General features: G+C 50.5%; 8 protein-coding genes and 1 long non-coding RNA gene across 23 annotated transcripts; 4 read left to right on the top strand and 5 right to left on the bottom strand.

The window, feature by feature from the left end:
• Positions 1-954: 954 nt before the first annotated feature.
• On the bottom strand, positions 955-4,034 carry NTF4 (neurotrophin 4). Its single transcript, XM_019978494.2, has 3 exons — positions 3,691-4,034; positions 2,502-2,625; positions 955-1,900 (listed from the first exon to the last, which is right to left on the bottom strand). The coding sequence occupies exon 3, from the start codon at positions 1,886-1,888 to the stop codon at positions 1,256-1,258; it is 633 nt and encodes a 210-aa protein (XP_019834053.1). The 5' UTR covers positions 1,889-1,900; positions 2,502-2,625; positions 3,691-4,034; the 3' UTR covers positions 955-1,255.
• A 1,807-nt stretch (positions 4,035-5,841) lies between these two features.
• Positions 5,842-10,458, bottom strand: KCNA7 (potassium voltage-gated channel subfamily A member 7). The gene is made up of 2 exons (XM_070771439.1): positions 9,842-10,458; positions 5,842-8,589 (listed from the first exon to the last, which is right to left on the bottom strand). The coding sequence occupies exons 1-2, from the start codon at positions 10,394-10,396 to the stop codon at positions 7,774-7,776; spliced, it is 1,371 nt and encodes a 456-aa protein (XP_070627540.1). The 5' UTR covers positions 10,397-10,458; the 3' UTR covers positions 5,842-7,773.
• A 17,068-nt stretch (positions 10,459-27,526) lies between these two features.
• Positions 27,527-42,018, top strand: SNRNP70 (small nuclear ribonucleoprotein U1 subunit 70). 2 transcript variants are annotated; one of them, XM_070771448.1, is made up of 10 exons: positions 27,527-27,746; positions 28,516-28,672; positions 30,187-30,249; positions 30,368-30,422; positions 34,281-34,345; positions 34,465-34,527; positions 35,176-35,257; positions 38,422-38,523; positions 41,039-41,126; positions 41,233-42,018. In XM_070771448.1, exons 2-10 carry the CDS (start codon positions 28,526-28,528, stop codon positions 41,858-41,860), a joined length of 1,293 nt encoding a protein of 430 aa, XP_070627549.1. In that variant the 5' UTR covers positions 27,527-27,746; positions 28,516-28,525; the 3' UTR covers positions 41,861-42,018. The 2 variants fall into 2 exon arrangements, with proteins under 2 accessions (XP_070627549.1, XP_070627548.1); XM_070771447.1 differs by having other exon boundaries at positions 27,528-27,746; positions 41,206-42,018.
• On the bottom strand, positions 39,844-49,975 carry LOC109571979 (uncharacterized). 2 transcript variants are annotated; one of them, XR_011561643.1, is made up of 3 exons: positions 49,520-49,975; positions 47,394-47,507; positions 39,844-40,381 (listed from the first exon to the last, which is right to left on the bottom strand). It is a non-coding gene; the product is annotated as an uncharacterized lncRNA (long non-coding RNA). The 2 variants fall into 2 exon arrangements; XR_002182714.2 differs by having other exon boundaries at positions 49,853-49,964.
• Positions 49,960-53,643, top strand: LIN7B (lin-7 homolog B, crumbs cell polarity complex component). 4 transcript variants are annotated; one of them, XM_019978497.2, is made up of 6 exons: positions 49,960-50,070; positions 50,495-50,613; positions 50,901-50,972; positions 51,709-51,918; positions 53,032-53,195; positions 53,540-53,643. In XM_019978497.2, the coding sequence occupies exons 1-6, from the start codon at positions 50,034-50,036 to the stop codon at positions 53,559-53,561; spliced, it is 624 nt and encodes a 207-aa protein (XP_019834056.1). In that variant the 5' UTR covers positions 49,960-50,033; the 3' UTR covers positions 53,562-53,643. The 4 variants fall into 4 exon arrangements, 2 of the variants coding, with proteins under 2 accessions (XP_019834056.1, XP_019834057.1); XR_002182711.2 differs by having other exon boundaries at positions 49,984-50,070; positions 53,032-53,265; XR_002182712.2 differs by having other exon boundaries at positions 49,984-50,070; positions 53,032-53,261.
• Positions 53,638-59,609, bottom strand: C18H19orf73 (chromosome 18 C19orf73 homolog). The gene is given in 5 exon segments (XM_070770229.1): positions 53,638-53,915; positions 53,947-54,089; positions 54,091-54,151; positions 58,411-58,649; positions 59,502-59,609. Coding segments are annotated over 5 exon segments (735 nt in total). The 3' UTR covers positions 53,638-53,731.
• On the top strand, positions 54,689-76,454 carry PPFIA3 (PTPRF interacting protein alpha 3). 6 transcript variants are annotated; one of them, XM_070771441.1, is made up of 30 exons: positions 54,689-54,884; positions 59,593-59,847; positions 60,104-60,205; positions 60,581-60,745; positions 61,103-61,177; positions 61,641-61,715; positions 62,027-62,248; positions 63,258-63,404; positions 63,492-63,626; positions 64,170-64,253; positions 64,378-64,509; positions 64,944-65,006; positions 65,141-65,220; positions 65,499-65,643; positions 66,188-66,381; positions 67,520-67,742; positions 68,808-68,971; positions 69,090-69,217; positions 69,892-69,985; positions 70,336-70,417; positions 71,121-71,321; positions 71,981-72,043; positions 72,211-72,237; positions 73,312-73,487; positions 73,901-73,998; positions 74,198-74,373; positions 74,461-74,529; positions 74,762-74,933; positions 75,521-75,592; positions 75,664-76,454. In XM_070771441.1, the coding sequence occupies exons 2-29, from the start codon at positions 59,608-59,610 to the stop codon at positions 75,577-75,579; spliced, it is 3,591 nt and encodes a 1,196-aa protein (XP_070627542.1). In that variant the 5' UTR covers positions 54,689-54,884; positions 59,593-59,607; the 3' UTR covers positions 75,580-75,592; positions 75,664-76,454. The 6 variants fall into 6 exon arrangements, with proteins under 6 accessions (XP_070627542.1, XP_070627543.1, XP_070627541.1 ...); XM_070771442.1 differs by having other exon boundaries at positions 75,725-76,454; XM_070771440.1 differs by having other exon boundaries at positions 75,521-76,454.
• Positions 76,455-76,554: 100 nt separating this feature from the next.
• HRC (histidine rich calcium binding protein) lies at positions 76,555-81,166 on the bottom strand. The gene is made up of 6 exons (XM_019978486.2): positions 78,469-81,166; positions 78,323-78,393; positions 77,713-77,781; positions 77,384-77,438; positions 76,876-76,912; positions 76,555-76,693 (listed from the first exon to the last, which is right to left on the bottom strand). Exons 1-6 carry the CDS (start codon positions 80,966-80,968, stop codon positions 76,657-76,659), a joined length of 2,769 nt encoding a protein of 922 aa, XP_019834045.2. The 5' UTR covers positions 80,969-81,166; the 3' UTR covers positions 76,555-76,656.
• Positions 81,167-83,981: 2,815 nt separating this feature from the next.
• Positions 83,982-126,974, top strand: TRPM4 (transient receptor potential cation channel subfamily M member 4). 5 transcript variants are annotated; one of them, XM_019978483.2, is made up of 25 exons: positions 83,982-84,136; positions 84,450-84,517; positions 89,615-89,789; positions 90,054-90,234; positions 90,408-90,571; positions 90,733-90,916; positions 97,057-97,118; positions 97,253-97,444; positions 97,780-97,879; positions 100,729-100,841; positions 101,129-101,461; positions 101,642-101,773; positions 106,991-107,120; positions 107,275-107,420; positions 108,961-109,073; positions 109,428-109,505; positions 113,695-114,126; positions 122,009-122,141; positions 122,322-122,496; positions 122,719-122,896; positions 125,287-125,480; positions 125,763-125,895; positions 126,106-126,178; positions 126,271-126,376; positions 126,618-126,974. In XM_019978483.2, the coding sequence occupies exons 1-25, from the start codon at positions 84,113-84,115 to the stop codon at positions 126,620-126,622; spliced, it is 3,624 nt and encodes a 1,207-aa protein (XP_019834042.2). In that variant the 5' UTR covers positions 83,982-84,112; the 3' UTR covers positions 126,623-126,974. The 5 variants fall into 5 exon arrangements, with proteins under 5 accessions (XP_019834042.2, XP_019834043.2, XP_070627552.1 ...); XM_019978484.2 differs by having other exon boundaries at positions 97,256-97,444; XM_070771450.1 differs by lacking the exons at positions 83,982-84,136; positions 84,450-84,517; positions 90,054-90,234 and adding an exon at positions 86,022-89,364.
• Positions 126,975-138,138: the final 11,164 nt, after the last annotated feature.

Raw genomic sequence — 138,138 nt, forward strand, 5'->3', positions numbered from 1 at the left:
AATGAGAAAAATACATACAAGAGTGAGTGAGAGACAGCGAGTGAGAAGCAGGGACAGAAAGAGAGCTAGTGACCCAGAGATTATGGGACAAGAATTTAGACAGCAACAGCAAAGGAGGTGGCAGAAGAGAGCAGGAACCACAAACCTAGAACACAAGATTGTAGAAACAAAGGCAAAAATGTGTGTGTGCATGTGTGCGAGTGTGCACATATGTGTGCCTACAGAGTGGTAACATATGAATGGGTGTTCTGAGGGTGTGGGGTCTACCTCTGAGTTCTCTTGTCAGTTCCTCACTTTAAAACCCTTTTGATCAAAGCCTCTGCCTTCTCAGTCCCCATTCTCTTTCCACCAACCCATTCTTCAGACAGGGAAAACTGAGGCTGCCTTCTGCAGCTGCCCCAGGATTCCACAGACCCCCCTCATTCAGGCCTCTGGGGCCACTTATCCTATTGGATTATCCTGGCTCATTCTAGACTGATCAGTGTCCAACTCTCCCTTGATCTCAGCCGGGGGCAGGCCAATTGGTTAAAACCTCATGTCCTACTCAAGCTGGACAATGATAATGTCTATTTCTTTCTGAGTATATTGCAAAGCCTGGGACAGGGAAGGGGATGGAAACCTGACTCCAACTCCCCACCAAGGCCAAAATCTTAACCATCTTGACCTCTGGTCATTCAACCTTGCTTGTACTCCTGTCGTAGGTAGCTCACTACCTCAAAACAGAGCATTCTAAGCATTTGCCCCATCTGACCAAATAAGGTTTCTTATTTGAACCCCAGCTCCCAACTACTTGCCTATGTGTTCCAGTTTTTATAATCCCCCCCACAGTTTTATAATCCCCCCCAAGTATCCCCTCCTTGTCACTCTCTTCAGGATCAGCAAGGTGATGTCCTTTGAGATCACATGGTCAGCAGCTTAGAAGCTGGGGAACTCCAATGGTCAAATCCACCAGAGTTGATCTGACAAGTTGTATTAGAGTTCATAAACAGTAGGCACTCAGAAAATATTGGCTATCATCATCATCATCATTTTTACCCTCAAGTTCATCCAGGAGAACTCCTATTCATCCTTCAAAACCCCATTTGGTTTCATCATCTGTCTTTCCCAGAATGAGCTCTCAAAACCAGAGCACTGTGATTTTGTGCGACCATTTGACAAGATCCCAGACTGAGGCCTAGAGCAGCCAGGCTACTCTTGAGGTCTTTCAGCATCCAGTTCCTTCTTCCTCTACCTGCTCAGTTCCTGGGCCTGGGTCTCAGGCCCGGCCAGTCCGGCTGAGGAGCGTGCAGACACAGGCAGTGTCAATTCGAATCCATCGCCAGCCCACACGGCCCTGGGCATCGGTGGTCAATGCCCGCACGTAGGACTGCTTGGCCTTACACTCAGACACCCAGTGCCTCCGGTCCACACCCCGGCAGCCTCCTCCACCCCCACCAGGGCCACCTTCCCCAGCACTGGCAGCCTTGCAGCGGGTTTCAAAGAAGTACTGGCGCAGGGGACTGCCACCAGCTGCAGGCACCTCGCCCAGCACCTCCACCTCACGCCCACGCAGGTCCACAGCAGTCCGGCGGTCTGTCACCCAGCCACTGACTGCGTCACACACGGCCAGCTCTCCACGGCGACTGGCTGGTGCTGTCTCGCTCACCCCTCGCCGACTGCGGTTAGCTGGGCTGCCGACTGGCTCCCCAAAGGCCCCAGACTCCAGCAGAAAGAGCAGAGGGGGCCCCGTGGGGGTACCCCTGGACAGGGCCACCCGGGGGGACAAGAGGTCCCACTCAGGGGCTGGAAATGGGGGCAGGGGTGAGGGTGGGGGGTGGGGCTCCATCGGGACACTGGGGAGGAGGAAAAGCAGGAGGATGGGGAGGGAGCCTGAGGGGTGCGGGAGCATCTCGCTGAGCACCTGAGGATAGACAGAGGGAAGCTGGAATTAGGAGGATGATAACTTCGTGGGGGGACACATGGCTACTCCAGGGGCATCTGCATGATAGAACCACAGGTTCTAGAAGCTTGGAGGACCCCTATATTTTAGGACTTTGATAATGCCCAGCCTCTAGATTAATCATACTTATTCTACTATTAGTATTAATAATAGCCAATAAAGGGGGAAATACAAGCTCAGAGAGGCTAGTAACTTGAACCAGGTCACACAGCCAGCAAATGCCAGAGGTGGGACTCAAAACATGTCCCAGCAACTCCACTCTGCCATTTTGCCTCTACAACCCCAAGGAACCCTAAGTCCTGCAGCCTGGATGAGGTTTGAAGCTCCAAAATTTCTGAGAATGGTCATGCCCTGTAGTTCCAGAGAGACCCAAGTTCAGCTTAAAACTGCCTGTAAGAAGGTAAGACACTTCCTCCCAGGTGAGGCTTCGGTTTCCCTATCCATGAAATTGGCCAGGGCTGGGAGATGCTGGTGGGGGCATAGATGCTGCAGTTTCTCTAGAACATTCTGGAAGCCCGTGGGTTCTGGGAAAGGACTGAGAAGCAGTGGGTGGTTACTGGACCTGTCAGCACCTCCTCCACCTCCGAGCTCCGGGGCTGGGGGCCCCCAGGCTCCGGGGGGCCCCTGCTGGGGACACAGGTGACCCCCTCCTTCCTGACATCTCAGGAGAGGGAGGGGGCAACCACCTAGGGGAAAAGGGAACAGGCAGGTTAGAGAGGCAGGTGGGGGAGGGGGCCTGAACCCCAGAACACTCCGCTTCTCAGTGTTCCTCTGAAAGTGTAGGGGACCAAGAGTCAAGGCTGCAGCCCCTCCCAGAAGCCCCTGCTCTGCCCAGGTGATGGCTCCTGGATGGAAAGCAGATGGGGGGAGGAGAGGAGAGGGAAGGGGAGAGGCTGAGGACGAAGGAGGCTGGAAAAGATTACATCCGCCTCGGCCCATTCATCTCACAGACGGGGCGGGGGCGGGGCTGGCCTGGACACCCGGGTCCCCGAGGGCCCACACTTAAGAAGCCCTGGGTCCCCCATGGCTGCTTCCTGGAATGTTCTCCGCTCACAGGACAGGCCAGGGCCCGTCCAAGACTTCTACTGCACATACCTGGAGTGGCTGCCTGCCCTGGCTGGGAGATGGGGAAATGAGAAGGGGAAAATGTGAAGAGGGGTACATGCTGACCCAACCAGAGCCGGGAGCGTGGGTTCCCAGCTGCTTCCTCCCTCAGACCGGGAGTCCTGGTTCCCAGGTGCCTTCTCCGTCAGACCTGGAGTCGTGGGTGCCGGCGGCCCACCTCCCCCACCCCATCCTTTGCAGAAGTCCAGGCTCTTGCCCGCTCCTCGCTCAGACCCCAAAGCCCCGCTCCCCAGCTCTCTCCTCCTTCAGGAACCCAGGTCGCCAGCTCCCGCCCTCAGATGCAGAAGTCAGGCCCCCCAAACCCCTCCTCCCTCGGACCCAGAAGTCCGGACCCCCAGTGCCGTCCTCCTTCAGACCCGAGAGTTCTGGGGTCCAAGCCCATCCTTCCCAGGCACTCAGAAGCGCGGACTCCCCGGCCCCTCCTCTCCCGGGAAGTTTAAGCCTGGGGGTCGGGACTCCTGAGACCGCTCTGGGGGTCGCGGACTGTCCGTCTCAGACGCTTCCCTCCTGCCTCAGTTTCCTCCGCCAAGCCCCGCCCCTGCCGGCCCCGCCCCCGTCCCTCCCTACCCGGGGGCCGGACGACCCGGACGCCGGAATCCCGGGGGAGGAGGCGTGGAGGCGCTTACCTGGGGCGCCCTCCTCGGCTCCCCCGGCCGTCTCCGGCGCGGCGGCGGCTCCTCCTCCTGCTCGCTGGCTGTAGGGACGCCTGCTCGCCCGCCGGCTCCTCGCTGCACACGCTCCGGAGGGCCCGGGTCGGGGGCGGGGGCGGGGCGGCGCCCGACGGCGGAGGAGGGGCCGGGGGATCCCGCCTTCCACACGCGTGCCGAGACCTCGGAAGCCCGGCCTGGCTCGCTCAGCCCTCAGCCCGCCTCAGTCCCAGGAGGCCAGGCGCCAGCCTCCACCTCCCTCCCTTCAAACTCGGGAGTCCGGGTCCGCAGCCCCCTCCTCCCCGCGGACACGGGAGTCCAGACCCCCAGCCCCTCCTCCCGCAGACGCCGGGAGTCTGGGCCCCCAGCTTCCTTCTCCTTAGGACGCCCCCCCCCCAACCCCGCCCAGCCCTTCTTCCTCAGCTCCAGCCCCCTCCTCCCGCAGACCCAGAAGTCCAGACCCCCAAGTCCCCTCCTCCCTCAAACCCAAGAGTCCAGACCCCAAGCCCCCTCCTCCTTCAGACCCAGGAGTCCAGACCCCAAACTCCCTCCTCCGCAGACCCAGGAGTCTGGGCCTGAGATTCCTTTGCGTTCTCTTGCCAGTTTAGTGTCAATCCCCGGGCAGATTCCCACCCTCTGCTCTCATCTCCATTGCTCCCAGGAGCTCCAGGCCAGACATTAACCAGCTGGGTTCGGGGAGTGATAAGGCCCCGAGGCCCGGGGAGACGGTAGATGCGGGGGTCTCTCCCACATAAGTCCTCTCTGCTGGAATTTCCTGGGTGGGGACTGGGGAGAGGGTCTTGTCCTGAGTTTCAGATAAGAGAAATTCAAGGTATTCTAGGGCTTGGAGACAGACAAAGATATGGTTTGGGAACAGAATGACCTGCCTGGAGAAAGAAAGTGAATAGTGACAGATGAAGGGAGATGGGGAGAAGAAAAGGGGACAGACTCCTAGAAAAAGAGGGAGACACACTCAGAGAGAGAGAAGGCACAGACCGAGAGAGGGGACAGACACACTGAGAAAGGGGAGAGAAGCACAGAGAAAGAGAGACCTTAAGACAGATGGAGACTCAGACAGGAGCTGAGAGTCCCTGGGACAGACTTAACTGCTTCACCCCTCCCCTGGAGCTATTTTCAGAAGGAAAACTGACACCCGCCTTGGTGGGGGGGGGGCAGGGGTCATCCCATACCCCTCCCTCAGCCTAAATATAGCATGGCAAGGTGGCAGGAAGGGTGTCCCCGGATTAGGGTGTTCCCCTCACTGCTCCCCATCCCAGGCCAAGGCGACGTAGAAGGTGGCTGCGGTTGTTTATTGGGATGGGGGAGGGGCCCTGTCCACGGGAGTGTCCTTTGGAGTCACTTCCCAGACCTGTCCAGGTTTCCCCCATCCCTAAGTACCCTACCTGCCCCATCCCCTACCAGAAGATGTCTATGGAACTTCCATTCTCCGATGGGGTAGTAGGGGTGAGTTTGCAGATGGGAAAGTTTCCGTCTCTTCCTCTCTCCGGGTCTCTATCTCCCTCTGTCTGGGTCCCTGTCCCCTCTGTGTCCCCTGTCCGTCCCCTCTGCACCTCTGCCCCCTTCTCTGGATCTTTGCCCCCCTTCCTGTGTCTCTTACCCACTCCCAGGCCGCTGCCCTCTTCTCTCCTCCTCTCCCTTCTCCCCTTGGGTGTCTCTGTCCGCTGTTCACATGTCTTGTCCTCTTTGGGTCCCTGTGCTGGGGGCTCCGTGCCTGCCTCCCAGACTCTGCCTTATGTCTGTCACTGCGATGGGAAGAGGGGGGTCTGTCTCCATTTCTGTCTTCAAACGTGCCTTTCCCTCGCTTTCGGAAAGAAGTGTTAAATTATTTAAAGGTTACATTATTTTCGACCTTTATCAAAAGCTTCCCACAATCTGTACCTTCTATCTCTCTGTGTAAAAAGGTGGTTGGATTAAATCAGGGGTTTCCAAACTGAATTTGTTAGCTGCAGACCAAGTTACTAAGAGAAATTCCATAAAGGGTAGGTTCCCCTCAGACCAGTTCAAACACTCTGATTTGTCACACTGGTGCTAAGTAAGATTTCATTTGAACAAAAAAGAAAGGGGTGGTGGTGGGGGGGGTGGTCTTTAGCTAAAAATAACAACAACAAGTCTCTGTAAACCACTGGATGGATTTTAATAAATTAATACAAGTACTTTGAATTAATACAAGTACCTGGCACATAGGAAGCCCTATATGTGTTAGTGATTTCACTGTCCTCCTCCTCCTCCAAATGCCCTTTTAGTACGAAAGATCTCTGACCTTGGGTAACCCCCTCCCCTCTGAGCCTCAGTTTCCTCATTTGTGAGAAATGAAGCTGTTAAGTTCTGGTGCTGATCAGCAGGCTGATGGGGACACATGGGGTCAGGCAGCCGGCCACAAGTCCTGCCTCCCCCCCCCCCCAACTGGAACATTCCACACGACCTTGGGAAGCCACTCCCATGCTTTGAGATGCTGGTTTCTCCCTAGGGAAATAAAGCGGGCCCTGCAGTTTGTCTGATACACTTCTTGAACCTCGGGAGGGGTGGCGTACCCACTCGTGGATCTTTGTGTGATTCCATGGGTGCATCTCTCTTGGGTTCAGGGGCACTGACTTTTTCTGCCTTTTTCCTTTTTGGTTCACTTTCTCTGGGGTGCTCTGGTCTCTTTTCCAATTCTAGGTTTCTGTCCCTCTCATTCTGGGTGCCTGATACCCACCCCTTCTGGGCCTCTGTCTTCCCCTCTCAGGATCTTTTTTCCCTCTTTGGATTTCCCTTTCTGTCTTAGGTCTCTATACCTCCCCAGCTCTCTTTGCCCCTCCTCTGGGTTTCTATCCCCCAATCAGGTCTGAACAGAGTACAGTTTCTACCCCTTTTCTCTTCCCTTGTGGCTCTGATCTCCGTGCCTGGAAGCAAAACTCTAGGGGAAGACAGAGAAGGGGTTGGTTTGAATGGTAAAACAAGGCAGGTATGTGGTAAACGGAAGGGATATCTACATCTTGCTAGTTCACCCAGAAGCCCTCCGCATGACCAACTGAATCTACAGATACAGAAACCAGCCCTGGCCCCCCTTATAGTGATGACACTGAGCAAACCAGTTCAGTTGGTCTCCTCGAGTCCACACACTACATTTGCTCCTTGACACGTGATTACTTCCTAGTGCTATTATCCCTAGGTCCACTAAACGCAAGCAAACCAACATGGCCCTATAGACCTCATACATACACTGCAACTCAACCCAACATTCCTACAGGACTCAGCGAACACACCTTGATGTAACTCAACTCAGTTTTACGACACAAGTGAACCAGCCCTATGAGACTCACATGATTACACAACTCATTACGATCCAACTTAATGTTGCCCCAGAAAACTTCTAGCCACATAACGCTATGCAATTCAACATGACAGAACCCTGAAACACTCCTACGAATTTACATTCCAACCCAACTTGATCTCACATGACCTAGAAAGCTCACATTCTATCACTTGACTCTTCGTATTTCTACATGGCTCACAAGTTCACAGAACCTAAAATAACATGGCCCTAGAAGAATCACAAAGCCACTCAGTTTCCAATGTCTCAACTCAACTCCACAACATCATGCATGAACACACAATCAGTCCCAACAATGCCATGGGTGACCACCTTACTTGATCCAACATGGCCCCAGGGGACTCATAAAACCACAGAACCCTGCACAATGCTGTTGGACAAGACTCCCAACCCAACAAGGAACCAAGAAACTCACAAAACTATGTGACCAAACCTATCTCAACACTACCCCAAAAGGCTCCACAAGCATTGCACAACCCAGTGCAATACAAACCAATGGAGCCTCCATCTCAACTCAGTATAACCCATTGCCATTCACTGTCATCTCAGGAGGTACCCACAGGAGCTACCAATCCACACCTCAAGACCCAATAAGACTTAGTGTTCCCCAGTTCATTACCACATAACTTAGTTCATCCTAGAAACAACACCCTCCCCCCAACTTTCCCCTCCTCCCTTCCCGCCCTCCCTCCAAGGAAATGTGAGGTCCTGCAGACCTCAACTGTCCCTCACACTTCGGTGACCATGTGTTTCCCAGGGGGGGCCCAGAGTGGAGGCGGCAGCTCAGACACCTCTGGATCCACCAACCCCCCATTGACCTTGCCCTCCAGGGGGCCACAGGGCTGCGTGTCCACATGGCTGTACATCCCAGCCTCTTCGTCATCTGTCTCCCGGTGGTAAAAGTAGCTGAAGTTGGAGACAATGACTGGCACAGGTAGGGAAATGGTCAGCACACCGGCGATGGCACACAGAGAGCCCACTATCTTGCCACCCACAGTGACGGGTGCCATGTCTCCATAGCCAACTGTGGTCATAGTGACCACCGCCCACCAGAAGGATTCAGGGATGCTGGTGAAATGGGAGTCTGCCCGATCCACCTCGGCAAAGTAGACTGCGCTGGAGAAGAGGACCACACCAAGGAAGAGGAAGAAGATGAGGAGGCCTAGCTCGCGCATGGATGCCCTTAAGGTCTGGCCCAAGATCTGCAGGCCCTTTGAGTGCCTGGAGAGCTTGAAGATGCGGAAGACGCGTACCAGTCGGATGACTCGCAGGATGGCCAGTGACATGGCTGGCTGGCCCACTCCCCGCTGCCGAGCCAGCTCTGTACCCAATGCCACAAAGTAGGGCAGGATGGCCACGAAATCGATGAGGTTCATCACATTCTTGAAGAAGGCTGTTTTGCTTGGGCAGGCCGCCAGACGCACCAGCAGCTCGAAGGAGAACCAACAGATGCACAGAGTCTCCACCACAAAGAACGGGTCATCGAAGGGCAAGCGAGGCAGGGGTCCAGGCACTGGACTGGAGCCGTTCAGCCGAGCCGGGAACTGCAGGGAGGAAGGGATTCAGGAAGGACCATGCCAGGGCTGGGACACACTGGAACGGCCATATTTGCGGGTTAAATATTCAACTACTTCTTTACAAATTGGCCAATAGCCTCTGTCTCCAGAACCCCGCTGACCCAGTTGGCAGACCCTTCCTACCAGGACAGGACCTCAGGGATCATCCCTGTAAGGCTGACTTTAGGATCCCTGATCCTTCACTGGCAGGGTCTCCTGAAACGATGCTAGAGTGGAGATCAACCTCATCCCTTCCGAAATCCCGCTCCCAGCGTTGAACTTCCAGACGGGGAGGGTCCCAGTCCTTGCTTCACTCCCTTATGCCCCGGCCTCCCCAAACCCAGCCTAGACCGTGATGGTTGAAGACCTTATCTTTAATGCCAAAACCCGGGCTCCTCCTCTCACTAACCTCAGTTCAACTTTCTTTACGATGGAGGCCTCTTATCCCAGCCCTCAGGCCCCCCACCCCTCTATCTCCATCTCCCTAGGTGGCTTTCTTCAGATCCCAGCCCTCAGTGCCTCCAGTCCATCCTTCCCATTGGTTACTGCCAGCTGCACAGACGGCCGATTTTTCAGTTTCTCCTTACCCCTCAGTTTTGATTTCTTTTTTTTTTTTCAGTTTTGATTTCTTAATACACCTTTCCTCCTGCCCTCCACAGGCCGGGTTTCTCACCTACCTCAACGCTCGCCTTCTGATAAGCAGGTCCTCCTATTCAGATCCTCAGGTCCCGCCCCATTAAGCTATATACATTTCCCTTCCCCAGCCCAGCTTTTAATGGTAGAATCCCCTAGTCGGGCGCTGTCCCTGGGTTGCTGCCCCTCTCACAGCTTCTCAGGTGGTGCTAGAGGTAAAGAACCTGCCTCCCAGTGCAGGAGACTTCAGAGATACAGGGTCGATCCAAGGGTGGGGAAGATCCTCTGGAGAAGGAAATGGCAACCCACTCCGGTATTCTTGCCTGGGAAATCCCACGGACAGAGAAGTCTGGCTGGCTACAGTCCTTAGGGTGGCAAAGAGTCGGACACGACTGAAGCAACTTAGCACGCACAGCCCCTCGCCCGGCATTCTGATTCGTTTGGTTTTCCAACCCCAATACCCCGCCCACACGGCCAGGCCCCACCTTCCTGATAAGCCCCGCCTCCCAGTGCCCCTTACCCCACCTTATGATTGGCCAGGACCCCGTGGACGCGACCCACCTCCTCCTAAACCCCGCCCCACCACGCTCAGGCCCCGCCCCCTTACCGGGCCAGCGGCGGCCACTGCGGCAAGCCCCGGGTTGTCGCGGTCGTCGCGAAAGTCGGGCAGCGTCTCGAGGCAGAAGACGACGATGGAGACGAGGATGACAAGCACCGAGACGACGGCGAGCACGCGCGCCGCCTGCGAGCTCTCGGGGAACTCGAAGAGCAGCCAGAGTTGGCGCGCGAAGGCGTGGCGGGGCAGGGGGCGCTCGGTCGGCAAGGGGCAGCCCTCATCCTCGCGCAGGCGCGCTAGTGCCGCGCCGCCCAGCCCGTAGAAGGCCACCTCCTCCAGGAAGACGTCGAGCGGCACGTGCGCCGGCCGCCGCAGCCTCCCACCAGACTGGTAGTAGTAGAGGACCGCGTCGAAGCTGGGCCGATGCCGATCGAAGAAGTACTCGCGGCGCGCGCCGTCGTAGAAGCGGCTGCGGCGCACCGGGTCCCCGAGCAGCGTGTCCGGGAAGCGGCCCAGCGTGCGGGCCCGGGTCTCGAACCGCAGCCCGGCCACGTTGAGCACCACCCGCTCGCAGCAGCCGCAGGGCGGCGGGCACCCGGGCTCCATGGCGCGCGCAGCCCCGGCGACCCGCGGACGGACGTGTGGCCCCGACGCCCGACCCGGCCCGGCCCGGCCCCGCCTCGGCCGCCGCCGCCGCCGCCCCAGCCTGGTGTCCGGTGTCCACGCGTAAAAATAGCCCGGCCGCGCGGCCAGCGAGCGGGGGAGGGGGCGCCGTGACCCCGGCGGGGCAGAGGGCGGCCGCGCGCCCTCTGCCGGGGCGCCCGCCCTTCCGCCTGGCCGCCGCCGCCCTGGGGTTTCTCCGGGTTCATTCCGCCTTCGGGGCCCCTTTCTCTCTGTCTCCCCATTTCCTGAGACCTCTGTTCTGCGGCCCTCCGGGTTTCCGTGTGTGTGTGTCTCATCTATTTTTTAAAATGAGCATCTGAGCCCCTCTGTTGGAGTCACAAATTTCCATCTCTCTCATTCTTTTGAATGTCTCTGCTTCTGGCTATGTCTTCGCTTTGGGCCTGTCTGATTTCAGGGATGTATCTCTGAGTATGTCTCTGGGTCATTTTTCTCTGGGTTTTTGCCGTTCTAAAGTCACCTGTGTCTGGGGATTCCTGGCAGTCTCTGTGTCTTGGTCTCTGAATCTCCGTCTTCAGTTTGATTCTGAAAAGAGATATCACTGTCTCTATTTCTTGTTTCTCTTGGTGTCTGTCTTTCATCTCTGCCTACGTCTCTCTGCTTCTTGTCTCTCCGGCTCTCTTATCTCTTAGCTCGCTGTATCTCTGTCCCTGGGATTCTCTGGGGCTCCCTTTCAGCTAGCTTTCTTTCCCTGTCTCTCTGGATTACTGCAAGTCTCTGTCTCAGGGCCTCTGGACCACTGAGCCTCTCCGGAGTCATACTTCTGAATCTCTCTCCGACCATCACTCTAGGTTGGCTCGGCCACTGTCCTGGTGGTTGCCCCATCCTGGGGACGCTCCAGCAGCTGCTTATGAGCGTGAGCCCCCCACACCGGATCCCCTCGCTCTCCTCTCCTACCCCCACCCCAGGGTCTCCACCTGGCTTCTCTGCCAGACTTTCTGAGCCCCAGCAAGGCCTGAACTGGGGCCCTGAATTGTGCAAAAGAAGGCTGGGCCTGCCAGGAACAGGTGGGGGGTGGGCTGGGGAGATGCCGCAGGGTCACTCGAAGGGACCAAAGGACAGACCGACGATGGCCTTCCAGCCACCGGTGTCCAATGACACCGGGTAAAAATAGCCCCATCGGTTGAGCTTGGAGGGAGGCAGTGGGGATTGGACATCCAGACTCCTGGGAATGAGTTCCCGGACGCCCTCTGCTGGGGGAGAGGAGAGAGCCACTAAAGGTTTTAGCTCCCTAGGAATTTTGGCCCTCTTCCTGTCTACAGTTCAGTTGAGTCGCTCAGTCGTGTCTGACTCTTTGCGACCCCATGAACCGCAGCACGCCAGGCGTCCCTGTCCATTACCAACTCCCGGAGTCCACCCAAACCCATGTCCACTGAGTTGGTGATGCCATCCAACCATCTTATCCTCTGCCGTCCCCTTCTCCTCCCGCCCTCAATCTTTCCCATCATCAGGGTCTTTTCCTGTCTACAGTTTCTGCGATATTTTGTCACCATCCATCTGGATTTGTGTCCCTCTCTGTGTGTCTATGTCCCTTTCTTTCATGGTCTTGGACACTTCCCGTGACTGAATCTCTCTCCCTGCCGCCCCCTCCCATCTCTCTGGCCTTTTCCCTTCTCTCTGGTCTTTTCTCTCTCTCTCTTTTTCTTCTCTTTCTCAGAACTCACAGAAGCCTCTCTTTGTGGGTTTCTGAACATTTGGTATGAACAGATCCTTCCTCCTTCCTATAGCCGTATCTCTTACACCCTCCCACTACTGAGCCTGGAGGTGGGCTCACTCTTTTACCTCCAGAAAATTCTCCCTTCTTTCACTTCCAGAAAATTCTCCCTTCCTCAGCTCCTCTGACACTCAAGCTATCCATGGACACCTTTCCCCAGCCTTCCGTAAAAACTCATCCTTCCCCTTTCTGGCCACTCCCATTCTTTCAGGGAAGAGTTTCATTCCTGGCTCCATATTCATTACTCTAAAACTACTGCCATAGGGAATTCCCTGATGGTCCAGTGGTTAGGACCCGGCACTTTCACTGCCGGGTCCTAACAGTGACCCAGTCCTTCCAGTCCCTGGAAGAGGACCTGATATCTCACAAACTGCATGGCAGCCAAAAAAAAAAAAAGGAAAGCTACAATTATCCTTGGAAGAGATGCTATGTGATTTTAGAGGTTAGGTCATAAAAGGCAACCTTCCACCCCACTCTTTTCCTTGGGAAACTTGTGCAGGCCAGATGACAAGGCCAATGTGGAAGGGACCCTAGGCTACTAAGCTTGCAGCTAATCAGCAGCATCAGCCTGCAGCCACGTGAGTAAGCCATCTTAGAAACGCATCCTCCTGCCCCACTAGGCTACCCACTGTAGCCCAGATAAGTCTTCTCCCTGTACCGCACCCCCCACCCTGTCCAGCTTGTAGCCTTGTGAGCAAAATGAATGGTCTTTGTTTTCAGTCACACAGTCTTTGAGTGGTTTGTTACACATACCACAATAATAGATGATCCACGTGTGGTATCTTGGTACTCTGAGCCTATCGTTTCCATCCAATCTACCCCAGCCTCCTCCCTTCCTGCCTGCCTCCCCCCTCCTTCCTTCCATTTTTAAAGTCTTATCAAGCTACAGTTCACTCATTTCAATTTACACAGAGGACTTCCCTAGTGTCCAGTGGCTAAGACTCTGTACTTACCACTCCCACACACAAAAAAGACTCTGCATTCCCAATGCAGGGGGCCTGGGTTCAATCCCTGGTCCAGGAACTAGATCCCTCATGCTGTAATGAAGACTGATGATCCTGAGTCCTGCAACAAAGACCTTGAGCAGCCTAAATAAATATTAAAAAATAAAAGGGGCTTCTCTGATGGCTCAGATGCTAAAGAATCTGCCTGCAATGCAGGAGACCCGGGTTCCATCTATGGGTTGGGAAGATCTCCTGGAGAAGGGAATGGCAATCCACTCCAGTATTCTTGCCTGGAAAATCCCACAGACAGAGGAGTCTGGCAAGCTACAGTCCATAGGGTCACAAAGAGTCGGACACGACTGAGCGACTAACACACTTTGAAAAAATAAATAAAGTATACAACCCAATGGCTCCTCCTATATTCATGAGTTTTGCATCCATCACCACAGTCGAATTTAGACCATTTTTGTTATCCCCCCCAGAGAAACTCTACACCCCTATCTGTCACCCCTTAATTGAACCACCCACAATTTGGAGGTAATTTGCTATAGCAGTAACAGGAAACTAAAGAGACGGTCTCTCCTCTTCCTTGGTATCATTTTTGTTCCTGTGTTACAATAAGACCTTTTTTAAAAATTTATTTTAATTTTGAAATATTTTCAGACTTACAAAAGAGAGGCAAAGATAGCACAGAGAATTCATGATAGCCTTCACCCAGGTTCTCCTAATGTTAGCGTCTTACATTGCCATGGTTCCTTTGTTGAAGAAACTGACAATGGTACAATACTGTTGACTAAATGATGTGCAAATTGCCTCCATTTTTCTGATTAATGTCCTTTCTTCCTCCTAAGATCCAATCCAGAATACCATGTTGCACTGAGCTTTCGTGTCCTCTTCAGTTCAGTTCAGTTGCTCAGTCGTGTCCGACTCTTTGCTACCCCATGAATCGCAGCACGCCAGTCCTCCCTGTCCATCACCATCTCCCGGAGTTCACTCAGACTCACGTCCATCAAGTCGGTGATGCCATCCAGCCGTCTCATCCTCTGTCGTCCCCTTCTCCTCCTGCCCCCAATCCCTCCCAGCATCAGAGTCTTTTCCAATGAGTCAACTCTTCGCATCAGGTGGCCAAAGTATTGGAGTTTCAGCTTTAGCATCATTAATTCCAAAGAACACCCAAGACCAATCTCCTTTAGAATGGACTAGTTGGATCTCCTTGCAGCCCAAGGGACTCTCAAGAGTCTTCTCTAACACCACAGTTAAAAGCATCAATTCTTTGGCACTCAGCTTTCTTCACAGTCCAACTCTCACGTCCATACGTGACCACTGGAAAAACCATAGCCTTGACTAGACGGACCTTTGTTGACAAAGTAATGTCTCTGCTTTTTAATATGCTATCTAGGTTGGTCATAACTTTTCTTCCAAGGAGTAAGCGTCTTTTAATTTCATGGCTGCAATTACCATCTGCAGTGATTTTGGAGACCCCAAAAATAAAGTCTGACACTGTTTCCACTGTTTCCCCATCTATTTCCCATGAAGTGATGGGACAAGATGCCAAGATCTTAGTTTTCTGAATGTTGAGCGGTAAGCCAACTTTTTCACTCTCCTCTTTCACTTTCATCAAGAGGCTCTTTAGTTCCTCTTTACTTTCTGCCATAAGGGTGGTGTCATCTGCATATCTGAAAGAGGAGAGTGAACAAGTTGGCTTAAAGCTCAACATTGAGAAAACTAAGATCATGACATCTTGTCCCATCACTTCATGGGAAATAGATGGGGAAACCCGCATATAGGTTTCTCAAGACCACCAGATCAGGTGCTCTGGTATTCCCATCTCTTTCAGAATTTTCCACAGTTTATCATGATGTCCTCTTAGCCTCCTGCAATTCTGCAATTTTTTTTTTTTTTTTACTTTTTCCTTGTCTTTAATCACCTCAACACTTTTGAAGAATACTGTCCCTATTGAAGGTCAGTGGACTATTCCTCAGTTTGCCCAATAGAGTTTTGCCAAGAGAATGCACTGGTCATAACAAACACCCTCTTCCAACAACAAAAGAGAACACTCTACACATGGACATCATCAAACGGTCAACACCGAAACCAGACTGATTATATTCTTTGCAGCCAAAGATGGAGAAGCTCTATACAGTCAGCAAAAATAAGACCGGGATCTGACTGTGGCTCAGATCATTAACTCCTTATTGCCAAATTCAGACTTAAATTGAAGAAAGTAGGGAAAACCATGAGACCATTCAGGTATGACCTAAATAAAATCCCTAATGATTATACAGTGGAAGTGAGAAATAGATTTAAAGGAGTAGATCTGATAGACAGAGTGCCTGATAAACTATGGACAGAGGTTTGTGACGTTGTACAGGAGACAGGGAGCAAGATCATCCCCAAGAAAAACAAATGCAAAAAGGAAAATGGCTGTCTGGAGAGGCCTTACAAATAGCTGTAAAAAGAAGAGAAGCCAAAAGCAAAGGAGAAAAGAAAAGATATACCCATTTGAATGCAGAATTCCAAAGAATAGCAAGGAGAGATAAGAAAGCCTTCCTTAGCGATCAGTGCAAAGAAATAGAGGAAAACAATAGAGTGCGAAACACTAGAGATCCCTTCAAGAAAATTAGAGATACCAAGGGAACATTTCATGCAAAGATGGGCACAAGAAAGGACAGAAATTGTATGGACCCAACAGAAGCAGAAGAGATTAAGAAGAGGTGGCAAGAATACACAGAACTGTACAAAAATGATCTTCATGACCCAGATAATCACAATAGTGTGATCACTCACCTAGAGCCAGACATTCTGGAATGTGAAGTCAAGTAGGCCTTAGGAAGCATCACTGTGAATAAAGCTAGTGGAGGTGATGGAATTCCAGTTGAGCTATTTCAAATCCTAAAAGATGATACTGTGAAAGTGTTGCACTCAATATGCTAGCAAACTTGGAAAACTCAGCAGTGGCCACAGGACTGGAAAAGGTCAATTTTCATTCCAATCCCTAAGAAAGGCAATGCCAAAGAATGCTCAAACTACTGCACAATTGCATTCATCTCACGCTAGCAAAGTAATGCTCAAAATTCTCCAAGTCAGGCTTCAACAATATGTGAACTTCCAGATGTTCAAGCTGGATTTAGAAAAGGCAGAGAAACCAGAGATCAAATTGCCAACATCAGCAGGATCATCAAAAATGCAAGAGAGTTCTAGAAAAACATCTATTTCTGCTTTATTGACTATGCCAAAGCCTTTGACTGTGTGGATCACAATAAACTGTGGAAAATTCTGAAAGGGATGGGAATACCAGACCATCTGACCTGCCTCTTGAGAAACCTGTATGTAGGTCAGGAAGCAACAGTTAGAACTGGACATGGAACAACAGATTGGTTCCAAATAGGAAAAAGAGTATGTCAAGGCTGTATATTGTCACCCTGCTTGTTTAACTTATATGCAGAGTACATCATGAGAAATGCTGGGCTGGATGAAGCACAAGCTGGAATCAAGATTGCCGGGAGAAATATCAATAACCTCAGATATGCAGATGACACCACCCTTATGGCAGAAAGTGAAGAGGAACTAAAGAGCCTCTTGATGAAAGTGAAAGAGGAGAGTGAAAAATTTGGCTTACCTCTCAACATTCAGAAAACTAAGATCATGGCATCTTGTCCCATCACTTCATGGGAAATAGATGGGGAAACAGTGGAAACAGTGTCAGACTTTATTTTTGGGGTCTCCAAAATCTCTGCAGATGGTGACTGCAGCCATGAAATAAAAAGATGCTTGCTTCTTGGAAGAAAAGTTATGACCAACCAAGACAGCATATTAAAAAGCAGAGACATTACTTTGTCAACAAAGGTCCGTCTAGTCAAGGCTATGGTTTTTCCAGTAGTCATGTATGGATGTGAGAGTTGGACTATAAAGAAAGCTGAGTGCCAAGGAATTGATGCTTTTGAACTGTGGTGTTGGAGAAGACTCTTGAGAGTCCCTTGGACTGCAAGGAGATCCAACCAGTCCATCCTAAAGGAGATCAGTCCTGGGTGTTCATTGGAAGGACTGATGTTGAAGCTGAAACTCCAATACTTTGGCCACCTGATGCGAAGAGCTGACTCATTTGAAAAGACCCTGATTCTGGGAAAGATTGAAGGCAGGAGGAGAAGGGGACGACAGAGGATGACATGGTTGGACGGCATCACCGACTCAATGGACATGAGTTTGAGTAAGTTCCGGGAGATGGTGAAGAACAGGGAGGCTTGGTGTCCTGCAGTCCATGGGGTTGCAAAGAGTTGGACACGACTGAGCAACTGAACTGAACTGAACTGAATAGACAGTTTTTCTGTGGGAGGAGGGAGAATGCTACACATAGGTGAGGTTCCCTTTTCATCACATCACATTGGGGGTACTATATTGCTATATCTTATCATCAGTGGCATTAATTTTGATCATTTGGTTAGGTGAGCATCTGCTGAGTTTTTCAATTGTTGTTGTTCAGTCGCTCAGCCATGTCTGACTCTGTGGCCCCATGGACTGCAGTGCACCAGGCTTCCCTGTTCTTCACCATCTCCCGGAGTTTGCTCAAAGTCATGTCCATTGAGTCGGTGATGCCATCCAACCATGTCATCCTCTGTCGTCCCCTTCTCCTCCTGCCTTCAGTCTTTCCCAGCATCAGGGTCTTTTCCAGTGAGTCAGTTCTTTGCACCAGGTGGTCAAAGTATTGGAGCTTCAGCTTCAGCATCAGTCCTTCCAATGAATATTCAGGGTTGATTTCCTTTAGGATTAACTGGTTTGATCGTCTTGCAATCCAAGGAACTCTCAAGAGTCTTCTCCAGCACCACAGTTTGAAAGCATTAATTCTTTGGTACTCAGCCTTCTTTATGTTCCAACTCTCATATCCACATATGACTACTGGAAAAATCATAACTTTGACTATATGGACTTTTGTTGGCAAAATGATGTCTCTGCTTTTTAATATGCTGTCTAGGTTGGTCATAGCTTTTCTTCCAAGGAGCAAGCATCCTTTAATTTCATGGCTGCAGTCACCATCCACAGTGATTTTGGAGCCCAAGAAAATAAGGTCTGTCGCTGGTTCCATCGTTTCCCCATCTATTTGCTGTGAAGTGATGGGACCGGATGCCATGATCTTCATTTTCAATGATAAAGTTATTATTTTTCCATTTGTAAATAATGAATTAACTTGGGACAACCAGTTTTTTTGGGGGGTTTCTGGTCAAGTTTATTGAGGTTTAATTCACATACAATAAACTTTATCCTTTACAGTATACACTTCTATGAATTTTGAAAAATGAATAGTCATGTAACTGCCACTACAGTAAAAATTTAGGACCGTTCCCTCCCCACCCACAAAGTTCCCTTCTTCCCTTTGTAGTCAGCTGCCTCCCACACTTCCAGCTCTTGGAAACTATTGCTCTGTTTTCTCTCCCTCTTTTCTAGTAGTTTTGCATTTTTCAGAATTTCAAATAAGGCCGACCCTTGAGTAACTCCAGGTTGGAAAGGAGTGCTGATGGTCTACCCAGTTGAAAATCTGAGTACTGTGTTTTCTCCATGTTCATGTTTCCACTTTCAGGAATTCAAACAGCCAAATGGTTTAGTACTGCAGTATTGAGTGCTGAAACACATTCACTAAGTAGATACATTGTTTCATCTATACTTGTTCAAGAGTGGAGTATAAATAAAATCATACACTGTGTAGCCTTTTCAATGTGGTTTCTTACACTTAGCATAGTGCATGGAAGATTCATTCCTGCTATGCACATCAGTAGCTCTTTCCTTTTATTTTTTATTGAAGTATAGTTGACTTTCCTTCTTCTTCCTCTTTTTTTTTGAATAAAGGTTCAAGATTCAGATCACCTTCTCTTTTTAAAAATTAATTAATTCATTTATTTTTGGCTGTACTGGGTCTTCGTCGCTGTGAGGGCTTTCTCTAGTTGTGGCGAGCGGGGGTTACTCTTCATTGCAACGGGCAGGTGTCTCATTTCAGTGGCTTCTCTTGTTGCGGAGCACAGGCTCTAGGGCGTGAGGGCTTCAGTAGTTGCAGCTCATGGGCTCGTAGTAGGGCTCCTGGACTAAAGCACAGGCTCAGTAGCTGTGGTATATGGGTTTCATTGGTCTGCGGCATGTGGGATCTTCCTGGAGCAGGGAGAATCCGTGTCTCCTGCATTGGCAGGTGGATTCTTTATCACTGAGCCACCAGGGAAGCCCCATCCTCCTCCTTTTTTAAATTGAATTAAAGATTCTTTAAATTCTACAGAGCTTTACAATTTTCAAAAGTTTCACACACATGATTTCATCTAGTTCCATAATTACTCTTTTCCCCCCTACCCCATCATGCCCCTGCCCTATTCCCTCTCCCTACTGGTAGTCATTTGTTCTCTATTTCTCTGAGTCTGCTTCTTTTGTGTTATATTCACTAGTTTGTTGTAGTTTTTAGATTTCACATATAAGTGATATCATACACTATTTGTCTTTCTCTGGCTTGTTTCACTTAGCATAATGCCTTCCAAATCCATCCAGGTTGCAGCAAATGGCAACATTTCATTCTTTATTGTGGTTGAGCAGTATTCCATTGTATACTATATCTTCTTTATCTATTCATCTGTTGATTGACACTTAGATTGCTTCCATATCTTGACACTGGCTCCTTCTCCTCCCCCCCCCCCCAGCCTCCTTTGGCCCTCCCACGCTGCATGAGAGCATCTTATTTCCCTGAATAGGGATAGAACCCATGCCCCTTGCAGTCTTAACCATTGTAGGGAAGTCCCAGACCCTGCCTCTTTCTTGAAGCACTTTCCTTCTTGGCTTCCTGGACTCTGGACTCTCCTGGCTTTTCTCCTACATTTGTGATCCCTCCTACTCAGTCTCCTTTGATGAATCTTCTTGCTTTATCTCAATTCTGATGGAGGGCCTTGAGACTCAGTGCTTAGACATGTTCCCCTCTCCATCTTCTCTAGTAGCAGAGTTCATTCAGTCACATGGCTTCAAGTACCACCTCAACTCCAATGACTCCCAAATCTAGGTTTCCAGCCCCGAACTCTTCTGCAATTGCCATATCTTCCAACTTGCAATTCCACAGCTCCGTCTGAGTGTCAAACAGACATCTTTGACATGTCCAAACCCAGAACTCCTCCTCGATAATCCCACTCTTCCCCACGTCTTCCCTCTCTAAATGAATGGCACCATCAGTCACCCAGTCGCTTAGCCTACAAACCTAGGAGTGAGGATTATTGTTAATGGAAAATTAGCTTTATTTAAAGTTTTTCCTTAGGGATTTCCCTAGCAGTCCAGTGATCGAAACTTTACCTTCCAAAGCAGGGGGTGTGGGTTCATTCCCTGGTCAGGGAGAGAGGACCCCACATGCCAAGTGGTCAAAAATCCAAAACATAAAAAAAGCGGAAACAGTGTTGTAACAAATTCAATAAAGACTTTAAAAATGGCCCACATCAAACACAAATCTTTTAAAAAGTTTTTATTTAGGCTTGTTATTTTGAAATCATTTCAGACTTACAGAAAATTTGCAAAAGGCATTAATAGCACAGATTTCCCATATATCCTTCACCCAGCTTTCACCATCAACTTCTTACATAACCACAGTACAATTATTTGCCAGGAAATTAACAATGGTATATTACCATTGACAAATAATGCTATAGACCTCATTTGAGTCTCAGCAATTTTCCAGTGACGTTCTTCCTCCAGTTTAGAATCTAATCCAGGATCCCACATTATACTGAGTTGTCTCCTTAATTTCCTCTGGGAATTATTTCTAATAATTCCACTCTTATAGCAACTAAATAAATGAGGTCACCTTCACAATAGATCCTAAATCTTACCACTTCTTTTCACTCCACTGCTATAGTAACTGGGCAGGACCTTATGAGGTCTTCCCAGGACAAACCTCCACCCCGCCCTTGTCTTCTGCCTGCATTTTGTAAAAAAAACCTTTAGCCAAAGAATAAATTTCATCAGAAAAAAATGAAAAAGTGCAGAAGCAAAGAAGAGCAGTCAAACAAATAATAGTTTAATCATTAAACAAAGTCAACGACCTTTAGTTCTTCTTCAAGGGCTATAGATAATATTTTGAGCCATCTCCTTTGAGATGTTTTGCAGATACCAAAACCTCCACCAGGTGGAAGAAGTTAACTGCATGATAACCAGACTGTGGCCATGACATAAGCTGCTTCGCCTTGCACAGTTCCCGAACTGCCCTCAAAGAAATGGGAACAAACTACCTCTGGAACTGAAGATCCAGTTCAGTTCAGTTGCTCAGTCATGTCTGACTCTTTGTGACCCCGTGGACTGCAGCACACCAGGCCTCCCTGTCCATCATCATCTCCCGGAATTTGCTCAAACTCATGTCCATTCAGTCAGTTATGTCATCCAACCATCTGGTCCTCTGTTGTCCCCTTCTCCTCCTGCCTTCAATCTGTCCCAGTATCAGGGTCTTTCCCAGTGAGTCAGTTCTTTGCATCAGGTGGCCAAGTATTGGAGCTTCAGCTTCAACATCAGTCCTTCCAATGAATATTCAGGACTAATTTCCTTTAGGACTGACTGGTTTGATCTCCTTGCAGTCCAAGAGACTCTCAAGGGTCTTCTCCAATGCTGCAGTTCAAAAGCATCAATTCTTCAACACTCAGCTTTCTTTATGGTTCAACTGAAGATTAACTGTACTTAAAACAATCAAGATGATGTTGGTCAGACAACTGCATGACAAATTTCAAGATGATTGTCGGAGATGGCTGTACTGTTCTGCATGTAGCTCCCTCCTTCTGCCTATACATCCCTGAAACACTCTTGTTTCAGTTCTTGTGGGGGCACTTCTGGTTCAAGATGGTGGAGTAGAAGGATGTGCACTCATCTCCTCCTGGGAGAACACCAAAATTACAAATAGCTGTTGAATAACCATTGACAGGAGGACTCTGGAACCCACCAACAAAGATACCCTTCCAAAGACAAAGAAGAAGCCACAAGATGGTAGGAGGGGCATAATCACAATAAAATCAAATCCCATACCTGCCGGGTGGGTGACCCACAAACTGGAGAACAATAATACAAAAGACGCTCTCCCACTGTTGTGAAGGTTCTGAACCCTATGTCAGGCTCCCCAGCCTGGAGATCTTACAAAGGGACTAGGAATCCCCAGGGAATCTAGCCCTAAAGGCAAGCAGAATTCGATTACAGGACTTCCACAGGTCTGGGGGAAACAGAGTGTTCAGTCTTGGAAAGAAAGAAAGTGTTAGTTTCTCAGTTGTGTCCGACTCTTTGGGACCCCGTGAACTGTAGCCCACCAGGCTCCTCCATCCATGGGATTTTCCAGGCAAGAATACTGGAGTGGGTTGCCATTTCCTTCTCCAGGGGATCTTCCCAACCCAGGGATTGGACCCAGGTCTCCTGCATTGCAGGCAGACTCTTTACTGTCTGAGCCACCAGGGAAGCCCTTGGAGGGCACAAACAAAATCTTGTGTGCACCGACGTACAGAAGAAAGGCGCAATGACCCCACAGGTGACCGAACCAAAACTACCCTCTAGTGTTGGAGGGCCTCCTGTGGATGTGTGGGCTGGCAGGGGTTCACCACAGGGATGGAGGCACTCAAAGCATCAGATTAGGAAGGTTCCCCTTGACCTTAACCCTTTTGGAGTTCACCATTATCCCTACCATAAAGCCCATAGACCCCAGGGCTGGGTCACCTCAGGCCAAGCAACTACGAGGAAGGGAATACAACCTCACACATCAGCAGATAATTGGATTAAAGCTTTACTGAGCAAGGCCCTGCCCACCAGAACAAGATCCAGTTTTTTCCATCACCAATCCCTCCCATGAGGAAGCTTACACAAGCCTCTTAGCTTCATCCATCAGAGGGCAGACAGAAGAAGCACAGTCCCAAGCAGCTAAAACAAAAACCATATTACAGAAAGTGAATCATGATGAAAAAGCAGAAAGTTATGTTCCAGATGAAAGTGAAGATCTCTCAGTCGTGTCCAACTCTTTGCAACCCTATGGACTACATAGTTCATGGAATTCTCCAGGCCAGAATACTAGAGTGGGTAGCCTTTCCCTTCTCCAGAGGATCTTCCCAACCCAGGGATCAAACCCAGGTCTCCTGAATTTCAGGCAGATTCTTTACCAGCTGAGCCACCAGGGAAGCCCAAGAATACTGGAGTGATTAGCCTATCTCTTCCCCAGTGGATCTTCCCAACCCAGGAATCAAACCTGGGTCTCCTGCATTGCAGGTGTATTCTTTACCAACTGAGCTATCAGGGAAATCCAAATGAAGGGACAAGATAAAACCCCAGAAAAACAACTAAATGAAGTGGAGATAGGCAAGCTTCCAGAAAGAGAATTCAGAATAATGATGGTGAAGATGATCCAGGATCTCAGAAAAACAATGGAGAAGATGCAAGAAATGTTTACCAAAGACCTACAAGAACTAAAGAACAAACAAACAGAGATGAATGATACACTAGAAGGAATAAATAGCAGAATAACTAGGCAGAAGATCAGATAAATGACATGGAGAACAGAATGGTGGAAATCACTGCCACACAACAGAATACAGAAAAAAGAATGAAAAGAAATGAAGACCCCTAAGAGACCTCTTGGACAACGTTAAATGAGTGAACATTTGCATTATAGGGGTCCCAGAAGGAGGAGAGAGAGAGAAAGGACCTGAGAAAATACTTGAAGAAATAATAACTTAAAACTTCCCTAACATGGGAAAGGAAATAGTCAATCAAGTCCAGGAAGCACAGAGAGTCTCAAGCAGGAAAAACCCAAGGAGGAACACACCAAGACACATAGTAATCAAACTGACAAAAATTAAATACAAAGATAAAATATTAACAGCAACAAGGGGAAAAAATGACAAATAACATATAAGGGAACTCCCATCAGGCTATCAGCTGATTTCTCAACAGAAACTCTACAGGCCAGAAGGAAATGGCACGATATATTTAAAGTGATGAACAGGAAGAACCTACAACCAAGAAAACTCTACCCAGCAAGACTCTCATTCAGATTTGATGGAGAAATCAAAGATTTACAGATAAGAAAAAGTTAAGAGAATTCAGCACCACCAAACCAGCTTTACAACAAATGCCAAAGGAACTTCTCTAGGCAGGAAACATAAGACAAGGAAAAACCTACAGAAAATAAACCCGAAACAATTAAGAAAGTGGTAATGGGTCATACATAATTACCTTAACTGTAAATAGGATTAAATGCACCAACCAAAAGACATAGACTGGCTGGGGGGATGAGAACATGTGCATGTATGCACTTCCACTTACCACATCACTCTGCTTGACCCCTAAGTGGTATGTAATTATTTTATATTGTTAAGTTACTCGTGTTCCCATTGTGGCTTGCAATTGTAATTATCTTTTATTCTTTTGTCTGGCTACTGATTGTGAAAACTGATAAACATCTTTCACTACTATAAATAAATAATAAGCAACCAGGGTTTCCCTGGTGGCTTAGATGGTAAAGAATCTACCTGCCAATGCAGGAGATGTGGGTTAGATCCTTGGGTCAGGCAAATCCCCTGGAGAAGGGAATGGCAACCCACTTCAGTATTCTTGCCTGGAGAATCCTAGACAGAGGAGCCTGGTGGATTACAGTTCATGAGGTCGCAAAGAGTTGGACATGACTGAGTGACTAACACTTACTTAAGCAACCAAATTAGAGAGAGAGAGGGAGGAAAAAAAAAAGTCCTTGTGGAACTTCCCTGGTGGCCCAGTGGTTAAGACTCCACTCTCCCACTGTAGGGGGCACAAGTTCCATTCCTGGTTGGGGAACCAAGATTCCTCCATGTGGCATGGCACAGTCAAAATAAATAAATAAATACAAGTTCTTGTGCTCTGATTGGTAGGGGGGAGTTGGTTCTTTGGTACACGAGTCCACCTTCTCCCCAGGTGCCTGGCCTCCTGAATAAAGCAAATGTTCCTTTCCTACTAACACGCATCTCTGGAGTAGTGACTTCTCAGCAGTGAGTAGCTGAACCTGAGTTCAATAACACTACCTTCTTAGTCCAAGCCATCATCTCTTCCCTGGAAACTGCAGCCTCTTTCCTGCATTTTCTTCTGTCTATTGCCATTGATGTGATCTTTTAATAATGCAAATTATGCTTTGTCCATCTTCTGATCTAAGCCCTTTAGTAACTTCTTATTTATTTTCAAATAAAATCTGCCCTCTCCCCCATGTGATACTTTATTCAGGCAAAGATCAGCAATGGCTGCTACAACCAGGGGGTGAGAGATGAGATGGTTGGGGAACTGTGGCAAAGTCTCACTGCTCAGATTACCAAAGAGAAAATGTACTTCTAGACTGAGATCTGTCAGTTAGCTCCTTGATAAGGTGGCCAAATTCAGCATCATAATAGTGGGACTATCTCCAGATGTGATGCAGTCAAAGTCTTCAGTATCACCAGGGAAAAGATCTTACCAAAAATGCTCAACATCAGTTTATTCGAACTTCAGACTCAATTTCCATTTTACAGGCAAACAGGGTTAGTGGAAGACACTGCAAACACCATGAGGAAATAATCAGAAATCCAGAATGTGGGACTTTCTACTGGAAACTGGTCTGAACTTAGGGGAAAAACCAACAACATAATTTGGGAAAAAGTGCCTGTGTCTGTATTCTATATTAAGAGAGAAAAAAGAAAAAAAAAGGATAAAGAGACAGGACAACCAAATGCAATGCGTGAGACTTGATTGACTTCTGGTTGAGATTAAAACAAAATACTTGTGGGTCTATTGGGAAAGTCTGATTTCTGAATAAATCTGAAATAGAGACTGGATAAACTTTCTCAGAGGTGAAAATAGTTTTGTGGGACTGGATAAACTTTCTCAGAGGTGAAAGTAGTTTTGTGGTTTGTAGAAGAATGCTCTTAATCTTAGGAGATGCATGCTGAAACATTCAGAGGTGCAGTGCCTTAGAAATATACTTTTCAATGATACAGGGAAAAAATTATTAAAGCACGTTTAGCTTTATTTTAATTAATTTTTTTTTATTTCGAAACAAATTTAGAATTTTGGGAAGGCTCCAAAAAAATAGTTCAGGGGGTTCTCATATACATACGTACTTACGTCATACGTACATACGTCAAAGTACTTAAAACATAATAGTCATTTAAATTTGTAATAATTCCTGCAATTATTATTAAATAGGCAATTGAATCAATTATTATTAAATAGGCAATTGAATCTATCCAAAAAACTTAAAAAATACTTAACTTTTTACAGGTCTGCTGCTGCTGCTGCTAAGTCGCTTCAGTCGTGTCCGACTCTGTGCGACCCCATAGATGGCAGCCCACCAGGCTCCGCCGTCCCTGGGATTCTCCAGGCAAGAACACTGGAGTGGGTTGCCATTTCCTTCTCCAATGCATGAAAGTGAAAAGTGAAAGTGAAGTCGCTCAGTCGTGTCCGACTCCTAGCGACCCCATGGACTGCAGCCCACCAGGCCCCTCCATCCAGGTCTACATCCAGGGATTTTCCAGGTCTACAGAACCCTAAATCAGTTTTCTACTCTCTCCACCAACAACCTGGGACTCCCGCCATCCTTCCTAATTCAGGGCCTTTGCACTTGCTGTTAACCCCGCCCCGATCTCCCTTTCCTTGGGCCTCTGTTTAAATGTCATCTTCAGAAGAGTCTTCCATTATCATCCTTTTCAATTTTTTTTTTTTTTTTTTCTTTTTGGCTGCAACACACAGCATGTGGGATCTTAGTTCCCTGACCAGGGATTGAACCTGCGCCCCCTGCAGTGGAAATGCGAACTTTACCACTACACCACCAACGAAGCCCCGTCGTCCTTTCTAAAATAGCTCCTCTTTCACATCTGAACACCTTATTCTGCCCTTTTTTTATTGTGACGGCCACTATCAGAAGATAATTTTTTAATGCCTTTATTGCCTCCCTCCGCACGATGCAAGCTCAAAAAAGGGAGACTGTGCTTTAGTCACATGCTACATCCTCAGAATCCAAACAGTGTCGAGTATATGGTGCGCTGGATGGAGAAGTTATTGATTTAATAGCTTAGGTAAACACATCCTCCACGTAGGGACTCTTTGCTAGGCGGCGGAAGGGTATAATACTGGTAACTGATCATACACGCATGCGCCCAAGATCCGGGAAGTGTGTTAGGGTAAGGGGTGGAGCATCCAGAAGAGTCTCGCGGACAGAAGCGGTTGGAGTCCAGAGCGCGAGGTGGAAGGGGACGGCTTGGGGCTCACGCGCGTGCGCACTGTGACTTCCAGCCTGCCGCGGCAAAGGCGTCTAAGACGCCGGAAGGCGGGGGTAGTGGCTTCGCGCGTGCGCAGTGCCTGCGGCGGCCCCAGGGTCCCTGTGAGTGAGTTGTGATTGACTGGCGTAGCGCGTGCGCCTTGCGAACGGCGGAGGGATTTGAGGCTGTTCCCACCCCTTGGCCCTGTCGCGAGCCGAGGCCGCGCGGGCTCGTGAGCTGCGGCCTGGTGCGCGCGCTAGGCGGGCGACAGAGACTGAGGGACGCGGACGCCGCCGGAGTCGGAGCGAGAGCCGGAGTATCCGCTGCTGAGGGGCCGCCGGAGCCGCCGCGAGCCTCCGGACCGTCGCTAGGCCGAGGAGGGCGCCGCGCGGCGGGTGAGTGTGACTGAGTGGCCTTACCGGGTGCGGGGCCGCTACCCACAAGCCCCTGCGGTGAGCCCCGGTCCTTTCCCCGCGGCCGGCCCCGGTCCTTTCCCCGCGGCCGGGTCCTTTTCCCGCGCCACCGTCACAGCACTTTTTTGCATCCCTTATCCAGAGTTGTCTGGTCACTTAAGCTCTCTTTCCATAGCCCCTCTCCCCCTCAGCATTTACCCACAGGCCCTTGCGGTATGTTGCTTTTTTCTTGTCGCCTCCGCGGACCCTTACCCATAATTCATTTCGCCTGTGGGGTCCAGATCTATTACCCACAACCCCCTGGCTTGAGAGGCTTGCTACTTTTGACCCCCTTCCTTAATCCAAGACTTCCTGCGACCCTCGCCCCGTAACCTGTTATCCACGGTATGGGACCACCAGCCGCCACTGCCCTGGACTCCCTTTCTCAGGATCCTTGATGTCCCCACAACCGCTCACGGACCCTCAGCCCCGCGGTTCCTTGCCCAGGACTCAGACTTCACTACTCAGAAACCCTTTTTTAGTCTTTGTTTCCCTTACCGGTTTGGCCCGTCTTCACACAGCTCTCCCACCAAAACCCTCTTTCATTCAGATTTATTCCTTTTCCTTGTGACTTAGGAGCGCGCTGTACAGAACCTGTTTTGGTACTGAGATTTTTGCCTCTATTTCCTTCTTTTCCTGGGAGTCAAGGGGTTATAGGGGCTTCCCAGCCTATCTCCCCCAGCCCACCCTAATATAAGGCTTCTGCTCTCAGACTTGGCAAGATGACCCAGTTCCTGCCGCCCAACCTTCTGGCCCTCTTTGCTCCCCGTGACCCCATCCCATACCTCCCACCCTTGGAGAAACTGCCACATGAAAAACACCACAATCAACCTTACTGTGGCATCGCGCCCTACATCCGAGAGTTTGAGGTGAGTTCAGTGAGCAGACTTGGACCTGGGTTGGGTTCTGGGGGGTTGCGGGGCTGGATTGGAGAGTCCAGTGTCTGGCCAGTTTTCTAGGCTGGGTGATTATTATTTCTTTAGTTAGCTGCCCCCCGTTTTAGTCACGGCATGGGAACTGTTAGCTGTGGCATGTGGAATCTAGTTCCCTGACCAGAGATGGAAATGGAACCCAGGGCCCCTGCACTGGGAGCGAGGAGTCTTAGCCCCTGGACCACCAGGAAAGTCTCAGTTTTCTTGTCTTGATTGGGGTTCATTATGTATCCCTTGTTGAGTTTTTGTGACAGTTCAGTAGTTTGTGACAGTGACTACCAGTTGAGGATTCAGACTGTCCAGTTAAGTAGTCCTTGGCACATTTATCAGCTGTGTAACCTTGGACAAGTGGCAGATCCTCTTAGTCCTGTGGTCGCTTCATCTATAGCAAGGGAGTGTTTATATCTTCTTTGTTATAATTGACAGAATTAATTGGAAATTTTGTTACGGGGCTTGGCACCAAGTAGTCAGTGAAGGTCAATAATTCTTATTTTATTTACCACTTTTGTCGTTAAAGGGTTAACACCAGGTGATGTGCTGTTAAGATGGTGGTCTTGAGAATTTCAGCTTTGTACCCTCAGGACAAACATAAATAAATGACTTAGGCTCATGGACCTCAGTTTTTTCATTTGTGAAATTGGGATAACAGTCCACGTCTTAAGGTGATCAAAGAACACCTGAGTATGTTGGCACACAGCCAGAAGACTAACCCTCTAGCATGAATGGGAAAGGGGAGGAGGAGGAAGTTGCAGACCAGAAGTTAATAGTGAGATGACAGAAGATTGGTTCTTTAGTGAGACTTGCCACCCTCAGTGAACCGGTACTTGGAAAATGTTATTAGCCAGTTAAACTAATTTAATAACTGTAGGTGTGTGGCAGGCGAGGGTCATGTGCCAGTTATTTGATGGGAGCTTGCTGAGGCCTTTAAGAACTGCCCTGGCCCTCAGAGGGTGTCCAGTTGCTTATCCCTACGCTCTGCTTTGCTTCAGGCCTGGTTCCGATTCCTGTCTGTAATAGAGGATGAGTATTGTGATGTTCACAGTGTGATATGATAGAGGACTGCAGATCGATGCTCTTGATAAATGCGAGAGGATTGTTTTCTCTCTTCTAGTATTTTTAGAGAATACAGAGTTAAAGAAAATCACACGTCTAAGTTAAATAAACATAAAACTACTCTGTTAGATTGCTGTAGACGTTTCTGCGTATTTTGTCTCAGTTTCTCTACTTCTCTTGTCACAGACCAGTAACTGTTCACAGATTGCATTCGTCAACGGACCATGCTTTGATCTGCACTGTTCCCCTGCCTCCACTGGCCTGGGAACTGTCCATGTTTGTGTGGGCATGTGTGTAAACGTGCAGGAGAGTGTGGCCAAGATGTTTGTTATTTCTTGATTGGCTCTTCCTGGCTGTCTTCCCCTTCCTCCCACCGCTGTCACTCTTCTTATTCCCAGGACCCTCGAGATGCCCCTCCTCCAACTCGAGCAGAAACCCGGGAGGAACGCATGGAGAGGAAGGTATGTAACGTTTGCCTTCTGCCTCACGTCTTTTTTTTTTTTTGCATCTTACTTTAGGATGTTCCCTGATATCAGGGCCCTTCTATCTGTATTCAGTTGTCTACCTTTCTCCTGACAGAGACGGGAAAAGATTGAGCGGCGACAGCAGGAAGTCGAGACAGAGCTAAAAATGTGTAAGTCTCTCCTCTTTTCATCTCTTGTTCAAGCATGCTTGTGTTTCTCTTCCCCAGGTTCACCCCAGGACTCTTATTTCGGAATGTGGGCTGTTGTCAGTTCACTTTATTAGCCCCCACTATTTGCCAAGGCCTATATTTGGTTTAGGCTTTTAAACAGGAGAGCATGGAATAAGGGCAGACAGAAAGGGAGCCTGATACTCTGGGCTGCCTCCTGCAGGGGTCTGCCCTTGGACAGGCGGCCACTGCCCAGCTGGGTCTCCCAGGCCGAGGCAGTGAGGTCCGGACTCATGAGGCAGTTGTGGTTCCACCTCAGCTCCCTGGTCCTTGGGCTGGGAGTGCTTCATCCCTTCCCGGTACAGGAGGAGTCTGAGTTTAGGGGAGGGACATTGTAGTCATTAACCAGACTTCACAAAAGAGTCCCATATCAACCTCAGGGGGCCTTTTCTTATTAGAGCAAGGACTGTATAGTCAAAAGATGGGTTTTCCTCCCATGCTCGTGAGGCTCCGGTGAATCACGTCACTCTGAATCACATTCCCTGGAGGAGTCCATTGCTCATGGAGCTCATCAGACAGACACCTGACAACCGAATACCGGGGTATCTCACCTCAGCGCTCTGAACTCTGGCTTTCACTGCGTTCCTGTCTTCTTGGATGCCTCAGAGGCATCTTACACTGTGTCTGGACCACAATCAGGATTTCCTCTCCTCACCAGCCTGGTCTTCTTTCGATGTTTCCTTTACTGGAAATTGGTCATCCAGCTTTTGCAAGTCATGGCCAATTGTTTCTACTCAGTTTGCTTTTAACACCTTTTCTTGCTGTGTCCTTCGATTGTCACCAAGACCTACCCATGCTACTCTCGGAATGTCACAGATCTGAGCATCCTCTCTGTCTCCACCACCACCGAAGGCCCCTCTAGCCTGGACACGCAGTCTAATGAATTTACTTACGTCTCTGTCCCCCGCAAGTCCTGTGGGGCTTTTTGAGACACAACTCTTGATTATACCTTTCTCTGCTAACGGCTTTTTTTTTCCTCTTTGGGCTGTACCATGTTGCCCTCAGAATCTTTGCTCCCCAAACAGGGATTGAATTTGGGCCCTCTGCAGTGAAAGTGCAGAGTCCTAACCACTGGGTTGCCAGGGAATTCCTATATAGCTTCCTTTGGCTTTCAACTTAAAGACCAAAGTCCCTTCCCTGACCGCTGAGGGTGCATTCTGCCCATGCTCCCTCCCCTCTTGCTCCAGCCTGCACTGGCGTCTTCTCTTGCCTCTTCTTTCCCAGATGGTCTCCTGTTGCTGGGGCTCTGCCCAGGCTGTTCCACCAGTCTCGCATGGTACCTTGGTGTGTATACAACTGCCCTTTATGTCTCTGGCAGCATCACTCCTCAGGGAAGCCTTTCATGGCTTCCTTGCTCGGGTGGAGTCCCCTTGCACACCAAAAGCCCTGAGTCCTGCTGCAGCTTGGTCATTTCAGTCTGCGGGAGGAATTCACTGACGAACATCTGTGTTACATTGGTTCACAGTGCAGGAAGCAGGGTTCTGGTGGAATTTGCTCACCATTGTGGCCCCAGCTCCTGTAGGACCTGGCACACAGAGCTGTTGACAGCAGTTGACTTGGGGGGCTTCTCAGCTCTGTTGCTGGGGCATAGGCCTTGGAGTCTGACCCACGTGAGTTTAAAAAAAAGGAAAAGAAAATAATCCTGGCATGTTAAACGGTACTGAGGATGCAGTTAGTTGAATTTAGGATATGGGAGACTGTATATGACAAACTTGTGATCCAGTTTCCATAAATAAACATGAAAGCTGGGGAAGCAGGTGGGAAGGGAGTGGACCAAAGGGGTTAAAGAGTCAAAGGGCACCTCAGCCAGATGGTCATTGTGGAGCTTGTTCGGGTCCTGGTTTAAACGAGCCACCTGCAGAAAGCTTGTTTTGAAACAGTTGAGGACATTTGAACACTGCGTTTTGTTGAAGATAAAGAACTAATGTTAACTTTTTAAGGTTTAATACTGGTAATGTGGTTACTGTTTCTTAAAGTCTTTATTAGGTGTTACAGTGGTATTATATATCTGGAGTTTGCCTTAATATACTGCTTGGGATAGAGATGTAACCAGTGTTGCCATGTGGTAACCATTGAGGTTGGTTCGGAGGGGTTCATTATACTGTTCTTTCTTTGCTTAAGTGTTGAACTTCCCCATGATAGAAAAGGAAACAAAAAGGATGGCTCAAGTACAGCAGGCTTTCTCTGCCCTAGGAGCCTCCGTCCCCCAGTGCAGAAACGGGCTGTGCCTTGCCACCATTAACAGCTACTGTTCAAGGGCACCTTGCTTGTGTTTCGTGTTTTTTATTTACAGCTTTCAAGTGCAGTAGGGTTTGTTACTCCAGTTTTTAAGACAAAATGAAGGTCTGTGGAGTCTGGGTCCGCTTAGCAAGAGTCAGAGTTCTAAGATACTTCCTCGTTTTTCAACCCCACAGTCTAGTCCTTTGAGCCCCTGCTCTGGGCTGCTACATAGATAACCTCTTTGCCCAAGGATTCCCTGAGGGCAGAGCTGCCAGCAGGGTGGAGTGGCGCGAGGGTGTGTGCGTGCTGCCAGTGAACTGCTGATGAACCTCAGCTTATTGCCACCGTCTTAGCTGAAATTCGTGGGCACTGCGCTAGCTTTTACCTTGGGTCACGCTCCTGGGCCTCTTGGTTAAGCAAAAACCATAGCGTCTCTTGTGCCAGGGTGGTTTCCCTCTGTCTGCTGGGCACCTTTGGCTGCTCATGCAGAAGCTCTGCTCTCTGCTGTTTGGGCTCCATCCGCTCCTGCAGGCAGTCATTGGGTCCCCCATAATGCCACTGCAGTACCACCTACCCCTAGTGGTGCTGAAGTTTGTCTCCTGTTAAATACACCTTCATGTCAAATGGTATTTCAGTGAGGCCTTTCCTGACCTTCCCAGTAAAATAATGCTTCCCATCTCTCTGTTGTTACTAGATAGAACTGGATGATTGTTGGTCTTAGGTTGTTTACCGGCAGCCTCCCTGCAGTAATAGATGAGCTTCAGGAAGGCAGGGGTCTTTTTTTCCTTTTTTCACTGTTGTTACCCCAGCACCTACGGGAGTTTCAGGCACATAGTGCTTAACAGATATCTTTTGGGTGAATAGATGCAGATTGAGACACATGGGCACAGACAGTTACAACCCAGAGGGACGGGCTTCGGGTGAGGAAGTGAGGGGCAGGCACAGGGGTGAACGTAACTGTCCGAATCACCTGTGGAATTAGTTCTGTAAGAGTCTGGCTCTGTCTGCGGAGCTGGTTGGTCCTCAGTGGTCTGGCAGTAGTAAGGCTGGGAGTTCACGCCATCCGCCCCTTCTGGCCTCAGGGCCAGCTGTGGGTTCCTCCCTGAGGCCACAGGGCACGGGGAAGAAATCAGGGGTTGCCATCTAAGGGTTGCTTGATCTCAGGTTTTCCTACGGGCTGCAGTTGCAGGCCTTGCCGATGGGTGGCACTGTGGCACTGCAGGTGGCAGAGGAAGCAGTGCCTGGCAGGATCAGGCTGCTTCTCCAGAGATGCCCTTGGGGCTTAGCTACTCCCACCTGGGAGGGACTTGGGCCTCAGGATATGTAGGCCTGAAAAAGGGGGGCAGTAGGCTGGCCGCCATCGTGTCAGCTTGAAGTCAGTCTCATGCCTTCCTTTAATCAGCCTAAATCAGCCACTCAGATGAGGTCTGCTGTGCTTCAGGGCAGTTGGGGCTCAGAGAGGGGCCTACCCGTGGTGGCCAGGTGACCGGAAGTTCTGGGCCTGTGTCCGTCACTCTCTTTCTTGCTCTGTGATACTGTTGACAACATCTACTCACAGAATTTTTTTTTTATCCTGCACAGGGGACCCTCACAATGATCCCAATGCTCAGGGTGATGCCTTCAAGACTCTCTTTGTGGCTAGAGTGGTGAGTCCCCAGCTCCCAACCCCTGGAGCCCTAGGCTACGGAGAGCGTGGATGTGGACAGTAGACTTGGTCCATGGGGTGTTTGAGGGCTTCTCTCACTTCATTTCTGTCTCCTTGTAGAACTATGACACGACAGAGTCCAAGCTCCGGAGAGAGTTTGAGGTGTATGGACCCATCAAAAGGGTGAGTAGACCAGAGCAGGGGTGCTTGAGTTGAAGGTGTGCGGAGGGAGGGAGGAGGCGCTGCACCACTTCGGGCTTCAGACTCCCCGGCCTGGGTTTCTGTCCTGCCTGCACATCCATGCCGGAGTCTCGGGGTAGCAGAAGGAAAACAAAGAGGTCACGATTACTAGCTGCTGATTTAGAGCACAAGTCAACCAACTGCAGACTTAGTGTCTGTGAGTGAAGTTTTGTTGGTGTCCAGCCAGGCCCACTTGATTGTCTGCAGCTGCTGTTGCTGCGAGGCAGTCCGGCAGGTGTGACACAGACTGTGTGACCCTGCAAGCTGGAAATATCTGCTCTCTGGTCCTTTGTAGAAAATGTATGTTGACTCTTGTTCTAGAGCACGGCTTCATGTATAACGGACATTTTTTTCATTTGATTTAGAAGTTATTCAGGTGCTCTGGGCTCTAGCAAGGGCTTGAGGTCATTGTGCACATCAGTTGCTAAGCCCAAGGCCATTAGAGTATCAGTCACTCTGGGTCCTTGAAGGGGCCGGGGGAGGGTCAGAAGTATCTGTTGCTGGCATCATCCAGCCCAGAGCTGTGTGATTGATAGGGTGAGTTGTCCCCTTGTCAGAACTGACCTCTGCCTCCTGCCACCCACCCTCCAGATACACATGGTCTACAGTAAGCGGTCGGGAAAGCCCCGGGGTTATGCCTTCATCGAGTACGAACACGAGCGGGACATGCACTGTGAGTACCTCCCACCTGCACCCTGCCCTCTGGCCCTCTCTCTTCTCTGCTGCCCCAGCCCCTTCCCGTCGTCTGTCCCCCACCCCCTCCCCGCCAGACCTGACATTAGCGATGTCTCTTCTCCTCCTCCCTCTGTTTCTGATATATCTTTTTTTTTGTTTTTTATATACATGTTTTTTAAAAAACAAAAACCAAAATCCCCCACAACGTGTGTGTGTGTGTGTGTGTGAACCTGGGGAGGTAAGTGTCACACGTTGAACCTCAGGGGCAAGGAGGGAACTGGTGGGGGCTAGGGCGAGTTGGAGGTGGGGGGAGGGGTCGGATTTTCGGGGAGCCTCTCCCCATTTCCCCCAGCAGATTTGGGGGTGGCCAGGTTGCAGTGAGGACTGGCCTTTGAACCTGCCCTCTCCTCCCCCCAGCTGAGCTGGGGCTGGGCCACCCGACCCTCCACCTCCCCACCCCTGGCCCCCCACCCTGTTCCTCAGCGGGCAGTGGGCTGGTCTGCGTGTTCAGCGCCTGCCCCCACATCTCCAAAGCCCCCGTTGAGGCCGCGGCGGCGTCCACATGGGCAGGGCTGGGTGGGCGGGGGTGGGCAGGGCTGCGGCGTGTCCAGGGGCCGCCGTATTAATTGACTGTTCTTATTGTCACTGCAGCCACCACGCAGCTGGCTTGCAGCTGATGCTTACGCTCCCCTTACAACACCTCAGTGTATGGTTGGTATAAGGGTTTGTATCATGGGTAAGATCACTCAGCACCGCACACCAGCCCAGCTTAGCCAGGCAGCTCAGGAGCAGCGAGGCCTCCCTCCTCCCGCCCCCAGCCGCCCCTCCGCCTCCCCGCACCCAGAGCCCTTTCCTTGTTTGGGTGCCCTCTGTCCCTTCTGGCCCCATCCAGGTGCTCTCCGACAATCTTGCTGATCCCAGGAGGGGAAAGATGCTCCCCGATGGGAAAGGCAGCCGGCCTCTCCAGTTGGGCTCGGTTTAACCCCAAGCATACCTGGCTTCCCGACGGCCGTGGCACGGCGGCGGGAACACAGTGGGGCCAGGGCTCCTGGTGGAACCCTTCAGCCCTCCTTCCTCTCCCGGCCCCTGCCCCTTCTGCGGGCCATCACTGTGGTAGCCCTGGAGAGTCTTTTTGGTTGCTAGACTCGGGTGCTCTGCCCACGTCCTGTCTGCCGTGTCACAGTGGAGCCTCCCGAGAGGCTGTGGAGCCCAGCTGCTCTCCAGAGTGCATGGACTTGGGGATTGCTGTGGGAGGGGTCGAGCGACAGGCTGTGAACAGCTGAAGGTGCTGGAGCTTTTACTGAAAACCCTTCCACTGGCTGGAGACCTAAGAGAGGGAGAGAGAGCGAAGCCTAGAGATACACACGTCACATTTTTCTCTGCTGTTCTTCCCGGGTTGGGCCTCTTCTGGGGTTTGGGACATAACCAGAGCAGGGGTCCTTTGCTTGACTGTGTCCCCAGTCCTGAAATCCCTCCCCCGCTACCCTCCTCTGGGTTCAGGGGCCCAGCGGCCCCTTCCCTTTGGATCATGGGCAGTACTCCCATCTCCTGGACCCCCGAAGTTGTCCCCTTGTGTGCCAGCCTTTGGGCTGAAGCAGGTGGTGGGAGGGAGTGAGAAGTTCAAGGTGGAAAAGTCATTCCATGTGCTGAGAGGGGGTGGGGCCTGTGCCTAGCTGAGCGTGGATTTTATGGGGAAAAGCTGAAGGTGAACAGGTTTGCTAAGGCCTCCCTAGCCGCCTTTTAGAATTCAAACAAGATAGTCTTTTCAAGTTCCCAAGCTCTATGTTAACCCTGTCTCCCCGTCTTCCAAGGCCTCCATGAGGTTTCTTTGGGGTCCACCACTTCTCTGCCTGCCTCCAGGCGGTGCAGGAGATGTGGTTCCTCTCCCCTCCAGGGGCTCCCTAGAACCCCCTGGCTCCCTTCCCCGTAGCTTTAGCTGACCCCATGGTGGTGGGTGTGGGGTCTGTGCGCGTGCTCAGGTAAGCTTGGGGGCTCCAGGTAAGCGGTCCCGTGTCCCCCCCCGGGAAGCCCGCCTCCTCGCCAGGCCCCCAGGAGTTGCCGAGCCCCCCCCATCCCGCTCGGTTTGGACACCCGCAAGGCCGGCATCGGTAAATGGCACCTTTTTCTCTTCCTCTGGTTGTTATTTGGGGGGGGAGCGGGCTGGGGCGGGGCCGGGTGTTGTGGCTGGTTGAGGATGACCCCCTCAGCCAGGGCTGGGGGTTGGGAAACAGGGACATTTTTGGCCTCCCGAGAGCCCCACATGAGACAGCCCCAGGCTCGAGCCTGTCCTTGGCTGTGTCCTGCCCACCCGCGGGACGCGCCCCTCCCCGCATCTCCCCCTCTACTCCGCACCCTTCCTGAGGCTCAGGTCGGGCTCGGCCTCTCCCGGCGCGTGTTGCACTGGGGTGTGGAGGGAGAGCTGGGCTGGGGGCTGGGTGGGTACAGTCTCGGCAGGTAAGGCAGGGATTTTCAGTAGCACCGCACGACTCCCATGCCTCCCTCCACTTCCCTGTGCCCCACCTGCTGTAGGGGGCCCCCATAACCCACCCTCTACTCCCTGCCATCTAAAGATTTCTCCTGCCCCCTTCTGGTTCATTTTCTGTTCTGATGTCTGTTCCCCCATGCTCACCCTCCCCCAACAAAAACCACAGTAAAAGGAAACCGGTGTGAACTGGGGTGCGGAGTGGCCGGCCGGGCCTCTGCTCCCAGCATGACGTTTTAGGGTGCATGCCTGGGGTTGTGGAGGAACCCTCCCCCACCGCAGAGTCCAGCCTTAAGTTAACCTCCAGTTTCTTTGCAGCGACTTTGGCCGCCTTGGTGGGAGGGGGCTGCTCTGTCGAAGGGGAGTAGGCCTGGCCTGGGAGCCCAGGGCAGTGGTTAGGGTTAGCATAGTGGTTGGGAGTGGGCCAGCCCCCCACCCACGAGTGTTTGGGGGTGATGAGGAAGCAGGTGGTGAGATGGAGCAGGCCCCTCCCGGGTTGGGAGAGGGTTGTCTGGCTGTCAGTTGCCTGGCTGGCTGGTGGGCCTGTGTGTGTGCGTGCGTGTGCGCCGAAGTGTGCTGACGGGGACATGGCGGGTGGGGATGCCACAGAGCGGGGCCGTCGCCTGACTAGAGGACCCTCTGGGGACTCCTCCCCCTCCCCTTCCCCGCATCTGTTGCAGCCGCTTACAAGCATGCAGACGGCAAGAAGATTGACGGCAGGAGAGTGCTTGTGGACGTGGAGAGGGGCCGCACCGTGAAGGGCTGGAGGCCCCGGCGGCTAGGTGAGCGTGCCCTGCTCCAGCTGGGCTCAGGGTCCTGCTGGCTCCCTCTCCCTTCTCTTCCCGCCTCTGCTGCTTTCTGTCTTCTCTTCTCCATGCTCATATTCCTTCTCCTCCTCTCCAGCTCAGCCCCTCGGTCTCCAGCATTCTCTTGGTCTGTTTTTGTTTTTTATTCTGGGTTACCAGTTAGGAGCGAGAGTACTGACCTGGAGAAGCCAGTCTGGGATCAAATTCTGACTTGTGCACTACCTGGCAGGTGGCTTTCTCCCCTTTTCTGTCTCATTTTCCTCATCCTAGAAAGTGGAAATAATTGAAGAGCTCACTGAGTTCAGCGTCTCAGATACACAGCCTGGCAAGTGGTGTACAGTGGGGCTTGAAAAGTCATTCTGTCATCCACTTAGACTTTGCTCCTGCTCATCCGGCCTGTTCGTTCATTGATTACTGAGTAAACGCTGGTTTGATCACCAGCTGCATGGTAGGCTTCTAGTCAAGGATGAGACATACATGGTTGGCCGCTGCCCTCAAAGCTTCCTACCTTCAGTCCCTCGCACTGTCGTCTCTTATTGTCAGTTACCGTCTCAGTCAAGGTCAGGTTAATAGCAAGTACCAGAAAACAGTATACAGGGGTCTTTTGGTGTAGAGTCCCAGTGTCTTGGCCTTGTTGGTGTAGAAACCCCAGTGGTTTGGAGCCCAGAGACGGGATGTCTGTGGACCTTGAGGCCCTGGTGGCTGAGCCTGCAGCATCCAGAGCGGCCTCAGGCAGCTCTGCGCCTTCTGCCTTGTGTGCTTGCTGTCTGTGCGAGCTGGTCCCTCTGGCTCTCCCCACTGAGCCAGTGTGGCCTTTCACAACGCAGTCTTGCATGAGTCTGCGCTTGTGGGTGGGTGGATCTAAGTGGCTCAGCATTGGGCCTGGACCTGGGGCTGAGGTCGTGCCATCCAGACTTGGCTATTGAGGACCAACTCCAATGAGGGGGAGTGACCCAATTGTCAGAGAAAATAGTCTTCCCTAGGCAGACACCCTAGGTGGGTCCAGTACCCTCTGATCTTATTTCTGCCCCCAGCCCACTGTTCTCATGCTTGACTTGCCTTTACTGAGTATATCACACACGTATTTGCTGAGTCAACTCAATACATAGGTTCTCATCTTCCTCTCTGGTTTCTTTGAGTTGGAGTGAGTCCTTCAGAGTCTCCTGTTGGCCATTGTAGAATGCTGGAATCTCAGAATCTTCTAGTTTGATTGGCATTCCGACTTCCTGATGGTAATAGCCAGTGCATTTTGACCCAGCATACATGCAAAAAAAATACATTTAACGCAAACAAGAGTTTGATGCAACAGTAATTTATTTTTTCTACAGTATATACTAGTATTTTATATTCTGTTTCTTTATCTTTTAAAGAAACGTGTTGGTTGCATCCTGTCAGAGTTAGTGATGTGACTCCACTGCTGGGTTGTGACCTGAACATTGGAGGCACTGGTCTGTTTCTCCGCATACCTGCTGGGTGGCTTGTCCCCTGTTCGGATGTTTCATGTCCATGTCCAAGCTGCCTCTTTTCCCTTTTCACCCTCATTGCTGAAAGCTATTCCTTAGATGAAATAGCTTCACGAAGCTCCCTTCCAGGCAGTGGGGGCAGAAGGGTGAGTGAGAGGGCAGCTTCTGGAGTCAGCAGGGAGTCACGTCTCCGCTCTGCCCTTTCTTGCCGAGTCGCCCTGGGCAGGTGGCTTTTCAGCCTGCGTTTGTTTCCCACGTGAAGGAGGAGGTTAGCTGCTGCTGCTTCCGGTTGTCCTCATCTCCATTTGCTGCTCGTCCAGCTTTATATCCTGGCTGCCGGTCCCACGTCCTGATCGAAGGCTCAGTACAGGCTGGAGGGAGAGGCAGCTGTTAATCAGCTCTCTCTTGTACGTGCTCATACACACACATTCACACACAAAATTGGAAACTCCACCTGAGACACACGTGAAATCGGAAACTCCACTGAAGTTCTGAGGAGAGTGTGTGGTCTGTGAGTGGAGAAGGGCCTCAGCCGGTAGGTCAGGGCAGGCTGAGTGAGGAAGTGAGGTGTGGGTTAAGGTGCGGAGGGTAAGTGGGAGTTTAGAAAGGAAGATGAGACTCCAGGGGAACGTGTGAATGATCCCCAAAACTGGGCAGGAAGGACATGGAGACCATGAAGAGGTTGGAAAATGCCTGGAACCTTTAGAGCCAGGGGCCCTTGCCCTCAAAGACAGGGAGGAGGCCGGCCTCTGACCTTGGCTGGGGCAGTTGGGAGCCACTGTGGGCTTTGAGGGCGGGTCATGGCTTCAGTTAGATCAGGGCCCGGGATGACCGGGGGAGAGGGTCTGTCAGGGGCTGGGGCCTCCCCGGCGGGGGAAGTGAGCTCGGAGCCCGATGAAGGCGCGTCCAGCTGGCGCTGTGCCCTTCTGATCTCCGCACTGCCCGCCGTCGGGAGCGCCAGGGCCTCAGAGACACCGAGGCTCGGGGTCCCCGCCCGCCCTGACCGGCCTGTGTCTGCCCGTCCTCAGGAGGCGGCCTGGGCGGCACCCGGAGAGGCGGGGCGGACGTCAACATCCGGCACTCGGGCCGGGACGACACCTCCCGCTACGATGAGAGGTGAGGCCGGGCCCGGTGTCCTGGGAGCGGGGCGGTGAGTGGGGGAGCCCTGCCGCAAACCTCTGCCCACCTCATCCAGGCCCGGCCCCTCCCCGCTGCCCCACAGGGACCGGGACCGGGACCGCGAGCGGGAGCGCCGGGAGCGAAGCCGCGAGCGAGACAAAGAGCGGGAACGACGACGCTCCCGCTCTCGGGACCGGCGGCGGCGGTCGCGGAGTCGCGACAAGGAGGAGCGGCGGCGCTCCAGGGAGCGGAGCAAGGACAAGGACCGGGACCGCAAGCGGCGCAGCAGCCGGAGCCGGGAGCGGGCGCGGCGGGAGCGCGAGCGCAAGGAGGAGCTGCGCGGCGGCGGAGGCGGCGGCGGCGACATGGCCGAGCCCTCCGAGGCCGGCGACGCGCCCCCGGATGACGGGCCCCCCGGGGAGCTGGGTCCCGACGGCCCGGACGGCCCAGAGGAGAAGGGCCGGGATCGTGACCGGGACCGACGTCGAAGCCACCGCAGCGAGCGGGAGCGGCGCCGGGACCGAGATCGCGACCGGGACCGGGAGCACAAGCGGGGGGAGCGGGGCGGCGATCGGGGCAGGGATGAGGCCCGAGGTGGGGGTGGCGGTGGCCAGGACAACGGGCTCGAGGGTCTGGGCAACGACGGCCGAGACATGTACATGGAGTCCGAGGGAGGCGACGGGTATCTCGCTCCGGAGAACGGGTATCTGATGGAGGCTGCGCCGGAGTGAAGAGGCCGCTCACCGGCTGCTTGGACGTGTTCCTACTCTCCCTGCTGTCATCCTCTCCCCCACCTTCCTGGTCACCACCTAAATCTGCCAGCCAAGGGTAGGAGTCTCCTTATTTGTTTTGGTCTCTTGGATTTAAAAATAAAATTTCTTGTTGATAATGGGTGCTTGGTTTCTTCACTGCTCTTACTGTCTTCCCCAGGAGGTTGTCACCTTCTGACTTTAGATGGCCCCACTCTGGTTGGTGTTCCAGGACTGGAACTGTATGAACTAAGGCTGGGGCTAGTCCTGGGACACGCGAGCTGTTTAAAATAGGGTAAGGAAGCCCTCCTTAAGGGTCCTTGATGCCTTTGTATCTTCCTTCCTTGCTTTTTTTCAGCGCTCCCACACATTTCTTGTGGAGCTGTTCATACCCCTAGCTGGGTGCGGGGATGGGGCTCTGGGCCATGTTTTCACAAAGGAAGCATGAGAGCAAGATAAAAAGGTAAAGAGAAAAGACAGGCTTGTCTATAAGTGGTATTGGGACAACTGGCCGGCAGCTACATGTAAAAGAAAAAACATCCTCAATGCCATATACAAAAATAAGATGGATTGGGGCTTCCCTGGTAGTCCAGTGGTTAAGAATCTGCCTGCCAATGCAGGGGACATGGGTTTGATCCCTGGTTTGGGGATATCCCACATGCCAAGGAGCTGCTCAGCCCAGGTGCCACAGTGAGAAAGCACTGCGATGAGAAGGCTGCACAGTGCAGCCCCGCTTGCCACAACTAAAGAAAGCCCACATGCAGCAGGAGAGACCCAGTGCAGTGAAAATACAGTTTTTTAAAAAATGGACTGCTGACTTAAGTGTAAGACCAGGTATTAAAAATAAAACTAGAGGACAACATAGAACACACTCGGACATAAATCACAGCAATACTTTTTTGGAACCGACTCCTAGAGTAATGGAAATAGAAGCAAAAATAAATGGGACCTAGTTAAAAGCATTTGAACAGCAAAGGAATCAATAAAATGAAAAGACAACCTACAGAATGAGAAAATATTTTCAAATACAAACAACTCATATTGCTCAATATATAAAATACAAACAACCCAGCCAAAAATGGGCAGAAGATCTAAACAGGCGTTTCTCCAAAGATGACGTACAGACGGCCAACAGGCATGTGAAAAGATGTTCAGTATTGTTAATTATTAGGGAAATGCAAATTAAAACCACACGATCACCTCACAGCAGACAGAATGGCCGTCACCCAAAGTCTACAAATAAGTGCTGGAGAGGGTGTGGATAAAGGGAACCCTCCCACACCACTGGTAGGAATGTAAATTGGTATAACCACTATGGAGAACAGTGTGGCAGTTCCTTTAAAAATACTTTTAAAAATAACTCACCATCCCACTCCTGGGCATATATGTCCAGAAAAAATTACCTGAAAAGACATGCATCCCAATGTACGTAGGACTATTTACAATAGCAAGGGGAGTTCCCTGGCAGTCCAGTGGTTAGGACGCCATACTTTCACTGCAGGAGGCACAGGTTCAAAGAGACCTGCATGCCACGTGACTGAAGTGAAAGTTGTGTCCACTCTTTGTGACCCCATGATCGATACAGTCCATGGAACTTTCCTGGCCAGAATATTAGAGTGGGTTGCCATTCTCTTCTCCAGGGGATCTTCCCAATCCAAGGATCAAACTGGGGTCTCCTGCATTGCAGGTGGATTCTTTACCAGCTGAGCTACCAGGGAATCCCGAATGCCACATGGAGTGGCCAAAAAACAAAAAAGATAGGATAATAGCCAAGCCATGGGAGCGACCTAGATGTCCATCGACAGAGGAATGGATAAGGAAGATGTGGACTATATATGCCATAGAATATTACTCAACCATAAAAATAATGAAATGCCATTTGTAGCAACATGGATGACCTAGAGATTATCATACTAAGTGAAGTCAAAAGGAGAAAGACAAACATGATACTGTTTATATGTGAAATCTTAAAAAAAATGATACAAATGATGCATGCTGTGTGCATGCTAAATTGCTTCAGGTAACTGAAGTCGCTAAAGTAACTCTGTGACCCCATGGACTGGAGCCCACCAGGCTCCTCTGTCCATAGGGATTCTCTGGGCAAGAATACTGGAGTGCCTTGCCATGCCCTCCTCCAGGGCATCTTCTCAACTCAGGAATCGAACCTGTGTCTCTTATGCCTCCTGGATTGGCAGGCATGCTCTTTACCACTAGCGCCACCTGGGAAGCCCTGATACAAATGAACTTGTTTACAAAACGGAAACAGACTCACAGACACAGAAAACAAATTTATGGTTACCCAAAGGGAAAGGGAGGAGAGGGATAAATTAGGAGTTGGGGATTAATAGATCAATAGATACACACAACTATATATAAAACAACAAGGACCTACTATATAACACAGGGAACTATACTCAGTAGATCTTGTAATAATCTATAATGGAAAAGAATCTGAAAAAGAATACATGTATAACTGAATCACTGCTGTACATCTGAAACATTGTAGATCTGTACTTCAATTAAAAAAAACTTAAAAAAAAATTTTAAAGATGTAAAAAGATTGGGTAGAGGGACTTCCCTGGTGGTCCTGCAGCTGACTCTCAGCTCCCAATGCACGGGGCCTGGATTTGATGGATCCCTGTTCAGGGAACTAGATCCCACATACAGCAACTAAGACTTTGCATGCCGCAAGGAAGATGGAAGATCCTGTGTGTTACAACTAAGACCCAGCATAGCATAAATAAATAAAAAAAATAAAAATCAGGTAGAGTGGAGGGTCCTCACAGGGCCAGGACAGAAAATGGCCTCCAGTTCATGATGGCAGGTTCACCTTCTGCGTTTTTACTTCCTAATGATAGCAGAGGAGTAACAAAGCAAGGTTTCGTCAGCGGTCGAGATGTCAGCACATTTCTGGATTAAAGATGAAATAGGACAGTGGCGAGAACATGTCAGTCTGGTGGCCACTTGAGAAGGGAGCCATCCACAGACCTTGGCAGAGAACTTACAGAGGCTCAGGACTGCAACTTCAGGTATAAGAAGGCCGCTGCTGCCGCTGCTAAGTCTAGTCAGTCGTGTCCAACTCTGTGCGACCTCATAGACGGCAGCCCACCAGGCTCCCCCGTCCCTGGGATAGGAGACTTGAACAGGATTTGTACGCAGAACAATTGCACTCCGTTTCCACAATCAGAATGCCTAGGAGCTGGGCATTTGCAAATACAAGTTTCTCAGCCTGAAGGCAGAGTTGGCCTGATAATTAGAGGCAAACTGTCAGCGAAATCCAACTGCACACCCCAGTGTTGTTTTTTTTTTAACTGCCTCAGTTTTTACAAGCATATAACCAAAGATCCCAGACATTTGGAAAAAATCTGCCAAAAGAGACCACAAGATAAATAGAGAAACTGGTCCTGGAGAAAACAGTTTAGGGAATAATCGAAAAAAAAAAAAAAACAACTTAATTCTTCTAATTACTGTATTTTCATAGATACTCCAGATGTTGAAACCATACTTCTGGAGCTGGCTATGAAAAACAGCCCATTTTGGACTTTGCTGGCATAGTGTGAGTGCTACGTCACTTCAGTCACATCTTTGTGACTCTGTGGACCATAGCCCGCCAAGAGACCAGGTACATAAAGACTAGACAAGGGCTTCCCTGGTGGCTCAGCGGTAAAGAATCTGCCTGCCAATGCAGCAGACACAGATTTGATCCCTGGTCCAGGAAGATCCCATGTAGCTTGGAGCAACTAAATCCATGCACCACAAGTACTGAGCAGCCCGGGAACTGCAGCTACTGCGCTCCCTGACGTGTGCTCCGCAACAAGAGGAGCCACTGCAACGAGAAGTCCGCTTGCCGCAACTGGAGAAGGCCCGCACACAGCGACAAAGACCCAGCACAGCCATAAATAAATAGATAAAAGACTGGACAAAACATATAAAAGGAACTTGTGAAAGGCTTTGGGTAGCAAGCAATTGTAGGCCAGTTGAGGGGGTCTGATACCAGGAGGGGAAAGCACACAGAGGTGAGCTTCACATTCACTCCCGGTGGCTCAGATAGTGAAGAACCCGCCTGCAGTGCGGGAGACCTGGGTTCAGTCCCTGGGTTGGGAAGATCCCCTGGAGGAGGGCATGGCAACACACTCCAGTATTCTTACCTGGAGAATCCCATGGACAGAGGAGCCTGGTGGGCTACAGTCTATGGGGTCACAAAGAGTCGGACAAGGCTGAGCGACTAACATGTTCTTTCACTTTTCCCTTGAGGATATTTGCCAATTATTGTGGCAGGACAGACTCAAAAAAGTGGTGGAAAAGACTCAGAAAGTGGCAATCCTCGACTGGGCTGAGCTGACAGAGTTTGGACCAGACAGTGGGACTTGCGGGAGAAACTCCCAGATGGGGCACTGAGTCCCAGAATGGACATGTAGTCTTCCCCGCAGGCATCTGCCAACTCCTAAGCAGCTCACTGTCCTTTCAAAACCCCCAGGGGGGCTCATCAGAAAGCACTAAAGGAGGCTAAGTTGCTGAGCAGCCATGTAACCCCGGGGGAGACAGGTTGGGGTTCCAGGCCTGCAGTGGAGAAATGGCTGTGCTTGAGGCTCCCAGAGTAACACAGTATTGGAGTCAGCTCACATGTGAAATAGACCAGGCCTAAGAAAAACCTAAAACCAGACCTCTCCCCTGCCAGAAGAAAACTTAACTTTCTTTGGAGGAAGGGAGAGCCTACGTGGTCTTTAGTACGATGTGTGTGTGTCTTAGTCGCTCAGTCATGTCCAACTCTTTGCGACCTCCTCAACTGTAAGTCACCAGGCTTCTCTGTCCATGGGATTCTCCAGGCAAGAATACTGGAGTGGGTCGCTATTCCCATCTCCAGGCAATCTCCCAACCCAGGGATCGAACCAGGGTTTCCTGACTCCAGGCAGATTCTTTACCATCTGAGTAACCAGAGGCTAACCCTTAGTGCCAAAACTTAGCATCTATTCAAGGAGAAAAAGACAATAAGAACACGTTGGAATTATCAGAGGCTGAAATAATTATGTTCCCAAAATAAAGAAAAAAGAAGAATTTGACGAGATCTTTAAAACTGTAAAGTTTTAACAGGAATCTTAATAAAAAGTCTATTGGAAATTTCAGAACTGAAAACCATCTGCAATTAATTAGTAGACACATTTGGTAGTTGATTGACTTCCCTGGTGCCTCAGACGGTTAAGCGTCTGTCTACAATGTGGGAGACCTGGGTTCTATCCCTGGGTTGGGAAGTTCCCTGGAGAAGGAAATGGCAATCCACTCCAGTACTATTGCCTGGAAAATCCCATGGACAGAGGAGCCTGGTAGGCTACAGTCTATGGGGTCGCAAAGAGTCGGACACGACCGAGCGATCTTCACCATTGGTAGTTGATTAGATACTAGACGTGCAAGAGGAAAAAAGCATTAGAGGAACTTTCTTGAAGGACAAATCTTGCAATCTTTGTTTCCCCCCAACAATCTTTTTAGGAAGTTATTAATAACGGGGTATATACTTTACCGAAATGAGGGATTTAAAAAGAGATGATCCAGTTCAGCAGAGCAGTGGAGGGATATCCCAGGATGGCAGTTTCTTGGTCCAGATTGGAGTCAGAGGATTAAAGTTTACAAGAAGCTTCAGGATAAAAAGAGTCAATAAAGTATGTGTTGTGATGCAGAGTTTGAAAGAAATTAAGAATGCGATGAAAGAAACAAAATAGATAGACATTACAGGGGGGAAAAAATGGAAGCTGTTCAAGAAAGGAAATGTAATCACAGGACAATACTTGAGCTCATACAGCAAACAGTAAGTATCGAATACTTAGACATAATGTGAGCCTTTTATTGACTGACCTAAAAACTGGTACCATAAAACTACCATGGGAAGAGAGGGGAAAGGTTGTAAGAGCAGAAAATCAATATGTAATATATTGCTAACACCTAAAATTGAAAAATTGAGAAATGATATGTTACTTAGCTACAGAAGCAACGAGCGGGTGAAACAGCCACACCTTACTGCCTCTTGCAGTGAGGAGAATCGGGACGGGGACAGAGGCTGGTGCTTTCCGTTTTGTGTGTGCGTGTGGGTTGTTTTGTTTTTATTTTTTAATTTTCTTGGCCTCCACACACGGCACGTGGGATCTTCGTTCCCTGACCAAGGATCAAACCCACACCCCTTGCTTTAGAAGTGCAGAGTCTTAACCACTGGACCACCAGGAAAGCCCCATGGGGCTGGTGCTTTTCAATATTCATCCTTCTAGGTCATGTACTGCTATATTTAAAATGGATAACCAACAAGGACCTACCTACTGTACAGCACATGGAACTTGGCTCAAAGTCATGCGCCAGCTTGGATGGGGGTGGTTTGGGGGAGAATGGATACATGTGTGTGTATGCCTGAGTCCCTTTGCTGTTCACCTGAAGCAACCACGACATTATTAATCAGCTATACCCCGATACAAAATAAAACGTTTGGGAAAAGATTAAAATGGACAAAAATATTTATCCTCCTGTATTATTTCATTTTGTTTTAAAGTCCATAACTATGTTCTGTTCTTTGTTGTTGTTAAAATGAAAAGAGAAAAATACTATGACGGCAAGAGGGTAAACAAACCTGCTCCAGTCCTCTCACTTTGCAAAAACCCCTTTCTGGATTCCATCCCACTAATGGTGAGGTTAACTGAGGATGCACTTTCTGCATTCGATGATGGTTGAACTACAGCCAGGCTTCTCCAGCCTCGTCTGCATCTACATGTCTCTGACTCTCTAGAGCATCTGACACCACTGCTCACTTCCTTTTACAAAAACACTCTCTTCTTGTGGTTCTCCCAGTTGAGTTTTCCTCCTACCTTTCTGGCCATTCTTTGTCTTCTTCCTGACTTTTATACAATAGGAGTTTTGAGGACTCAGTCCTCAATCCTCTTCATTCTATATTCTCTTCTCTCTAGCATACTTGTCCACTCTTCTGGTGTTATTTACCACCTTGGCCTAAATTCTCAGAACTGCTTGCAGGCTTGGTTTACTGCACCAGCTCCTCACAGTCAAAATATCCACTGTCCCATCACCAGCATAGACCATCTTAGCAAAAGGCCCCACACGCACCTTAATATCCCCTTCTCCTCCGCCTCTCAGGCCTCATATACAATTAAGACACATCCAAACATCTCCAAATCTGTCCACATACCCTCCACGCCTCTGCTCATCACAGGATTACAGGGATGACCTCCTGATCTGTCCCCCTGATCCCAGTTTTGCTCCCATCCAATCCAGTCTCCACACAGTGTCCACGGTGATCTTAACATACACATGTGACCATGGCATTTTACTCTTAGGAGTTACCATGAAGTCCAAAATCCTCAGCATGAATAAGCCAACACACAAGGCAGTGCATCAGTTATATCCTGTCAATCTTTCCGCCTTCCTCATAAACCACTCCAGTCCTTACTCTGCTATCCTGCCATGGGGGCTCTTTCTGCCTGGAAAGTGACCCATGCTGCCTCTCTTGAAGATCTTACCTCCAAGGACTTCCCACCAGTGTCCCTCCTACATCGTCACCTCCCTACTCTCATATCTGTCTACCCGCCTCCAGCACCACCCGCGTCATAGAATAAGCTCTAGGAGGGCAGTGGGCTTAGTTGCCCTGCTCACCATTGTATCCATGATCTTGGGCCCAATGTGTGACATAGTTCAGTTCAGTCGCTCAGTCGTGTTCGACTATTTGAGACCCCATGGACCGCAGCACGCCAGGCCTCCCTGTCCATCACCAACTCCCGGAGTTTACTCAAACTCATGTCCATTGAGTCGGTGATGCCATTCAACAATCTCATTCTCTCGTCCCGTCTCCTCCTGCCTTCAATCTTTCCACAATGAATGTAGAAAAAACGGATAGAAAGGAGACAGACAGGTGAGGCGGGCAGGACAGACAGATGAGATGGAAGGTGGTGCAGACAGACAGAAGCTGCAATAGGAGGGGTCACTAACCCAACAGCCGTGTGGGGTCTGAGGGAAGGGGAGCGAGACAGGACCCGAGGCGGGTGGGCAGGCGCGCGCGCGCCGGGCCCCGCTTCCGCAGGGAGCGCTCGTCGCCGGGGCGTGGCCTCGCGAAGCCCCGCCCTCCTCGCCGGCGACCGGCAGGCGGGTGCCTCGCAGCGGCGGCGCGGACATGGCTGCGCTGGTGGAGCCGCTGGGGCTGGAGCGGGGTAAGTGCGCCCCGCGGCCCTGCCCACCCGGCCCCGGGTCTGCATCCCGGTATCCCGCCCCTCCCCCGGCAAGACCCCGGCGGGTGGGCGGGCCCGGCGGGAGTGGGCGGGGCGGGGCGCCGAGAGTCGGGCCGTCGGAGAGTGTGGGAGGGTCCGTGGGCGAGCGGGCCGGGGAGAGGGCGCCCGCTGCACGCACACCTCTGCGCGGGTGTCTATGGGGATCCCGGGCACGCAGGGCGCCCAGCTGGCCGCAGTCTCTCCTCTGCCACCTGCGGCGACTCTGCGGGCGTCCGGCCGGGACGCGGCTGTTCTTCCCCGGGTTTGCGTTCGTCCTGACTTGGTCTCTGGCCGCAATCTCTCCGTGTTCTCTGCGTCTTCGCGTCTCTGACTGTGTGTGTCTGTGCGCCCCGCCCCCGCCCCGCAGAAGTGTCCCGGGCGGTGGAGCTCCTCGAGCGGCTCCAGCGCAGCGGGGAGCTGCCTCCGCAGAAGCTGCAGGCCCTCCAGCGAGTCCTGCAGAGCCGCTTCTGCTCTGCCATCCGAGAGGTGAGAGCACCGCGGCGCCGGGGTACGGGGCGGGCGGCCGTGGTCCTCCTCCTGGTCTCCCCGAGCCGAGGGACTACGCCTCCCAGCAGCGACCGGGGCGGCGCTCCTGGGGGTTGCGGGGGTGGTGCCCGCGCTTCAGCTCAGGGGTTCTTCGGGAGTTGTAGTTTCCGTGGCCTCGGGGTTGCGGGGGCGGGGCGGACCCTTGTGTGGGAGGGTCTGCGGGCCTGGACGCCTGTGCTGAGGAGCTGGGCTGGCGGCTCCCTGAGGCAGGGCTGCGTCCTCACCAGGTGTATGAGCAGCTCTACGACACGCTGGACATCACCGGCAGTGCTGAGATCCGGGCCCACGCCACGGCCAAGGTAGGCTCCCCCCACCCCACGGCTCATGGTATCCACTGAATCTCATGGTCCAGCTCAGCGTCTTCCAAAGCCAGTCATTCCTGTTTCCTCCTTCATGATGTTTGCCATATCTATCACCTTTACTAGTATTTATAATGTATTTTGAATAGTCTCACATTTGTAGCTTCAATGTCATATAAAAGTATCTTTGAAAGTGAAAAGAGAAAGTTTTAGTCACTGAGTCGTGTTCGACTCTTTGTGATCCAATGGACTATAGCCCACTGGGCTCCTCTGTCCATGGAATTCTCCTGTCAATTAGCAGGTACAGTTAGAAACTAGTATGAAATGCCTGACCAGAAGATAACTTTAAACCTTTACATGATGAAAACAATGAAGTTGGGTTAAACACTGAAATCTTACTTAGCCACGGTTAGATGCTGTTTGCTTGCTCGAGGCTTGAGACTCTCTGTCCAGGCCTTTTTTTCTCTCTGTAAAAAGGTGAGATTGGCAAAAAAAGTGAGATTCAAGACACACACACACCAAATGGAGACTTTCTCTTTGAAAGTGAAGTGTCCAAAGTGACTAAATCTGACGTCCTGTCACCAGAGTGATCTTGTGTTGACTTGTGTGGCCGGTGCCCCATTCTTGAGGAAAGCTCCCTGGCCAAATCCCTTTCCTGGGCAGGGGCCTAGCCTCTACCTGAATGCGTATGCCCATTGTGGGGGGTCCTCACCTCCCAAGGCTTTCTCTTTCCCAGGCCACGGTGGCCGCCTTCACAGCCAGTGAGGGCCATGCACATCCCAGGGTAGTGGAACTGCCCAAGACGGATGAGGGCCTGGGCTTCAACATCATGGGGGGCAAGGAGCAGAATTCGCCTATCTACATCTCCCGTGTCATCCCTGGGGGTGTGGCTGACCGCCACGGAGGCCTGAAGCGTGGGGACCAGCTGCTGTCAGTGAATGGTGTGGTGAGTTGGGGGCTGAGGCAGGGCTGGGGGCCATAGTCTGCCCAAGGTAGCAGAGTCCCTGTTTTTCATATTCACTCAACACACTGAACACTGCCTCTGTGTCTCACCCTGTTCTGGGCTTTGCTGTAGACCCTGAGAGTAACTAGGGGTTTTCCCAGGTGGCTCAGTGGTAAAGAATCCGCCTGCCAATGCAGGAGCCCCAGGTTTGATCCTTGGGTCAGGAAGATCCCCTGGAGAAGGAAATGGAAACGCACTCCAGTGATCTTGCCTGAAGAATCCCATGGATAGAGGAGCCTGGCGGGCTACAGTCCATAGGGTTGCAAAGAGTTGGACACGACTGAAGCAACTTAGCATGCACACATAGTGAGAGTAACTGGCCTCTGCTGCTACTTCCAAGGACACCCTCTCTGGTGAGGGAGATAGACCCTGGCTGAAATAATCCTAAACCAGGGAGAGAATGAGAAAGCACAGAGCACTGTGAGAGCCCAGATGTGGCACCAGACCAGTGTAGATGAGGGAAGTTTTTGGAGATTAAGAACATTTGAGTTTGTTGTTGTTGTTTTTTTGGCTGCTCTAGGTCTTGGTTGCAGCATGTGGGATCTAGTTCTCTGACCAGGGAGTGAACCTGGGCTCCCTCCATTGGGAGCACAGAGTCTTAGCCACTGGACCACCAGGGAAGTCCCCTTGAATTGGGTTTTGAAGGATGAGTAGGAGTTGGTGAAGAGTGTTAGGTTGAAGGTACTGTAGGCAGGGACTGTGACTCTGCACTCCTATGAGCTGAAGAGAAAAGGCTTGGTTCTGATGGACTAGGGCATGCAGATAATTAAAACCACTGTGGTTAGAGTAGAAGGAGGCAGAGCTTGGGGCCAGCTTGGGAGGACTGTGAGCAGTGGAAGGCTGCTCAGCCTGGAAGTATAGAAAGACCCCCTTGGGACTCTGGGAAATAAGAGACTGGGGGGAATAAGACAGTGGAGGCCAGAACACCGAGGATGAGGTCTGAGCTGGGGCCAGGTGGTGGGGACAATAAACAGGGCAGGAGGGATGGACTGGGGGTCATCAGGCTTTGCCAGGGAGGAAGGGGATAAAGATGAACTGTCTGAACGGCCCCTGCAGAGCGTTGAGGGCGAGCAGCATGAGAAGGCAGTGGAGCTTCTGAAGGCTGCCCAGGGCTCGGTGAAGCTGGTGGTACGCTACACACCTCGAGTGCTGGAGGAGATGGAAGCCCGCTTTGAGAAGATGCGCTCCGCCCGGCGGCGCCAGCAACATCAGAGCTACTCGTGAGCCCTTTGCCACCACACCCCTGGGGCTCCTCTGCCTCCCTCATCCCCAGACTCCCAGACCAGGCCGGTAATTTCTGAGACACTGATTGCCACCCCCAGCCCTGGCTCCTTTCCTTGGGATTCTGACCTTTGACCCCGGCTCTCACCCCAAGCCATTCTGACTACCTTGGGGGCCCCTACTTAGCTCACTCCCACCCCAAGATGGGGAACCTGCTCTCTCCGGAATCCCTCAACCCACTTCCCTGGGCTCTTGGCTCTGGAACCCCAATCCTGGCTCTCTCCCATGCCTACTGCTGTCTCCTCCGCTGAGCTTGGCTCCCCTCTCTTCACCCTCCTTTTAGGTCCTTGGAGTCTCGAGGCTGAAACCACAGATCTGGACCCTCACCCCCTCCCCTGTACAGTATTTATTGTCACCAACTCCTTATTTAAAGATCTTTGACCCTCACTGAGTGTCTGTGTCTGTCCTGCATCCCGGGGTTGGAGTGTCTGGAGATGTGGGCGGGAGAGAAGCTGAGGTCGAGACCAGACCCTTTTCAGGGTCTGAGAGCGGAGCTTGAGACTTTTTGCCAGGTCCGAAGACAGAGGCTGGCCGGCTTCCCTGGGATAAGTCCAGGATGGAGGCTGGGACCCGGTCTGGGTCTGAGCGCGGGATCAGAGCTGAAGACAACTCCCCCTACCCTTCCGAGATTCTGAGGGCGGAAGCCAAGCCCCCTTTCTCTGTAGCTGGTTTGACGAGGAGTCCTGAAACGCGCCAGAGTCAGTGGGCGGCCTCCGTGTGGGCGGGGCGGAGCGAACCATTAGCCTAGTCCGCCGGGGGAGCCCTGCCGGCCGCGCAATAGTCTGCGCGGGAGGTGGGGGTGCCACGTGCAGTTCCCGAGGCGGGCTCAGGGGGTGCAGAGTAAGGTGCACTCGTCGACCAGGCATTCACCCCACCTTATAACCCGAGCGCGTGTCTCCGGGAGCCGCCCCCATCTTAAAAGCCATCTTTTACTCCCACCTCGCCGCCCGCCCAACCCTCCTGTCCCGTGCGGCGCGAGGGCAGGCGCGCGCCACCGCCGGAATCCGGGGTCGCGACTGGCGTTCCACGCCGCGCGCCACTCGCTTCAGGTGACATCATCCCCATGCCGGGCTCCGCCTCCCGCCCCAGCCGCCTCACGCCGCATGCCTATTGGCCGACCCGCCTTAGCCCCTCCTCCCGCTCTCCGCCCGCGCGACCCCTCCCAGGCAGCGCGGGGGCGGGGTTTAACCACCGGCCGGCGCCGACACCGCCTCCCATTGGCCATTCGGCGCCGTCTGTCAGTCTCCTGTTAAAGGGGCCACGACCGCCCCAGCGCTGGTTGCCGGGGGGAGGAGGGAGGAGGAATTTTTTGGCGGGGGAAGGTGGGATTTGGGGGGCGCTGGTGAGCACCCCTAGATCTGGCGGCTGCGGCCTCGCGGGGGGAGGCTGAACGGTGACAGGGGCAGGGGGCTATTTTAAGGGGTAAAGGGCTGTTAGACGGTGAAGGGGAGGGGGTCCCCAGCGCCCAAGCCGGAGCAACAGACGCGGAGCCCGCGCGAGCCGCGGAGACCGGGCTCCAGAGCTACAGATCCGGGCCCCGGCCGCCGCCAGGGGCCCCGCCCGGTCCCCCCACCCCACCCCCACGTCCCTCCTGCAGCCCAGCTCCGCCCGCAGCCGCCGCGGACCAGGTAGGTAAGAGCCCGGCCCGGCCCGCTTGGCAGCGCCCACCCGGGGGACCCCTCGCCGAGCTTCCCCCGCCTCCCCGAGAACCTGAATTCTCTTCTCCTTCCCCGAGGACCTCACAGCCCAGATTTCACAGCCCGACCCCAGAGACTCAGGCGTGTCCCTCCCGGTTCTCAGAGTCCCCAACCGAACCCTAGGATCCCAGGCGTACTGCCGCCTTGCGCCTCCTCCAGGGCCCAGGAGCCTTAATTTCCCAGGTCAGCCCCGGGAACCCCCTCTGGACCAAGATCCTCCTCCTCGGCCCAGTCCTGGGAGATCGACACCGGCCAAGGCTGTGTCAGACTCCCCCAGCTAGAGCCGCCCCCCTCCCCCGGTCGCGTCCGCATAGTCCCCCATTCGGGGACCCAGTCAGCCCATCTCCGGTCCTCCGGCTTGTACAGCCGGCCGAGTTCCTCAGTCCAGGCCGGCTCAGCGGCCGCCCTGGACACAGGCCCGCTCTGGAGCTGTCCATGGTCACCATTCTCGGCAGCCTTGCCTCCCCCATCTCCTGCTGCCGCCGCCGGGGAGGGGGCGCCAGCGGCGCGGGGATCCCCCTCGCCGCGCCTTTGACCCGGGAATACCCAGGCCCTCCCCGACTTGGGCGCCCGGGCCTCAGGATTCCTCTGGCCAGGCTCTCAGCCCCATCCTCAGCACCCCAGTTGTGGTGACCCCAGCTGCTACTTGAGGAGTCGGGGCTTCTGAATGTTCTTGCCTGGTCCACCTTAGGGATCTTGGCATCCGGGGATCCAGATCCTACCCGGCTCTGGAAGCCTTGTCAGTCCTTACTTCCTCTGGCTAGAGGCCCCAGCTGGTAGCCTTCACCACTCCAGGAAGGAATCCAGTTTCCCAGCCTTTACCCCCTTTAGAGACCCAGTTCAAAGCCCTGTTCCCCTCCAATAAATATACCCAGCCTCCTGGCACCCCAACATCTGCCCTCTTAGGGATTCAGGCACATGATTCCTCCTTTTCAGGGGCTCAGAATGCAATTCTTAAATCAATTCGCTGGCTTCTGCCCGTCCTCCCCCTTGAAGACCTAAATGCCCTGTCCCTGATCCTGTCTCCCCTCAGCGACCCAGGAGTTCAGACCCCACCTTCTGTACTGCTCATCAAAGCCATCTACCCCTGCCCTCCCTTCCAACAAGGACTCAGGCTCCAAACTTCCATCTCCTGTCTTTTGCCTCCACAAAGATTCAGGAGTCCAGTTCCCCAACTCTGACCTCCAAAGTATCTAGCTGCTCAGCTGTTACTCTTAGGGACCCAAGTCCCTACAGCCTCACTATTGCCCATCAATTCTGGTGGCCTTGAAAAACCCCTGCCTCATCCCCATATCAGCTCAGATTTTGGGCTTCCTGGGGTTTCCAATATTTTCCCCTGAGACCCAGGTTCTTGAGATGCTTCCAGCACCCCATTATGATTTTTTCATATCGTGATGCCCTATCCTTCAAGTACATTCTCAGATTGATAAGCCGAGCATACATCCCTTCCTCCAGATGTGCTCTGTGACCTAGGTTCATTTCGTGATCTAGAATTGTCTTCTATATTTCCAACTAAACAGGCACCCTGGCAGTGCTTCGTGGAATTCTTTCTAAATCCTAGAATACTCCCAGTGAACATCTCTGTTCCTTTTTCACCCAAGGTATGTTCTAAATTCTAGGTTGGATGCTAAATTCGAATCATGATGTTCCCCAGGTAAATTCAAATTTCTAGTTAGTGCTCCCAAGCCAAGCTCCCAGCCCACTTTCCTCTCCTTAGATATGTTCCTTCCTCCCCCACAGATCTTAGTTCCCTGACCAGGGATCCAACCCAGGCCCCAGCAGTGAAAGCGCCTAGTCCTAACCACTGGACCGCCAAGTAATTCCTGACATATTCCAATTTTTAAGAAGCCAGTCTTTGCTTATTTTCTTTTAAAATTTCATTTTGGGTGTGTTCTAGGTTCTAGCCAATCCTTGGCATTGTTCTAGATTCTGTTGTTTTCCCAGGGGCATTCTCTGCTAGAATGTGTGTGTGTGTTCCATTTATGGGCTCTAGCTTTTCTCCAAACCACGTTATCAGTTCTAGGATATGCTTCCGTATTTCATTTTATTTATTTTTGGGCTTTGCTGTGAGGTATGCAGGATCTTAGGTCCCCAACCAGGGATCGAACCTACACCCTCTGCAGTGAAAGGCAGAGTCTTGACCACTGGACCACCAGGGAAGTCCCTGAACCTCCCTATTTTATATACCATCCAGTTCTACAGTCTTAAGTCCCCAGGATTACACTGCACCTTCCTTCTTCAGGTTCTGTATTCTAAGCCCATCCATCCCCACCTTCTCTATCTTTTCCCTCAGTGTGACCTTGGCTCAGAACTTGTCCCCTGGTGGATTGTGGGCTTCTTCCATCTGCCACTTCAGCATTCTAAACATGCTCTAGGCCCTCTCTTGTTCTGGAGTCTTCAGCCTAGAAATGTCCTCATTTCTAGAACACACCACCCCCACCCCCACCTCCTTTGCCAGCTCAGTCCTTATGCCAGTAAATTCTCAATTGCCAGAATGCCTCCTTCAGCATTCTCCCCCAGGCAATTCTAAGTTCCAGGCAAACTCCTTGCTATTTTCTAGGTTTTTTTCCTTTGCTCCAGGGCATGTTCTGAATTCTAGAGCAAATATTCTGCCCTCTGAGTTCTAACATTATCTAGACATGTGAAGAAACCAAGAATGTGACGTCTGTTATATTCTGTGTTATATTTTCGTCCCTGGTAGGTTCTGAGTTCTTGTTTGTCTTCTGACTTAGGTTTGTTAAGCATTGCGTTAGGTCTGTCCTTAGATATCATCTCCCTCCCCTCTATGTTTGGGGTTCTGAGGGTGAGCCAGACACTCTTTTAAGTTATTGGATTGCTCTTGGCTGGTTCACGGTTCTAGACCTGGGTTCCAGAATATGCCCCTCTATTTGGCCCCATGTGAGGCTCTTACCCCAAGCACATTGTATATATGGAAGCATATATCCTTTCTGCATGCTCTATTGTGTCTAGAGTCTACAGTCAGCCTTGTTGAGTTTTGCTTCCTTCTTAGGGAATCTGAAGTTCTAGAGCAGCCTCCTGAAAACATCCCTAGCTGCATCTCATGAGTAGGTTCTGAGTTTTAGATACCATGCTAATTTTTTTTTTTTTTTTAATTTCCTTAAGTCTGGCTTGCTCTCTTATAAACATTTTCTTGAATCTGACCTCTCCGTGTTTGGACTCAGATGTCTAGATTTCCAGATATACCTCTTCAAAGACCCAAGGGTACAGGCATCTAGTTGTCTCCTCTCCCAGGTCCTGGGGCTCTCAGTCCCTACCTCTCCTCCCTGGAGTCCAAGGTTCCAGTCCCAGGCTGTAGATATAGTCCAAATATTGGGTGGGGCTGGGAATTATCCACTCTGAGAACCGGTTATTCCTCTGCCTGAAGGGAGAGAAAGAAAGGAGAGAACAGAGTGTAAGTCCCTCCCGCTTTCCGCTGGGCCAGCCAGACCTGTCTGACCTGATGTGAGCAGAGGGAGTGTCTCGGAGAGCTCCCTTCATCCCCGCCCACAGCTCATGCACCCAGACTCCTGGGGCCTGGGGGCCTGGATTCCGAGGGAAGAGAAATCTGAAGGCTGAGATTTCTGGGTATACGGTTGGAGATTGAAAGCCCAGGCTCTTGTGCCCTGGAAGGAGAGGGATCTGGTCTCGGACTTCTGGGTCTGGGAAAGAGAAGGATGGAGGCTCAGACTCCTTTCTCTGGGAGACAGAAGGGACAGGGGAACCTAGATTCCTGTGACCTGAGGGAAGAAGTAGCTGGATCTAGGATTCCTGTGTAGTGTGAAATGGCTAGCATGGTCCATGCCATCTTTTTTTCCCCTCTGCCTGGAGAGAGTCTTTAGATTCTCCTGTAACTAGATATCTGGTCAATTAAGGAGGCAGGAATTGGGCTGAATAGCAGTTCAGGGCCATCCCTGTGACATTATACAGCTGACTACCTACCAGTGACCTCCTGAAGACATAGTCTTCCTCTCCTGGGCCTGAGTTTTCTCATTCATACAGTGAGGTTGAAGGGAATTCTCAGCAGGGCCAGAATAGGTAGACTGATTTTCCCACAGTGCCAGTGATGGGCGGGGCCTGAGCCCCTTGCAGGGGCGGGATTTGGACTGGAGGGGAGTGCTAGTGCACCCAGTCATGTCCGACTCTTTGGGACCCGATGGATTTCCCAGGCAAGAATACTGGAGTGGGTTGCCATTCCCTTCTTCAGGGGATCTTCTCCACCCAGGGATCGAACCCGTGTCTCCTGCATTGGCAGGTGGATTCTTTACCACTGAGCCACCTGGGAAGCCCTTGGGTGGGAGGGGAGGGGCTTCCAAGCTTTCCACTTTCTCTCAGGGAGTGGGTCACTCGGCTTTGGTTTCTCTCAATAGGCTGAGTCTAGATTTGCTGCCCGTTGTCAGATGAAGTCTGACCTCAGTTTCTCCAAGTGCTCTCACCCAGGTCTGGTTTCCTGAGAGCATTGGGTTTCCGTTTATCTTGCACCATGATCGGAATGGATGGGTTTCCGTTTCTGTTGTGCACTTGCTTGGGTTGTCTAGCCTCAGTTCTCACTATGTAGTATCCCAGTGACCGTGCCTCAGTTTCGTTGCCTGCGCTCTGACGAAGCCGCTCTCGGTTCCCTGGCCCCTCCCGGTACACGCAGGCCAGCACCGCCGCCATGATGTGCGAGGTGATGCCCACCATCAGCGAGGATGGCCGGCGGGGCTCGGCGCTGGGCCCGGACGAGGCTGGCGGCGAGCTGGAGCGCCTCATGGTCACGATGCTCACCGAGCGCGAGCGCCTGCTGGAGACGCTGCGCGAAGCGCAGGACGGGCTTGCTACGGCGCAGTTGCGGCTGCGCGAGCTGGGCCACGAGAAGGACTCTTTGCAGCGGCAGCTCAGCATCGCGCTGCCCCAGGTCTGGGCGGGGCCAGGGCGGGGCCTGAGGGAGGCGGGGCCTCGGCTCGCGAAGGCAAGGGGCAGGGCGGCCGGAAGGGGCGGGACTTGACTCTTGGAAGGAGGAGGGGCTTGCCTCTAATGGGCGGGGCCTAGGTCGCTTGAAGGGGCGGGACTTGGCCAAGAGGGGAGGGACTTACTAACCTCCCAGTCCTTTGGAATGAGGGAGATGGGAAAAGGATTGATCTGAATGTACAGTTCTGCTCACCACTGAACAGGAGTTTGCGGCTCTGACGAAGGAGCTGAACTTGTGTCGGGAGCAGCTACTAGAACGGGAGGAAGAAATTGCGGAGCTGAAGGCGGAGCGGAACAATACACGGGTGAGGCGTCTTGGGGGCGGGACTTAAGCGGGGTGGGCGGGGCCTTGGGTGTTGCAGCCTGACCCATCTTTTTATACCCTTTCTTGCCTTCCTTTCTTCTTCCTGCTTCCACAACTTGGGCGGGTCTCCTCTGGTCCCCTCCTTCCTTCATGTCCCCTCCCCTATCTCCATAACTGTTCTCATTTTCTGTACCACTTCTTCCTGACCGCCCCACCCCCGACCCGTTATCCCTCTCTTCTCCGGACCTGTTTCTCCACACCTCTTTACTTGGCTCCACTTCTTCCCTGTGTCTGCCCCACCTGTCTGAATCCTCTTCCTGCACTCTGCCTCTCTTCCCTTGACACTTTTCCTTGGCCCGGTGCTCTATCCCTGTAGCTTCTCCTAGAACACCTGGAATGCCTGGTGTCCAGGCACGAGAGGTCACTGCGCATGACCGTGGTGAAGCGCCAGGCCCAGTCTCCGGGCGGGGTCTCTTCCGAGGTGGAAGTACTCAAGGCTCTAAAATCCCTCTTCGAGCATCACAAGGCCCTGGATGAGAAGGTATGAGAATCAGAAGAGACTGCATATAGAACAGAAACCTGTGGTCGGCTGGGCTGTCCTGAATGGCAGAAATTCTGGCTGTGATTGGTTGGAAATAGCCCAAGTGGGAAGAATGTTGACTGTCTTGAAATTGATTGAAACAGACTACTGCTGACTGAGACCTGATAATGGAAAAAAGTAATAGGATAGGGGTATACCAGGGGGTGAAGCTGCCTTGCTAGCTGGTTGGGGCTGCACACCTATTATAAATAGAGGAATGATAATGTCATCCTATCAGGTCCATCCCAAGGTGTTCTGCATCAGCTGTCCTTGATCAGGTCTGATCTCCATCTCACTTGGTCTTGCCCCCATCCTCAGGTCCGAGAGCGGCTGCGAATGGCGCTGGAGCGGGTGGCAGTGCTAGAGGAAGAACTGGAGCTGAGCAATCAGGAGGTGGGGGTGTAGCCAAGAAGGAGGCGGGACTAATGAACTACCAATGGGGTGGAGCTGATTGGATGGGTCCTAGAATCTACTGGGGACAGGACTAGGGCACAGGACCAATAGGGTTGGACTGTGGAGAACCAGGTTCCTAAGGTGAAATTCACTGGGCAGGACTAAGGGGAGTAGAGTACCGCTCTGTGACAGTGAGACTAGGGTTAGAACCAGGGCTGGGGGCGGCTAAGGGAAAGAACTGACTTCGGAGGAAATGGTTGGGTGGGGTAAGTCTGGGCACAAGGAGGCTAAGGTTAAGATTAAGGGTGGCTTCCTCTCTGGTGGGTGGCTAAGGAGAGACAAGGACACAGGGCCGAAGGGTAGACTATGGAATAAGGGTAGGCCCAGCAGGACCAGAGCCAGTGGGAAGTAAAACAGGGATTCTAGGACCCCCTTCACTCTGATCTCCCTTTCCTGTTGCCAGACTCTGAGCCTTCGAGAGCAGCTGTCTAGGCGCCGGTCGGGGCTAGAGGAGCCCGGCAAGGATGGGGATGGGCAGGTAAGAGGTGGACATCTTTCCCTCTCTTTGCTCTTCACTGGCCCCCACCCCTGTGGTCCTACTCAGCCCCGTGACTTTGCGATGGTCCCTTTAATGTTTGGTATGATTCTCACAGACCCTAGTCCATCTGAATCCCTCAGACTCTTGCTGACCTTTGACCTCTGATTCAGGTCAGCTAGCTAAATTTGTGATCTCCATGGCCCTTAACTGATCTTTGATTCCCCCTCACCCCTATCAGCTTTCTCTTTGCATTCTATCTCTGTTACCTGATCTGAGTTCTGTGCTTTCCTTCCTCACTGTCCCCATTCCAGACTCTTGCCAATGGCCTGGGTCCTGGTGGGGATTCGAACCGGCGCACGGCGGAGCTGGAGGAGGCCCTGGAGCGGCAGCGGGCGGAGGTGTGCCAGCTGCGGGAGCGCTTGGCGGTGTTGTGCCGCCAGATGAGCCAGCTGGAGGAGGAGCTGGGCACCGCCCACCGCGAGCTGGGTAAGGCCGAGGAAGCTAACGCCAAGCTCCAGCGCGACCTCAAGGAGGTGAGGCCGGAGCCCCTGCTGGGCTGCCCTCTGTCCCTCCCCCCAACCCTCCCTGTTCCCTTCTACCCATAGTCACAGAACTCATGAACCTGGATTCAGTCCACAAGGTGTGCGGATTCTTCTCTCTGAGCTTGTTTCCTCACCTGTAAAATGGGATTTATGGCCCTTGTCAGAGAGTTGGTACATGGCACATACATGGTAGTCACCCAGTATCTGGTCGTAGTTTTTATGTTACCGCTGGGAAATTCTTTCCCACCTCTTAGCTGAACTCCATTGGCTGTATTTCACCCCATCCTGGCTGACGCTCCTTGATCTCAACTCCCACGCTGCAGGGACTGCTGAGAAATGTAGGGCATGGATTCTTTAAAGCACTGAATGAGAAAGAAGAGAGAGCACTTTTGCTTTCATCATCCACTGGGGCTTTTACCTCGGATTTGAAGTGTGGATGGCCCGAGGGCTTATTAGGAAGTGTGGTCTCACCACACCGGCCTCCAGGCAGATGTTCATCCCCCACGATACCCTGGAACACCTTCTCTGGTTTTATAAACCTGTGCTACCCTGGGAGGTCTTGGGAGATTTTGCCTCCCAGATGGAAAGGACATTTGTTTTCTGTGAGACCCTAGGGCATTTGCTCTGTGATTCTAAATCTGAGTTGTGCCAGAAGTTGCTGAAAAATATAAGACTTGGGTTTTTGAGTGGGCCAAGAAGAGTGGAGACTTTCCATCCCCTGGGCCTTAGGTCATCCGTATGATAAGCTAGTACTGTCCCAGAAGTTTATGGGAGGTGCTGCACCGCCATTTTATCTGTCAGGTGGCAGAGGGCAGGCAATGTAATGTTGGCTATTCTCAGGAGCTCTTGGCAGGTGTGGTTCCATCTTTCTGACCCCCAGATGGCAGGGGACTTCATTTCCCAGTGTACCCTGGGGTGCCTGAATTGAGGTTCTAAGCCTAGGCTACCCACAGGACCTAGTGGGAGCTGTAGTCCACGCGGTCCTTTGTCACCTCTGCAGGCGCTGGCACAGCGGGAGGATATGGAGGAACGGATCACAACCCTAGAGAAGCGCTACTTGAGTGCCCAGCGCGAGGCCACCTCTCTGCACGACGCCAACGACAAGTTGGAAAACGAGTTGGCCAGCAAGGAGTCATTGTACCGACAGGTGAGGGCACGGCCGGGGAGGGGCGGAGGGGCGAGGCTGTGGCCCATGTGACCAAGCTCCTCCCTTTCCCTTGTCTGTGTCCCCCAGAGTGAAGAGAAGAGCCGTCAGCTGGCCGAGTGGCTGGACGACGCCAAGCAGAAGCTCCAGCAGACACTGCAGAAAGCAGAGACCTTGCCAGAAATTGAGGCCCAGCTGGCCCAGCGCGTGGCGGCTCTCAATAAAGTGAGGGAGACCTGGGGCGGGGCTTTGAGTCTCTGGGGCGAAGGGGTGGGGCTTAGGGGAGGCGGGGCCTAGAGGCTGGAGGGGTTGAAGACCTACAGCCTGAATTCAGATGGAAAAGGCAGGGCCTGGGATCTAGAAAGGGACGTGACTTAGAATGGGGGAAAGGCCTAGAGGTTTGGTGGAAGGTGGTGTTCTCTGCTAAGTCGCCCTGTGGACTGTAGCGCCCGCCAGGTTCCTCTGTCCATGGGATTCTCCAGGCAAGAATACTGGAGTGGATTGCCATTTCCTCCTCCGGGGGATCTTCCCGACTCAGGAGTGTTTTCTAGTTTGGACTAAAAGGATGGGTGGGACCTGAACTGAGAAGGGGACAGAGCTTATAGAAGAGGGCAGGGCTTGAGACTCAAGTGCAAGGTTTGGAGTTTTGTTGGACAGGAGCCTAGAGCTCCAGGGGCGGGGCCTGGAAGCCAGCCTTGGAGGAGGTGGGGCCTGGGGCCTGAACGGGTCCTAGTGGAACAGTCAGATGCCATGGGTTCCACCTTCCAGGCTGAGGAACGTCATGGGAATTTTGAGGAGCGGCTTCGGCAGCTGGAGGCCCAGTTGGAGGAGAAGAACCAGGAGCTGCAGCGGGTGAGGGGGCTTTGAGGCTTGGGGGATGAGCCTTAGATGAGAAGGTGGGCTGAAGTGGGTGGGAGCTGGGAGCAGGGGCAGCGCTCAGGGTTCCAGCACCTGTGCCCTGCTCTCCTCTGGGCAGGCCCGGCAGCGGGAGAAGATGAACGATGACCACAATAAGCGGCTGTCCGAGACAGTGGACAAGCTGCTGAGCGAGTCCAACGAACGACTGCAGCTTCACCTCAAGGAGCGCATGGGGGCCCTGGAGGAGAAGGTGCGCCCCAATCTAGGACTCCCATAAACTGGAATCTTGGGGGCCCAGACCTTTCCCCAAACCATTATCTGAGATCTCCTCAAATCTAGGCATCCGGAATTCGAATCTGACAGACTGCTCTATTGCTGGGACCAGCACTATTTCACCTGAACACCCTAGAGCTGAATTCTGGGGCACCTATACCCTGAATTCTTGGCGTTTCCCCAAGCCTATAGCCCTATGGGCCCTCAAACTCTGAATCTGCTGAAATTACACAGGATGCTGAATTCTGGGCTCCTAGGGACTTCCCCTCTTCAGCAGCATCTTCACTCCACAACCCTCTAGCTCACCATTCCAATCCACCCATTCCCCTTGGGGTCCCCTCAGGCCTGCCTCTGTGCACTGGAGGCTTCTTCCAGGTTCTGGCCCCTCACTGCACCCCTGTCTCCCTACAGAACTCACTAAGCGAGGAGATTGCCAACATGAAGAAGCTTCAGGATGAGCTGCTGCTCAACAAGGTAGGGAGGAGCGTGGGGGGTGAGGGCCAGAGAAATGGAGCAGGCTTTACTGGGGCTGGAATCAGCCCGGCTGGGAGGGACCGATCTCAGAAGGGGGCAGATTCTGACCTGGCCTCTCCAACCTCCTCCCCCAGGAGCAGCTCCTGGCTGAGATGGAGCGGATGCAGATGGAGATTGACCAGCTTCGGGGGAGGCCACCGTCGTCCTACTCCAGGTGACAGTAACTTTCCTGTGCCCATGGGGCCCCCTTGGCCAAGCACATCCCTTCTGCTTCCCAAGTCTCCCGATTCCCCTCCCTGTCCTCCTGAGACTTCCACTGGCCCCTCTTATTTTTGACCCCTGATTTCATGATCTCTGGCCCCAGACCCTTTTTTCCTGACTTTTAACATAAGATCCTTCTTCCAGTCCTCTGACCCCAAGCCCTTCCACATGACCACTGACCTCTATTTCCTTTTCCTGACCCCTTGGTCTCCACCCTCTCCATGCCCACAGATCTCTCCCTGGCAGTGCCCTGGAGCTCCGTTACTCTCAGGCACCCACCTTACCTTCTGGTGCCCATCTGGACCCCTATGGGGCTGGCAGTGGCCGGGCAAGCAAGAGGGGCCGCTGGTCAGGGGTCAAGGATGAGCCCTCTAAGGTCAGCAGCCACTTCTGGGGCCTGGACTGAGCAGGGCCTGGGAGGGCAGCAGTAGGAGGTGGTTCCCAGTATGCAGGGCTCTGGGTGGGGACTAGTGGAGAAGTAAGGCTTCCTGGGCCCACACTGTCTTCTCTTCTTTCATCATCCCCACTTGCCTTGATGTCTCCTCGCGTGGATGTCCTGCTGCCTGGTGAGAACTTTAGAGGAATGATGGGCTGGGAAGAGGGTTTTGGGGGAGATGATGTGCAAGGTGTAGAATCCTAGAATGGATGGGGCTAAGTGAAGAAAAGAAGTGAGCTGTGTCAAAAGAAACAGTGGACTCAGGGGAGGTTGTGGGGGGTGTCAGGGGGGGTCAAAAAAGGGCCCCACCAAGAGAGAAAGGTGGGCTGGGGAAACTGTGGGGACTGGATCACAGGGTGAGGGCAGTTAGTGTCAACGGATGAGGGCAGGGTCACGGAGGGTGGGAAGGGTCCGGAGCAGTGAGGGAAGACACAGCATCTGCCTTTGGCTCCTGTCCACCTGCCATCCTTCTGTCTCCACACAGAGACAGGAGTGGGAGAGGTCTGCCCCTGCGGGGTCCATGCCACCTCCATTCCCTGGCGAGCTGGATGGCTCAGATGAAGAGGAGGCCGAGGGGATGTTTGGAGCTGAGCTCCTGTCCCCCAGTGGGCAGGCAGATGTTCAGACACTGGCCATCATGCTTCAGGAGCAGCTGGAGGCCATCAACAAAGAGATCAAGTGAGCACTGGCCCAGTTCTTTCTCGTCCTGCCTGAACTAAGCCCACAGCCCCTCTGGCTCTGGAGACTGATCTGAATACCTAAGCCCAACTCCTTTCCTAATCATCCTCAAGGAGTTCTCCCAGCCCAACACTATTCTGGAATAGTCTGAGGAAATACCCAGAAGTCTCCTATGTGCTACTTATACATTATACACCTCCCCACCCCAAACAGTACTCACAATTTCCCAAAATACCCAAGACTGCATCCTCAGATACCAAAAATCACAATCCAGTCCATCAAGAGTCCTCCATTATATCACAGCTTTCATGACTTCAAGCAGCCATTACCCAGAGACTCCCAGTACCCTAAGAATCTCTACACGAGGTCCCCAATCCAAAACACCTCAAGAACCTCGACTCTAGATAACAAGAACTTCTACCTGATATAACAAAAATCCTCAGTTTATTAAGACTCCCCCATCACGTAAAGTCTACTTGGATTCCCCAGCAATTGCCCTACTTAGCAATTCTCTGATAACACACTTTGCATGGGCCCCAGCAAACATATCAACCTGACCACCATCTTCCATTCCAACTCATTCTGACTGGAGATATTGACTCTCACCAAATGTCTCTATGACCTTCCCAGATCCCAGATTGACTTCAGAGTCCCTGATCTCAGCCTTCTCTTATTATGAGCTTGCTCTTTGTATCCTCCTTAGAACTTGACCTCTTGCCCATGGTCATCCATTTATGATTTTCCAGAGCCACTTGGTCATCATCAGGGTCATCCTGAGGCACACTCTGGTCATCCTGTCATCCCTAATCTTTCCACGACCTCCAGAGCCTAACATGATCCCTTGACTCCCTTTGAACCTGTGAGGCCATCAGGGATCCACCAAGACCTCACTGTGCCTTCCCCAGAATTATTTTTGCTCCACCAAGCCTTCCTGGTCCATCAGGATCCCCAGACTCCTCCTTTTGGACGTGCAGTGCAGCATGTGGGATCTTAGTTCCCCAACCAGGGATTGAACCTGCATCCTCTGCATTGGAAGCATGGAGTCTTAACTTCTGGACCACCAGGGAAGTCCCCCCAGGCTCCCTCTCCTGTTGCCTGCCTCAGTCCTCTCATCCCGTCTCCCCATTTCTCTCCTCAGGTTAATCCAAGAGGAGAAGGAGACAACAGAACAAAGGGCAGAAGAGCTGGAGAGCCGGGTGTCAGGCTCCGGCTTGGACTCACTGGGCCGCTACCGCAGCAGCTGCTCACTGCCCCCCTCCCTCACCACCTCTACCCTCGCCAGCCCCTCCCCTCCCAGCTCTGGCCACTCAACACCCCGTCTGGCACCCCCTAGCCCTGCCCGTGAGGGCACCGACAAAGCTGTGAGTATTCTTAAGTCTCCTCAGCTTGGTGGTGATGGTGGTGGTGGTGGGAGGTCATAAACAGGGCTCTCTAACAAACAGCAACGATAATCATCACACCAATGATAGCAACCTTAGCTTCCCCTAAAAGCTCAACTCAGAGGGCAAAGGAGGACTTCCCTGGTGGTCCAGTGGTTGGGAATTTGCCTGCCAGTGCAGGGAACACAGATTCGATCCCTTCTCCAGGAAGATTTCACATGCTGGGGGGAGGCTAAGCCCATGCACCACTATTGAGCCTGTGCCCTAGAGCCCATGCGCCACAAGAGAAACCACTACAATGAGAAGCCCGTGCACTGCAGCTAAAGAGCAGCCTGTGCTCACTGCAAGCAGAGAAAGCATATGCATAGCAATGAAGACCCAGTGCAGCTAAAAATAAATAATTCTCAAAATTTAAAAAAGGGGGCAAAGGGGAGGCTGAGTCACTAGATTCCTGAACCCTAACTTGTACTTTAGTCAGACCTGATCTACTTTTACCTATTTTATGCGTTAAATTTCTGCATAGGATTTTTATTTTTAATTTTTTGGCCATGTCATGCAGCTTTCTGGATTTTAGTTCTCCAACCAGGGATCAGACCCTGGGCTCCAGCAGTGAGAGGACCAAGTCTTAACCACTTAACCACTGGATACAGAATATATATATTCTGTGACTAAATGTACATTTGAGAACTATTATAATGGCCCCAGAATTGACCTTAGAGGCAGGCACAAGAGCTATAACCCTGTTTTATTGCCTTAAACTCAGCTTTCCTATTTTCAGAACTTGTAAGTCATTAGATTTTCTTGAAACTGAGCAGATCCCACTCCTGACACCAGAAGCTAAGGTAGTAGAAATATGGGCTCATCAAGCTCCAGGGGGACTGAAGTTATTGCCTTTATATTTCTGCAATTCACTCCCACTTAATCTAGCCTATCTTTAGAAGTGATAGTCCAAATCAGGGGTATCCTAGACACCTGGTATACCTCCCAACTAATGAGGAGCCCCCAACATGATCCCTCTGACTCAGTAGCAACTCTGCCTGTCTACAGAATCATGTCCCTAAGGAGGAAGCTGTGGCTCCCCGAGGGGAGGGGCCGGCAATCCCAGGAGACACCCCACCTCCCACTCCTCGCTCTGCCCGCCTTGAGAGAATGACACAAGCCTTGGCACTGCAGGCGGGATCCCTGGAGGATGGAGGGCCATCACGAGGAAGGTCAGTAAGAATAAGGGATGAGACAGGGAGGGACTTGCTTGGGAGGAGGAGATGGGAGTGGACAAAGACTTGGAACCTACCAGATGGGATCTACCTTCACTCTGTCCTGCTCACCCAGTGAGGGCACCCCAGATTCCCTGCACAAAGCTCCCAAGAAGAAGAGCATCAAGTCGTCCATAGGCCGTCTCTTTGGCAAGAAGGAGAAGGGGAGAATGGGACCACCAGGTCGGGACAGCTCTTCTCTGGGTGAGTCCCCTGATTTCCTCTCCCTTTCTTTATTCCTTCCTTCCTCCTCCTTTACATATTCACTTGACATACAGTCCTGTCCACAATCATTTGGTAATGCATTTTGAGCACTGGAACCTTGGCAGAAGTCGAGGGGAGAAGGGGCAAGAAGGGTACTCTGACGCCTGCCTGAGTGATGGTTGGACAAATGAATTTATTTCATTTACCTGTTTTTTTTTGTTTTTGTTTTTGTTTTTTTTAATAGAGAGGAGCTTGCTTGTCTGACTTGTGAAATCCAAGTTAGTCAAATTTTCAGGAATTTTATGAGCTGCTTTGACATCACATTCGGTAGCCTGAAATTGGTGGGATTATTTACACCATGGAAACTGGCAAATACTACCAATCAGGAAATACCTCTTCGTCCCCAGGGAGCCAGTTGTTAAGAACTTAGCAGCATAGCACTGCCACCTTTACCAAGGCCAGCCCAGTGCATCAGCTCTATTTGGGGGGTTTCTCCAATTCTTTGCCTAGGAGGTGGCATTGCTTCCTGTGTGGTTTTATCACTCCCTCTGTGTGGCCTCATTTACTAATCCCTCTGGGCCTCTGCTTTCCTGGCATCCTTCTCAACCCCCCAGCATCAAAGATTCTGCCTCCCCTCTGAGACTCTCCAAATTTTGGCCCCTCCCTGCCTCCAGCTGGAACACCCTCAGACGAGACACTGGCCACTGACCCTCTGGGGCTAGCCAAGCTGACGGGCCCAGGAGATAAGGACCGGAGGAACAAGAGGAAGTGAGTGTGGATGTGTGGTGTGTGTGCGGGGGAGGGTTGGTCATAAGTAAGAAAATTCTAGGAGGGGGCGTCCAAGATCCTGAGCGTGCTTGGAAATTTGGGAACTCCTAGAGGGTTGGGGTTTTTTTCCCTCCTCTTTTCATTTGTTTGGTGTGTGTGTACATGTGTGCTGGGGGAGGGGGATTATAAAGAACCACAGTATTTGTGTTCTTTTACCTTCTGCCACGTTTTCTACATTCATAAAAGTTGTTTTTGTGGATGGGGCCGGGGAGCAGTTGGTGAAGGGAGCTATCTGAGAGGGCTAGGTGTATCTACCCCTGAGACCTCCTGCCATGGCCCTCTCTCTTCAGGCATGAACTTCTGGAAGAGGCCTGCCGTCAGGGCCTGCCTTTTGCTGCCTGGGATGGGCCCACTGTGGTCTCCTGGCTAGAGGTACTGGGGTCCAGAAATGTCCTGAATCTTCATCCCCAATCCCTCTGAGAATCCCATGGTCAGGGCTGGCTGACCCTGTGCCATCCTCCTGGCCCAGAGGTGTCGGGGAAGGGAGCTGGGGGGTGAGGTCCTGGGAGGGGTCAGGTTTCTTGTGGACCTTCCTGTTGCTTTTTATTCCTTCTCCCCTCGCCCCTCACCATGCCCATCTTGCCCCTATTGTCTCTCTCTGTGTCTTCCCATGCCTCTGTCTCTGGGATTCTCTTTCTCTATTGTCTCTCTCTCTGTGTCTTCCCATGCCTCTGTCTCTGGGATTCTCTTTCTCTATTTTTCTGCCTCTCCTCATCTCTCTGTTTTTGTCATTCCCCGTACTTCTTCCCATGTCTCTCTCTCTCAATGTGCTTTGCTGCTTTCTCTCCGCCTCTCTGCCTCTCATCTCTGTCTCTCCCCATCCCTCTCTCCCTTCTGACTCTGGGCTCACCCTTCTCTGACTGTCCTTCGTCTCTTTGTGTTTCCCTCTGACTCTTGATGTCTTTGCCTCACTGCCAATTTTCTCATGTCTTTCTGTTTCTCCCCCACTTGCCTTTCCCCACCTCTCTGTCTCCCTCTCCCCCTTTCTTTCTGTCCTTCTCCCATTTCTCCTGTGATATATCTCTGTCTCTCTGTCTCATTTCCACCCCTTCCTCACTTTCTCCCTCTGGTCCAGCTGTGGGTAGGCATGCCTGCATGGTATGTGGCCGCCTGCCGGGCCAATGTCAAGAGTGGTGCCATCATGGCCAACTTGTCAGACACGGAGATCCAGCGTGAGATCGGCATCAGCAACCCACTGCACCGGCTCAAGCTGCGCCTTGCCATCCAGGAGATGGTCTCACTCACCTCACCCTCTGCTCCTGCCTCCTCTCGCACCGTGAGTGTCCAGAGCCAATCCCAGCCCCTGCTGGAGTAGCCAATCCTCAGAGTACTGTCCTCAGAGTAGCCAGTCCTGAGTCCGCTCATTCTAGCTCTGTCTTGTCAGATATACCCTGCTCCGCACAGTCTCTCACTGGATTATCTCTGAGAGTGGGACACCCTTCAGGTCTCTCTGCCTCCCCTCTACTTCCAACCCTCTGTCTGTCTTACACACCGCAGCAGAAGGATCCTATCCCGGAAAAAAAACCCAAATTCATATGGTTCTCTGCAAGTCCCATGATGAGGGGCCCCTTTCCCAGCTCCTTTTCTACTCTGCTCCTTGACATTTGCTGCTCCCTTTTCTTGGAGCACCCCTCCCTCTTTTTTACCTCCAAGGCTGGCTCCTACTCATCCCTGAGGTCTCAGCTCAAATGTCACCACCTCCAAGAGGCCTCCCTAACTCAACAGCTAAACTAGTCCCCAGCTCCATCATACATGAACACCTATTTTTTTTTTTTACCCCATGGCATTTACTGCCTTCTAACATTTTATCATTTTGTTCCATACAGAAAATGATGTGTTCCCATGCTTAATTCGGCTCCTCCAGGAGCACGACTCTCTTCCCCTCCCCTGTCCAGAAGCTCTTTCCCAACCTCCATAACACCTCTCACCCCTCAGTCCACAGGAAATGTGTGGATGACACACGAGGAGATGGAGTCCCTTACCGCGACGACCAAGCCTGTGAGTGCCCCCTGCCCGTGGCCTTGGGGGTGGCACTAACTTTCCCTGGGCAGGGGCCGGGTGGCGGGTGAGTCTGTGGCTGTCTGTCCGTCCGTTCGTCCTTCCCGCCCTCCTCCGCCTGCCCCTTAACCCACCCCTTCTCTCCCCTCTTCCCACTAACTGGTCAGGAGACCAAGGAGATCAGCTGGGAGCAGGTAGGGGGCGCGGGGCGGGCTGTGGGCGCATGAACAGGCTGTGCACGCTGCATGGACGCCCCTCCTTCTCCGAGCCCCGCCCCGCCCCGCCCCTCGCCGGAGCATTCCATCCTCACCGCGGGGGGGCGCTGCGCGGAGCTCTGCTCTGGGCTGTCACTGTGACTTGGTGGGGTCCGTGTAGAAGCCCGACTGTTCCATTGCCAGTGGTGCGCGGGTCATCCCACTATGGTCGGTTGCGCGGGCTCCAGGGGCTGTTTCATTGCTGTAACTAGAGGGAAACGCTGAGTGGCTCTTTGCCCTACGGCAGAGGGAAGTGAGGCTGTTCCCCTCACTTTGTACTGGGGCAAAAGGGAAAGCATTTGGGGCCGAGTTGCGGGTGGGCAGGGTACATCAGGCTGAGAAGAAGTTGGGTAGAAGGAAGTACATTTTATTCTCAAGAGGGCGAGAGGTATGAACTCACCTGAGTACAGGAGCTATGTTGGGTCTTTGTTTCCAACAGCCCAAGGTATGGATTGTTTGCTCATGCTGGGAGGAGTGAAGGACTTGGGGGTGGATCCAGAATATTGTCCTGGGCCAGATTGTAGCATCGGGCTAGAATTTCTCGGACAGCGCAAGAGTGGTAGATGAATCCGTTATCCTTTGTTGGGGAGGGAGCTACGCTGGAAGAATCTGTTGTGCGGACTTGGAGGAATAGTGATATTGGACTGATCAGTTGTTTTGAGTTGGGGACGATGCTAGACTAGTACTTAGATATACTGTTCAGATCACCTGAGGCTCTTGTGAGAATGAGGATTTCGATTCAGTAGCCTAGGGTCTGAGATTCTGCAATTTCAGCAAGTTCGCAAGTGATAATGATGCTTTGAGTAGACAAGGGCCTGTGTTGTCAGTATGAAGGAGAAGGAAACAGTTTTGGATTGCCCGTTGTCCTGAGCAGAGACTGGCCATTGTCCTGCTACGGGATAGAGAAAGAACAACCTTGGATTTGGGAGAGAGAGGGTGGTACTATACCCTTTCATACACACATGGGAAGGGGTCAGAAGGCCTGACTGCTCCCCCACCTGCCCATGGCCCCAGATCCTGGCATATGGCGACATGAACCACGAATGGGTGGGGAACGACTGGCTGCCCAGCTTGGGGCTGCCCCAGTACCGCAGCTACTTCATGGAGTCGCTGGTGGATGCCCGAATGTTAGATCATCTTAACAAGAAGGAACTCCGGGGCCAGCTCAAGATGGTGGACAGCTTTCACAGGTGAGTTGCCTGGCCAGTGGCGACAGTCCAAGTGGGGGAGGCCCCCACTTCTAGAGAGTCTTTGGCAAATAGGACCAGTGATGTGGGAATTAATTCATCTTGGACTATCTTTGGTCCTTTAGCCTGGATTGTTAGGAAATCCAGACTCCTGTGCCCCTTCCACCCATTAAGATGGCCCAGTAGGAATAGTCCAAGTCCTGAGACAGCTTGGCTAGCTGACCCCATACCCCTCACAGGCTGGCTAACAGGAACTGCTTTTTAAAAAATATCCCTGCTCCTGGGAAGGTCAGCAATCAATAGAACAGATCCAGTGGAGCAATTCCCCAGCCTCTCCCAGAAAACCACAAGCAACAGGGAAAACAGTCACTGGGGTTGTGGGGCTCTTCTGTGACTCTGCTATCTCTGCTACTCAGGGTGAGCCTGCATTATGGGATCATGTGTCTGAAACGGCTCAACTATGACAGGAAGGACTTGGAGCGGAGGCGGGAAGAGAGTCAGACCCAGATCCGAGGTGAGTAGAAAAGTATGAGTCCAGCTGGGAGCCATGTGGAGGGGTTTGGGACAGGGTTGGAGGAAGCATCAATAGGGAAGGGGAGGGAGGCCAGGGGAGACGGGGTGGAGACAGGAAGAGGAAATGGGGTTGGAGATAGAGGATAAATGAAGGACCAGGCCCCAGGAAGGGTGCAGCTGAGGGTCCCTTCCATCCCCAGACGTGATGGTGTGGTCCAATGAGCGGGTCATGGGTTGGGTGTCCGGGCTGGGCCTGAAGGAATTCGCCACGAACCTCACGGAGAGCGGGGTGCACGGGGCACTGCTCGCCCTGGACGAGACCTTCGACTACTCCGACCTGGCCTTGCTTCTGCAGATCCCCACGCAAAATGCACAGGTGAGCTGCCGCCGGGCCCGGGGCACACTGGGCATCCCCATCTTGCAGACTGCACGCTGCAGCCTCTCTCCCACCTCTCCCCTGCAGGCCCGGCAGCTCTTGGAAAAGGAATTCAGCAACCTCATTTCCTTGGGCACAGACAGGCGGCTGGATGAGGTGGGCGCAGCAGCAGCAAGCGTAGGGGACTCCACGCTCCCGGCCGCCCCTCTAGACTCGCAGCTAAAGGGGTGGGGCTTGATTGGCCAAGGAGTCGCGGTTGGAGGCGGTGCCAGGGAAGGGGCGGGGCTAAATGAGCGAAGGGAGCCGGAGAGGGGTGGGGTCAAAAAGAGGAGCGGAGTCCAAACGCGGCCCTAGTCCCTCACCAGCTGGCTGCACCCCTAATACCTAGGACAGTGCCAAGTCCTTCAGCCGCTCCCCATCCTGGCGGAAGATGTTCCGAGAGAAGGACCTCCGAGGCGTAACCCCCGACTCAGCTGAGATGTTGCCCCCCAACTTTCGTTCGGCCGCAGCAGGGGCTCTGGGCTCGCCCGGGCTCCCTCTCCGCAAGCTGCAGCCGGAAGGTGGGCGGATACCAAATGGGACAGCCTCTGCTCCCCTCCCCTTCTTAGGTGTCGGGGGAGAGACCATCTCCACATTCCAGCAGCCTTCCCGAGTTCTGAAATGGTCTAGTCCCTTTTTCCCCACCCACGACAAATGGACCGCTCCAACAAGCCAACTCCCTCCTTAGGGTGTGGAATGGATTAATCCCAGCATACCCCGTTTTCCAGGGTGGGAAATGAACTCGTCCAGTGTCACCTGGGGCATTTTGAAGGAATCGGAGGCTTTGAGAAAGGAATGGAAACTGGCTTGGAGGGAGTCAGGCAGTCGTTGGCTTCTCGGGAGGGAGAATCCAAGGGAGGACGCTTAGGTGGAGGAGGAACTGGGCAGGGGTGTGTGTGTGTGTGTGAGGGGTGTGTGTGTGTGAGGGGTGTGTGTGTGTGAGGGGTGTGTGTGTGTGTGTGAGGGGTGTGTGTGTGTGTGTGAGGGGGGTGTGTGTGTGTGTGTCGGGGTGTGTGTGTGTGTGTGTGTGTGTGTGTGTGTGTGTGTGTGTGCGTGCGCGCGCGCTTGCGCTTGCGCTTTGCTGAACCAATGCTCATTCTCCCTCCAGGCCAGACTTCTGGGAGTTCCCGGGCAGATGGCGTTTCTGTCCGGACCTATTCCTGCTAGTGTAGGCTTCCAGGTGAGGACCGTACTGGGCGATCTTGGGGATCGGGGCGGCACAGTGGATCTTCACGCCTGGCGTCAATGCAGGTGACCTCACTCGGACGGAAGAACCTTTCAGAGGCTGGGCTGTTCCCCCTCCTGCCCACAGTATGGTCTCGCCGGGGAGAGTGTACTGGGGAGCTCGCGCCGCGGACTGGACCATCTGTACAGACGAACGGGGAATGCTGGTCCCCGCCTCACAAATGGACTGGGCCTGGACCAAACCACATGCACTGGACTGAGAGGGGGGAAGAAGAGGGCAGGAAGAAATCCCGCCCCAAACTTCCGCCTCCCTATCCTCTACTTTGTAATTTATTGATCAGTTTCCGATGGGAGATGGGTGCCCTTTCCCCGCGGGAAGGGGGCGGGGCTTCCCTCCCGGGCCGCATGCGGGGAGAGGCTGACCCCTCCTCTTTCTTCTCAATTGCGGGGCCCAAGTCTTCCTTCTTCGTCCGAAAGGAGGGGAGGGGGGACTCGCTGCTAAAAGCCTCGCCCCTTGTGCCACTCAGCCCCGCCCCGCCGCGTCCCGTCGCTGGTGCCTGGGGTCAGCTGCGGGCGGGGCTCCCTCTCTCTCCCCAGTGTCTCGTGTCCCCGAGGCCCCTCCGCCCCCCGTACTGTGGCCGTGTTCGTGCCCCGGGGGTACGGGGTGCAGAACTGAGCTCCCCGTTCCGCTCCGGCTCCGGGGTTTGCATGGGAGAATCCTCTTTCCACGATGCCACTGGGCGACGTGGCGTGGAGGGAGGAAGGACGGTGGGGGAGCCCTCGCCCCCGACTCTTGGTCGGCCTCCCTGCCCCAGGCGTCACTCAGTGATCACGGGTAAAGAGAACTGTTTCAAAAAGCTCCCGTGTTGACTGATTTATTTATCAGGACCTAGTAACCAAACACCTCGAGGAGTTCAGGCCCCTTCTCCCTCAAATCCACGACCCCACGCCTGACAGTGAGGTCTCGGGGAGCACGTTTATTCAGAGAAATAAATATGGCTCGTGGAAAGGGGTTGGAGGGCCAGGGAGGTATGTCTGCGCCGCAGCCACGAGGCTGGGTCAGGGTTCCGGAGTTTCCAGCATGTCTGCCAGGGCTCTGGAGAGAAGGACGCAGAGATTGGATAGTCGAAGTGTCCCTAGCTCACCCCAGGGCGCTTAGAGGTCCTTAACCTGCCCATTTCACCAAGGGGGAAATAGAATCCCAGGGTTGTCTAGTAATTCATAGCGGGACAGCACCTTTCTAAAGGAGCCCTCAAACTTTCCCTTCCACATACTTACTGGTACAGGGACGAGGAGAAATAGTCGACGTAGCTTCCTGTGGGAGAGAAGAGGCTTGAGGGGTACACCACGGGTTAATTTGGGGGTCACTTTTCACTCAGTCCAGGATCAGGACTAACTCCACCCCCCTTTCTGGGTTCCTTCTCCCAAATGAATTCCTTCTTCCGGGACACCTTTGAAGGGCCCACTCCTTCCCCTCGGCTCTGGGTGTTCTCATTCTTCAGGAGCCCCATTCTTGTTTTGGCCCCACCCTCTCGGTTCTCGGCTAGCCCCTCAATCCTCTAGGCAATCCTAACCCCTTTAGTTTTGGCATCTATCCCCAACCTTCCCTCTGTGCGGGCCCCACCCCTCAGTGCTCCTCCCATTCCTGTCAAAGACGCCCAGCCTGGGCCACGCCTCCCCACATAGCCACGCCCTACAGCCTTCCGGTCCCCTCCTCGGGTTGGCTCCGCCCCCACTAGGCCCCGCCCCTTCACCCGGGTTCCTCCTGGGCCCCGCCCATGCTCACCCGGGGAGCAGAGAGTTTCGCAGACCAGCGGGCAGAGGTAGCAGAACTGACAGTGCTGGGGGTGAGGACACGGAGAGAGAGAAATAGAAGGTGGTCAGGGGCGGGGTCAGGATGGGGCGTGGGCACTACGAGGGCAGGAGACTAGCTGCTGAGACTAGCTAGGTGGAGGTTAAGGTCAGAGGTAGGATGGGGTTTGGAGTCCAGGCTACATCAAGAGTAAGGGGTTAGGTCGGTTTGACGGCAGAGGGCAGGATTTGGGGCTGGGGTTGCTCAGCTGGTCCCGGGCCATCCTGAGCCTGGGGGATCCTTGGGTCTGGGAGAAGTCTCACCTGGCATTGGTCGCAATGCTCTCCCATGTTCTCCTCGTCACAGTGACAGTTCTCACATTCAGTGCATCGCTGGGGACCAGAGGAGCCAGGTTAGACGGAAATGTTTGGGAGCCATCCACCAGTTCTCCACCCTGCCGGCTGGACGTTTCCCCAACTTCTCAGCCTCCTCACCTCCAACACTGAGCTCAGTTATCTTCCCCCAACCTCCTTTCCACCCTCTCATTTCCCTATTGCAAGGTGCCGCGACATCACCTTGTTACTGTGGGCTGGACGTTCGGATACTCTCTTCACCTCCTCCCTCCCTGCTCTCCGTCTCCAGTCCTGTCCCACCACCTGCCCCCCCACCCCCCGGCTCTGCCTTGCACCCTCCTCCCTGTCCTCGGGTCTGCAAGTGCAGCTCAGGCCTCACCCTCCCACTCTTGAACCATTGTCCCAGCCTCCTCCCCAGCCTCCTGGCCTCCAGTCTGCCCCCCAGGTAGCCCCAGAAGTGTCTTTGTTCACTCAGAACTGTCGCTGATTCTCCTTTGCTCACGACCCTCCCAAGGCACACCAGAGCCCTGGAACAAAGTCTAGAAACAGCTTGGTGGGTGGATCTGGGTTGTAGACATACATTGCAGAAGGAGCAGTAGCCACACAGGGACCCTGGCTGGTAGTTCCCATACTCCTGGGCATCCTGCTGACCTGTGGGGACAAGAGGGCAGCAATGACCCAGGCTGACTCCGCTCCTCCCCACCCCCAACCAGTCAGATCACTCACCCGTGTCCTCGCCACTCTCCTCCTCACTGGAGGCACCTCCAGACACCTCCTTCCGGGTCAGCGGGTTGGGGATGATGGTGAAGGGGAGTTCATCTTCTTCGAGCCCCACCTCCTCTTTGTCTTCCTCCTGGTGGTCTTGGTTCAGTGGGACCCAAACCTTAGCTCTCTCTCCTCTCTTTTCCTCCTTCTCCTCTTCCTCCTCCTCCTGGCTCAGGCTGAGGCCATGCCCTTCCTCCTCATCTTCCTCATCCTCCTGGTCATCCAGGCTGCCATGGCGGGTGTCTTCTCCCTCTTCTGAACCTTCGTTGGCTTCTTCATGGGAGCTGTGATCCTCTTCCTTCTCTTCCTCGTCCTCCTCAGAATCGCTCTCCCTTAAATGGCTTCTATCCTTCACCCCGATATGTTCTGGGGACTGGGGGCTCATCTCTTCCTTGATGGACCCTCTGTGGCCAGTCCCCTCATCTCTGTGGTCTTGCTGCCTGTGGCTGGGAGCCTGGTGGCCAAGCCTGGCAGGGATGTCCTCATCTTCCTCCTTGGGGACTCCTTGGTGGTCATGGCCAGGGACTGCTTTTTTATAATCTTCTGGGAAGTCCTCCTCCTTAGCGCTCTTGTGGCCTTGGGGTTGGGGGCTTGCAACATGGTGGCTGAACTTGACTGTGATCTCCTCTTTCTCCTCCTCCTCCTCCTCATCTCCAAGGCCATGGTGGGTATGTCTGGGGGCCTGGTGCCAGTGTTCCGTGGACAGATCCTCATCCTCGTCTTCCTTGTTGCCACCATGATGGTGGTGATGTTCCTCTGAGTCATCTTCATCCTCCTCCTCCCCATGATCTCGGTGCCTGTGGACTTGATGTCTGTGCTCGGTGGAGACAACATCATCTTCATCTTCATCATCTTCTTCTTCTTCGTGGCCCTGGTGTCTATGGCTGGGGCTGTGATGGTGGTGATGTTCCTCTGAGTCATCTTCCTCCTCCTCCTCCCCATGGTCTTGGTGCCTGTGGACTTGATGTCTGTGCTCAGTGGAGACAATATCATCTTCATCATCATCTTCTTCTTCGTGGCCCCGGTGTCTGTGGCTGGGGCTGTGATGGTGGTGATGTTCCTCTGAGTCATCTTCCTCCTCCTCCTCCCCATGATTTCGGTGCCTGTGGACTTGATGTCTGTGCTCAGTGGAGACAATATCATCTTCATCATCATCTTCTTCTTCGTGGCCCCGGTGTCTGTGGCTGGGGCTGTGATGGTGGTGATGTTCCTCTGAGTCATCTTCATCCTCCTCCTCCCCATGATCTCGGTGCCTGTGTACTTGATGTCTGTGCTCGGTGGAGACAACATCATCTTCATCTTCATCATCATCTTCTTCGTGGCCCCGGTGTCTGTAGCTGGGGCTGTGATGGTGGGGATGTTCCTCTGAGACAGCCTCCTCCTCCTCCTCCCCATGATCTCGGTGTCTGTGGACTTGATGTCTGTGCTCAGTGGAGACAATATCGTCTTCATGATCATCTTCTTCTTCTTCGTGGCCCCGGTGTCTGTTGCTGGGGCTGTGATGGTGGTGATGTTCCTCTGAGTCATCTTCCTCCTCCTCCTCCCCATGATTTCGGTGCCTGTGGACTTGATGTCTGTGCTCAGTGGAGACAATATCATCTTCATCATCATCTTCTTCTTCGTGGCCCCAGTGTCTGTGGCTGGGGCTGTGGTGGTGGTGATGTTCCTCTGAGTCATCTTCCTCCTCCTCCTCCTCCCCATGATCTCGGTGCCTGTGGACTTGATGTCTGTGCTCGGTGGAGACAGCATCACCGCCATCATCGTCATCTTTGTGGCCCCCATGTCTGTGGCTGGGGCCATGGCCGCGGTCGTGTTCCTCTGAGCCGTTTCCGTCCTTCTGCTCCCCGCGGTCCTGGCGTCTGTGGACCTGCTGTCCATACCCAGGGGAGACATTCTCCTCTTCCTCGTCTTCATCTTCCTCTTCTCTGTGGCCTCGGTGGGCCTGCCTGACGATGTGATGTTGGTGATGCTCACTGGACACAACTTCCTCCTCCTCCTCGTCTTGATGGCTCTGGCTCCCGTGGCTGGGCAAGTGGTCCCCGAGCTCAGCTGAATCATCTGCATCTTCATTTCCGTGGCATCTGTGTCCGTGGGCCTGCTGAGCATGCTCGGGGTACTCCTCCTCGTCAGAGATGTTCTCATCTCCCACCTCGCGGCCTTGGTACCTATGGCCTTGAGATTCTCTGGAGACATCTTCATCCTCTTCTCCGTGGTCTCCGTGGCCCCGGAAATGGTGCCCATTGTCTGTGGAAACATCCCTGTTCTCATCTCCATGGCCTCCGTGGTGGTCAGACTTGCCGGAAACATCTTCTGAGGACCCCGAAGCTCCTGCATGGTCGTCCCAGTTGCTGGGGCCGGGTCCAGCCCCTCTCAGCTGCTGGGTCATGGCGGGGGGGAGGAGCAGGCTAGCCACTGCGGCCCAGAGGACAGAAGTGTGCAGCCATGGCCCGCAGAGGCCCATGGGGACAGACGGGCAGCAGAGCTGCTCCCAGGGCTGGCTCCCACTGCGGCTGTGGCTGCAAGGATGGATGTTGGGCTCCTTGTCCCTTTGGGGCTCCTTCCCTTTCTGGCTCCGTGTGTCGTTCCTTTGCTGTGTCCCTCCCCGTCTCTGCCCTCTGGCCCTCACAGTCAGCCCTGGACACCCCTCTGAGGCTGTCTTCAGAGTCCCCTGACCCCCCTCGCAGGCCCTCCCTCCCACTTCCCAGCCAATAGGGTCTCTCCCCTCCCCTTTCTGTGGCTAAATTTACTCTGGGCCCTGAGTTATTCTGGGTCAGTCCCCTCCTGCCCCTCCCCTCCTGCACCTCCTCCTCTCAGCTGGGAAGGGGGTGGATGAAGGGGTCTCTCTTTGGCCAGGAGAGAGGAGTCGAGGGTCTCTGACTTTGGGCTGCCAATGCGTTCATGTTTGGCAGCTGCCAAGACAATGGCTAGATTTTTAGTTGGCCAGTGTCGGGGAGCCTGGACCCCGGGGGAGGGGAGCAGGTGGGATGTATGTGAAGGGAGAGACCCCTGCCAAGGAAGGACTGGAGGGTTAGATTCCCGGGAGTTTCCGGCCAGAATGGGCTGCTCTGCTGAGATGGTGGATGCCAGAATGGAGGCCCTGGCGAGGGGTGAGAGGCATTCTGCTGCAGCACACATACCCGTGACCTCCTGTCCCTGGGACTCAGATCTGGGGGCAGGGGATGGGGCCAGGCCAGGGCTATAAATGTGGCGCAGGGGGGCGGGGGGCTCAGGTTACCCAGGCGGCCACAGCTGTCCCTGTCAGAGAGCTGGCAGGGGACATGCGGCCCTGCCCGTCTGCCTACCCACACCTCCCACTGCTCATCCCAGCACTGCCGCTCCAGCTCTTTGGGGTCCCAGCCTTCTTCACCTGCTCTCTCAGGACCCCTGTCCCCCGTCCTGAGGATTCTGTCCCCTTCTTCTCACTCTTGAGTGTGTCTGTGTGCACACTATCCACCTAGCCAAGCCTTTCTCACTGTCTCGGGTCAGTGTAGCCCTCCACCCATCCAACTCTCTGCCCCCACCTAAGTCTTTGTTTCCCCCCAACACTTCGTCAGTGTAGTCAGTGGACCCCTCCCTCATCGCTGGCATTTCCTCTCTGTGTCCCCGTCCCCCTCTCTCTGACCTCTGTCCCCCCTCTCTTGGACTCTGTCTCTCACTCTCTGGGTCCCCGTCCCCCTCTCCCTGGGTCCCCGACCCTCTCTCTCTGGTCCCTGACCCCCTCACCCTGGGTCCCTGTCCCCTTCTCTCTGGTCCCCGTCCTCCTCTCCCTGGGTCCCCGTCCCCCTCTCCCTGGGTCCTTGTCCGCCTCTCCCTGGGTCCCAGTCCCCCTCTCCCTGGGTCCTTGTCCCCCTCTCCCTGGGTCCTTGTCCCCCTCTCCCTGGGTCCTTGTCCTCCTCTCCCTGGGTCCCAGTCCCCCTCTCCCTGGGTCCCCGTTCCCCTCTCCCTGGGTCCTTGTCCCCCTCTCCCTGGGTCCTTGTCCCCCTCTCCCTGGGTCCCAGTCCCCCTCTCCCTGGGTCCCCGTTCCCCTCTCCCTGGGTCCCTGTCCCCCTCTCTCTGGTCCCTGTCCTCCTCTCCCTGGGTCCCTGTCCCCCTCTCTCTGGTCCCCGTCCCCCTCTCCCTGGGTCCCCGTCCCCCTCTCCCTGGGTCTCCCTGGGTCCCTGTCCCCCTCTCTCTGGTCCCCGTCCCCCTCTCCCTGGGTCCCCGTCCCCCTCTCCCTGGGTCTCCCTGGGTCCCTGTCCCCCTCTCCCTGGGTCCCCATCCCCCTCTCCCTGGGTCTCCCTGGGTCCCTGTCCCCCTCTCTCTGGTCCCCGTCCCCCTCTCTCTGGTCCCCGTCCCCCTCTCCCTGGGTCCCCGTCCCCCTCTCCCTGGGTCCCCGTCCCCCTCTCTCTGGTCCCCGTCCCCCTCTCCCTGGGTCCCAGTCCCCCTCTCCCTGGGTCCCCGTCCCCCTCTCCCTGGGTCCCTGTCCCCCTCTCTCTGGTCCCTGACCTCCTCTCTCTGGTCCCCGTCCCCCTCTCCCTGGGTCCCCGTCCCCCTCTCCCTGGGTCCCCGTCCCCCTCTCCCTGGGTCCCTGTCCCCTTCTCTCTGGTCCCCGTCCCCCTCTCTCTGGTCCCCGTCCCCCTCTCCCTGGGTCCCCGTCCCCCTCTCTCTGGTCCCCGTCCCCCTCTCCCTGGGTCCCCGTCCCCCTCTCTCTGGTCCCCGTCCCCCTCTCCCTGGGTACCCGTCCCCCTCTCCCTGGGTCCCCGTCCCCCTCTCCCTGGGTCCCCGTCCCCCTCTCTCTGGTCCCCGTCCCCCTCTCCCTGGGTCCCCGTCCCCCTCTCTCTGGTCCCTGTGCCCCTCTCTCTGGTCCGCATCCCCCTCTCCCTGGGTCTCCCTGGGTCCCTGTCCCCCTCTCCCTGGGTCCCTGTCCCCCTCTCTCTGGTCCCTGACCCCCTCTCTCTGGTCCCCGTCCCCCTCTCTCTGGTCCCCGTCCCCCTCTCCCTGGGTCCCCGTCCCCCTCTCTCTGGTCCCCGTCCCCCTCTCCCTGGGTACCCGTCCCCCTCTCCCTGGGTCCCCGTCCCCCTCTCCCTGGGTCCCCGTCCCCCTCTCTCTGGTCCCCGTCCCCCTCTCCCTGGGTCCCCGTCCCCCTCTCTCTGGTCCCTGTGCCCCTCTCTCTGGTCCGCATCCCCCTCTCCCTGGGTCTCCCTGGGTCCCTGTCCCCCTCTCCCTGGGTCCCTGTCCCCCTCTCTCTGGTCCCTGACCCCCTCTCTCTGGTCCCCGTCCCCCTCTCCCTGGGTCCCCGTCCCCCTCTCTCTGGTCCCCGTCCCCCTCTCTCTGGTCCCCGTCCCCCTCTCCCTGGGTCCCCGTCCCCCTCTCCCTGGGTCCCCGTCCCCCTCTCTCTGGTCCCTGACCTCCTCTCTCTGGTCCCTGACCCCTTGCCCCGAGTCCTGTTCCAGCCTCGGCCCCGCCTCCCGCTCTACGCATCCCCTGTGCTCTCCGCCCCGCAGACCTGGTCCCGCCCCGGGCTGGGCGGGGAGGCGGCGGATCCGGTCTGTCCCGGGCGCGTCTGCAGCCCCGGGTTGGTGGAGGGGGTGCGGGCTGCCAGATAGGTGGCTGTGGCCGTGGCAGCATGGTGGGTGCGGAGAAGGAGCAGGTACAGCGCCGGACCCGGGTCTGAGGGAACAGGGAGCCTGGGCCGGGCCTCCTTGCTCGCGGGGAGGAGGGCGCTTGAGACCTAGATTCTCGGGTCAGACAAAGGAGGGGGGGTTGCTGGAGGCAGGGACTCCTGGGTCCCTGGGGACGGATAGAAGCGGGGAGGCTGGGGGTGGGGGTCGAATCACTGGAGTCCGGGAGAGGATGATGCTGGGGGTCGCGGACTCCCGGGTCTCCCACTAGGGCGCGGGCGGGTCACTCCGTGTCCGCAGGACTGAGCTGGATCCCCTCATCCCTTGTTCCTGTCCCCCCAGAGCTGGATTCCCAAGATCTTCAAGAAGAAGACGTGCACGACTTTCGTCGCTGACCCCACAGATTCGGGGTGAGGAGCTCGCCCAGGGGACAGACCCTCGAGCGTCCCGGGCCCGCTGAGCCCCGCACACCGCAAACCGCGCCCTTCGGGTCCTTTCGGTCCCGGGTCCTGTCACTGCGGACACTCCCAAGGGCGTTCCCCGGTGGCCCTGTATATCGGGGAGGCCTTGGGTCAGTCTGCAAACACTTGCAACTTACCGGCCTCGCGCTCAGGATCAGTGTTAAAGCCCCAGGGCAGGTTTCTGTTTCTTTCCTTCCCAGTTTCCCTTCTGGGTGTCTGCCTTCTGGTGTCACTTTCTCTTGTCTTTCTTTCTTGGCTGTCTCTGTCTCATTCATTCATCCCTTCCTTCATTCCTCCAAGAAACTCTCACTCAGCACTTCCAAGGGGGAGCACTGTTTGCAAGAGTACAGGCCCTTGCCATGGTTCACATTTGAACGGAGATACAAATTTCAACTGAGGCGCTAGGTGGCTTCCGGCAAATCATTTTACCTTTCTGGGCATTGTACTCATCTATCATCTGGGCATAAAAACAGGCTCTAGTTCCTGAAGCTATTGTGAGAATTAAACAAGTTAATGCTTGCGGTATTTCTGAAACGGCACCCAGTGCTTAGTAAGCCCTGGCAAATATGTCTGACTCCCATTGGAAGGTCACAGTTACTAACTCGTGTGCGTAGACCCTGTGCTTGCGCTGGGTAAGCCGGGGTGAAGAGTGGCGGCTCTTAGGAGCTCCTGGCCTTCAGTGATGGTCTCTCAAGGAGGCTCTGGCTTTCTGGTGTCCTTAAGACCACGCTTGGGGTATGGGAAATGTCAGTGTTCCTAATTTAGGGTGTGTTCTATTATGAATATATTCTATTAGTGCAGGATGGCTTGAATGATGCGTAAATATAAATACTATTTGGGGGTGAGTGCTCAGAAACTTTTACTGAGGGGAAGGGTGGTCAAGGAAGTTTAGAAACCTCTGGTCTGGTGGGAAGAAGATAATTCTAAGGCAAGGAAGTGAGAGCTGCAGAGGACACGCCGCTGGCCCCCGGGGGAGCATCTGGTTAAGGCTGGGAGGGGACACAGGAAGAGGTGCCAGTGAGGGGACATTTGAAGGTGACAGAGTTGGAGTTTGACAGCTGAAGGTGGGCTGGATTCCAGGAGTGGGAACAGCATGTATAAATCGCCCCCTGTTGACATTGCGAATTGAAGAGAGGGCAGAGTTCAGGGTGCCAGGGCCATCGGAGAGAGGAAACCAAGGAAGAGGGTGGGACCAGAAGTTACAGGGCCTCAAATGCCACCCTGAGGGGTTGGGGACCGGGTCTGGGTGTTCCAGGGAGCCCTGGGAGGGGCAGGGTCAGCTCTGGGTGTGGAACTCCCTGGGGGCCACGTGAAGATGGATGGGAGTTCAGGAAGCCAGGGAAAAGGCTGGGCAAGGGCCAAGTGGGAGGAGAAGAGGCCCGAGGCAGGCTGGGCTGTGGGGACACAGAGGGGAGGGGTCAGGGCAAAGATTCGGGGGGCAGGAACCTGGGGGCCGATGGATTTGTGGAATGAGGGGCGAGGGGAGGATGGATCCAGACATCTGGTCTGGGGCTCGGGAGCCCCAGAGATGGGAACCCAGAAGCATGAGAACCAAGGGCATGGCAGACCTGGGTCAGGGACTCAGGAGAGGTCTGCGACTTCCATCCTAGATTTGAGAGGGATTTGAGAAGTCCTAGCTGTAGATGGTAATGGAAACTGTGGGAGTAGGATGGCGTGGGAAGAAAGCATAAAATCGGAGGATGTTGCGAATGGGTAATTCTATGGCCATCTCTCCACCCCTCCACCTCCCACCCACTGCCATGGAAGAGGGTTCCTTAAAGACGTGTCTCTGAATGCTTCAAGACAGACATGCTACCTCAAGTCAGGACGGTGTCCACCACACCCACTTATAGTCTTCCCCCTGATGCTTCTTTCTTTCACCTGCCTGGCCCTCGGGGACACTGAGCTTGAGACCCATGTCGGGCAAGGGTCAAGTGGGAGGAGAAGAGGCCTGAGGCAGCCAGGGCTGTGGGGACACAGAGGGGAGGGGTCAGGGCAAAGAGTCACGGGGCAAGAGCCTGGGGGCCGATGGATTTGTGGAATGAGGGGCAAGGGGAGGATGGGCCTAGACATCTGGTCTGGGGCTCGGGAGCCCCAGAGATGGGAACCCAGGAGAATGAGAACCGAGGGCACGGCAGACCTGGGTCAGGGACTCAGGAGAGGTCTGCGACTTCCATCCTAGATTTGAGAAGGATTTGAGAAGTCCTAACTGTAGATGGTAGGAGAAGGCGATGGGACCCCACTCCAGTAGTCTTGCCTGGAAAATCCCATGGACAGAGGAGCCTGGTAGGCTGCAGTCCATGGGGTCACGAAGAGTCAGACACGGCTGAGCAACTTCACTTTCATTTTTCACTTTCATACACTGGAGAAGGAAATTGCAACCCACTCCAGTGTTTTTGCCTGGAGAATCCCCGGGACGGGGGAGCCTGGTGGGCTGCCATCTATGGGGTCGCACAGAGTCAGACACGACTGAAGTGATGCAGCAGCAGCAGCTGTAGATGGTATTGGAAACTGTGGAAGTAGGATGGCGTGGGAAGAAAGCATAAAATCGGAGGATGTTGCGAATGGGTAATTCTATGCCCGTCCTTCCACCCCTCCACCTCCCACCCACTGCCATGGAAGAGGGTTCCTTAAAAACGTGTCTCTGAATGCTTCAAGACAGACATGCTACCTCAAGTCAGGACGGTGTCCACCACACCCACTTATAATCTTCCCCCTGATGCTTCTTTCTTTCACCTGCCTGGCCCTCGGGGACACTGAGCTTGAGACCCATGTCGGGAAGGCACGTGGCCCTGGCTCTGGGGAACACCTGGACTCGAGGGAGGCACAGAGGAAGAGAAAGCCGCAGATGAGGCCGGACAGGGCAGCCAGGGGAACGGGTGTGCTCTGCCAAGGAAAAAGTTTTCTAGAATCAGAGCCTTTTAGCCATGACTGGTGCTGTTTTGTCAGAGTCAGATAAAACCTGAATAGAAACCATTGTATTTGGGGACATGCAGGTAACCGCTGATTTTTTCGTGCAGGTGACCGCTGATTTTTTCGGGTACAGTTTTGGTTTCTGTGGCCACGCAGAGAAAGGGGTGGGTAGGAGATGAGATAGGCAGATGGGGTGTCTGCCAGTGCTGTCCACTAGAGTTTTCTGGAATGATGAAAATGTTCTATAGCCACATCCAATATGGCACCCACTGGCCACACACGTGTGGCTCCTAGTCACTTGAAATGTGGCCAGAGCGACTGTGGAACTGAATTTTTAATTGTATTTAATTTTATTTGACTACAAGGAGCGCTGTGTGGCTAGAGGCTATCATACTGGAGAGTTCAGGTTCTAGAACATTCCTTGAAGAAATTTTGCCAGGAAGGGCTCATGGGAAGTAGATGGACAGGAACGAGGGAGGGGGGCGCCCAGGGACTGGGTTGAGATGGGTGAAAGGATCAGGTGGGTAAACTGAGGCATGCCAGGACCCTGACGGTTGACTCAGAAAGGAGGAGGTGTGTGTCCCATAGTCCTCACTCTGCCAGGAGCTGGTATATTCAGCGTGATGGCTTGATTATTTTTGTTGTCTTTGCGTGTGCGCGTGTGTGCTAAGTGGCTTCAATCGCGTCTGACTCTCTGCAGCCCTATGGACTGTAGCCCGCTAGGTCCCTCTGTCCATGGGGTTCTCCAGGAAAGTATACTGGAGCAGGTTGCCATGCTGTCCTTCAGGGGATCTTCCCGACCCAGGGATTGAACCCTAGTCTCTTAACTTTTGTCTCCTGCCTTGGCTAGCAGGTTCTTTACCATGAGCGCCACCTGGGAAGCCCCTGTTGGCTTTACAACTTTTGCTAAATCCATGGACCACTCGTGCTGTTCCTTCTAGAAAATTAGTCTGTTTAAGTTGTAGCTTACTCTGTTTACATTCCAGTATTCTTGCCTGGAGAATTCCGTAGACAGAGAAACCTGGCAGGCTACAGTCCATGGGGTCGCAAAGAGTCGGGCATGACTGAGCGACTATCACTCACTCACTGTTTACATAAATGCTGGTCTCCCCTGATATCTGAATCCCTTTTGGCATCAGGGACCAAAGAAATTTAGATACCTTTCCAAACCAATCCCTCATCTCTCAACCCTCGGTGCTTGCTCTTTTAAAACTCAGGTGCCAATCCCATTAAGTCACTAGGGATAATTATATATTTATTTAGGGGGAAAATGTCTCATATATGATCACCATAAATGGAAAATCCGTTCCATTTGCCACAAAGAGAAAGAAACAAGCCATAAAAGACAATTACAATAAAAACTAAGCCGAAGTATTTACCTTCTAAATGGATGCTGTTGCCAGCCTTTTTCTGAGCCCGAGGCTAACTTGTCTCTGTTATAAAAAAAAAAAAATAGTAAAGAGTTAGGCATGACAAATATTCTAGCACTCAGCTGAGCAGAGCTCTCTGCTTGACCGTAATCAGGAGAGCTCAAAAAGGAATGACTTTCTCACTGTGCTATTCAAGGTTATTTAAAGCTCTGTGCGGAGTTCACGGAGACTGGATCTGGTATGCAGCCCCCGTCTGAAGAAACGTTATTTCATTGGCTCCTCATAGTTCTCTGAAGTAGGCTGTGCTATTATTGTCTTTTCATTTGAGGGGGAAATTGAGGCTCAGAGAGGTGAAGCTACTTGCTCAAAGTTGCACAGCCTCCTTGGCCTCTAGAACATGCATGCTCTCTGAATCGCTCTCTTGATTTCCCTTTTCATGCGAATATCATCTGTCTGGACCGGGGGCAGCAAGTTCACCCCGGAACTTTCCCACTTCAGGCCCTGAAGGCAACAGTGAGTGTGGGGCCCTGTACATAGACCTCCCTGCCCAGTCTTGCTTGAGCCACTGTGGCTTCCAGCTGCTGGGCGAGGTGACTGTGCTTGTTCTGCTCCAGTCTCTCCCTACCAAGGAAGGGCAGTGCCAGGGTCAGCATGGACTGTGAGCGCCTCTGGGAGGACACACAGAGACAGGGATGTTTCTGCAGGATGCTTGGGGTCGGTGCGGACACTCCTGGGGTTCATCTTCTTCTCCCCCCGCCCCCAGGGGGAGCTTGTGCCAGTGTGGGCATCCTCGGGGTGCCCACCCATCCGTGGCTGTGGAGGATGCATTCGGGGCAGCCGTGGTGACCGTATGGGACAGTGACTTGCACACCACGGAGAAGCCCACAGATGCCTTCGGGGACCTGGACTTCCTGGGCGCCGGCCGCAAGATCAGCAATGTGAGGCCAGCATGTCTGGACAAGGCTGGGGTTGGCCAGTGGGACTGCGTGCCTCAGCATCCCAGCTGAACTCTGTGTCTCCCCACTTGCCCATCCTTGTCTTCATCTCTCCTGGGTCTCTGTCCCCTCCACCCCCTCTCTTTTGTAAGTCTGTCCTCCTCTCTCTGGGTCTCTGTCCCCCCATCTCTGTGCTCCTCTCTCTGCATCTCTGTCCCTCTCTCTCTGTCCCCTCTCCCCGTGTCCCTTCCTCTCGTGTGTCCACAGTTCCTCCGGCTCTCGGACCGCACGGATCCAGCTACGGTTTATACTCTGGTCACCAAAGTGTGGGGCTTCCGGGCCCCGAACCTGGTGGTGTCAGTGCTGGGGGGGTCAGGGGGCCCCATCCTCCAGACCTGGCTGCAGGACCTGCTGCGACGCGGGCTGGTGCGGGCTGCCCAGAGCACAGGTGACAGGCGGGGTGGGGCTGTGCCTCCTGGCCCCCCCATCTCCCCCCACTTCCCTGGAATGCCTGTCTTCTCCCCTGCCGTCTCTGTGTGGCTTTTGTCTCTCTCTCTGGTCTCTTTCTGTGTCTCTGCGTTGTCTCTGGACCTCACCACTACTCTCTGTGCCCCTGTGTAGGGGCCTGGATTGTCACTGGAGGGCTGCACAAAGGCATCGGCCGGCACGTCGGTGCGGCTGTGCGGGACCACCAGACGGCCAGCACTGGGGGCAGCAAAGTGGTGGCCATGGGCGTGGCCCCCTGGGGCGTGGTGCGGAATAGAGACACTCTCACCAACCCCAAGGTGGGATTCGGGGTCTTGGAAGGGGGGGCTGGGGGCCTGGAGCCCCCGGTCTGAGTGGGGAGGGGGCTGGGGCTTAGGGTTAGGGGAGGGATGAGCGCCGAGTGTCTGTGCCCTTGGCCCTGATGGAGAGACCCCCTGGTCTGGCAACTTGTCCCCACCAGGGCTCGTTCCCCGCAAGGTACCGGTGGCGCGGAGACCCAGAGGATGGGGTCCAGTTCCCTCTTGACTACAACTACTCGGCCTTCTTCCTGGTGGATGACGGCACACACGGCCGCCTGGGCGGCGAGAACCGCTTCCGCTTGGGCTTCGAGTCCTACCTGGCCCAACAGAAGACGGGCGTGGGAGGTGAGTGGCTTCCTCCACTGGGGATTCACTGCTCAGGATCCCAGTGGTCCCCTCTGGTTGGAATCTGGGGACTGCAGCCAGGGGGAGTTTCCTATGGTCAAGGGCCTTCTCCCATCACTTGCTGTGCTTAAAAAAATCCTTTATCTTGAAATCTGCAATGCACAAAGGTGGACAGCTTGATGAGTTTTTAACAAACTGAACCCACTTAGGCAACCAGGACCGAAATCAAGAAACAGAATAATACCAGCCCTCAGAAGCCTTCTCCTAACCACACCCAAAGGCCACCTCATCGTGTTTGTCACAGCGTCGGGTAGTTCTGAACCTGTTTCATATGACTAGAATCATACCATCCTTACGTCTTAAATTCTCGCTTCTCATAGTCAACGTTACTTCTGTGAGATTCATCCATATCATTGCATGAATTGTAGTTTGTAATTAACCCATGGATCAAAGAAGGAAAAAAAAGAAGCTAGGTAATATTTTGAACTGAGTGATGGTTATGTCATGACATACCAACATGTTTGGGGGGGGCAGCTAATGCTCGGGCTTCCCTGGTAGCTCAGCTGGTAAATGCAGGAGACCCAGATTCGATTCCTGGGTCGGGAAGATCCCCTGGAGAAGGGATAGGCTACCCACGCCAGTATTCTTGGGCTTCCCTGGTGGCTCAGACCGTAGAGTCCTCCTGCAACGTGGGAGACCTGGGTTCAATCCCTGGGTTGGGAAGATCCCCTGGAGGAGGGAATGGCAACCCACTCCAGTATTCTTGCCTGGAGAATCCCATGGACAGAGGAGCCTGGTGGGCTAACAGTCCACGGGGTCACAAAGAGTCGGACATGGCTGAGCGACTAAGCACAGCACAGCATTGTGCTGTGCTTAGGAAATCTGTAGACTTAAATGCGTATATAATAAAGAAAAGAAAAAGAAGGTTGAAAATCAATGATTTGTCTCCAATTTAAAAAAATCCTAGAAACAGAAGTGAAGTCACTCAGGCGTGTCCGACTCTTTGCGACCCCGTGGACTGTAGCCTACCAAGTTCCACCATCCATGGGATTTTCCAGGTAAGAATACTGGAGTGGGTTGCCATTTCCTTCTCCAGGAGATCTTCCCGACCCAGGGATTGAACTCGGGTCTCCCACATGCTAGGCATTGTAGGCAGACACTTTACTGTCTGAGCCACCAGGGAAGATCCAAACAGAAGAAACAGAAGAGCAAGACAAATCTAGAGGAAGTAGAAGCAATGAACTGATACAGACAAGAGCATAATCACTAAAACAGAAACAAATGTCCAGTGTAGAAAATCAGCTGAACAGAAAGCTGCTTCTTTATAAACGTTTCTTATATTTTAAAGGGTGTCCACCTAATTCTTGACATTTAATTAGTTTTGGGGTAATTTTAATCTTATTTTTATCATTTTATTTTATTTTTGGCTAACGAACCACTTTATTTTTCTTCCCACTCATAGAACACACCCTCTCAGAAGAGACAACTCAAAGTTCCTTCCAGCCACTATTCCTTGATCAGAGTCAAAGTATAGGGCATACACACTAGTTTATCGGGCCCAGTGGTTCCAGAATCCGACTCACACATGTAGGGATTTTTTTTATATAATTAATTTTTATTGGAATATAGCTGATTTACGATGTGGTGTTACTTTCTGCTGTACAGCAAAGTGACTCAGATATCTATGATTTTTAAGATTCTTTTCCTATACGGGTCATTACAGAGTGTTGAGTAGAGTTCTTATTAGTTATCTATTTTATACATAGTGGCTTTATACATAACAGCCTTTGCTGGTGCCTCAGATGGCAAGGAATCTGCCTGCAATGCAGGAGACCTGGGTTCGATCCCTGGGTTAGGAAGAGCCCCCTGCAGAAGGGAATGGCTACCTATTCCAGTATTCTGCCTGGACAATCCCATGGACAGAGAAGGCAGGCTACAGTCTATGGGGTCTCAAAGAGTCGGACATGCTGAGCGACTAACACTTGCACTTTTTGTACCTAGCGTGATATGTCAATTCCAGTCTCCCAACTTATCCCTCCTGCCCTGCTTTCCCCCTTGGTAACCATAAGTTCGTTTTCTACATCTGTGACTCTGTTTTGTAAATAGTTTCATTTGTACCATTTTTTAAAATTCCACATATAAGCAATTATCATATGATATTTGTCTTTTTCTGTCTGACTTCACTCAGGATGACAATCTCTAGGTCCGTCCATGTTGCTGCAAATGACATTATTTCATTCTTTTTTATGGCTGAGTAGTGTTCCATTATATATAATATATATATATTTATAATTATATATATACACACATCACATCTTATATACATATGCACATATATTTATACATACGTGCTGTACTTAGTCGCTCTGCCGCCGCTGCCGCTAAGTCGCTTCAGTCGTGTCCGACTCTGTGCGACCCCATAGATGGCAGCCCACCAGGCTCCTCTGTCCATGGGATTCTCCAGGCAAGAACCCTGGAGTGGACTGACTTAGTCGCTCAGTCGTGTCCAATTCTTTGCAAGCGCATTGACTGTAGCCTGCCGGGCTCCTCTGTCCATGGAATTCTCCAGGCAAGAATACTGGAGTGGGTTGCCATGCCCTCCCCAGGGGATCGTCCCAACCCAGGGTCGAACCCTGGTCTCCTGCACTGCAGGTGCAGTCCTGCCACTGAGCCACCAGGGAAGCCCATAAATACGCATACACATATATAAACATATACACACCACATCTTCTTTATCAGTTCTCCATCGATAAACATTTAGGATGTTTCCATGTCTTGGCTATTGTAAATAGTGCTCAGTGAACGTTGGGGAACATGTATCTTTTCGCATCATGGTTTTCTCCAAATATATGCCCAGGAGTGGGATTGTTGGATCATACGGTAGCTCTATTTTCAGTTTTTTAAGGGACCTCCTTACTGTTCTCCATAGTGGCTACACCAATTTACATTCACACCAACAACGTAGGAGGTTTCCCTTAATCTTATTTTTTAAATTATCTTTTTGGGGTGTAAACTGACTTTTTGGGGTGTATAATTCTGTGAGTTTAGGCATATGTACAGAGATTCATGTGGCCATTTCCACAATCAGGACACAGACCAGTTCTGTTCCCATCAAGGCACTCCTTTGGCACCCAGCCCTGTTTACTAACCTGTTTACTATCACATGAGGCCTCTCTCTTCCAGAAGATAAATACATGGAATATAATATATGACCTTTTGAAATTGCCTCCTTTCACTCAATATTTTAATATTAATTTAATATTTTAATTAAATTTTAAAAATTAATATGTGTTTAATATGTGGCAACTTTAATATGTGTTTATTGGAGCTAATCAAACCATGCAAAAGTATGTAAGGAAATTCTTATCGTTGCATGAGTTGTAGTTTGTAAATAACCCACAGGTCAAAGAAGAAGAAGAAAAAAGAAGTTAGAAAATTCCCTTCCCAGCTCCAGCCCCGTCTATTGGGGTAATCAGTGTTATATGGTTTGGGGTTTATCCTTTTATACTTTTCTCTGTGTTTATAAAATCCTATGCGATTATATTTCCACCTCTCTGGTCTTTCTTTTATACTATGCATATGCGTATCACTTTCTTATAACCATCCTTTTAGGTCCAAACTTCTTTATCTTGCATCCCCTTCTAATGGTTGCATGATATTCCTTTATAATGTTTGTTCCATCTCTTATTTAAATTTTTCTCAATTGGTGGCTACTTAAACTGCTATCAGTGTTTGGCACTACAAACAATGCTGAAAAAATACCTTTGTATAAATGTCCATAATTACATCCCAGTGTTTTATTTTAATTTTGTTTAATTAAAAATTTATTTTTCCTGGCTGTGCTCCACCACTTGTGGGATCTTAGTTTCCCAACCAGAGAGGCAACTCAGGACTAATCACTGGACCGCCAGGGAACTCCCAACATCCAGGTGTTTAAAATTCTATACAGTAGATCTTGAAACTGAGATTGCTGTGCGTACTAATAGTACTAGGTAACTTTCTCAAAATGTGTAGCGGTTTTCATTCACTCTCTCATCAACAATGTGTGAGTTTTCTTTTCCATTCAGTCTTAACCAACTCTGGATAATCTTGCTTTAATTTTTCTTTTATTTGCCAGCTTGATGGGTAGAAAGTGATGTATCACTTAAAAATTTTTTTTTAACTTTGGCTGTGCTGGGTCTTCATTGCTGCGCTTGGGCTTTCTCTGGTTGCTGCGAGTGGGGTCTACGCTCCAGTCGTGATGCATACATAGGCTTCTCACTGCAGTGTTTTCTCCTGTTGAGAAGCTGGGCTCTAGAACTCAGGCTCAGTAGTTGTGGCACACGGACTTAGTTGCCAGCAGCATGTGGAATCTTCCTAGACCAGGGATTGAACCCGTGTCCCCTGCATTGGCAAGCAGATTCTTAACCACTGGACCACCAGAGAAGTCCTGATTTCGCACTTTTAATTTGATGTTTTAATTTATCTAACCGTTAGTAAAAGATAAAAACACATTTTGTTGGCTGATCAGATTTCTATTCAATATGAACTAAATATGAAATGTCTATTCATATTCTTTGCCCTTTTTGAATTGGATTCTTTTAAAAATCTTTTTATAAGAATTCTTTGTATCCTATTGATAGGAAAGCTTTAACTGTTAGATGTATTGTAAAATTTTTAAAAGATACTTTAATTCTGGTGTCTACTTCCATAAAAATTTGATCATATTAACGTGGTTCGATATATTTGTTGTTCCTTTTATAACCCCTTGGTTTCTCTTGGTCTTTTTAGAAAAGTCCATTCCACTCCAATGCTATACAAATATTCTAAGTCTTCTTTTCTAATATCCTATACTTTTATATTTAAACCTCAATCCATCTGGAAATGATTTTTACATATTTTGAGGTAGAGTCTACATTTCTTTCTTCTAAATGGGAAGCTGTATTTTCTTCATGACCATTTAATAAATAAACTATCTTTTCGCAGCTAAATTGAAATGCCACTTCAGTTATATATTCAGTTCCTTTATACACTGAACTATTTCTAAACCTTTTCCTCTTCTACTTCTCTATGTATTTATTCCTGTGCCAAAAATATATTTTGTTTACAGCAGTTTAAAGATGTTTAAATACATATATCAGAGAAAGTTCCTCCTCACTGTCCTTTTTCAACAATTTCTTAACTCTTCAATATTTATTCTTTTGTATGAATTTTAAAATTATTTTGTTGCATTAAAAAAGAACAAAGGAAAAACACTGCCAACCTTCTTCAACTTCCCTCTTTCCCCAAACTGCATTGAATTTGTGTTACATTGTGACAGGTTAGCATAGTATTTACTTTTCCATTTAGTCATACCTTGTCTTTAAATAAGGTTTTATCAATCTTATAAAAATATCATAACTTTCTATACAAATTAATCCCTGGGTATTTTATCATTTTTGTGGAAATGTGGATAAGATACATATTCTTACTAGCTGGAAAAAAGGTTTTGATTTTTGTATATTTTTCTTGTATTAATCCACTTAACCAAATTATCTTATTAGTATTTAGATATTTTGAGTGGAGTCTCTCCAATTTTCTGAGAATGTAGATCATCTTTTCTTCAAATAAATACCTTTGTCTCTTCCAGCTTCAAAAAAAAAATACAAGTTTCACTCTAGTTATTTCATTTTCTTGCATTATTGCATTAGCTCAAGACACCCAGATAAGTGTGATTAGTAGTAATGTTGTCTCATTTCTTATTTTAATGGGAATAGAGTTAATAGAAAACTTTTATGAGTTTGCCATTGGGCTTTAATACATATCTTTATTGTATTTGGATAGTCCTTCCTATTCCTTATTTCCTTCATTTTCTGTTTGAACTTTCATCCTCTCCTGGCTCCAGGTCAGTTAATCAGTCACAGGATTGACTCATGCCTCATTCGGGAACCCAGGAGTCCAGGTTCCCAGCTCTGTCCTCCCTTGAGAAGTTGAACACTACTGTCTTTGAGATCCGGCTCCTCCCAACATCCTCAAAGGCATGACAGTTCCCATGAGCCTCAGGACTGAGGATTTTAGGCAGAAGCCAGCGTTTGCCCCAGGGACTCCTGGGAAATGTGATTGCCATCCCCAGCAGAGGCTGATGGGAACTGCCCAAGCCTTCTGCTCTGTTCTCCCTGCAGGGACTGGCATTGACATCCCTGTCCTCCTCCTCCTGATTGATGGTGATGAGAAGATGTTGAAGGTACAGGAGCCCAGGGGGCCTGGGGGCTGTACTCCTGGGTCCCAAGTCCTGGAGGAGAAGAGGGCTGGGAATCTAGGCTCCAGGAAGGGTGAATGCTTTCCTTCCCTAACCTGCCTGCCCCTTTTATTCTGTAGCAGATAGAGGATGCCACCCAGGCTCAGCTCCCCTGCCTCCTGGTGGCTGGATCTGGGGGAGCTGCGGACTGCCTGGCAGAGATCCTGGAGGACACTCTGGCTCCAGGGAGTGGCGGGGGCAGGCGACATGAACCCCGAGATCTGATTAAGCGTTTCTTCCCCAAAGGGGACCCTGAGGTCCTGCAGGCCCAGGTAGGACACTGAGGGCCCAACTGTGGAACCTGAGATGGGAGAGAGCTGGGGGCTTGGATTCCTGGGTCTTGAGATGTGAGGATGCTGAAGATTTGGAGTCCCGAATCCAAGGGAAGGGGAATGGGGGCCCAGCCACATGGATTTGAGGAAAGCCTGGGAACCTGGACTCCTGGGTCTGACGGAGAAGAGGCCTGGGGGCCTTGACACCCCTAGGTTCTGGGAGTAAAGGGTGCTGGGCACCTAGACTATGGGGTCCTGCAGGGGAATGTTCTCCTTTATCTCTGTGGACAGGACCAGGGGGTTGGGTGGGGGTGGCAGAATTTGGTATTCTGCAGGTGGAGAGGATCATGACTCGGAAGGAGCTGCTGACGGTCTATTCAACTGATGACGGCCCTGAGGAATTTGAGACCATCGTCTTAAGGGCCCTTGTCAAGGGTAAGACTTGGAATCCCCCAACCTCTGCTTCTGTCAGCTCCACTTTGGACACCTCTCCTGTCTTCGGCACTTTACCCATCCTCTCTAATCTAAGTTGTGCCTCTTTTTATCTCTTTCCTTTTGTCAGTGCCTTTTGGGGCTTTGCATGGTGCTATTGAACAGTTGTCCCAAGATACTTTCAGTATGTTCCAACATTGCTTTCTTTCTGTTGCATCCATCCACCCATCCTTTCATCCATCTAGCCAGCCACATGTACACTGATCTATCTACCCATTATTCCCTTCATCCTTCCATTCCTTCAGCTGTTCAACCATTCATCCATCTTGCCATTCACCCATCCTTCTACCAATCTATTCACCCCTCTGTTAACAATTCCACCCACTCGTCATTCTTCCATCCGTTCGTCTTTCATTTACCCATCCATCTTTTCATCCACCCATCCATCTTTCATCTATCCATCCTTTCATCCATCCATCCATCCATTCATCTACCCATCCATTCATCTTTTCATCTATCCATCTTTTCATCCATCCATCCATCCATCTGTCATCTATCCATCTTTTCATCCATTCATTCTTTCATCCATCCATCTTATCCATCCATTCTTCCGTCTATCCACCCACTCACCCTTTCTGCCTTTCCTACATGCCTCCGATATGTTTTAAGCCCTGAGGTGTGGTGGCATCAGAGATGAACCAGAGTGCCGTCTCACAGTGAGGGACTTCTGATATTTCACTAGAGGAATGAATGATGAAAACCAAGACAGGGAGCGCAGTGGCCACATGGTAGAGGCTAATGTTGGAGCTCATTATTCATTCAGCCAAGACTAGCTTAGGCTTCAGAGATAAAAGCAGTTCCTACCAGGGCTGTTTGGACACATCTTAAGTAAAATTCAAGACAAAAACATGGAGAGGAACTGCTGTCAGAAAGGCGAGAAAAATTCAATTGGGAGGTGGTATTTGAGTTGGGCCTTGAAGAGCCAGTAGAACCTGGAGTCAGTAAGATGGGGTAGTGGGATAAATAAGTGCTAAGGTGGATCCCCAGGGCTCTGTGGGGATGTGTGTGAGGAGGGTCATTTTGGTGTCAGAAGAGTTTTACAGGGAAAGCACTCACCTAGATAAAAAACTCCCAAGAGGCATAGTGTGAATTTTTAATGCGTTCTGAGCGCCAGGTTCCCACCCCAATTGCATCTACCATATTCTGCGGTGAGGTAGTTATTTTTGACTCTGGAATCAGATAAAACTGAAATCTGAATACCAGCGTGGCCCCCCTCTCTGCTGTGTGACTTTGAGAAAGACACTTTCCTTCTCTGAGCTTTAGTTTCTGTCTCTGAAAACACTGAGATAATACCTGGCAGGAGTGTTTTGAGCCTCAGCAGTGCCTGCCCCAGGGGAAGCCTGATAAATGGGAGCTCTCCTTAATATGATTCCATTTCTTGTGGGGACACATGCTTTAATAGAGGATGGCAGTCAGTGAGCAAATGTGATTCACTTCACAGAAGTTAACTCACCAGCCTCCTGGGAGAAAACACAGCCACCCTCTAAGATGTGGTTTGAGGGGGTGGTAGTATAAGTCTGTGGCTTGCAGCAGGGCAACTCTGCTGGGGAAACTGGAGATGGCTGGACAGGCTCAGTGTTGGCAGAGTTGAAGGGATGGGGTTTCGGCAGGTGAAGAAGGAATGGGGGAAGGGGATGGATGCTTCTTAGAGTCTAGGAACACCCAGGCCCCGTGCTGAGCGGGTAGCACACGTCTTTGCTCTGATCCTTCACCCATGCCTAGAAGGATTGTCTCCTCGGGTTGCAGATGAAGAAACAATGCTCAGAGAAGGGGGATAGTGACTTGCCCAAGGTCACACGAGGTTGACTGCACACTTTGAGATCAAAGTTTTAAAGGCCACTTGTTCTTCCTTGTTCTTTTGAATGGCCTCAGGGTCTCCTGGAGCCCTGCTAATGTTTGGAATTTTTTTCCTGCTATGGGCTCCTCTTTCTTCTCACAGATACTCCCAATTGCAGGAAGCCAGAGTGACTCACGTTTGCTGTCATATCCTGTGCTTTCCTGCACCCAGGCTTTTGTTTGGGCTGCCCCTGCTGCCTCAGAGATTCTTTTATCATTTTAGACGCAGACTTACAAATCCTACTAGTCTTTCAAAAGCCCTTCCTCATTGTCCACCTTTAGGAGGCTCCCTTGGGTCTCTCCATACCTCTGTGACTGTAGCCTCCTCTGGCCTTGATCACATTCTTCACCCACCTCCAAGGGGATGGTGTTTATGTGATTCTGGGACATATTTCCCTGGAATGAGGTTCCTTCAGGGCAGAGCCTGCGTCCAGTTTCTCTCGCCATCTCTCTCACTGCCTGGCCCGTTGTTGTTGTTGCTGTTGAGTCACTAAGTCAGGTCCGACTCTGCGACCCCATGGACTATAGCCCACAGGCTTCTCCATCCATGAAATTCCCCATATACTGGAGTGGGTGGCCATTTTCTTCTCCAGGGAATCTTCCTGACCCTGGGATCTAACCCGGGTCTCCTGCATCGCAGGCAGATTCTTTAGTCTGAGCCACCAGGGAAGCCCACCTGGCTCATAGCTTACCTCAATAAATGTAAAGTGAATATAAATGATTCCTTTTCCTTTTCTTGGGGCCTCTAAACCGCTGGTCTGTGTTCTGTCCCTGAGCTGAATGACTTTATGCTTGTAATAGCCTGGCTTCTTAAAGGCTCCAGACTCTGCCCAACAACACTCACTTTATACCGAGTTTAAATGTCAGGCATCTCAAGAAGAAGCAATACAGATGCTCGTCCTGTTCTCAGTCCCCCGGCCCTGACTTCATGCCCCCTGTCCCTGTCACCCTTTCAGCCTGTGGGAGCTCTGAAGCCTCAGCTTACCTGGACGAGTTGCGTTTGGCTGTGGCTTGGAACCGTGTGGACATTGCCCAGAGTGAACTCTTCCGGGGGGACATCCAATGGCGGGTGAGGGGTTGGGGCCCGGAGGTGGGGATCCAGACAAAAGGGATGCGTTCTCCCCTCTCCAACTCCTTTGACATCTGGCTCTGTCTTCCATTATGGCCTGTCCAGCCTTCTCTTAATTGTCCACCCATCTCTGGTTGTCTGTCTGTCCCCATCTTATTTCCTCTCTCCCCATCTGTCCATCACTCATGGTTCTGTACTCCCATCTCCTGTCCTTAACCTCTGACCTCACCTGGCCTTCTGCCCGTCTCTGTGCTCAACTCTTCCCCCATTCATTCCACCCCTACCAGTCCTTCCACCTGGAGGCCTCCCTCATGGACGCCCTCCTGAACGACCGACCGGAGTTCGTGCGCTTGCTTATCTCCCATGGCCTCAGCCTGGGCCATTTCCTGACTCCAGTGCGCCTGGCCCAGCTCTACAACGCAGCGCCCCCCAACTCACTTATCCACAACCTTCTGGACCAAGTGTCACACGGTGCAAGCACCAAAGCCCCAGCCCTTAAACCCTCTGAGGAGCCACAGTTTCCTAAGGTGGGGCAGGTGCTGCGCATGCTGCTGGGGAAGACGTGCGCGCCGACGTTCCCCGCCGGGGGCACCCGCCGGAGCGACAACAGCAGAGAGAATGTAAGAAAGGAGGTTGGGAGCAGGGGGGCACGAAAGGACCTGGGGGCGGGGCTCTGCCAGGAGGCGGTGTGATCAGAGAGCTGGGTGTGGGACTGAACGCGGTGTGGGGTTGATGGTTGGGACGGAGTCAGAAAGGGTCTGGGGTGGAGCCAACCCTCATCGCACCTTTCCCGTCTGCAGTCGTTTATGCTGTCAGACAAGGCTGCCTCTGGACTGATGGAAGCTGTCCCCGGGCAGGCCCCCTGGAGCGACCTGCTCCTCTGGGCACTGCTGCTCAACAGGGCTCAGATGGCCTTGTACTTCTGGGAGATGGTGAGTGCTGACTTGATCTCTGATTCTACTCTCTCCTACATTCCTGTCCTTTATTTCTACCGGACTCCAGTGCCTGAGCAGGAAGGTTCTGGTACCCCCACTCACCTCTCCATTTTTTTTTTAAGTTTTATTGATTTATTTTTAATTTTGCCCATACTCTGCAGCGTGTGAGATCCTAGTTCCCGGACCCGGGATCGAACCCTTATCCCCGCCCACCCTCGCATTGGAAGAAGGAATCTTAACCACTGGACTGCTGGGGAGGTCCCCCTCCATTCTTGATATATGACTCTGAGTGCTGCTTCTTTCTCCTGCCTCTCCCACTATGCATTTCTTGTAACTCGATTCTTCCATTCACCATGTATGCTGGGTATTTACCCTGTTCATGCATATGCATCGGGGCTTCTCCCAGGCGGTTTAGCCGTAAAGAGTCTGCCTGAAATGCAGGAGATTGTGGGTTGCATACCCCGGTAGGCATGATCCCCAGGAGAAGAAAATTGCAACCCACTCCAGTATTCTTGTCTGGGGTCCCACCGATGGAGGAGCCTGGCAGGCTACAGTCCACGGGGTCACAAAAAAGTGGACATGTCTTAGCAACTAAACACCACCAGTATATATGCCTCAATCTCATCCTTTCAAATAGTTGCCTCTGTGAGGAAGTTAGCTGTTACCTGAAGATGATGGGATGTCGTTTCACCTTAACTGTTCTTGCAGTTTAGAAGCATTGTTGTGGTTGCAATGCAGAAGCAGAGAAAACTAGAGGCAAGGACAGCGCCTGGGAAAGTAAGCTGGGATCCTCCAGGCAGCCAGGATGGGGGCCTGGACTAAAGCTGAGGTGTTGGGACGCATTTGAGAAGTTTAAAAAGAAAGTCATGAAATTCAAGTAGGATCAGAGATAGACCTTATTTTTGTGTCAAAGAAATATCTTGACAGGAGTTCTTCAACTTTGGATTGTAATCTGGTCATCAGCTAAATATAGATTTTTTTAAAAAATTGAGATAAAGGTTCATCAGTGTTATAGCATGTGTTAGAATATCCTTCCTTTTAAAGGTTGAATACTATTCCATTATATGGATATACTATATTTTCTTTATCTGTTTATCTGCTGCTGGACATGTGGATTGTTTTGACCTTTTGACTCTCGTGGAAAATACGGCTATGATTAGTGTATGAACATCTATTTGTGTCTTTGCTTTCAATTATTTTGAGTACATATCTGAGAGTGGAATTGCTGGACCATCTAGGTTTCATTTTTTGAGGAACTGCCATACTGTTTTCCATGATGGGGTTACCCTTTAAATTTCTACCAGCAATGCACAGTTATTCTAGTTTCTCCATATCTTCACCATCAGTTGTTACTTTCTTTTCTCTTCCCCTTTTTTTCCTCCTTCCTTCTTCTGTCTCTTTCTTTTTTATAATTGTCATTCTAATGGGTGTGAAATGGTACCTCATTGTGGTTTTGATTTGCATTTTCTTAATGATCGATGATATTGAGCATCTTTTCATGTGATTCTTGGCGATCTATATATTTTTGGAGAAATGTCTATTCAAGTCTTTGCCCATTTTTAAATTGGGTTGTCGGTCTTTTTTGTTGGTGAGTTTAAAGAATTCTTTATATGTTCTGGGTATTAATCCCTTATTAGATATATGATTTGCAAATACATTCTCCCTTTCTGTGCGCAGTCTTTTTCTTCTATTGATAGTGTCCTTTGGTGCACAAAAGTTTACATTTTGATGAAGTCCTATTTGTCCTTTTTATTTCTTTATTTCTTGTGCTTTAGGTGGCATATCTAAGTAACCATTGCAAAATACAAGGTCATAAAGTTTTATCCCTATGTTTCTAAGAGTTTTATGGTTTTGTAACTATCATATATAATTATTTGATCTTACATGAGTCACTTCTGTCTTGCTGATTTTAAAACTCTCTTTGTGTTTGGCTTTCAGCAATTTGGTTATAATGTTTCTTTCTTTTTTTTTTTTTGCTTTTTTTAATTTTTTAAATGGTTATAATGTTTCTCAGTGTGAATCTCTTTGAACTTATCCTACTTGGATTTCTTCATCTTCTTGGAAGTATAGATTCATGTATTTCGTCAAATGTGGGAAGTTTCAGTCTGTTATATCTTCAGATATCCTTTCTGTCTCTTTCTCTCTGTCCTCTCCTTTTGGGGTTCCCATTATGCCTGTGTTGGTCTGATTAATGGTGTCCCACAGATCTCTTACGGTCTGTTTATTTTTCTTCATTTTTTTTCTTTCTGCACCTCAAGCTGGATAATCACAGTGGACCTAGCTTACAAACTCTTTCTTCTGCCTCCTTAACGCTGCTCTTCAGCCCTTTAAAAGAGTTTTTCATTTCAGTTATTGCACTTTTCAGCTCCAGAATTTCTACTTGGTTCCTTTCTGTAATCTCTATATCTTTATTTCTTTAAAAAAAAATCTATTTATTTATTTGGCTGTGAGAGGTCTTGGTTGCAGCAGGCACTATTTTCAGCTGTGGCGTGTGGCATCTAGTTCCCTAACCAGGGATTGAACTTGGACTCCCTGCACTGGGAGTGTGGAGTCTTAGCCACTGGACCACCAGGGAAGTCCCTATATCTTTATTTCTATTCTCTATTTTCTGAGACATCGTTCTTCTGGGTTCCTTTAGCTCTTTGTTCATAATTTCCTTTAGCTTTTTGAGCACATTTAAGACAGTTGATTTAAAGTCTTTTTCTAGTAATTCCAGTGACTCAGCTTCCTAATTTCTTTTGTCCTGTGAATGGGTCATACTTTCTTGGTTCTTTGTAACACTCATAATCTTTTGTTGTTGAAAACAGGACATTTTGACTATTATAATATGGCAACTCTGGAAATCGGCTTAGCTCCTTCCTTCAGGGGTTGTTGCTGCTGCTTGTGGGTTGTTGTTTGTTTAGTGACTTTTCTATTTTTGTAAAGTCCATTTTCTTTATTATGTATGACCACTGAAATCCGGTTCTGTTAGCTTAGTGGTCAGATAGTGACTTGACAGAGATTTCCTTAAATGCATGTAGGTGGGGGAATAAAACTCTCCCACTGTGCAAACTGGCTGTTTGTGGAGCTGTCTTTCAACACTTGGGTAGGCTGTTTACAATTCTGCTTTAGCTTTAGCTTCCTGCTTTGGCTGAGCCTAAAGGTCAGCCAGAGGTGAAAGCTTAGGGGTTTCCTTAGTCTTTTCTGAGCACGCATCCAGTCTCTGTCGTTTGCAGTTTTCTAGATTTCCTGGTATATACAGCAGCTTTTTAAAAAAAATTTTATTTATTTTTGGCTGCACTGAGTCTTTATTAACTGTATTCTTGGTTGCTCAGTGGTAGAGAATCTGCCTGTCAATGCAGGAGACACGGGAGACTTGGGAAACGCGGGAGACCTGGGAGATGTGGGTTCGATCCTTGGTTTGGGAAGATCCCCTGGAGTAGGAAATGGCAAACCACTTCAGTATTCTTGCCTGGAAAATTCCATGGACAGAGGAGCCTGGCGGGCTACCGTCGATGGGGTGGCAAAGAGACATGACTGAGCACGCACGCACACCACAAGTTGTTGCCGCACAGCCTTTTCTCTAGCTGCAGCGAGTGGGCTCCATTCTAGTCGTGCTGCGTGGGCTTATTGCCGTGGCTTCTCTTGTTGTGGAACGCAGGCTCTAGGTGTGCAGGCTTCCGGCTCTAGAGCAGATGCTCAATAGTTGTGACACATGGGCTTAGTTGCTCTGCGGCATGTGGGATCTTCCCAGACCAGGGATCGAACCTGTTTCTCCCGCATTGGCAGGGGGATTCTTGTCCACTGAGCCACCAGGGAAGCCCCACGTAGGAGCTTCTTAAAGCCCTCACTCCCCCAAGCATCCCCTTTCCCTGCTGCTTCCCTCTGCCCTCCTGGGTTGTTCAGAGTATCTCTCGCTTGCCTTGACTGTTACTATTTGCATCAAGGAGCCAAGGCTAATATGTTTGTCTTTAATGTTTTTAAACACCACTTGGGAAGCCACTCCTGCTCTGAGGGAAGCTGCAAGAACAGTGAAACAACCGCCAGCCCTTGAGCCGCCCCTTCAGAGAGCCACCAGCTAGGTTGATGCACACAACCACAGTTATTTAAGAGTAAGATCTGGGCCTTCTCTGGTGGCTCAGTGGTAAGGAATCAGCCTGCCAGTGCAAGAGTCATGGGTTCCATCCCTGATCCGGGAAGATCCCATAGACATTAAAAAAAAAAAGAGTTAAGATCTGAGTTGTTCCCTCAGCAGAACAACAACCTGCAGCAGAATATGGGCTATTTTTTTCAAGGCAACCACTGTGCTGGGGAATTGGCAATGATAAGTAGATTAGTTAAAATGTCACAGTGCTCTTTTACTGAAATCTTTCTTCATTAAGCATTCTCCTGTTTGTTGTAAATTTTATGTTAGATTCCAGAATTCTGAAAAAGCTGATCCTGACAGTTTTTTCTTTTTTAGCCAGCTTATTTGTTGCCGTTGTGGAGGGACCAAGTTTTGAGGTTCTCTCCAACTGAGGCGACTTAGCATGCATGCCTGCACTGGAGAAGGCAATGGCAACCCACTCCAGTGTTCTTGCCTGGAGAATCCCAGGGATGGAGGAGCCTGGTGGGCTGCCATCTATGGGGTCGCACGGAGTCAGACACGGCTGAAGCGACTTAGCAGCAGCAGCAGCCTCTGCCATCTCTCTCAACTTACTAGGTGGCTCAGTGATAAAGAATCTGCCTGCAATGCAGGAGACTCAGGTTCGATCCCTGGGTCGGGAAGATCCCCTGGAGAAGGGAATGGCAACCTACTCCAGTGTTCTTGCCTGGAGAATCTCCTGGACAGAGGAGCCTGGTGGGCTACAGTCCACATGGTCACAAAGAGTCGGACTGAGCATGTAGCTATCTTTCAATAGGTCTGGCCAAGACGTGAGATGCTGTCTTCCTTTTTCCTCTGCCATTTTAGGTGACACTTCTGACTGCTTCTCGGCTCTGATGTCCTTTTAATTCCAGCCCAGCCCGGGCAGTCTCTGAACCATCTGACTTCTGACATGTTCCCTTGACATCCAGTTTCTTCCAGATCCATCTGCAGACATCCTTGGTTCCTGATTTCCTTGGTTAATTTCTGATGACCTCTGGCCTCTGTCCCTTCCCTTGATCACAAGCTTTCCTCCCATCTTCTCTACCACCTCCATGAATCTCACTTCAAACTCTGTCCCTACCCATGACCCCATGTCTCTGTCTCTCCAGGGTTCCAATTCTGTGGCCTCAGCTCTTGGGGCCTCTTTGTTGCTGCGAGTGTTGGGGCGCCTGGAGACTGAGGCCGAGGAGGCGGCGCGGAGGAAGGAGCTGGCGGCCAAGTTCGAGGGGCTGGGTGTTGGTGCGTGGGGTATGGGTGCCTGGGGGCACTACAGGCAGCAGCCAGGAAGGGGGGTTGTAAGTCTCCCCCTTCCTTCTCTAGTAACCCTGCCCCTTCCCCTGCGATCCCCTCAGCTCTTCCCTCCCACTGTCTTCCCACAACTCTTCCAACCCAGACCTCTTTGGAGAATGCTACCGCAGCAGCGAGGAACGGTCCGCCCGCCTGCTCCTTCGGCGCTGCCCACTCTGGGGTGATGCCACTTGCCTGCAGCTCGCCACACAGGCGGATGCCCGTGCCTTCTTTGCCCAGGATGGGGTACAGGTGAGCATCTGAGACACCCACACAGTCCTCAGCTGGACTCTGGGAAGTCTGGAGGATGAGCCCCTGCCATGGTCTTGACCATGGGCAGTCTGTGGTCTTGACCCCCTTCCTGGAGACCACCCCTCCTCCAGAAAATCTTAGCCCTCACCCAGAAAGCTTGCTCTTCCCCAAAGAAGCCCCACGCCGTGCCACAGGAAAGCCAACCTTCCCACAGCAAAGCACACCCTTCTAGAAAGTTCTATTCCAGGAATTCCTGGTGCTTCAATGCCTAGGACTCTGCGTTCCTAATGCAGGGCGCCTGGGTTTGATCCCTGGTCAGGGAGTCAGATCCTACATGCCGCAACTAAAACATCCCACGTGCCACAGCTAAGACTAGACACAGCCAAACAAATAAAACAAACAAATATTTTTTAAAAAGTTCTATTCCAGGGAATTCCCTGGCAGTCCAGTGATTAGGATTCTGTGCTTCCACTGCACGGGGCACAAGTTTGAGCCCTGATCAGGGAACTAAGATCCTGCATGCCTGTGCAATGTGGCCAAAAAAAAAATTCTATTCCAGATACAGGAATACTGGTGACTTTAGTAGGAAGTCCCGCCTCTCACACAAGAAGTCCTTCCCACTTCCCTGAGAGGTCCCCGTTTCCAGGTTTCAACAATCAGAACGGCATCACTGGACAATTACCTAGTGTTCCAGGTGGAGACAAACTCTGGTTTAGGGAATCCTACCCTTCCTTTGGGAAGCTCTGTGTGCCCCTCTGTCTCTCCCATTCTGCTAATCCTGACATTAAAAAAAAAAAAAAGACTTATTTATGATAATTGGGAGTAAATTTCGTACCTCATTATTTGTACTCAGCCCCGCATTTTTGCATTCTGGTTGTCAGTTTCTACTTTCTTTCTTTTTTGGGGGGCACACAGTGGCACGTGGAAATTCCCTGACCAGGGATCGAACCCACGCCCCCTGAAGTGGAAACGTGGAATCTTAACCACTGGACTACCCACCAGGGAAGCCCTTAATCCTGACAGTTTGAAACTCCTCTTGGTTTCCTTAGTCTGAATCTGACAGGGGCTCAGTGAGTCCCACCCAGAGTACGAGGTTTGCCTACGCAGCAGGGAGTCCCACCTTCACTTGCTGGCACTTCAAGTACTTTCCCAGAGTCCTTTACTCTGAATGATGGTTAAACTCCTGGGTTCCAGTTTTCGCCCCTTCCGTAACCTCCCTGTACCCCATCTATGGAAAAGGAGAAAATAATAGTACCTGTCCTCCTGGGGGGCGGGGTGGTGAAGCTTAAGTGAGCTGATCTGTCCGAAGTGCTTAGCCCAGTATCTGGTGTATTGTGTTAACAAATGTTGGCTGTTTAACTCTACTAAAATCTGCGACACGTGGTCCTGCCTTTGACCCTTTCCGTCCCCCCCGCCCCCAGCCCCACCACTGCAGGGAGCATTTGCCCTGGGCTCTGGAGCAGGGTCCAATCCTTGCCTGGGGTCTTCGGGAGGGGGTTGCGGGGGAGATTCAGGCTCCTAATCCTCCCCACCCCCGCAGTCTCTGCTGACACAGAAGTGGTGGGGGGAGATGGACAGCACCACGCCCATCTGGGCCCTGGTTCTTGCCTTCTTTTGCCCCCCACTCATCTACACCGACCTCATCACCTTCAGGTCAGTCCCTGGGGTTAAATTGGCAGGAGGCGGGATTGGGGGTGGGGTGGGGCGATCGGCCTCTCCTTCCTGCTCAGTTCTGGCCGCCTTTCTACGTGGTCTGTCTAGTGCTTTGCCTAACCATGTTCATTCTTTCCCTCCCCCAGACTGGGGGCACGTTGTGGGAGGGGAAGCTTTCGGGGGACTCTATACGATTCCTCTGCTTTCTGACTAGGGCTCTGGGGGCAGGTCGCTTTGGGGTAATTCCTCTCCTTCCTGCCATGTCTCTGGGTGCTGAGTTTGGGTCTCTCTGGAGAACTCCTCTCCTACCCTCCCTCTCCCCTATTCCTCACTCTGGGTGTCCCTCCACGCCAGGAAGTCAGATGAGGAGCCCACGCAGAAGGACCCGATGCTTGACGTGGATAGCGACATCAATGGGGAAGGGCCTGTCGAGTGAGTGAAGCAGCAGCACCTCGAAGGGGTGGGGGCACCCGGGGCAGCCCCAGGAGCACCAGGCACTGGGAACAAGGCCAGAGGGGAGACGTGGGGCTTTAGGAGATGGGGGTTTCTTGAAGCCACTGAAAACACCGAGGAGGTTTCCCAGATGCCAAGCTCAAGGCTTGGTTCTCGGTTTGGTTCTGCTGCCAAGGAGTTCCTCACTGGCAATCAATTTGCTTCATGTTACATGTATTTCTGTCTCGACAGAGCAAGTAGAACTGGGTGGATTTGGTTCATTTAGGGATCTTTTGCCACTTTTATTTTTCTGTCTCCAAGAATTTTGCTCTTAATCTCCGTGCTGTGGTACCCATGAAGGTGTTTTCAAAATCAGAGCCCTAAGCAAATGCAATAGAATACTTACCAATCTTCGGTAATTCTGCAGAACAGAGGCATGAAGGACTTGGTCCTGAGTCGAGCAGACCTGGGTTCAAATCCTGACTTTGACTTTGTAAGTGGCTCCACCCAAGAGCCTCAACTTTCTTTTCTATAAAAAGAAGGTTGTACGGTATTAGTCAGGTTCGGTTGGGTGATGCTACAGTGATGAAGCATCCCAAACTCTCAGTGGCTGGCAACAGTGAGGACTTTGTTGTCATTCATGCTCCGTTTTGGGGTTGTCTGTGGCTCTGCTCTACATGGTCTCCACTTTGGGATAAGCAAGCACCTTCTAGCTGAGATGTTGTCGGTTTCATGGTAGCAGGAAAAGAGACAAGAACCGGGTATGTCAGTCTCAGTCATGTCTGACTCCCTCCAGGCTCCTCTGTCCCTGGAATTCTTCAGGCAAGAATACTGAAGTAGGTAGCCATTCCCTTCTCCAGGGGATCTTCCTGACCCAGAGATCAAACCTGGGTCTCCAGCATTGCAGGCAGATTCTTTACCGTCTAAGCCACCCGGGAAGCCTCAATGGCAACCAGGGAGGTACTGGATCTTAAAGCCTCCACTTGGAAGTGACACGTCACTTTTGCCCACATTTCATTGGCAAAAACTAGTCATATGCTAATTCCTTAGCTCCTAATTCTCCCACTGGGAGGGACCAAAATATTTGGTCCATAGTAATACAGTATACTCATTCGCAGTTAAGAAGATCCCCTGGAGGAGGAAATGGCAACCGACTCCAGTATTCTTGTCTGGGAAATCCCATGGACAGAGGAGCTTGGTGGGCTACAGTCCATGGGGTCACAAAGTCAGACATGACCGAGCAACTAACATATACATACACACACACACATCTCTACTTTAACCACTTGAATAGGAAAAGGGAGGAACCTCAGCCCGAATATTCTAGAAGAAAAAAATGTTTCTGGTAACTGTTAGAAACAGAGTCAGGCTGCCAGAAGTCTGTAAAACACACCGCCTACTGTGAAGTCAAATTTAATTATAGTATGTATACTTTTTTTTTAGATAATGCACAAAGAATATAAAATATTTGTCAAGGTAGAAGAGGAAACTAAAAAAAAAAAAAAATCGGAAATAAATTTGATAGAAGGTTCCAGTGTCAGGATCCATAATGGTGTCCTTGCCTGGTGAGTTCCCAACATTTGTACCATATGATAATGACAACAAGAGATGATGGGGACTTCCCAGGTGGTCCGGCATCTGGGACTCTGTGCTTCCAATGCAGGAGGCCTGGGTTCCATCCCTGGTCAGGGAACTGGATCCCACAAGCCACAAGTAGGACTTTGCATGCCACAACTAAAGATCCCAGTGAAAATCGAAGATCCCGCATCCTGCAACTAAGACCAGGCACAGCCAAATAAGTACATAAAAATAAATATAAAAAAATAGATGATGCTATAGAACACTTACAGTGGGCAGCCAGTGTACTAAACCATTTTGAAATCAGCCCATTTACTTCTCTCAACAACTGTATGCTATCGTGTCTACTGTTATCCCCATTTTACAGATGAAATAACTGAGGCATTAAGTCACCCACCTCAGATCATGTGATTGACTGGTCAGTGGTGGGAGGTGGGATTTGAACCCAGATCTTCTTGTTCCTAAATCTGTGCTCTTAGCCACTGTGGAGAGCCACCTTCCTGGAGAACTTTCTTAAAGGACAGATTCCTGGTGCTCCCTCAGTGAAGCATCCAGGAATCTGTGTGTGTCTTGCTTGGATTTAAGACGCCAGACTTTGGGGAGCACTCTGACCCACCACATATTTTTGTTCCCAGGTCTATATTTTCCTGTTACTGGAGAGCTAATTCTCCTTTCTTTTTTTAATTTTTATTTTTTCAAACTCTTTATTTTTGGCTGCACTGGGTCTTCTTTGCTGTGCGAGGGCTTTCTTTATTTGCCATGATGGGGGCTGCTCTCTGGTTGCCGTGCGCAGGCTTCTCATTCTGGCGGCTGCTCTTGTTGTGGAGCGCAGCCTCCAGGAGCCTGTATTCCCTGCACTGGCAGACGTTAACCCTGGACCACCAGGGAAATGACTAGTTCTTCTTTCTGCACCTCACTTTCTTTACCTGTTATTGTGCTTTCTGCTTATTTGTTTTAGAACAGCTTTAGTGAGATATAGTTCCCATACATTCAGCTCACCCACTTATGGTGTACAATTCTCAGTCGTTTTTGGTATATCCACAGGGTTGTGAAATCATCACAAAATTAATTTTAAAATATTTTCATCACTGCAGCACGAAATCTCGTATCTATTAACAGTCTCACTCCCCTCTCCTCCCTTCCCCAGCCTCAGGCAACCACTAATTTATTTTCTGTCTCTATGGATTTGCCTGTTCTGGATATTTCATGTAAATGGAGTCATATACTACGTGGTATTTTATGACTGGTTTCGTTAACGTAGCATCATGTTTTCAAGATTTATCCACTGTGTAACATGTATCAGTGCTTCATCCCTTTTTAATTGCTGGATAATACTCCATTGTTTGAATCCGCTACCTTTTTTTATCTGTCTGTTCATCAGTTGATGGACATTTGGGTTGTCTCCACTTTGGGGTTTCCTTTCTGCTTTTATTTTTTTTTAAAGACAGGATGCCTTTCCAAGCCAGTTTATTTTTCCTGTTAGCTTTCTGAATTTATTATTAGTAGTAGTATTCATTTTGCTGTTTCTGATTTGAGATCAGAATTAAGAATTAGGATGTAACTGGGAAGAGTATCAGAACTCAGGTGAAAAGGGCCAGAGATATGAGTGGACCAAGAAGGTTAGAATTCAGGTAGGGCTATACAGTGAGAGATCAGATATCAGGAAGGAAGAGTTAACTGAGAAAATGCAGCTGGATAATCTGCAATTGGTTGTGGGTCAGAAGTTAACTTTCAGGGTGGAGTTCCATGAAGGAATCTGGTGCTCTTCTAGATATGAGGAGATGCAAGAATTGGGTTCATAAGATCAGCACCTGAAAATATCTATCTGAAAACCTGTTCTGCCAGTTTTCCCCAGAGCACAGAGTGCCTCATTCTTGCTCTCCACCCTGAATTCCCTTCAAGGGATGTTGAAGGTCAGCCAGCTGCAGCAGCGCCTGATTTAATCCTTGAGCAGATGTGTGCTCAGTCACTTCAGTGTCCGACTCTTTGCAACCCCATGGACTGTAGGCCACCAGGCTACTCTGTCCGTGGAATTTTCCAGGCAAGAATACTGGAGTGGGTGCCATTTTCAGTGCCATTTCCTTCTCCAGGGGATCTTCCTGACCCAGGAATCCAACCCGCATCTCTTACCACTAGTGCCACCTGGGAAGCCCTGTAGAGGTAGATGGCAAGTGCCAACTGTAGTTAACAGAATTGTCAAACCTGGGGAACCGAGGTCGCGAAATGAGGAGGTCAGAGGTTATATATGAGGGCCAGAGGTCAGGTAGATGGTCCAAGGTCAGACAGAGAGCCAGAGATTGTGAGGGGGAAAGAAGAGGGACTTGGAGCCAAAAGCCAGAAAAGAGTCAGAAGTCAGGCCAGAGGCCAGAGGCCAGAGGTCAGAAGGGTGGGGAAAGTCAGGGGTGGAAGCTCAGCAGTGTTGAAGGTAGATTTCAGAGGTTAGATCAGGGGTCAAAACTCGAGAAGATGGAGGGCGTCCGAAGGCGTGAAGGTGGGGATTGACTGGAAAGCGGGATGAGGAGGGTCAGAAAGCTGAGTCTTGATGGTGGTGAAAGTCAGGTGCAGAGATCAGGGTGAGCCCTCCTCCCTTCTCCCCCTTTCTCCCGCACAGGGCCACAGAGCCCCCTGAGAAGATGCCCTTGGGGGTACTGAGGCCGCCCAGACGCAGGGACTGCTGTGGGGGGTGCCTGCCGCGCCTGCGCCGCTGGCCGCAGTTCTGGGGGGCGCCGGTGACGGCCTTCATGGGCAACGTGGTCAGCTACCTCCTCTTCCTGCTGCTGTTTGCGCGCGTGCTGCTCATCGACTTCGAGCCGGAGAGGCCCAGCGTGCTGGAGCTGCTGCTCTACTTCTGGGCCTTCACCCTGCTCTGCGAGGAGTTCCGCCAGGGCCTGGGCAGCGGCCTGGGCAGCCTGGCCATGGGGGGACCCGGGACAGACTCCCACCGGGCCCCACTGCGCCGTCGCCTGCAACTCTACCTCTCCGACGCCTGGAACCAGTGCGACCTGGTGGCCCTCGCCTGCTTCGTTCTGGGCGTGGGCTGCAGGTGAGTGCCCTGCGACGTTGCATGCCCTGCCCACGACCTCTGACCCTTCCTTCCTGGGGGTGGGAGGGTGGGGATGGGAGGTGAGGGGCGGAGTTAGGGGCCTCAACTCTTGGCTTCTCTGCAGCAGGCAGCAGCTAAATCCAATTCTGCTTCTTCTTTTCTTTTTTTTTCATTGACATGTAATTGATGTACAATATTATATCAGTTGTAGGCATACAGTATTGTTGTTTAGTTGCTAAGTCGTGTCTGACTCTTTGCGACTCATGGATTGTAGTCCCTCAGGCTCCTCTGTCTATAGGATTTCCCAGGTAAGAACACTGGAATGAGTTGCCATTTCCTTCCCTAGGGGATCTTCCTGACTCAGGGATCAAACCTGCATCTCCTGCATTGGCAGGCGGATTCTTTACCACTGAGCCACCTGTGGTATCCGTTACAGATATACAGTATGGTGGTTCACAATTTTAAAACAACTCCACTTTTTTTTTTTTTTCTTAAAAAAAAGTGTTTAAAGAACATATGAAAGTGAAAAGACAAGTTGCAGACTGTGAGATGATATTTAGAACAAAACCACCAAGAATCGGGATCCAGAGTATAAGAAGAGCACCTACCAAAAAATATATAGAGGCACGAGATCAGTGAACACAATAAATTAAAAACTGGGACAGAGAATATGAAAAGACAGGTGATAAAGTACATGTGCCATTAGATATGAAAGGTGCCCAACATTTTTTCTTAAAAAAGCTCAGATCCCACCTTGATTGAAAGTACTGGCTAAAGATGTTCTGTAAGTCGTTTGCTCACACATGGGTATCTGGCTTTGGGGCTGATGGGGTAAAATGAGAATCCCACTGCTCTTTGTTCTATTAATAGATCTGGACTTCACAAGACGTTTCTCTAGTCCTCAGCCTGGCCCTGCAGCTGCACCCCTGTCCTGGCCCCCAGACACCAGGCCACACACCGAGAGCCACCCTCACATTCTCCCTCTTCTTCCTCTACAGTCCTTGGTCCCAGGCCCCATCCTCGGGTCCCCTGACTTCCTCTGTCCCATCCCCAACTCATCTCCATGGCTGCCTGTCCCAGCTGGACCCTCTCGCAGCTTCCTGGACCCCATTCTCTTCCCTCCCTAGTCCATCCTCTACAGGGTCTGCAAGGGGCCTTCTATACCCAGGGCTGGCCTCTCAGAGCTCCCTTGCTTCTCGGGGCTCCCCGGCACCACGCCACAGTCCCTGGACCTGGTCTGGGTCTGCCCTTCTCTGCAGGGGTGCCTCTCTGATTCCTTTCTCTCTTCTTCGTCTACGCTTCAGCCTCTCTGAGAACTACTTGCAATTCCTTCTTCACAAGGCCAGTGGCGTTGACCTTGATCCTCGGTATTTTGAATCTGCATGATTATAAAATGGTAATCAGAATTCGACTGACAGATTCTTATCAAGGAAGTATTTTCTAGTTACTTTAAACGGCCTTGATCAATTTTATATTGCAGGGTGGTGAAAGCAGCTTCAATTATTTTCTTTTTCAGTTTCTGAAATTACTTCAGTTTGATTACTGTTCAAGTTAAGTTTTACAAGTATTCGGTTCAGTGTATGTGTTTTTAATCCATTTCAGATTTTGATAAAATCTGCTCAAACTATGTTTGTGAATTTTACTTTGTGACTTTAATTCTGTCATGTCTGATTTTCCTGGGTCAAATTTCATAGTTTTAAATTTCATCAGGGAAGCCTGAGTGTTTTATCAACTTTTTACTCCCTGATAAATCAGGGTTTCCCTGATAGCTCAGTTGGTAAAGAATCTGCCTGCAATGCAGAAGACCCCAGTTTGATTCCTGGGTTGGGAAGATCCCCTGGAGAAGGGAAAGGCTAGTATTCTGGCCTGGAGAATTCCAAGGACTATACAGTCCATGGGGTCGAAAAGAGCTGGACATGACCGAGTGACTTTCACTTTCACTTACTCCATAAAAATCTTGACTTTCTGCTTATTTCTTAGCTAATTAATAAAACAAATTGTGGGGAATTACCCTGAAGTATTTTCTGTTGCCCAGGTTGGGATATATGTGTAAATAATGTTAGTTCGGCACACCACTCCAGTTCTCTTGCCTGGAAAATCCCATGAGCCGAGGAGCCTGGTGGGCTGCAATCCATGGGGTCACTAAGAGTCGGACACGACTGAGCGACTTCACTTTCACTTTTCACTTTCATGCATTGGAGAAGGAAATGGCAACCCACTCCAGTGTTCTTGCCTGGAGAGTCCCAGGGACAGGGGAGCCTGGTGGGCTGCCGTCTATGGGGTCACACAGAGTCGGACACGACTGAAGTGACTTAGCAGTAATGTTAGTTCATTTCTTCTATAGTTTCCAGATCATGTTGTGTGGTGCCCAGAGAGAAGGCAAAGGGAAGATCAAAATATTCTTGGGAATACATTGTTGTTTTTGGGTCTTGGCACATGCTGTTCGCCCACCCTGAAACACTCTTCCCTCCTCTCCTTGGCCAGGCCAGCCTTCTGTACTTCCTTTCTGCCTCAGCTTTACTGTCTGTCTCTGAAACTCCTTTTTTCTTCTCAGACTCTGGGTCTCTCCTTTGTGTTCCCCTAACATCCTGAGAGCTCCCCGCCATAGAGATTAGATCATGGCTTTTGCGTCTCTCTTCTCAATGCAAGATTATAAACTCCTCAAGCCCCGTCTGTCTCATCTTCCAGCAACTAAAAACATCTCTGAATATAGTCTATTCCTAAAGAAATGCAGAAGGACATCCTTATTGAACAAGATTATGTCCCAGTGTAGAAGAGAATAAAACAGAAACCAATTATCTTCCTCAGCCATTGCAAGATTTCTCCTTTTTTTTTTTTTCCCAAGCTTCCTCCTTTTCTCTGTAGTTACCTCCATCAACAGTTCGGTGAACATCCTGCCTGTTCTTTCTCTATGCATTTACATACTTCTTTTATGCACAGATATTATACACAGAAGATACTATAAGTTTTTTAAAATTCGTTCTTTTATTGAAGGATAATTGCTTTACAGAATTTTGTTGTTTTCTGTTGAAGATACTATATGTTATGTATTCTTTTGCAACCTCTTCTTTTTCTCCATAATATGTCCCTGACATTCTTTCCATGTTAGTATTTGCAAATATTCCTTATTCTTTAAAAATGCTGCATCCAATTCCTGAAGAAGGGGCTTTAGCCAATCATTGGCAGCTAAAGCAGCCAGGAAAGCCTTTTCCTTGCCAGATTTAATGAATGAATGAATTCTTTTCATGAGGCAGTGGGACAAAGATTCTGAACTTCAAGAGAGAGAATCAGACCAAATATTTCTCTCTAAAGTGTCTTTCATTTTCTACTTGAGATAACATGAAGTTTTAATCAGATATTAGCTGCTCTGAGTCCAGTACTCTGATGATATATTTTTTAAAAATAAAGTATTAGCTGTTAGGACATGACTGCTTTTGAAGACAGCAAAGAACTTTGTGGTCACAACCTAGTGACTATTTGTAGGGGATGAAGGGTCCTGACGCCCCCTTTCATAATTTGGACAGTTGACAGCAATGACCCTCTATTCTTTTAAATATTCTGACACACTGAGAGGCATGGTTCCTCTGTGCTGTGTTAAAAATGGTACAAAGTCCCTTGAAATGAATAATTTTTTCAAACAGCAAGATAAGAAAGTTTTATAGAACACTGTGCTTCTGTTTATTCCTCATGTTTTGTATCAAGTATCTTCTGAGAGGAAAGGACTAAGGCCATGTGCTGACGTTCTTTAGGAATCCCACTGATATTTTAGATATTTTTGTCAAGCTCATCATGTTCTAGATGGGGGAAGAATTATTGCATGGGGAAAAAAAAGACCAAAAATCTCAGTTTACACAGGACAAATTTCCAGCATTCTCCAGAATTGAATGCATGAACTGTTTTATTTTGCCAGTCCCTTCTGGATGGACATTTCAGTTGTTTCTAATTTTTTATTATTCCAAAGTTATACAAGTTTACATCCTGGACGTACATTTTGTGAGTCAAAGGGCAGGTGTATTTTTGAGGTTCATTGCTTTCCTTGGAAAAATAGCTTCTTCCAGCTACACACCCACCATCTGGGTAAGACACTGCCCCCTTGAGGACATGCTTGATGATACCCGATATTTTCAATCTGAGAGTTTGTAGCTCTCCATTTAACCTTTACATGTTTTGCCAATCTGATGGGTAAAAAGGACCTCTCCTTGTTTTAATTTATGCATCCAAGACTCCTAGGTGGTAAGTTGGGCACCTTTCATATCTAATGGCACATGTACTTTGTCACCTGTCTTTTCATATTCTCAGTCCCAGTTAATTTATTATGTTCACTGATCTCGTATTGATTATCCAGTGGAAGTGAGAAATAGATTCAAGGGCCTAGATCTGATAGATAGAGTGCCTGATGAACTATGGAATGAGGTTCGTGACACTGTACAGGAGACAGGGATCAAGACCATCCCCATGGAAAAGAAATGCAAAAAAGCAAAATGGCTGTCTGAGGAGGCCTTACAAATAGCTGTGAAAAGAAGAGAAGCGAAAAGCAAAGGAGAAAAGGAAAGATAAGCATCTGAATGCAGAGTTCCAAAGAATAGCAAGAAGAGATAAGAAAGCCTTCCTCAGCGATCAATGCAAAGAAATAGAGGAAAACAACAGAATGGGAAAGACTAGCGATCTCTTCAAGAAAATTAGAGATTCCAAGGGAACATTTCATGCAAAGATGGGCTCGATAAAGGACAGAAATGGTATGGACCTAACAGAAGCAGTAGATATTAAGAAGAGGTGGCAGGAATACACAGAAGAACTGTACAAAAAAGATCTTCACGACCCAGATAATCACGATGGTGTGATCACTCGCCTAGAGCCAGACATCCTGGAATGTGAAGTCAAGTGGGCCTTAGAAAGCATCACTACGAACAAAGCTAGTGGAGGTTATGGAATTCCAGTTGAGCTATTTCAAATCCTGAAAGATGATGCTGTGAAAGTGCTGCACTCAATATGCCAGCAAATTTGGAAAACTCAGCAGTAGCCACAGGACTGGAAAAGGTCAGTTTTCATTCCAATCCCAAAGAAAGGCAATGCCAAAGAATGCTCAAACTACTGCACAATTGCACTCATCTCACACGCTAGTAAAGTAATGCTCAAAATTCTCCAAGCCAGGCTTCAGCAATACGTGAACCGTGAACTTCCTGATGTTCAAGCTGGTTTTAGAAAAGGCAGAGGAACCAGAGATCAAATTGCCAACATCCGCTGGATCATGGATAAAGCAAGAGAGTTCCAGAAAAACATCTACTTTTGCTTTATTGACTATGCCAAAACCTTTGACTGTGTGGATCATAATAAACAGTGGAAAATTCTGAAAGAGATGGGAATACCAGACCACCTGATCTGCCTCTTGAGAAACCTGTATGCAGGTCAGGAAGCAGTAGTTAGAACTGGACATGGAACAACAGACTGGTTCCAAATAGGAAAAGGAGTACGTCAAGGCTGTATATTGTCACCCTGCTTATTTAACTTCTATGCAGAGTACATCATGAGAAACGCTGGGCTGGAAGAGGCACAAGCTGGAATCAAGATTGCCGGGAGAAATATCAATAACCTCAGATATGCAGATGACACCACCCTTATGGCAGAAAGTGAAGAGGAACTAAAGAGCCTCTTGATGAAAGTGAAAGTGGAGAGTGAAAAAGTTGGCTTAAAGCTCAACACTCAGAAAACGAAGATCATGGCATCTGGTCCCATCACTTCATGGGAAATAGATGGGGAAGCAGTGGAAATGGTGTCAGACTTTATTTTTTTGGGCTCCAAAATCACTGCAGATAGTGACTGCAACCATGAAATTAAAAGACGCTTACTCCTTGGAAGGAAAGTTATGACCAACCTAGATAGCATATTCAAAAGCAGAGACATTACTTTGCCAACAAAGGTCCATCTAGTCAAGGCTATGGTTTTACCAGTGGTCATGTATGGATGTGAGAGTTGGACTGTGAAGACAGCTGAGCGCCAAAGAATTGATGCTTTTGAACTGTGGTGTTGGAGAAGACTCTTGAAAGTCCCTTGATCTGCAAGGAGATCCAACCAGTCCATCCTAAAGGAGATCAGTCCTGGGTGTTCATTGGAAGGAATGATGCTAAAGCTGAAACTCCAGTACTTTGGCCACCTAATGCGAAGAGTTGACTCATCGGAAAACTGATGCTGGGAGGGACTGGGGGCAGGAGGAGAAGGGGACGACAGAGGATGAGATGGCTGGATGGCATCACGTGAGTCTGAGTGAACTCCGGGAGTTGGTGATAGACAGGGAGGCCTGGCGTGCTGCGATTCATGGGGTTACAAAGAGTCAGACATGACTGAGCGACTGAACTGAACTGATCTCGTGCATGTATATACTTTTGGTAGGTGCTCTTCTTATTGGAGAAGGCAATGGCACCCCACTCCAGTACTCTTGCCTGGAAAATCCCATGGACGGAGGAGCCTGGTAGGCTGCAGTCCGTGGGGTCGCTAAGAGTCGGACATGACTGAGCGACTTCACTTTCACTTTTCACTTTCATGCATTGGAGAAGGAAATGGCAACCCACTCCAGTGTTCTTGCCTGGAGAATCCCAGGGACGGGGAAACCTGGTGGGCTGCCATCTATGGGGTCAACAGAATCGGACACGACTGAAGTGACTTAGCAGCAGCAGCAGCAGCTCTTCTTTTACTCTGGATCCCAGTCCTTGGTGGTTTTGTTCTAAATATCATCTCACAGTCTGAAACTTGTCTTTTCACTTTCATATGTTCTTTAAACATTTTTTATTCTTTAACTTTTCATTTTGAAAAACCCTTAGACTTATAAAAAATGTTGCAGAAACAGCACAAAGAATTCCCATACACCATTCATCCAGATCCCCCAAATGTTAACATCTTACATTATCAAAACCGGGAGATTTTATTTAAATTTCATCAATTGTCCACAGATGTCCTTTTTCTGGATCAGGAGCCAATCCAGGATTCCATGTTGCCTTTAGTTGTCACGTCTCCTTAATTGTCTCTAATCTGGGACAGGTTTGCAGTCCATCTTTAACTTTTACAATCAGTCCAGACTAGTTATTTTGTAGAATTTGCCTCCATTGGAGTTTGTCTAGTACTTCCTTAGGATCAAATTTAGGCTATACATTTTTTGGCAGAGAATTTTGCCTTTCTCTGTCCATCATATTTATGTTATCTCTTAATATGCATAAATTTTATATTTCAAAGTAGTTAACTTTTCAGTATTTTCTTTTGCCATGATTTTGTGTCTTGTATATAGGACTCTTTTTCTTAATGACAGTTATCTTATTTCAAGTTCATGAAGAAATTCTTCTATATTTTCTTATTAAGATTTGATGTCTTACCTTTAACTTTAGGTTTTTAATTCCTTCAAAGTTGAAGTACATGATGATGCAAAATAGGGATATAATTTTCGTTTTCCCCTTAGGGATTGCTAACATTATTCACTGTTTGACCTTCTTCTGTGAATTGTCTGTCCTTAACCTTTATCCATTTTCCTGTTAGGTTCATTGTCTTCTGCTTACTGGTTTGCTGGAAGGCTCCATATTTTGCCATTTATAGGTTGGGCAAATATACCTGCAGTTTTCCCAACTTGATGTTATAGGGGCCTCCCTCCCAGCTTTTTGCTAAGGCCGTTTTTCATACAGCCATTATTTAATGGGTACCAGCGCCCTGCGAAGCCCTGCTTGGCAGTCTCACGGTGCCAAATTTTGAGTAAACCCCAGGTGAACTGGAGTGGGGAGTGTCCCAATTCTGGCCCTGGAGAGGCCACATTCTCGCCTTCAGTCTGGTGTTGGGAAGACTCGGGGCTTTCTTTGCACCCTGTAACCCTTGAGTGACGTCTGCCGCGTCTCCCTATACCCAGGCTGACCCCGGGCCTGTATGACCTGGGCCGCACTGTCCTCTGCCTTGACTTCATGATCTTCACGCTGAGGCTGCTGCACATCTTCACGGTCAACAAACAGCTGGGGCCCAAGATCGTCATCGTGAGCAAGATGGTGAGGGGTGGGGTCGCGCTCGTGTGGGCGGGGCCTGAGGATGAAAGGGGCGGGGCCAAGAAGCTGTCATGGATTCGCTGTAACTGGGCGTCTGGTGAGGAGGAGGGGCTTAGGGTACTGGGGCGGGGCTAGAGTAGGGAAGGGCGGGGCCAGGCTTGGTCTCATCTTCCTCTTCTGCAGGTGAAGGATGTGTTCTTCTTCCTCTTCTTCCTCGGCGTGTGGCTGGTTGCCTACGGGGTGGCCACTGAGGGGCTCCTTAGGCCCCAGGACCGTAGCCTCCCGAATATCCTGCGCCGTGTCTTCTACCGGCCCTACCTGCAGATCTTTGGGCAGATCCCTCAGGGGGAGATGGACGGTAAGGAGGATGAGAGGACCTGACATCCAAGTGAGCCCCCCTCCACCTCCCCTATCTCTGGGTCTCTGACCCTTCCCTCTTTTTTTTTGCGTCTCTGTCCCCCTCTCTTTCTGGGATTCTGTCTCCCTCTCCCCGGGGCTTTGCTCTCCTCCACCCTCTGGACTTCTGTCTTCCTTAGGTCCCTGTCCCTCTGGCTCCATCTCTAACTGTCTTCCTTCACAGTGGCCCTCATGGAGCACGGCAACTGTTCACTGGGGCAGGGCTCATGGGGGCACCCCGAAGGGAACCTCTCTGGCAAATGCGTCTCGCTTTATGCCAACTGGCTGGTGGTGCTCCTCCTTGTTGTCTTCCTGCTGGTGGCCAACATCCTGCTGCTCAATCTGCTCATTGCGATGTTCAGGTGAGTCCCTACTTCCCTGGTGGCTCAGACGGTAAAGAGTCTGCCTGCAATGCGGGAGACCCGTCTTTGATCTCTGGGTTGGGAAGATTCCCAAGAGAAGAAAATGGCAATCCACTCCAGTATTCTTGCCTGGAAAATCCCATGGACGGAGAAACCTGGCAGGCTACAGTCCATGGGGTCCCAGACAGTTGGACACAACTGAGCGACTTCACTACTGCTCTCTGATGATCTGGCCTCATGCATGACCCTTGACCCCAGAGTGACTCTTGATCCCAGCTTAACCCTTGACCCCAGCATGATTTTTGATCCCAGTCTAAGTAATTCTAGTTTTAGTCTCTGAACTCCGATTAAAATCTAATGCTGGCTTGTTCCCAAATCCAGCCAGAGTGTGCTCTTGACCTGGACTTTGGAATCTGATCTGCTCTCTGAGTCCAGGCTGAAGATTAAAATTTTTTAAATTGTGGCTATATATATATAACATAAAAACTGCCACCTTCTCCATTTTAAAGTGTACAATGCAGTGACATTAATTACATTTATAACGTTATACAGCCACCACCACTATTTCCTAAACATTTTCATCACTCCAAACAGAGTGTGTAACCATTAAGCAAGGGATAACTTCTCATTTTCCCCTCCCTTCCAGTCCCTGGTAACCTCCACTTTACTTTCTGTCTCTATGACTCTGCCTCTTGGAGGTAAGTAGAGTCATACAGTATTTGTCCTTTTGTGTCTGGCGTAGTGTTTTCATGGATCACTCCATTCTTTTTTATGGCTGAACAATACTGATGTACTGATAAAAGGCATTTAGTTGATCCATTCATCTAATGAGACTTGGGTTGTTCCATCTTTTGGCTATTGGGGATAATGCTGCAATAACATTGGTGTTTACATATCTGTTTGAGTCTCTGTTTTTATTTCTTTTGATTTTATTTCTAGAATAAAATGCTGGGTCATGTGTTAATTCTGTGTTTAGCTTTTCCACATCCTTACTAATAGGTGCTTTCCGTATTAAGAGGTTATAGACATCCTAGTGGGCATGAACTTGTTATTTCATTTTCGTTTTGATTTGCATTTTCCTACTGACTAGTATTCTTGACTGGAGAATCCCATGGACAGAGGAGCCTGGCAGGCGACAGTCCATAGTGTTGCAAAGAGTCGGACACGACTGAAGCAACTTAGCATGCACACATCCCACTTATAATCCTTTTAATATGCGGTTGAATTAGTTTTCTAATATATTCTTGAGGATTTTTTCATGTATATTCATAAAGGCTATTGGTCTATAATTGTGATATTTTTATCTGACTTTAATTTCCCTGGCGGCTCAGATGGTAAAGCACCTGCCTACAATGTGGGGACCCAGGTTCGATCCCTGGGTGGGGAAGATCCCCTGGAGAAGGAAATGGCAACCCACTCCAGTATTCTTGCCTGGAAAATCCCATGGACGGAGGAGCCTGGTAGGCTATAGTCCATGGGGTTGAAAAGAGTCGGACACGACTGAGTGAGTTCACTTTCACTTTCACCTTGGTATCATCATGGTAGTTCTGGCCTCACAGAATGAGTTGGGAAGTGTTCTCTCCTCTTCAATATTTTAGAAGAGTTTGAGAAAGATTGGTGTTAATTCTCTTTTAAATGTTTGGTAAAAGTCACCAGTTAAGCCATCTGGTCCTGGGCTTATTTTGTTGGGACATTTCTGATTAGTGATTCAATCTCTTTACTTGTTATAGGTCTTTTGAGATTGTCTATTTCTTCTTGAGTCAGTTTAGGTAATTTGTGTGTTTCTAGTAATTCTTCCATTTCATCTAGGTTGTCTAATTTGTTGGCATACAATTATTAATAGCATTCTCTTATAATGGTTTTTGGCTTCTCAGGTGGTGCTAGTGGTAAAAGAATGTGCCTGCCAGTGCAGGAGACCTAAGAGACACTGGTCCCATCTCTAGTTGGGAAAGATCCCCTGGAGAAGGAAATGGCAACCCACTCCAGTATCCTTGCCTGGATGGACAGAGGAGCCTGGTAGGCTACACATAGGGTCGCAAAGAGCTGGACACGACTGAAGCGACTTAGCACACACATAATGGTTTTTAGGAGGATTCTATAATGTTGATAGTAATGTCCCCATTTTCATTTTTTATTTTAGTTACTTGTGTCCAGGCTGACTTGTGAACCTGACTCCAATCTACCTAATTCGTGTTAGCTTTCCCAACTTAATCTCTAACATCCGACTCTGGAGCCTCCTAACCCAGCTACCAAATGCCTCTGACTTTATTAATCCTGACATCTGCCTTCTGCCTTGGGTTTCAAACAGATATTGCCTGACAGGTAATCTTGATCTGCTTTTCCAAGGGGCGCCTCTACCTCTAGTGACTCTTGATCTCTGGTCCCTACAGCCATACCTTCGGCAAAGTGCAGGGCAACAGCGACCTCTACTGGAAGGCGCAGCGCTACAGCCTCATCCGGGAATTTCACTCTCGGCCCGCACTGGCCCCGCCTCTCATTTTCATATCGCACGTGCGCTCCCTCATCCATCGATTTCGCAGGCGCCGGGCGCGCTTGCCACCATCCCCAGACGTCGAGCATTTTCGTGAGAGCCCGGCTTGGCCCAAAAGAGAAAAACTCAGGGGGCGGAACCTGGAGAGAAACAAGAGCATGTATATACAGGAGGACGCTTAGGAGCACTAGTGGGCAGGGCTTAGTCTGTCAAGGGGCTGGGCGTGGGGTATTAGTGGAAGACCAAAAACGCTGAGGAGGTGCAGTCTGGGAGATCACTGAAGCTCGAGGTTTTGGGTGGGGAAGCTGGGTCTAGGAGCGGGCGTGGCCCGAGGATGGGCAGTCCCTTTGACTCTATTCTGGCCCCACTGTCCAGGGGTCCACCTCTCGAAGGAAGCGGAGCGGAGGCTGTTGACGTGGGAGTCAGTGCAAAAGGAGAATTTCTTGCTGGCGCGTGCTCGGGACAAACGGGAGAGCAACTCTGAACGTCTGAAGCGCACGTCGCAGAAGTGAGGGCGGGGCCTGGCTCTGGGCGGGGCTTCTGTCCTCCGGGATCGATCTCTTGATTTACTTCCTACAAAAGCCCAGGCTAGAGGCGAGGCCTACCAGGGCAGCGTCCTGGAACGCTAGGGAGGAAAGCAGAGCTGCGGGGGGCGGGTCTTTCAAGGTGTGCGGGGCTGGTAGGCTGCTGGCACCCACCTAAAACCCTGGATCCCCAGGGTGGACACAGCACTGAAGCAGCTGACACAGATCCGCGAGTACGAGCAGCGTCTGAAAGGGCTGGAACTGGAGGTGAGGGCTCCGGGCCAGGCTGGAGGAGGACGGCTAGGGTGAGGGGCAGCAGACTCCAGCCGGGTGCCCGGATGTCTTCCGCTGCTCCCCAGGTCCAGCACTGTACCCGCGTCCTGGGCTGGGTAGCTGAGGCCCTGAGCCGTTCTGCATTGCTTCCCCCAGGGGGACCACCCCCCCCAATCCCACCTGGGCCCAAAGGTCAGTGTTTACCGTCTACTTGTGTGTATGTCTGGCGTCTGTCACCACCTACGTCTGTGTCCTTGCTTTCTGGGTCTCTTCCCATATCTCAGTGTTTCTCTCTTTCACTGGCCTTCCTTTGCCCCTGGTTCATTCTTGGTCTCTTTTGGGCTTTTTGTGCATCTTTCTTTTTGTCAGTCTCTTATTTTTTCTGCCCTCCTCTCTATGCCCATCGCTTCTTTTCTCTCCTCTCTTCCCCCAGACTGAGCCCTGCTGGTGGACGTCAAGGAGTAGCTGCCAGAGGGAGCTTTGCTCCCAGAGTAAGGCCTAGCATGTCCTTGACTCCTGCACCTGGCGACCTTGTCTTTGAGGTGAACCGGATGCCCGTGGACTACCACCTTGGATGCTGTCAGGGTCACTCATGCAAACCACGGCAGGCCTGGCTCCTCCCAGAACCAGCCCTACTCTGGGAGGATGAGCCTCTGGAGCCCAGGCGTTCCCTCTCTGAGGGCTGTATCACAGCCCGCTGGACTGGAGAAGGCTACCGGGTCCTTGTGGCAGAGGGACCAGAGTCCAATCACAGCTCCCCACACTGGGGAAATAAAGCCATTTGAGAGGAGTAGGGTCTGAATGCTGGATTCTTTGGGGAATTGGCGGGTGGCTAGATCCTTTTGGGATGGCAGCTGAAGCGGGGGGTGTGTTTGGGGTCCTTGGTCCATTTGCTACTACTGCATTTCAGGTCTCACCGGGGCTGTTTCTTCCTCTCAGCCCCACTACTCCTGTCTGACTCAGGCCCAGCACCTCTTGTCTGCACTGCTTGATGACTCTCACTTCAGTGGGACAAGAACCCCATCCATCTGTACCCCCCAACACCCATTCCTGCCTACCAGTGCAAAAAGAACTTGGAGATAAAAAGCAAATTATTTCCTGGAGGAGGGGTGGGTGGGCACTGTGTACATCTGCTTTGGCAATAGGGGAACAGATGATGCAAATTTGAGTAGATAACTGCATATGTGTCTTTAAAAAGTCTAATTAGTAGAAAATTGCAGGCCACACACGCCTGGGATTGAGGCAAATATGCATCATTATACATGCCATTTAACTAAACAACCCGTAACAAACTAAACTGGTAATGACAAGGCTGAACTGACAGCAATTATTAGTAAAATAGCAAGAAAGCCACCAACAACACATCCAAAAATGAAAACCAAAACATCCTTTTTCCAAATTGGAGGAATTCCAACTGTCTGCCACTTTGGGTGCAGAGTAGCTTTGAAATATTGCCAAGTGTTTTGTGGCAGCCAGCTATCTCTGGAAGATGACCGAGTCAATTCTCAGTAACCCAAGTAGTAATATCATCAGTAATGACGATGGTGGCAACAACAACAGCTAATAAGAGTGCTGTGTGCCTGGCATTGTGTTTAAGTGCTTCACGGGTGCTAAATCAAGGAATTCTCATGAAAACCATATCAGGTAAGTGCTGATGTCTCCATTTTGCAGATTGGAAAACTGAGGCACAATGAAAATTATGTGACTCACACAAAGTCATAGAGCTAGAAAATGGTCCCCTAGAGAAGGGAATGGCAACCCACTCCAGTATTATTGCCTGGAGAAGGTGGGTTACAGTCCATAGGGCTGTAAAGAGCACTTGCTGTAATGTGCTTATGCACTCGGTCATGTCGGACTCTTTGCGACCCAGGTCTCCTGCATTGCTGGGGGATTCTTTACTGTCTGAGCCACCGGGAAAGCCCAAGAATACTGATAACACTGAAGTGGGTAGCCTATCCCTTCTCTAGGAATAGAACCAGGGTCTCTTGCATTGCAGGCCAGTTCTTTCCCAGCTGAGCTACCTGGGAAGCTCCTTGCAGGGCCCCAGGTTGACAGAAGTGAGTCTAGAAAGGCCGATTTGAAGCAACTCAGCACACAGCACAAAGGGGGCGCTAGAGGGAGAAGTGAAAGGCAAAGGAGAAAAGGAAAGATACACCCATTTCAGTGCAGAGTTCCAAAGAATAGCAAGGAGAGATAAGAAAGCCTTCCTAAGTGAATAATGCAAAGAAATAGAGGAAAACAATAGAATGGGAAAGGCTAGGGATCTCTTTAAGAAAACTGGAGATACCAAGGGAACATTTCATGCAAAGATAGGCACAATAAAGGACAGAAATGGTATGGACCTAACAGAAGCAGAAGAGATTGAGGGGGCAAGAATACACAGAACTGTGCAAAAAAGATCTTAATGACCCAGATAACCATGATGGTGTGACCACTGGACTAGAGCCAGACATCTTGGAGTGCAAAGTCAAGTGGGCTTTAGGAAGCATCACTATGAACAAAGCTAGTGGAGGTGATAGAATTTCAGCTGAGCTATTTCAAATCCTAAAAGATGATGCTGTGAAAGTGCTGCACTAAATATGCCAGCAAATTTGGAAAACTCAGCAGTGGCCACAGGACTGGAAAGATCAAAGAAAGGCAATGCTAAAGAATGTTCAAGCTACTGCACAATTGCACTCAAAATTCTCTAAGTCAGGCTTCAGCAATATGTGAACCATGAACTAGATGTTAAAGCTGGATTTAGAAGAGGCAGAGGAACCAGAAATCAAATTGCCAACATCCACTGGATCATCGAAAAAGCAAGAGAGTTCCAGAAAAACATCTACTTTTGCTTTATTGACTAAGCCAAAGCCTTTGACTGTGTGGATCACAACAAATTGTGGAAAATTCCTGAAGAAATGGGAATACCAGACCACCTGACCTGCCTCCTGAGAAAACTGTATGCAGGTCAAGAAGCGACAGTTAGAACCGGACATGGAACCACAGGCTGGTTCCAAACCGGGAAAGGAGTACGTCAAGGGTGTATATTGTCACTCTGCTTATTCAACTTATATGCAGAGTACATCGTGAGAAATGCTGGGCTGGAAGAAGCACAAGCTGGAATCAAGATTGCTGGGAGAAATATCAATAACCTCAGATATGCAGATGACACCACCCTTATGGCAGAAAGTGAAGAGGAACTGAAAAGCCTCTTGATGAAAGTGAAAGTAGAGAGTGAAAAAGTTGGCTTAAAGCTCAACATTCAGAAAAAGAAGATCATGGCATCTGGTCCCATCACTTCACACAACAAATAGATGGGGAAACAATGGAAACAGTGAGACTTTATTTTTGGGGGCTCCAAAATCACTGTAGATGGTGACTACAGCCATGTATGAAAAAACACTTGCTCCTTGGAAGAAAAGCCATGACCAACCTAGATAGCATATTAAAAAGCAGAAACATTACTTTGCCAACAAAGATCTGTATAGTCAAAGCTATGGTTTTTCCAGTAGTCATGTATGGATGTGAGAGTTGGACCATAAAGAAGACTGAACGCCGAAGAACTGATGCTTTTGAACTGTGGTGTTGGAGAAGACTCTTGAGAGTCCCTTAGACTGCAAGATCAAACCAGTCAATCCTAAAGGAAATCAGTCCTGAATATTCATTAGAAGGACTGATGCTGAAGCTGAAACTCCAACTCTGGCCATATGATGCAAAGAGCTAACTCTTTAGAAAAGACCCTGATGCTGGGAAAGAAGGAAGGCAGGAGGAGAAGGGGACAACCGGGAACTAGATGGTTGGATGGCATCACTGACCCAATGGACATGAGTTTGAGCAAGCTCTGGGAGATGGTGAAGGACAGGGAAGCCTGGCATGCTGCGGTCCATGGGTCGCAAAGGGTCGAACATGACTGAGTGACTGAACAACAGCAGAAGGAGAATGGCAACTGGAGGAGGAAGAAGGGAACGGGCTGCTTCCTATTTGCTTCTGGTTCCTGAGGACAGCCTCATAGCATTGCTTTCTCTGATTGCAGTTTTCATCTTCCCTCCAGCACTCCTGTGACAAGTTCCATGTATGCCCTCAGTCACACCCACTCCATCCAGGCAGCCCTCTTTTCTAGAGTGGGTTTCAGCTCCCAGAAGCACTTCTCCAAAAGTTTAGGTTCTGCTAATTCTATTCTCTTCCCTTTGTCTCTCAATGGAGAGACATCTCCATGGGGTGATATCTGCTTCCTGCAGTTTACTATTTCTGTACTAACTCTGTGCTTCTATTTCTTTCCCAGTTTTCTGAGACTTCTATTTCTTTTCCCAGTTTAGTCGCTCAGTCATGTCTGACTCCTGCCACCCCATGGACTGCACCACGCCAGGCTTCTGTGTCCATCACCAATTCCCGGAGTTTACTCAAACTCACATCCATCAAGGTGGTGACACCATCCAACCATCTCATCCTCTGTCGTCCCCTTCTCCTCCCACCGTCAATCTTTCCCAGCATCAGGGTCTTTTCCAATGAGTCAGTTCTTCACATCAGGTGGCCAAAGTATTGGAGTTTCAGCATCAGTCCTTCCAATGAATATTCAGGACTGATTTCCTTTAGGATTGACTGGTTTGATCTTCTTGTAGTCTAAGGGACTCTCAAGAGTCTTCTCCAACACCACAGCTCAAAAGCATCAGTTCTTCGGCGTTCAGTCTTCTTTACACAATCATACATGACTACTGGAAAAACCATAGCTTTGACTATACAGACTTTTGTCAGCAAAGTAATGTTTCTGCTTTTTAATATGCTGTCTAGGTTGGTCATGGCTTTTCTTCCAAGGAGCAAGCGTTTTTTCATGTCATGGCTGTAGTCACCATCTACAGTGATTTTGGAGCCCCTGAAAATAAAGTCTCACTGTTTCCATTGTTTCCCCATCTATTTGCTGTGTGAAGTGATGGGACCAGATGCCATGATCTTCTTTTTCTGAATGTTGAGTTTTAAGCCAGCTTTTTCATGCTCCTTTTTCACCTTCATCAAGAGGCTCTTTAGTTCATCTTCATTTTCTGCCATAAGAGTGGTGTCATCTGCATATCTGAGGTTATATTTCTCCCGGCAATCTTGATTGCAGCTTGTGCTTCATCCAGCCCAGCATTTCTCATGTTGTACTCTGCATATACTTTGGCTACCTCATGCAAAGAGTTGACTCATTGGAAAAGACTCTGATGCTGGGAGGGATTGGGGGCAGGAGGAAAAGGGGACAGAGGATGAGATGGCTGAATGGCATCCCTGACTTGATGGACGTGAGTTTGAGTGAACTCCGGGAGTTGGTGATGGACAGGGAGGCCTGGCGTGCTGCGATTCATGGGGTCGCAAAGAGTTGGACACGACTGAGCGACTGAACTGAACTGAACTGAACTCTGCATATAAGTTGAATAAGCAGAGTGACAATATACACCCTTGACGTACTCCTTTCCCGGTTTGGAACCAGTCTGTTGTTCCATGTCCGGTTCTAACTGTTGCTTCTTGACCTGCATACAGTTTTCTCAGGAGGCAGGTCAGGTGATCTGGTATTCCCATCTCTTCAAGAATTTTCCACAATTTGTTGTGATCCACACAGTCAAAGGCTTTGGCATAGTCAATAAAGCAGAAATAGATGTTTTTCTGGAACTCTCTTGCTTTTTCGACGATCCAGTGGATGTTGGCAATTTGATTTCTGGTTCCTCTGCCTCTTCTAAATCCAGCTTGAACATCTGGAAGTTCACAGTTCATGTACTGTTGAAGCCTAGCTTGGAGAATTTTGAGCATTACTTTGCTAGCGTGTGAGATGAGTGCAATTTTGCGGTAGTTTGAACATTCTTTGGCATTGCCTTTTTTGGGATTTGAGTGAAAACTGATCTTTCCAGTCTTGTGGCCACTGCTGAGTTTTCCAGATTTGCTGGCATTTTGAGTGCAACACTTTCACAGCATCATCTTTTAAGATTTGAGATAGCTCAACTGGAATTCCATCACCTCCATTAGCTTTGTTCGTAGTGATGCTTCCTAAGGCCCACTTGACTTCGCACTCCAAGATGTCTGGCTCTAGTTCAGTGATCACACCATCGTGGTTATCTGGGTCATTAAGATCTTTTTTGTACAGTTCTTCTATGTATTCTTGCCCCCTCTTCTTAATCTCTTCTGCTTCTGTTAGGTCCATACCATTTCTGTCCTTTCTTGTGCCCATTTTTGCATGAAATGTTCCCTTTGTATCTCTAATTTTCTTGAAGAGATCTCTAGTCTTTCCCATTTTATTGTTTTCTTCTATTTCTTTGCATTGATCACTAAGGCAGGCTTTCTTATCTCCCCTTGCTATTCTTTGGAATTCTGCATTCAAATGGGTATATCTTTCCTTTTCTCCTTTGCTTTTCACTTCTCTTTTCTCAGCTATTTGAAAGACCTCCTCAGACAACCATTTTGCCTTTTTGCATTTCTTTTTCTCGGGGATGATCTTGATCCTTGTCTCCTGTACAATGTCATGAACCTTCATCCATAGTTCTTCAGGCACTCTGTCAGATTTAATCCCTTGAATCTATTTGTCACTTCCACCATATAATCATAAGGGATTTGATTTAGGTCATATCTGGTCTAGTGGTTTTCCCTAGTTTCTTCAATTTAAGTCTGAATTTGGCAATAAGAAGTTCATGATCTGAGCCAGTCAGCTCCCGGTCTTGTTTTTGTTGACTGTATAGAGTTTCCCCATCTTTGGCTGCAAAGAATATAATCAATCTGATTTTGGTTGATTGACCATCTGGTGATGTCCATGTGTAGAGTCTTCTCTTGTGTTGTTGGAAGAGGGTGTTTGCTATGACCAGTGCATTCTCTTGGCAAAACTGTTAGCCTTTGACCTGCTTTTTGTATTCCAAGGCCAAATTTGCCTGTTACTCCTGGTAGTTCTTAACTTCCTACTTTTGCATATACTGGAAGACCCCTATTTATTTCTGTTGAAATATTTGTATGACAGGAAAACTCCAGGTATGGCAGGTAGAAATCTGAGCATGAGTCATCAGATGGAGAGATATAACCTCCACGTCATTTCCACACATAAATCAATTTTGGAAACTGAATGTCCTGGAATTGAAGAGGAGGCTAGGTGTTCTTGAGGAATTATAAAATACTATAAATTTATATTTGAATCTTTCCTACTTGTATATTTTCCCACAAAGCACCCATTTTACTTCTCCATTGCACAGCCTTAGTGTGGTGGGTATCCTGACCCCTTTGCATGACCACTGGTGACCACAAAGCACTTGTCTTGGTGCTGTTTTTGGAAGCCACAAAGACTTTACCTGGACCATTATGAAGGTGAAAGATATCCCTCTTAGTGATGGTAGGTCACCAGCAAGGCCAGTTAGTGACTGGGTGTCCATCAACCAAGATTGAGCAGCATAGCCATGATCTGCTAGTCTAGGGTCCTCTGGAGGGGCTGCTGAGTGCATGGGACAGCTGCATCATCCACTAGCCTATGATGCAAGAGAACCACATCCCTGAGATATCTGCTCCGGGGACTTCCCTGGTGGTCCAGTGGTTAAGACTCCGAGCGCCCAGTGCAGGGGCTTGGGTTCAACCCCTGGTTGGAGAACTAGGTCCCACGTGCCTCAACTAAAGATCCCGCATGTCACAACAAAGACTGAAGATTCTGCCTGCTGCAACTGAGACCAGGCTCAGCCTAAATAAATAAATATGTGCTCAGTCGTGTCTGATTCTTTGCAATACCGTGGACTGCAAATGACCTGCCCAAGGGCCCGCCAGGCTCCTCAGTCCGTGGGATTTTCCAGGCAGGAAAAGTGGAATTTCCTATTCCAGGGGATCTTCCTGACTCAGGGATCAAACCCTGGGTTCGATTTCTCACATCTCCTGAATTGGCAGATGAATTCTTTACCACTAGCACCACCTGGGAAACCCAAATAAATAAATAAATAATAAAAACAAACAAAAAAATTATATCTGCTCCAGTCTCAGATATGGGGAAGGGAGAGTCGCCATCCATAGAATATGCAAGCTACTAAAATCCTAAACAAGCAGGTCATTTCAACAAGAGGTTTATTTTATACGGAAAGAAAACTCCAGATAAGAGACTGCTGGTCATCAGAGAAAAGGAGGGGGCAGGGTGCAGTGAGGACTCATGACTGCACGAGCTTGGTGACTAAAGGCTGAGGACCTGCTATGTTAAAGGGACAAGCTGAGCTAGAGAAGACAGCTGTGAAGGCTGTGCAGAGCTGCAGCCAAAAACTGGAATGGATTTGGTAGCTGCTGTGGAGCAAAGACTTAAACCAAGGGGCTGATATGCAAACCTAGACTGAACTAGAGAAAAACTGAGTATCAGAGATGTTTTTCTCTTTTGGATGAATACCTAAGATAGAGGGGGTCTGGATTGTATAATAAGTGGCATCTTAGTTTCCTGACCAGGGATTGAACCTGGACCCCAGCAGTGAAAGCTCTGAGTCTTAACCACTGGGCTGCCAGGAAATTCCCCCTGTATAACTGTATCTGAAGTGACTCAACTCTTTTCCTAAGTGGTTGTACCTTTTGCATTTCCACCAACAATGTATGAGAGAATTTCAGTTTCTCTGCATTCTTACTAGTACTTGCTGTTATCAGTATTTTTTAAATTAGCCATTCTAATAGGTTTGTAATGGTGTCTCATTGTGGCTTTAATTTGCCTTTCCCAAATGATTAATGATGTTGAGCATCTTCACATGTGCTTATTGCCATCTGTATAGCTTTTTTGGTGAAGTGCCAGTTCAAATCTCTCACTCATTTAAAAAATAAGTTGTTTTCTTATCAATAAATCATAAAATTTAATGTATTATAGATACACCTATATCAGATATGTACTTTGCAAATGTTTTCCCTCAAAAGCTTACTTTCTCATTTTCTTAATAGTGTCTTTTGGAGAGCAGAATTGTTAAATTAGCAATTAAATTTTATCAGCATTTTCTTTTACAGTTGATGCCTTTCTGTCCTGAGAGATCTTTGACTAACCCAAGTCACAGAGATTTCTCTTTGAATTTTATAGTTTTAGGCTCTACATTCAGGTCTGCCATCTGTTTTGGTTTTGTTTTTTGGCCGTGCAGTGTCGCTTGCGGGGTCTCAGTTCCTGGAGTCGTGCCCTTGTTAGTGAAAGCACAGAGTACTAACCATTGGACCACCAGGGAAGTCCCTGCAATCTCTTTTGAGTTCATTTTTATACATAGGTTAAATACATAGGTTTTATACATACATATAGTCGAGGTTGTGTGTTTTCGCACACGGGTAACTTAATTGTTCAGCATCATTGGTTAAAAAGACTTCTTTTCGCTATTATCCTGGCACCTTTGTTGAAGATCAGTTGGCGGTAGATGATGGATAGAGGTCTATTTCTTTTTTCTTTTTTTGGCCACACCACGAGGCATGTGGGATCCTAGTCCCACCCCCACCCGCCCCCCCGCCACCCCCCAACACCAATCTTCTAACCCATGCCCCCTGCAGTGGAAGTGTGGAGTCTTAACCACTGGACCACCACAGAAGTCCCTGTGTGGGTCTATTTCTGAGCTCTCTGTTCTGTTCAGTACATCTATGTCAATCTTTTCACCAATGCCATACTGTTTTGATTACTGTAGCTTTACACTACAATAAATCTTGAAATTGGGTAGTGTGAGTCCTCCAGCTTTGCTTTGCCTTTCCAAAATTGTTTTAGTTATCCTAATTGCTTTGTTTTTTTTTTTTTTAATATAAACTTTGGAATCTGGTTGTCAATTTCTCTAAACAACCTGTTGGGATTTTGTTTGGATTTGTGTTGAATCAACAGGTCAATTCAAAGTGATTGACATCTTAATTGTATTGTATCTTCTCATCAATGAATATTGCATGTATCTTGGTTAGGTCTTTGGTTCTGTCATGAATGTCTGTGGTTTTCAGCATACAAATCTTGCACATATTTTGTTAGATGTATTCCTATACAAAATGATGTTGTATTTGATATTATTTTTTTTAGAATTTCTAATTGTTTATTGTTAGTATACAGAAATACTGCTATTTTTTGTATATTGACCTTGTATTCTATGACCTTGCTGAACTCACTTTACTAGTTCTAGTATTATTTTTTCAGATTGTTTAGAATTTTCTATGTCATGTTGCCTGTAAGTAGAGGCAATTTTATTTTATTCTTTCCAATTTTCATTTTTTTGTGTGTGTGTGGTAAAATACATATAATGTAAGATTTACTATTTTAACCCTTTTTAAGTGTATAAATCAGTGGCATTTAGACCATTCACAACATTGTACAATCATTACCGCTGTTGAGTTCCATGTTTTCATCACCCTACGAAGTAACCTTGCATCCAGTAAGAACTCACTTATTCTCCTCTGTCTCCAGCCCCTTGGCAACCAGCAATCTGCTCTTATCTCTATGGATTTCCCTATTCTGTATATTTCATATAAACAGAATATGTGGTTTTCTTTGCCTGACTTCTTTCACTAACCACACTGGTTCATCGATGCTGTAGTATAACTTCATCCTTTCCACAGCTGAATAATATCCATAGTATGGATCAGTTCAGTAGCTCAGTCGTGTCCAACTCTTTGAGACCTCATGAATTGCAGCACGCCAGGCCTCCCTGTCCATCACCAACTCCCGGAGTTCACTCAGACTCACGTCCATGGAGTCAGTGATGCCATCCAGCCATCTCATCCTCTGTCATCCCCTTCAATCCCTCCCAGCATCAGAATCTTTTCCAATGAGTCAACTCTTCCCATGAGGTGGCCAAAGTATTGGAATTTCAGCTTTAGCATCATTCCTTCCAAAGAAATCCCAGGGCTGATCTAACTTCAAAAAATCCATCAATCCACTGAACATTTGGGTTGTTTGTATTTTTTAGATATTGGGACTAATGCTGCTATGAATATTCAGGTACAACTTTTTGTTTGAACACTTGTTTTCTGTGTTTTTGGGGAGGCATATAACTAGGAGTGGAACTGCTGGCAATTCTACATTAAAGTTTTTGAAAGCCTGCCAAATTGATTTTCACAGTGGCTGCTCCATTTCACATTTCCACCAGCAGTGTATGAGGTTCCAAATTCTTCAAATCCACACCAACACTAGTTATTTTCTTTCTTTTTTTTTTTTTTCGGTTTCGGTCTCCTGGTGGGTGGGCTTCCCAGGTGGTGCTAGTGGTAAAGAACCCCCCCTGCCCATGTACATCAGACATAAGAGACACTGGTTTGATCCCTGGATTGGGAAGATCCCCTGGAGGAGGGCATGGCAACCCACTCAAGTATTCTTGCCTGGAGAATCTCATAGAAGTACCTGCATAGCCATTAAGCCAGCCCATTAAAACTGTGATTTCCCTTTCCTATTCAGGGCTTCTACACGGTTTCTGTAGCCTGCCATGAAGAGGACCTGCTACAGTCCTGGACGGGAGAATCCCCTGACATTATGCGGCGATCAGGCTACAGTCTGTGGGGTTGCACGGAGTCGGAGACGACTGAAGCGACTTCATACATCCTGTGTGACATGTCACGGTGAGTTTGATTTGTATTTCCATAATGACTAATGACACTGAATTTCTTTTTATGTGCTTTTTAGCCATTTGTAGATCTTTGGAAGAAATGGTTTTTTAGTAATGACCTCCACTGCTTCTATAGCACTCCCCACCACCCAATCACAGTTAACTAAGGATGGATGGGTCTTGAAGGAAGACAAAAACAGACCCTACTGTCCAAATCATCATCTTAAGGACTATCTAGGCTTACATAGCGGAGAAGGCAATGGCACCCCACTCCAGTACTCTTGCCTGGAAAATCCCATGGATGGAGGAGCCTGGTAGGCTGCAGTCCATGGGGTCGCTAAGAGTCTGGCATGACTGAGTGACTTCACTTTCACTTTTCACTTTCATGCACTGGAGAAGGAAATGGCAACCCACTCCAGTGTTCTTGCCTGGATAATCCCGTGGACAGAGGAGCCTGGTGAGCTGCCGTCTATGGGGTCG

This window comes from Bos indicus, chromosome 18 (assembly GCF_029378745.1).
Source record: "Bos indicus isolate NIAB-ARS_2022 breed Sahiwal x Tharparkar chromosome 18, NIAB-ARS_B.indTharparkar_mat_pri_1.0, whole genome shotgun sequence".
Taxonomy (NCBI): Eukaryota; Metazoa; Chordata; class Mammalia; order Artiodactyla; family Bovidae; genus Bos; species Bos indicus.

Coding starts and splice junctions, on each gene's coding strand:
- NTF4 (XM_019978494.2), bottom strand. CDS start 1,888: ATGCTCCCGCACCCCTCAGGCTCCCTCCCCATCCTCCTGCTTTTCCTC.
- KCNA7 (XM_070771439.1), bottom strand. CDS start 10,396: ATGGAGCCCGGGTGCCCGCCGCCCTGCGGCTGCTGCGAGCGGGTGGTG. Junction 8,590..9,841: donor CAGTGGCCGCCGCTGGCCCG/GTAAGGGGGCGG, acceptor TCCTCCCTGCAG/TTCCCGGCTCGGCTGAACGG.
- SNRNP70 (XM_070771447.1), top strand. CDS start 28,526: ATGACCCAGTTCCTGCCGCCCAACCTTCTGGCCCTCTTTGCTCCCCGT. Junction 30,423..34,280: donor CGAGACAGAGCTAAAAATGT/GTAAGTCTCTCC, acceptor TATCCTGCACAG/GGGACCCTCACAATGATCCC. Junction 34,346..34,464: donor CTCTCTTTGTGGCTAGAGTG/GTGAGTCCCCAG, acceptor GTCTCCTTGTAG/AACTATGACACGACAGAGTC.
- LIN7B (XM_019978497.2), top strand. CDS start 50,034: ATGGCTGCGCTGGTGGAGCCGCTGGGGCTGGAGCGGG. Junction 50,071..50,494: donor GCCGCTGGGGCTGGAGCGGG/GTAAGTGCGCCC, acceptor CCCGCCCCGCAG/AAGTGTCCCGGGCGGTGGAG. Junction 50,614..50,900: donor TCTGCTCTGCCATCCGAGAG/GTGAGAGCACCG, acceptor CGTCCTCACCAG/GTGTATGAGCAGCTCTACGA.
- PPFIA3 (XM_070771440.1), top strand. CDS start 59,608: ATGATGTGCGAGGTGATGCCCACCATCAGCGAGGATGGCCGGCGGGGC. Junction 60,746..61,102: donor ACAAGGCCCTGGATGAGAAG/GTATGAGAATCA, acceptor CCCCATCCTCAG/GTCCGAGAGCGGCTGCGAAT. Junction 62,249..63,257: donor TCCAGCGCGACCTCAAGGAG/GTGAGGCCGGAG, acceptor TCACCTCTGCAG/GCGCTGGCACAGCGGGAGGA.
- HRC (XM_019978486.2), bottom strand. CDS start 80,968: ATGGGCCTCTGCGGGCCATGGCTGCACACTTCTGTCCTCTGGGCCGCA. Junction 76,913..77,383: donor CGAAACTCTCTGCTCCCCGG/GTGAGCATGGGC, acceptor TCTCTCCCACAG/GAAGCTACGTCGACTATTTC. Junction 76,694..76,875: donor TTCTCCTCGTCCCTGTACCA/GTAAGTATGTGG, acceptor CCTTCTCTCCAG/AGCCCTGGCAGACATGCTGG.
- TRPM4 (XM_019978483.2), top strand. CDS start 84,113: ATGGTGGGTGCGGAGAAGGAGCAG. Junction 101,774..106,990: donor CCTTGTACTTCTGGGAGATG/GTGAGTGCTGAC, acceptor CTGTCTCTCCAG/GGTTCCAATTCTGTGGCCTC. Junction 126,179..126,270: donor TGAAAGGGCTGGAACTGGAG/GTGAGGGCTCCG, acceptor GCTGCTCCCCAG/GTCCAGCACTGTACCCGCGT.